This window comes from Oncorhynchus masou, chromosome 2, assembly GCF_036934945.1.
Source record: "Oncorhynchus masou masou isolate Uvic2021 chromosome 2, UVic_Omas_1.1, whole genome shotgun sequence".
Taxonomy (NCBI): domain Eukaryota; kingdom Metazoa; phylum Chordata; class Actinopteri; order Salmoniformes; family Salmonidae; genus Oncorhynchus; species Oncorhynchus masou.
In genome coordinates this window covers 15,025,265-15,148,215 of record NC_088213.1, presented here as the reverse complement: position 1 = coordinate 15,148,215, position 122,951 = coordinate 15,025,265, and the positions used below count along the sequence as shown (strand labels likewise).

Sequence of the window (122,951 nt, the reverse complement as noted above, 5' to 3'; positions counted from 1 at the left end):
ATGTCGAAGTCCAGACACATTTTCTTTCATGTGTAGTGTATACATCTAGCCCTTCTTTGGACACTGTTAACAAACCTCCAAACGAGCTTCAATGCCATACGACACTCCGTCCGTGGCCTCCAACTGCTCTTAAATGCTAGTAAAACTAAATGCATGCTTTTCAAGCGTTTGCCGCCCTCACCCATCCGCCCGACTAGCATCACTACTCTGGACAGTTCTGACTTATAATATGTGGACAACTACAAATACCTAGGTGTCTGGCTAGACTGTAAACTCTCCTTCCAGACTCATATTAAACATCTCCAATCCAAAATTAAATCTAGAATCGGCTTCCTATTTCGCAACCTCCTTCACTCACGCTGCCAAAACACCCTTGTAAAACTGACTATCCTACTGATCCTTGACTTCGGCGAAGTCATTTACAAAATAGCCTCCAACACTCTACTCAGCAAACTGGATGCAGTCTATCACAGTGCCATCCGTTTTGACAACCAAAGCCCCATATACCACCCACCACTGAGACCTGTATGCTCTCGTCGGCTGGCCCTCGCTGCATATTCGTCGCCAGACCCACTGGCTCCAGGTCATCTATAAGTCTTTGTTAGGTAAAGCTCTGCCTTATCTCAGCTCTCTGGACACTATAACAACACCCACCCGTAGTATGCGCTCCAGCAGGTATATCTCACCTTTCCTTCCAGTTCTCTGCTAGTGACTGGAACGAATTGCAAAAATTACTGTTGGAGTTGGAGACTTATATTTCCCTCACCAACTTTCAACATCAACAATCTGAGCAGTTAACCGATCACTGCAGCTGTAAATAGCCCATCCAATCTTCCTACCTCATCCCCATATTGTTTTTATTTACTTTTCTGCTCTTTTGCACACCAGTATTTCTACTTGCACATCATCATCTGCACATCTATCACTCGTGTTAATTTACTAAATTGTAATTACCTCGCTACTATGGCCTATTTATTGCCTTACCTCCTCACGCCATTTGCACACACGGTATATAGACTTATATAGACTTTGTTTTCTATTGTGTTATTGACTGTGCGCTTGTTTATTCCATGTGTTGTTTGTGTCGCACTGCTCTGCTTTATCAGTTGTAAATGAGAACTTGTTCTCAACTAGTCTACCTGGTTAAATAAAGGTGAAATAAAAAAAATAAAGTTCTTTATATTAGATACATTCAATTAGTTGAAAGATTAATTGATAAAAATGAATGTCACGTTAGTGACTTCTAACCATACTAGTGTTAAAAAACCATCAGGAATAATGCAAAGTGCACACTAAAATTGAAAAAGGGAAACTGAATTTAGAGATGGTCTGAACAGTCACGTTAACAATCCTGTTCTCTACGTCTTTCCAGCACTTCTTACCAGGACTTTCCACTACATAGGGTTTGAGATTGTGAAACCAGGCCATCCTCTGATACCACCCCGAGCAGACCTTGTGTTTTTGGGCTACTCCATGAGTCCAACATGCCCGGAGTCAGAGGAAGATTGATGTTTGGGTTGATCAGGAGGGGATCACTCATCTTTGCTCTGACCCAATAGTCTCTTTTCCATGCCTAACTGACCTTTTGTTTTTTTCCTGTGGTGGTGATAGGAAACAATAAAAGGAATCTATTTAAGCATGTAGGGACAAGACCTGCCTCTCTCTTCCTCTCTGCACTTCTCATATGTAGTGCTGTAGTCATGACGGAGAGCAAGCCATTAATTCTGTAGACCTCTTCAGTGATAGAACCTTCAAGGAGATTGATCCTATTAGGCGGCTGCGTTCTTGACGTCTTGCATGTTGTCGCCTGTGTGGCTCAGTTGGTAGAGCAGGGTTGTGGGTTCGATTCCCCTGGGGAACAGTATGAAAATAATATGCGCTCACTACTTTAAGTCTTTTTGGATAAAAGCATCTGCTAAATGACTAAACTGTAAATGTTGCCACAGATTCTAGTACAAGTGGGACACTCAGTGCTAAAAATATTAACTTAAACTCCACAGTGCAGCTGAAGGTGAGGGACTGTGATAATATAAAACAGTGTACTGGAAGAGGGGGCTAAGGGCAATATGGCACATATTGGAATCTAGACTTCTGGATAATTAAATTACAGGTACGCTTTCAGGACTATTTCTGACTGAACCGCTGCAACAAATGTATTTTAAAGTGCAAATGTCTCTGTCTTGAATTGAGTGATTGATCCATGTAAACTCCCATTATTGACAGATTTAGCAGAGGTCAGGGGAGCACTTAATACATACTGTGTACTGGACTCACTTTCCATTCTGCTTGTGCATTCAGTTGAGAAGATTAGGCTGCACGTGTGAAAGCAAGAACCTACATTCCCCTGTTGCTGAGACAACTTACATACTATGCACACACTCTCTTCCTACTTTTTATACTATTGTGTCCTAGAATTTCTATGTACATTTTAGATTTCCATGTTCATGTAATGACACTAAAGATGGAATAAAATTCCTGTTATACCTCTGTTCTTGTCGGTATTGTGTTTTGGAACTTTACACATGGGCTGTTAACTAGTGTTATGATGTGAATCCAAGTATATTGCATATAAGTATATTGATTGGTCTAAGTGAAACAAGCTGAACTTAATAACAAGTTCTTTAAAATGTTTTGCTACTGTGTGCCCTACTGAACATGACCCAGTTCACAAGTGAAATTCTCTAAACAATCAGGACATACCCTGTGGCATTAATCTTTCCCTTGCCTTGGCTTTGGGAGGGGGTTACTGCAGTCTTCAAAGTATTTCTGAGAAGTCTGCCTGGATACACAATAGTTATCACACCATGATAAAACTAGAGATTCTATCAGCACATTTGGTTTCAATATTTTAATAAAGAAAAAGACAAACGAGCACGTAACACATTACGGGATTTTTTAGGAAAGTATGAATTCTAAATACGTGTTTATTTGTCCTTCTCCTTCTGTTCTTTGTCTTTCTTGTCCTTCTCGGCCTTGGCCTCTTCAGCCTCGTGTCGTTTGATCAGCTCCTCTACCTCTTTCTGTTTCAGCACCTTGATCTTGGTCTTTCCGTCTTCTCGCGTCAGGGTGGCTATTTCCACTGGGGAGGTCAAGATATCCATGAGTCATACAGTCTATGTTCATATCTCAGGCTGCATTACAGACGTATTGCTTAATATGCATATCTCTAGACACAACATATTTATTATACACAGTATGTGTGCATGATGTACAACAGCTGATGATGTCTAATGTTTTAGACATCACCATCACTAGCCTGTTTTAGACATCACCATCACTAGCCTGTTTTAGACATCACCATCACTAGCCTACTCTCCATAGAACAGCTGTGAATTAGGATAACACTGTCCCACTCTACACAACATCTCCAGTCTGGGTTTACTCAGTGTGCTCCAAGGCAGGACGGGCTCAGGAGTTGTTTAGAAGGGTGATGTCAGGTATAGATCTTACCTTTCTCCGCCGAGAGCTTGCTGACGTCCATGGTCTTGTTCAGGACTTTGACGGCCAACGCCAGGGCAGAGGACAGCGACATCTCACCCTCTTTGAAATCCTGCTTCAACATGGACACTGCAGCCTGGGGGGCGGAAAAGACAACATGATTTATACAAACGGGTGGGTCTAATCCTGAATGCTGATTGGTTAAAATTGTTTTCCAGGTGGTGTCTATTCCACAAGTTACCATAGGCTAAAACCTCAGTATCACTCGATGAGATAATTGTGTCTAGTTTCATTGAGAGGGAGCATGCCACTTAGGCAGCCATAAGTCTGACATCCAGCAAAGGAGCTGAATTATTGAAATATGCCATAAATGTATCAGCTATATGTTAATTCCCAGTCAACACTGTAGCACCATCTACTGTGACGTTTCACGTCTTTACTTTGTGGCAATGCTGCTGCCAAAACGTGTGCATTGTGCCAATGTTGATGACAGCAAACAGGCTTACCGCACTGTTGTTGCCGATGCAAGTAGCCTTCCAGCCTCCATAGTTCCCACTGGGGTCACTCTGGTACAGCTGGAAGCCGTAGTGTTTGTCCCAGCCCATGTACAGCAGAGACACTCCAAACGGCCTCTTCCCTGAAGACACACAACACATCAAATACAATCAAACCTGTGCTTACCCTGACTGTACTCTAATGACTCTGGTATGTTATTTTCCCACACAGCCCTTTGGTCCAATATGGTTTCAGCAAAGTGTTTACTAGAGAACCCAACTGAGGTGTTAATGTCATTTGTCTTATAGCTAACCTCCAAACTGTGTGTAGGCCTGTTTGATGTCACACAACGCTGTCACCAACTGCTCACAGGGGATTGGCTCCTGGTATTGCAGTAGATATCTGTGTGAATTAAATAACACATACACATCATCTGTCAGATAGACACGGTGCTAGATTACTAGAGATGCCTTGTTGGTCTTGCACTAACACTGTACATTACTTTGTATACAAATTAGTGAACAAATGGGTCACAGGTAGAGACCGTGGACTTTACTAACCAACGTACCTCTGTGCTATTAGCCTCAGCTCATTGGTTAGAACGTTAGCATCGGAGGTGATTCCGGCAACACTGCAAGCCATGTCTCTGAAAGGATAAAGGTTACGACACCAAATCACAGAGCAGCCCATTGGTATAATGTAGCAGCATGTCTGACATCACCCCAGCTTCAGAGTAGGAGTGCTGATCTAGGATCAGTTTGTCTGATCATAATGATCATAATAATAATGCAGACCTGATCCTAGATCAACACTCCTAGTCTTGAGACGCTTTATGAGAAGATCCTGATCTGTCTTGTTGGCATGCTAATAGCGGTGCTACATATAAGCCTGGCAAGAGAGACTATGGTCATACTCACTCATTGAGCTTGTAGATCTTCTCTGAGAAGAAAACCTCATCAAGCAGCTTGTGGATGTTCCGTCTCTCTGCAGCCAACAGCACTCCGTCATTGGCTAAAATCCCAAGACATGAGCCGGCGTGGCCAATAGCCTCCATAGCATACTCCACCTGATACAAACGTCCTGTAAAACAGCAACAATTAATTGTTATGGTTGGTCAGAGGAGAACACATTTAATACTATATTGTCAAGTTATGGTAACATTGATTATGGACAGTAAATCGTTATTAGAAAGATAACACTTGCCTTCAGGTGAGAAAATGGTAGTCCGGGAATCATATCTACGAGACTACAAAAACAAATAAGTGTTAACAATTTCCCAAGAAAGCACCCAAGTAAAAGTTGCATGGTAGTCAATTGCATCATATTAAAAATGTACAGGTAAGTGCCAAAGTAAAGGAAACACGAGTAAATGAGAGATACAGGGTATATTGAAAGCAGGTGCTTTAACAGATGTGGTTCCCGAGTTAATTAAGCAAATAAAATACCCCGTTTTTTTGGCTACCATGGCTAGAAGAAGAGATCTCAGTGTCTGAAAGAGAGGTCTCAAAGGAGCATAGGGGGTTTAAAGGGTGTGTGTGTGTGTGTGTCTCAGTCACCAGATCTCAACCCAATTGAAGACTTATGGGAGATTCTTACAGGAGATTCTGGAGAAGTGCCTGAGACCACCATTAAACAAAAATAAATGATGAAAGTTCTCATAGAAGTATGGTGTCACATCCCTCCAATAGAGCTCCAGAAACTTGTCTAGAATCTATGCCATGGGGCATTGCTGCTGTTCTGGCAGCTTGTGGTGGTCCAGCGCCCTATCAAAGTTGCACTATGAAGAAATCGCTCCGCCATTTCCTGGTTGCTAAAACTTCTAATCGTTTGCCTAATTTTAGTTTGACAAAATAAGCTATAGTGTAGAGCCCTCAAACTCAACTCTGGACCTGGACGCCAGTTCCACTACTATTTTTTTTTCTCTTCCATTGTTGCGCTCTGGTCAGACTGATTTAGACCTGGAACACCAGGTGGGTGCAGTTAATTATCAGGTAGAACAAAAAACCAGCAGGCTCCAGACCTTGTAGGGTCAGAGTTGAATATCCCTGGTGTAGAGAATCATTGTACCATCTAAACCACTGTGAAATATATTTTCCATAACCAAAAATATTGTATTTTCAGCTGTTTGAAACTGGTACAAAACAGAAAGTAAAAGATGCAAAAACAAAACTTAACGAAAAAAAAGCATTGAAATGGCGCACATAGAACAGATCTAATGCTTCTTAGACTTGCTTTGAAGTGGAATGATAAATCTATAACTCACATTTCTGTGAATTTGGTCGGGTCGCCCAAAAAGTTACATATTGCCACTTTAACGTGTTGGTGTTTCCTTTATTTTTGAAGTTACTTGAACATTACAGATAGCGACGTTAACGTAGCTAACTACTTACCATGATTCAGCCTGCCTGTAAAATAAAACCTGCGAAACAAATAATTCCAATAATATTAATGAAGTTCCATAATGCAAAGATCAAAACAATAAGCGCTGCTGTCAAAAGGAGCATGGCAAATCATGACTACTGTTTATTAGACAGGGGCTGGTAAGTTAGCGAACTATATTATTTGATTAAAGTATAGCTAGCTAGCCAATTACAAAGTTAACATATTGCTACAGTAGTAGCTCAATTAGCTAGAGTAACGTTAGTCAGCAAACGTTAGCGAAGTAAACGTCAGTTCATTCATACAAGGCAAATGTTAACCAGAAATATGCTTGCTAGCTAGCATGCTAACCCTTAGCTAGCCATCTTCACAATGACTGGATAGGCTAGCTGACTTTTGGCGCCGTTTTAACAAGAAGTCACGTTTTGGCAATTTATTATATTTTTAAAGTAAACATGTGGCTAAACAGACAGGAATATAAAACAGCTATTTACCTTAGCTAGCCTGATGTTGTAGTTTGTTGCTGACACACCGCTGGGAAGCAAGCAAGAATAACTAAGAACTTCCGGGTCCGGTATTTTTTGGAGGCCTTCAGAATAAAAGTTCCGTCCTATATACTTTGTAAATTAATAATTACGGTGTAAATGTGCACAATTAACAATATATTTTATACTAGTTATCATACAAAGACAAATGTAAAGTATTTCTATAAGATATGTCATTTATTTATTCCATTCTAGTCAGGAACACTTCAAGTTTCCTGTAAACCAGTGGAGGCTATTCAGAGGAAGAAGGGAAGGACCATCCTCCTCAATGAATTTCAACAAAATAAAAATTGTGAAACATTGCATTTATCTTTTTTTTTTATTAAGAACTATACTAAATATATTCACGTCACCAAATAATCTATGAAAACACACTGTTTTGCAATGAAGGTCTACAGTAGCCTCAGCAGCACTCTGCAGGGTAGCACCATGGTGTAGCCAGCTAGCTTCTGTCCTCCTCTGACTTCAATACAAAACCTTGGAGGCTCATGGTTCTCACCCCCGTTTTTAAAAAACTTGTTTTTTATTAACAACAAATCAGTACAGAAAGTACATGAGGGAACACAAGTATATATAGATGATATACAATGGACAATCGAGCTATGGGGTACAATATCACATTACAATTACACAAGGACCTTAAGGGACATACATACACTTACAATTCTAACAGTTTTTTTTGCTGTCTTAAAATACAGTTCAATTTCTTTTTGTAGGGTAAGAAAATGTGTTGTTTTTTTTGTAAATGTACATTTGTGTATATGAAATTTGTCCAAAAGAATAATACAATTAATTACATAAAAATGTTTCAGCTTATTTCTATCGTATGTAAAGAATCCAAGCAGTACATCTCTCCACAATAGTGTAAAATCTTCATGTACGTGTTCAATAATAAATCTACAGATGTCTTGCCACAGTTTTCTTACATTAATAAAATGCCAAAAAAAGATGCAACACTGTTTCTGGGTGGTCATTACAAAAGAAGCAATTTAAACTTCTTAAACTTCTTAATATAGTGGTTGGCAGGATAATATTTATGAATAATTTTAAAGGAAGCTTCCTTAATTTTGTTAACAAGTAGGTATGCGTGTGGCAACATCCAAACTTTTTTCCAACCGATATTATCAATACATCCATTCCAATAAGGCATGACATAAGGTATATAGATACAACATCCTGTTGAAACTAGGTTCGTATCGCTCTGTTGTTGAATGGACCAAAAGAGAAACAAATCTTTCCTACTGATGAATCAACAGGGTCAATAGAAGGTAGGCTCTGAGGGCCAGGTCTTGACATGTTCCTGAATAACAGAGCAACACCTGAGGGAATGGCATCTAAAACTATTGCAAAATCTTTAGGTGTAACAGGGACCTTGTAAAGTGACAAGAATTCCTTATAACTGAGTAAAAGACCCTCTGGTTCTCACCCTCTTCCATAGACTTACACAGTAATTATGACAACCCTGTGAACGATGTACTCCAACCTATCAGATCTCTTGCAGCATGAACTGACATGTTGTCCACCCAATCAAAGGATCAGAGAATGCATCTAGTACTGAAAGCATAGCTAGCACTGAAGTGGATAAAATATTGTGAGTAGTTAGCAATCGTACATTAGCAATTTATGTTATTAGTAACTACTTTTGTTGGTTTGGCGTCAAATAAGCCACTCTTTATGTGTTTTTTGCCGAATCTCAGTTTTCCATGTGGGTTTTATGATGTAATGTCAACTTTATACATTTATATTCCGGGAACATTCAATTTCCAACTCACCCACAGCAATTCTCCATAACTCTGCTGTGGATGACCCAGAATCCCATAACTTGTATCACTCAGTGTATTATACAATGTAAACACACTACTCTACCAGGAGGTGGCATAACACCCATTTTATGCAAGAATTTAACAATTTAACTGGACCGTTACGGAGGCAAGAGTGTGCAAGGCATTATTGAATGTGGCACTGTTTGTCACCTTGATTACTCTAATTTCTCTCGACCAGTGCACCGACACTTTAATTTGTAGGCTAGGTTGAAGCAACCTCACGATGGGTATAGGGAATATTTGAGTATCATGTAGTAACCTAAACCTATTGATGTTACATTGAGCTGGGTGAATGGAATATGAATGGCAGTCATCCAATATGCTGTAATAGAAATAAGGCCATGCTCATAAAAAAATACGCTTTCCCTCATCTTAAAGGTAAACTGTGTTGATTTGGAAATGAAAGGTGAGTAGAATGGACCTCCTTTTTACTACTGCGACACAACGTACAGATAATTGTGAACGGTGCAATATGTATTGTCAGTATGAAAAAACGATTGGATTCAAACTGATTGGCCACTTTAAAGGCTGATTTGCAGCGACGCTCATCTCCTGTAATGCCGCGTTCAAAACAATGGGGAACTCTGAAAAATACGAGGTCAAATCAAGTCACATTTATTTTGAATCCACGGAAGTCGGAGATTTCACTTTTGTATATTATCTACTTCACTTGCTTTGGAAATGTTAACATATGCTAAAGAAGCCCCTTGAATTGAATTGATTTCCGAGTTGTTTTGAACGCGCCACAATCTGTGGATTTGGAAACTAAAAGTCTTCCTGAGTAGAATGGACCCTCTTTTACTGCGACACAAAGCACATGAAATTGTGTACTACTGTGCAGTATGTTCAATATGAAAAACTTACTGAATATTATGCAATACAAATGGACTATTTAACAATGGGATTTAAACGTGTTTTCTAAAGTTGATTATTGTAATTATACGAAATATATTATTGTTGCTATTATTATTAATAGTAGAATAAATAATGTTTTGTTATTTGTATTACGTTAAGACCTGACCCATGATAACTATCTAATAATCATACTTTTTTTTTGTAAATGCTGTTAACAATAATGTCAATTATAAACATTTATTTGTCCTATGAAGGCGATTCACCTTATTACATTTTTCATATTGTTAAACTGAAATTCTAAGTCTGCTAACATTTCCTCATAAAATGTTACGAATTTCGACCATTTGTATTATTTTTCATTGCGGGACTTTGATTTTGAAGGAAAAGCGCCGAGGTTACGGCCTTATACTTGCTAGGTTTTACTTATTCCTGTTGGCTGAACGAAGGTCTGACACACAGGGCATGGAGTTTAGAAAACACTATATCAATTATCAATTACAATTATATCTCATTGGCAAAGTACCGGTCGAATAAAATAGGTTACAGCGCCATCTATCGTCAAGGTGGTGTCTCTGTGGTAGCGCAGTACAGTAGAGGAGAAAAGTTCGATTATTACAAAACCCACTCGCTTGCTGAGCAAAACGGAAAAAAACGAAAAAACGCCACCTGCTGGAAACCACAAATGTTGTACCAGTTAACCCTCTCGCGTTGCCTCTTCCTCTCTGGTTTAGTTCTCCAACATAACATCAAATCATAACCCGGACAGATAGCTCTAAATTCGGTATCGCTTTCCTCACCTACTGATATGAAATTGCTATTCCGACTATGTACATAATATTTTGATATACATTTGTCCAACGAGGTAAGTTAACGTTAGCCTGCTTGCTAGCAAGGAAATCAACCAACGCATAGCTGGCTAGCTAACGATAGCTAGTGACTGGATGCATTATTATTAGCCAGCTAGCTAGCCAATTTGTGGTTACATACAGTCTGACCTACTGTTTACACATGCACAATTATTCAACCTATGCATTGTTAGTTAGCTACTATTTCAGTGTTATTTCCGGATTGCGCGATTGACAATAGGCTCTTTGGTTTAGGGAACATTGTGTCCTGTGACCTGCAACTAGCAGTAGCTTGTAAAGTTAGCGCATAACTACTTCAGCTAGAGAGCACATTGAAGCTCCCCATTAATGTGCGATCTGTTTTTACCTTGTCAGGCTTTTAATAACATAGTCATGACTGCTACGAAGTGGTACAGTGTGTGTATGACCTTTGATCCTTCCTAACACAAACCCAGTCAGTTTAGACATCGCTCATTTCCCAAGGAGACTTGGGAGATAATGAGTGACACACCACACAACACAGGCCTTGTTTTCTGATGTAGTAGTTTGTGAATCATTGTCATGATACTGGTACAACCTTCAGACCTACTGCCATCTTTTAATTCATTCAAAGTTGATGCATTCAAGACTTCAAATGTTGTGCTACCTCGTGGAGGAAACCGTTGACAGTGTTGTGTGGTCTGTATTTCCCCAGGTAGAGGCTAGTCTGATGAGGGGGCTCTCCAGAAAGGCAGGATGCAACAGAACAGGAACATCCAGATCATTGAATGGGAGGACCTGGACAAGAGGAAGTTCTACTCCTTCGGGGTATTCATGACCATGACCATCCGGGCCACCGTCTACCCGGCCACCCTCATCCGCACCAGGCTGCAAGTGCAGAAGGGTAAGTCGCTCTACAACGGGACCTTCGATGCCTTCTTCAAGATCCTGCGGGCCGAGGGCGTGCGGGGCCTCTACCGCGGCTTCATGGTCAACACCTTCACTCTCATATCGGGCCAGGCTTACATCACCACCTACGAGCTGGTGAGGAAATACGTCTCCAACTATTCCAAGGACAATACCGTCAAGTCTCTGGTGGCAGGTGGCGTGGCGTCCCTGGTCGCACAAACCATCACTGTCCCCATAGACGTGATTTCCCAGCAGCTGATGATGCAGGGCCAAGGGAAGCACCTGACTCGCTTCCGGGTCAAGGTCAAAACGGAGGCTGACGGGAAGACAAAAATGGCATTTGGCCAAACCAGGAACATGATTGCTCAGATCTTTGCGGCCGACGGTTTCGAGGCTTCTACAGGGGATATGTGGCCTCCCTTCTAACATACATCCCAAACAGCGCGGTCTGGTGGCCTTTTTATCACTTTTACGCAGGTAAAAAGGAGTGTTTGTTTACAAGGATATTTATCTAAGGATCGAGTTCCCAGACACAGGTTAAGCCTGGTCCTGGACAAAGTGCTTCATTGAGCTTTGAGTCCTGGCGTAGGCTTAATCTGGGAAACCATCCTTTAATGTTATTATTAGTATTTTCTTCAAGAAGGGTCGGAGATGAATAATGTCTTAAATCTTTCTAGTCCCTGTCGTCAACATACATTGTCTATAAGTAGCATTTCAAAGCACAAATCTTCCACAACGTTTCACAGAACAGCTATCCAAAATGGCGCCCAGTGACTGCCCTCATCTACTACTCCAAGCCATGGCCGGACCACTAGCTGCTGCGACTGCTTCCACTGTCACCAACCCCATGGATGTGGTCAGAGCTAGAGTGCAGGTAGAGTGCAACTTCAGCTAAAAGCACTAGTGGAATGTAAAGGGTCTGTTTGGTTAGCTACATGTGGCCATCATTGGGGCCACTGTTTTCTCTAACAGATGTAAGTGGCACAGAGTCTAATCAGGGATAGGCAACCCTGGTCCTGGATGCCACAGGCACATTATTTATTTTTTGATTCAACAAAATCCTGCAGTGGCTGTTCCACTCCACGACCAGAGTTTCCTACCCCGGGTCTAAATCCTGGCATAGCAAATCAAATTTTACACAAAAATATACATGAATAAACACCTTTGTAACAACAGCCTTGTGTGTGTGGCAGGTTGAAGGCAGGACCTCCGTCATCGAGACTTTCAGGAACCTGCTGGCAGAGGAGGGATTCTGGGGGATGACCAAAGGGCTGTCTGCACGCATCATATCCTCCATTCCCACCGCCATCGTTATGGTCGTGGGCTACGAAACCCTCAAGAGAGTGAGCCTGAGACCGGAGCTGGTCGACTCCAGACACTGGTAGAGGACATTAGCACCCAATTCCAAATCGACCCCTATCCCAAACCCTCTATGCCCAGGTTAGGATAGGTTTTACCAATATGGAAATGGCTACAAATTTCTCACTTGAATTTTCACCACATTGTCTATACAATCATAGGGGTTAGGGACACAGATGAATTTGGGATTAGAAATGGTTGGTGTGGCCCTGATTCCAATTTGGCCCCTAGAGCTCCCCTGACCTCACCGCTACATAGGTGATAGCAATAGAGCACAATATTGGCCCAGGGACTGAAATGGAACTGGGCCAACAAGCTCTGCCTGCTTCTATTCCTTAATGGCTTCCTTGTCCTTATCATTTTGTTTGCCTTTTAAATTACTGCTGCCTTTTAGTGGGGATTTTTATCTTAAATTGTAAGTGAATGAATGAGCAGTAGTTTGAGATTTGATGACATTACAATGTGTAATTTGTGACCGGTGCTGAGCGATTAACCGAAATGTTGGTTATTTTTCTAAGCAACTAATTGACCAATGTCTGTTGAATTCCATTTAGTTGTTTTTTTGTCTGAGCACTATGCACAGATTTTCTAGCGATAAATCAGATTAAGCCCAAACTGTGAAATGGAGTTGTAGTTTCCATAAAAACATGCCTTGTTTACTTTGAAGAACTACTCAAATAGTGATTTTGTCAGACAGCAGGGCAGCAGCTCTGTAAAGATGACATGACTTGGAATGAAATAAAGACATCAAATAGGCTTAAAACAAATGAAATATTGAATTAAAGTCGTGAATAAATGATGCTTAATAAGTGATAAGCTGTAATGGGCTGTCACTACTGTCATGGGACTTTTAATTGTTTTATTCTGTGTTATAGTATTCAAACCACATAATGCGCAGTGCATTTAATGTAAAAAATGAAAGAAAACGTCATTTAAAAAAAAAAAATCAAACCAAACCGACCTCAAAAAGTAATCGCTCAGCACTAGTTGGTTCCTTCGGTATAAACACTGGACTGATCCATCACTTCTAATGTATTTCTACTGTCTTAGCAATAGGATAGATGCTCTTACATCTGTTTATAGCTGCCCTCTGTAGCCTTTATCAGGTTTAGTTCTAGGAGGTAGCAACAGCAAATTGCATACACAAGTTCAGCTCAAAAACACAGGACAAAACAACCAATTAGAGCACATGTTCCTTTTCTTCTTTGACTTTTCACTTGCAAAGACCCTCCCGTTTAGTCCTCCCAACCTAATCTCGTCCACCCAGCCAGCTCTCTAGCAATTGAGCCTGGGGTCGGACAAGGTTACTCCCAGCACAAAATAAAGTAGCTGGTAAATGATAGAATGATTATATTAGAAGTAGTACATATAACTTTGGGGTGTTTAGGGCAGCCATCTTATTGTGAATTAAAGAAATATGTGATGTGATCCTGTAAATGATACTGTTAAAGCACCTTGTTTCCAATTGTCTTCAGCTCAACTCCAATATTCAATATTTTGACCCTGGTATTTACCGTTGCTGCTGTGCCAATATTAGCAATATTCAACTAATGTTGTACTGAACAATTGTTGGCCAATTGTGAAATGCTAACTGTTGTAGTTTAAAATGTTCAGTAAATGACTTTTCTGATGATTTCAGGGTTGGTACTTTGGGAGGGATTTGTTGTTAGTGTGCTGGACCACCAGTGAAGTGCTCTTTAAAGGAAGCCATGTGAGATGAGGACTCCAGGCAGAGAACAAGATGAGGCATGTCCCTTTGTGTATTGTGGCAGTAAACCTCTGAGTGCAATCTATGTATTAACTTAATCACTTCCAGCTCAAACGTGTGGTTGCACAATGTACATTTCTTTGAATTTGTCAATATATTATTGTCTTAAAAGAAAATGTTCTGAAGTTATTTATTGGAGAAAAAAATGTATTTGAATATTTCTCTGGACAATAGCAAAGGTTCAAACGATACTGAAAAAAAATATAAACGCAACAATTTCAAAGATTTTACTGAGTGACGTGACTGGAAATACAGATATGCATCTGTTGGTCACATATACCTTAAAATAAATGGGTCTCGCAATGTGCCTCAGGATCTCGTCATGGTATTTCTGTGTATTCAAATTGCCATCGATCAAATGCAATTGTGTTCGTTGTCCGTACCTTATGCCTGCCCATACCATAACCTCACCACCACCATGGGGCACTCTGTTCATAACGTTGACATCAGCAAACTGCTCACCGACATGACGCCATACACGTGGTCTGCGGTTGTGAGGCCAATTGGACGTACTGCCAAATTCTCTAAAACGATGAAGGTTTTTGGTAGAGAAATTAACATTAAAGTCTCTGGCAACAGCTCTGGTGGACATTGCTGTCAGCAGGCCAAGTACACACTCCCTCAACTTGAGACATCTGTGGCATTGTGTTGTGTGACAAAATGGCACATTTTATAGTGGCCTTTTATTTTCACCAGCACAAGGTGCACCTGTGTAATGATCATGCTGTTTAATCAGCTTCATGATATGGCACACCTGTCAGGTGGATGGATTATCTTGGCAAAGCAGAAATGCTCACTAACTGGGATGTAAAGAAATGTGTGCAAAACATTTTAAAGAAATAAGCTTTTTGGGCATATGAAATGGGAGCAACACTTTACATGTTGCGTTTATATTTTTCTTCAGTGTGGCTTACATCTTACTTGCCTTCTAGGTTCATTTATGTACATTAGTATTTCTGTCTCAAATACTCTGCCATGTATTGGAAAGGGCACTTGTTATGGGCAACAAGGCTACCCTCTTTAGAGGCTTGTTTTGTAAATCCATGCTCCCCTAGGGTGAGTAGGGACTGTAATTTGACTTCAAAGAAGACAATAAGTAAGCACATTCAAAATATATAGACTACTGCCTGGAATTTTAATATCAAACTTGACCCGAAAAACAATTTTACAAATGTAAAAAGGAATCCAGGCAGCACACAGGCTTGCTGTTTAACATAGTGTGTTCTGTTGTCTACACAGTAATAACTGAGTGGCTCGTTTCAAATGTCTGCTATGGTCACATCACATGGCTCCAACATAATGGAGAGTCACTAGAAACCAAACGGAAGAAAAGTAGAGAAATGGGGAGAGACTAGACTTGCACTAATGAATAGCAAGGACCCAGGTTTCTTTGATGGTTTTGTGTGGCAGTTTTGTTTCACTAACTTGGGTCATTAAAACATCACGATTGGATGGCAGACTCACCTTGGTTATTCTGCCATAACTAAGGTTAAGCATGACAAATGACCATGAAGAGAATCATAGAGGGGGTCTTATGCTAGTCCTTTAGGAGTCCATAGAAAAGCCCCAGGGCTTTGAATGGGTCTGCGTTGGGTTAGCAGACGTTTTGGGAGAGCACAATGCGATTCGCTGCTCTGAATGGCTAATGTCTCCTAGATGTTCTTGTGACTGGGGGGCCTTAGTATGTCTATTTGGAAGTGACGTTCTGACACACAAGGTCATGTATCTGTGTTGCTAGATATTAGGTGAGATGGATAGGATCCATTAGAAAAGAGTCTGTGTAATTTAAATCCAATATACAATCTTAGGGGAAAAAAGGTTCTATATAGAGCATGTTCTATCGCTTATTTCATATATTTCGCACCTAAAGGTGAAGCAAGAGAGAACCCTTTTTGGTTCTTAAAAAAAAAAGTTTTTAAGAGTGTATGGTTAACTAGTGGCGCAGCGTTCTAAGGCACTGCATCTCAGTGCTAGAGGCATTACTGCAGACCCTGGTTCGATCCCGGGACTGTATCACAACCGGCCGTGATCGAGAGTCCCATAGGGCGGCACACAATTGGCCCAGTGTTGTCCGGGTTAGGGGAGGCCGGGGTAGGCCGTCATTCTAAATAAGAATTTGTTCTTAACTGACTTGCCTAGTTAAACAAAAACGACGTCATAGTCCAAAGTGTGCATACAGATTTCAGGGAGGGTGAACATCTTGACTAAGCTGTCATCCATTCATTTATTTGAAATATTTTGTCATTCAAATGTCTATGGATTGTCTCATCACAACCAGCAGAATACTTTCAAAGTTAGAAAATGTTTATCAAACCAGTGAATTATCCCGTTAATGTGTATTTCTCCCCTCACAGCATGATACTAATAATTAAATAAGTCCACTCACTAAAAAAACTAAAACAAAGCTGCACGAACCTCGTGAAAGGGTAATTCATTCAACGCTTAACACAGAAAATCAAACCATTTCTCTGTTTTTCTTTCCCCTACTGCTCTCTGTGTGTTCAAAGAAAAACAGCACCCAAAGGCTGAAGACAAATCTATTGATTGATGAGACAAACTGTGGTGGACCAGCATGCATAGGGAAATAGATGGGAGCCTTTTTAACGTGACACTTCCTGGAGGGATGACAGAGTGCTCCCTGCTCTGCTCTATACATGAATTATCAACTGCTGTCTGGAAGCCACTTTGTCAAAGAGATTGATGAAGAGCCATCAGAAAGAGAACAAATCAGACTTGATGGGAGGGGGAGTGAGTGAAGCTATCGGGGCCTCTCATTCTGTGTTGGGGGGCTGTTGGAGTGAGTTGGTGAGTTGGGGGGGGGGGGGGGGGCTTGAGTTGAATTGGACTTAATGGGAAATGTATTGAATGCATGTTTAGTCTGATCCTTAGCTGTAGCCAGGGAGAGAGAGGGCTTGTCAATGGGATGAACGTTAGATGGACATTGACTACCATCGTTTATCAAAGAAAGATCTTATCACAACTACAATATTGGTTTATATTGGAAACCATAATCGCACTCAACGCTTTATTATATTGCTGTGATGGTGACATCCATGGTTCTTTTCTATGGAATTCATTCCATTTAAATGTCCTATTTATATTGCAGGCTTGAAACGAGACCACCTGAACCCCTGTCCATCTGTCATTTAAAATGGTCATTAAGAGGAGGACATTTCACTCACTACAGGACTAGAGAGAGAGGAGCATGCTGGGAGGGTTTATTACACAGAGAGAGAGAGAGAGGCATGCTGTGAGGGGTTATTACAGAGAGAGAGAAAGGAGGGAGGGTGAAAGGGAGAGCGTAGGGGAGGGATAGTGGGACAGTGAGCTGAGGAGATACAGAGCATATCAAGAGGCAGAGAGAGACCGGTACACGTCGAGCCTTCTCAAGAAAATGACCAATTTCGCAGGCACTTGGAAAATGAGAAGCAGTGAGAATTTTGATGAACTACTCAAAGCACTTGGTAAGATGTCTAGTTCTTACCTTCTATCATTAAGAGCTATTTGAAAGAATAAATACTTAACAAAATACTATCAAAATCCTAACTGTTCTTTCTCTATTGTGTCCGACTACCAAACGCATCATTATTTTCATCTGTGTTCTATTGGGGAAATATCTGAGAAAACAACATTTGGAAGAGGCCACAGGGTGTGTGACATCTTGATCATCTTTCAGTTTCGCATATATCATCAGTTTTAGGATCATCCCAGCATGCATTAATCCATGTACCTTGTTCATTTGAGATGCATTTTATGTTGTCATTTTGTTGATATTCCCGAAAGTCAACTGAGTTGGGCATGTGTATAAAAAAAAGGTGCACATGTAATACATATTATAATACACTTACATATTACAAATCACTTAAGCTTGATCTTGCGTGTTGTTTCCTGCCATAGAATAGTCATCTTTTCAGTGAAAGCAGTGAGGGTGGATCAACGCTGCACTGTTGAGCCCAGCTGGTGTGGAATAGATGAGACAATTCACTGTGTATGTTTTCTCAACTATGTCTCCTGTGACTGCACTGAGATCTCACTTCATCTGAGCTCCAGGTATTGGCTTGGACAAAACTTTGGCTTATGGTGCCATAGTTAGTTTTTTTCATCGTGGAACAAAGAGATGAGGAGAAAAAAGGTGAAGAGATTGAACTCCTCTCCTCTGGGGAACTCAAGTACACCGATTGTTTAAATGAGAGCAATAAGACTAGTACTGAAGGATTACAGTATTTGAGAAAGAGCAGCTCTGAAAACATATGCAGAGGGGAATGAATGGAAACAGCAAGACATTTTCTCATCCAATTGGTTAAATTGTAACTGTGTGACAGAGCCAACTAGCTCCACAATAACTTCTTGGAGGAATCCATCAGTCTGCAGGAGAGCTAAACAAAGCTAATGACTCCAGCATTCCTTGTTTTCATCACCTTGTCATAGCATCCACCCATATTTGCAACATCTGCTGATAACCATCTCATTTGAAATTGCTTGCCTTGAGAACTCTGTTTATAACAACCTGAATACCTACAGTGCACCATTGATTTCTTCTCACACTCCCAAGAACCTTCTGTCTACCAGGACTTTGTCACAGATAGGTAACACTGCCACTATGCCTTCCTCTTGTAAATTAGCACAACCTACACCTTTGAAAGTGGAATTCAGGATTGTTTTCCTTCTATCAATGGCGCCAGGAGGAGACAGAAATGTAACTGTACTGTAATTAGGTGAGGATAGGCACAAACATGTCATACCAGATGTCAGTACAAGTCAAACGATAGCCCCGTGACGCCATATTGTCACCATGGGTTCAACCCAGTGGCATGTCAAGGTTGTGTACAGTCAGTTGTCATAACCTGACAAAGTCAAAACTGATCAATGACACATGCAATTGGTTATGCAGCACTTATGACCGTTAAAGTAAGCGTAATGACAGGAGTTATTTGCCCACAGGGGTCAATGCTATGTTGAGGAAGGTGGCTGGTGCCGCGGCATCCAAACCTCACGTGGAGATCAGGCAGAATGGGGAGCAGTTCTACATCAAGACCTCCACCACCGTGCGCACCACCGAGATCAACTTCCTCATAGGCCAGGAGTTCAATGAGGAGACGGTAGATGGCAGGAAGTGCAAGGTAAAGTCTCTGAGTCTGCCCCCATATAATGTAAAGGTAGTCTCTTCCCCCATACAATGTAAAGGTAGTCTCTGCCCCTATACAATGTAAAGGTAGTCTCTGCCCCTATACAATGTAAAGGTAGTCTCTGCCCCCATATAATATATTGTAGTCTCTGCCCCATATAATGTAAAGGTAGTCTCTGCCCCTATACAATGTAAAGGTAGTCTCTGCCCCTATACAATGTAAAGGTAGTCTCTGCCCCTATACAATGTAAAGGTAGTCTCTGCCCCTATACAATGTAAAGGTAGTCTCTGCCCCTATACAATGTAAAGGTAGTCTCTGCCCCCATATAATGTATTGTAGTCTCTGCCCCATATAATGTAAAGGTAGTCTCTGCCCCTATACAATGTAAAGGTAGTCTCTGCCCCTATACAATGTAAAGGTAGTCTCTGCCCCTATACAATGTAAAGGTAGTCTCTGCCCCTATACAATGTAAAGGTAGTCTGCCCCCATACAATGTAAAGGTAGTCTGCCCCCATACAATGTAAAAGTAGTCTGCCCCCATACAATGTAAAGGTAGTCTCTGCCCCTATACAATGTAAAGGTAGTCTCTGCCCCATACAATGTAAAGGTAGTCTGCCCCCATACAATGTATTGTAGTCTCTGCCCCATACAATGTAAAGGTAGTCTCTGCCCCTATACAATGTAAAGGTAGTCTCTGCCCCTATACAATGTAAAGGTAGTCTCTGCCCCATACAATGTAAAGGTAGTCTCTGCCCCATACAATGTAAAGGTAGTCTGCTCCCATACAATGTAAAAGGTAGTCTCTGCCCTTATACAATGTAAAGGTAGTCTCTGCCCCTATACAATGTAAAGGTAGTCTGCCCCCATACAATGTAAAGGTTGTCTCTGCCCCTATACAATGTAAAGGTAGTCTGCCCCCATACAATGTAAAGGTAGTCTCTGCCCCATACAATGTAAAGGTAGTCTCTGTTCAGATAGTCCCATACAATTAAAGGTAGGATACAAGGAAAGGAGCCCCTATACAATGTAAAGGTAGTCTCTGCCCCTATACAATGTGAGTCTGCTCCCATACATGTTCTGCTCACATACAATTCAGATCAGATGCCCCCATACTTTAGATAATGTGATGGCCCCTATACAATGGAAAGTCTCTGCCCCCATACATGGATGTATACAATTTAAACAGTCTCTGACCCTATACAATTTCATTGCCCCTATACAATGTAAACAGTCTCTCCCATACAATGTAAAAGTAGTCTGCCCCCATACAATGTAAAGGTAGTCTCTGCCCCATACAATGTAAAGGTAGTATCTGCCCCCATACAATGTAAAGGTAGTCTGCCCCTATACAATGTAAAGGTAGACTCTCCAATGATGGCCCCCATATAATGTATTGTAGTCTCTGCCCCATATAATGTAAAGGACCTATCTGGACCAGCCCCTATACAATGTAAAGGTAGATGAACAATCAGTCTCTGCCCCTATACAATGTAAAGGACGCCCCTATTGTGTAGTCTGCCCCCATACAAGAAAGGCAGTCCCCATACAATGTAAAAGTAGTCTGCAAGGCTGTCATGTCTCTCCCCATACCGTTTTATCTATTTCTACACTGAAACTATACAATGTAAAGTGTTATTTTCTGCTCCCATACAATGTAAAGGTAGTCTCTGCCCCTATACAATGTAAAGATGCAAATGTGTCTATCGAAGTCTGCCCCTATACAATGTAAAGGTAGTCTCTGCCCCCCATACAATGTAATGTATTGTAGTCTCTGCCCCATACAATGTAAAGGTAGTCTCTGCCCCTATACAATGTAAAGGAAGTCTGCTCCCATACAATATAAAGGTAGTCTGCTCCCATACAATGTAAAGGTAGTCTCTGCCCCCATACAATTTAAAGGTAGTCTCTGCCCCTATACAATGTAAAGGAAGTCTGCCCCTATACAATGTAAAGGTAGTCTCTGCCCCCATACAATTTAAAGGTGTCTCTATACAATGTAAAGGTAGTCTGCTCCCATACAATGTAATGGTAGTCTCTGCCCCTATACAATGTAAAGGTAGTCTCTGCCCCTATACAATGTAAAGGTAATGTCCCAATCCTATTCAGATAGCATTTGTACGGATGAAGGAAAGGAGACAAGGAGAGGAAGCTACATTGAGACGCAGCCCATGTTCACTCACTCATTCAGATCAGATCCCCTTTAGATAAGTGAGGACAGGAAAGTACATGGATGTATTGACATGGACCCTCTTCATTGCATTACACTCATATCAACAGAGCCTGGCCACATGGGAGACCGAGAGCAAAATGTACTGCAGGCAGACTCTCCTGGATGGCAACGGCCCAAGGACCTTCTGGACCAGAGAGCTGAGGGGAGATGAACTCATACTGGTGAGGACGTTTGTGACTAAAGAAAGGCAGCAGGCAAGGCTGTCATGTCCCCTCCGTTTTATCTATTTCTACACTGAAACTATACAAGAGTGTTATTTTCACAAGTAACTCAAAGATCTCAAATGTGTCTATCGAATTGCTTTCATGATGTATACAAATCAAATCGTATTTTTCACTTGCTTCGTAAACAGGTGTAGACTAAACAGTGAAATGCTTTGCTATATACAGGAAGTAAAAAATACCATGGCTATATACAGGAAGTAGAATAATAACATGGCTTTATACAGGGAGTAGAAAATAACATGGCTTTATACAGGGAGTAGAAAATAACATGGCTTTATACAGGGAGTAGAAAATAATATGGCTTTATACAGGGAGTAGAAAATAACATGGCTTTATATATACAGGGAGTAGAAAATAACATGGCTAAAGAGTCCAGTAGAGTCCAGTGTGTGTAGAGTCCAGTGTGTGTGTAGAGTCCAGTGCATGTGTAGAGTCCAGTGTGTGCGTGGAGTCCATTGTGTGGTGGAGTCCAGTGTGTGTGTAGAGTCCAGTGTGTGGTGGAGTCCAGTGTGTGGGTGGAGTCCAGTGCGTGTAGAGTCCAGTGTGTGGTAGAGTCCAGTGTGTGTGTAGAGTCCAGTGTGTGTGGTAGAGTCCAGTGTGTGTGGTAGAGTCCAGTGTGTGTGTGTAGAGTCCAGTGTGTGTGTGTGTAGAGTCCAGTGTGTGGGTGGAGTCCAGTGTGTGGGTGGAGTCCAGTGTGTGTGTGTAGAGTCCAGTGTGTGGGTGGAGTCCAGTGTGTGTGTAGAGTCCAGTGTGTGTGTAGAGACCCGTGTGTGTGTGTGTGTAGAGTCAGTGCAAGAGAGTTGGGGCAAAAATAAAGGGTCAATGCAGGTAGTCTGGGTAGCCATCTGATTAGCTCTTTAGCAGTCTAATGGCTTGGGGGTAGAAGCACATCCTGTTGGTTCCAGATTGGTGCACTGGTACCCCAAACTGTTAGTGTTAACACTTCGTTCTGAACCCAGAAGAGAGTAGGCCTGCACTTAATATGATTCCCCAAGAGATTATACTGTAGGTTCAAACAGACGCTTGACATCAAAGCTAAGACAAGCTTTTCCACCAGAACACTCCGTATGATGGATTTGGCTCTGCACAGCCTAACTCAGAAACTATTGTCACTGTTACGAACACCTCTGAAAGGGTTCCTAAGGGATTTCAGAGCTTGTTCTTTGATGTATTGGCACTGGCTGATATTATACTGCACAAAAATATATGTTTGCTGTTAATTAAGCTCTTCACATACCAGGTCCTTACATCCATCAAAAACAGTTCTTGACTTCTTCACGGCACTGGCTTTCATATTAAAAAGATGTGCTTTTTGTAAACTTCTGGCCTGTTTTGATTTTATAGACCAGATTGACAACAGTAAATGGGGCCAATAACCTTAGATTCCAGTTTATAAGTGATGAGGATAACCTCTTTATTGACTCTTACAAAGCCCAGAGCGAAATCAAGAGGAAAACCTCTATGTAAGGGACTCCTTTCTGGATAGCATGCTTGGACTTCGCAACAGGAGATGCTATGAACAAACATGAAATGTGTGTGTTTCAACTCAAGGGTGTGTAGTTCTGTGCATATTGAGCCACATGATAGGTCTGTGAGGCTGTTGTTGGACAACTGTCTGATTGTTTAGAGATGGGATCATGAGGTTGGCTCAGAGTTTTGTCCAATATTAGAGGGAGAGGTCAGTGTAACATGTGTTTCCCGCTATGCACACAATCATGTGTTTTACTGTGGAGGAAAATACTATTTCACTAAATGCTCAACTTCGTAGGGTCTCAAAAGGTGGGAACCATGACTTTTTCTTATTGAATTACCGCAATATGGAGAAAGTCCCCAATGCATTGCATCTGCCCATCCACATGCAGCAAAACCCACTGGATGACAAAGGTGCCACGATACACTTCTTCCCAGGTCCCACACATCGAAAAACATAACCCCAGAATTTTGTTCTCACAGGCCAATGGATCTAAATTTGAACAATTTGTTCATTAATTCCAGGGCGCTAATGGGCAGCGCCTCATCCTCCACTAAAACAAGCCTGCTCTCCTTCCGGTGACAAAGGAATCTGGACCTGGCCAGGAAAACGGAAATGCAGGTGGCTCACATCAAAGCATCTATGAGCTGATGAGGAAATTAAGCTTTGAAAGAGGGAGGGATGGAGGGGGTGTTGGGGGAAAGAAAGTAATGAAGACCGTATGTTCTGGTTTTACTGTATCCAGTGATGTAAGACAGAGTCCAGGATGTGTTCATTAGCATGGAGAAATCTCAGGGGACGAGTTTAGTTTAATAGGACGGGCAGCAGGGGATGTGCCTGAAGTTACTCTGATACTGCATGTGTTCCTGACTGACACACTGTTCATGTTATCTACCATGCTGTTGTCCTGTAGTTACTCTGATACTGCATGTGTTCCTGACTGACACACTGTTCACGTTATCTACCATGCTGTTGTCCTGTAGTTACTCTGATACTGCATGTGTTCCTGACTGACACACTGTTCACGTTATCTACCATGCTGTTGTCCTGTAGTTACTCTGATACTGCATGTGTTCCTGACTGACACACTGTTCATGTTATCTACCATGCTGTTGTCCTGTAAAATATCGACGTCCCAATGTAAGAGGCGGGGGCCTTCCCTTCTCCAGTGCCTGATGCAGGCCTTTACCGCCAGAGGTGTGTGTGTGTGTGTAGGGTTAAAAGCTACTGGCTGTCTGCCCGCAATAATGTGCCCCATTGATCATGGTGTGTTAGAAAACGCCAATGGACCATGACGCATCTCACGTTAATGGCTCCCTGGACACTCGCTGCACACGGCAGATGGCTCCATCTTAGCGCCATTCTTTAAACCCGAATGATACTTACTTTCCTCCCTCCCTGGGTGCTGGGGTAATGATGATCTGTGGTGCTGACAAGTTCGGTTGCAGTCTTGCTGCACCTCTGAAAGTACCATAAATCTTTGGGGGCTCGATGCGCCTCTGCCACCCAGAGGCACATCTTGATCATTTCCCCTCTTCCCTCATTAATTCACTGATACTGTAGCAGCTACCATGTGCCAAATTGACTGTTTTTGGACAGGAAATCTCAACCAGTTGTGCACTAAAACAGTCTTCCATTCTGTCACAATGAGAGTTTGAACAATAAAAATATTTTTGAATTTAAAAAAAAAATCTCACTTGACACCAGTTGTCATATTTGAGATGAACACAAAATGGTCCTGTGTTCTTATCTGAAGGTTGAACATCTGATCTCCAACAGCAGGAAGCACTTCTGTTGAGTTCACTGGCATCTTTTCTCTTTTTCAGACCTTTGGGGCAGACGACGTGGTTTGCACACGGATTTACGTACGAGAAAATAAATAACGTAGCTTCAGGACCGACCAGGACCATCATAATGGGCTCCATCCCCCTTGGTACAGCTGCAGTAACTCTCCAACACATCCATCTTCAGAGAAATATTTCATATCATAGCGTCATATATCAGATTAAACAGACATTTACCATCCTTCATGTAACTAGACCAAACATGCAATAGTATTTAGACATTGTTTCTCATGTCAACTGCCACGTTAATAAAACAATGGTTCATCCTTTTTGGATTTACACTGTTTTGTCAGTATTGGCAATAAGAGACAATATACATATCATTTCAATATATTGTATTGTTTGGTCAGGGAGTACGAAGGCCATGCAGCCAAAACACGTCGGTTTAAAAAAACGTTGTTTCTATTGAACATGTCATACTAATAAAGGCATTTTAATTAATTATATGAATAGTGCCTTGGTCCTCCTCTCTTTCTGATGACCCATTTACCCCTTTTACCAAAGAGCACCTTCTGTCTACCAAAATGTACTATTGTGTACCTTAGCAGCGCTTCCCTTCCTCCTTTTCTTCTCATATTGTATTATTTGTCTGGTGTCAAGGAAATGTCTGAAGAAATACATCCGCTTGTATCAAGACAAACGTCAGGTAAGAAAATGATTAACTTCCTTCTAAGTTTAGGTGACCTATTGCTTTAAAATGCAGAAATGTCACTGCAACAGCAAGGAACCAAAAAGGAGCATCAAAGATTTGCCCAATCAGAACAGATGCAGACCATGTTTCTCTTGTTCAAGCAACTTGACCGCCACCTAGAGGTTTAAAATAAATTAAACTATGGACAAGGCTTCAGTCTATTCAAATAAGAGTTTAATGCCAAACACCATACTACACAACATCATAGAAGTCAAAGAAGAGGTGACAAAGGGACACAGAAAATGGGCTACAAATGTAGTCTTTGTAGTTTGTATATACAATTCAGCTGCCCGGTTTTCCTCCTGTACTCCATGTTCAACACAGTAAATAGAAAAATGAAAATCAGTCTAAAGATAGAAACAGTCCAGAGATTGTCTTTAGCTGGTTACAGCACTGACAGAGTCGCCTTGTGGGGCCAAACGTTGATGGGGAAACTGGTCCTATTTGGGTTGTTAAAATGTCCTCCTTCCAGATCAATTGGTGGCAGTTCAACTTCACACACACAACTCTCCCCAAAGTATTCCCTGGTGTAGTGGCTTGGATCTATTCCATGAGATCGTTCCATCGGTAGTGTAGGAGCAAGACTTCAGTCAAGTGGATCTGAGGATCTGGTTGATGTCCATAGCCAAAGTGTTTTTGTTTACATTTGTTCATGTAAATCGGAATGCCCAGGTTCTCATGTGAGATCAGAATTAACATCCAGAATTTACAGGCTATGCTGGACAGAAACCGAGCCAGGTGAGAAGGTTCTGGTCAGGCGTGAAGAGGTACCGAGTGGTGTGACATGTGGTTAGACAAAATGAAACTCAAATTCATTCGATGATGAAACACTGGGAAAAGTATTACCACCAACCCAAAACACTACAGGCGCAACCTTTCTGGGGACAGGACTTCTTACAAGGAAAAGAAAAGGAGATAGGAATCGCATGTCAAATGCAGTGTGCTTGTTGCTTGGTTGTTGATGATTCAATCGTAGCGGTTGAATGGTACACATTCACATATACTCATGGTTGTCAATGTGGATCTTATTATGGACATGGACCAGATCTGGCGATCAGAATACAACTTCACAAATCATTGTGTGTCTCCACCTGCACCTTCTGAAAGTGTACATCATGACACTATAAAACAGTGCTGGTTATAATGGGGGGGGGGGGGGGCATTACCACCGTTCTCTTTATATTGAGACATTATCAATACCTTGGAAAGTAGGCAGAACCACATCTCATCTGGATTGATTTTAATGGAGCATGATTGTGCTTCAGAAACAGACTCGGGAGTCTTACGTCTCTGAGTCATCTTTAAAGTGCCATTTACCAGAAAGTAGAGATGGGGATGCTGCATGTGGCTGATTGGTCCTGTGGTGGAGGTGACATGACTGATCCCTCTACTGTGGCCCCGGAGGAGGAACCTGTGATCCAAGTGGGAATCTGAACACGCAACAACCTGCCTGTTACCAACGGCAACTATCATCCCGACCACAATAAGACGACGTGGATTTATGGGAGCAGTGGTTCCATATTTGATGACTGATCCAGACATTCTGATGGATGTATTAATGGAGAATTGGTTTAGGGGGTACAAACCGTTTACATTATGTACAGGGAAAGCGTAAATAGTTTCTAGGCTACATTCATTGTTCAGAAATTCCGAATGGGAACTGGTGCCAATGACTTGAGTGAAAAACCAGATAGACAAATAAGGTCTTGAAACATTTTGTATAAAATTATCAATTTCAAGACAATGAAAACGTTATACTTTGCTAAATGAAGGCTTACATGACATAACACGAAAGAAACAGAACACAAAGGAAAAAGGCTCTAATAAAGTTCCTTTGGTAAAAACAGTTGTTAAAATTTGAGCATTTTCAATATAGGCTATTTCTCTTCAGCAACTTTTGACCCAAGGTCTAAACTAAGTCTGTTAGGGTACACATCAATGCACATCTCTGACAAAAAGGACGACTATCAACAAGCTATTTACAAATCAGCAGTATGTGGGTAGTCTGATGTTACTATACTTGACTGACTGGGGGAAAACCTGGTATTTTCGCATAAATCTGCCCAATATCTACACCACGGCTGCCAGAGATGTAGTGGACACATAGCATACATACCTGTACCACTAAAAAAAAGAAACATTCACAGGCTTTACAATTATACAAAATCCAAAAGCCATCTTGTGGTCTGGATAAAATACATGTTCATAGTCCATGCCTGTATGCTAATCTTCCTACTCACAGTGGTTGTGAGACTTCTGTGGTTCCCCTTAGCAGTTAAACTAGAGACCTGCACACCAGATGGTGTGGTGCTCCTCAACCACTTCAATGGGTGTATATTGCTTCAAAACAAGGGGGGAAAGGCCAAGCATTCTGTATGGCCTGCTCTTTCTGCGTGGCTCTCAACAGTCTCCATCAGTCTGAGGATCAGTCCAGCCGAGGATCAATAGCTGTTTCACGACAACGGCTTCCTTTCTTGCACTCATAGAGTATTCGGTCACAACATGTCTTCTGCTGTATACAAAGGTGGCATAAGACAGGCCGGTAGGGGTGGGTGGGGGTTCAGGGGGCTGATAGACAACTAGTTGGTGGCCACATAGGAAATTTGGCTTTTTTTTGTGCTGCAAAGATAGGGAGGGTCCATTTAAAAAGTCCTTATAAAAACAAATATAAAGTAATCTCCGGCAGTTTCCAGAATCCAGCAATTTGCTGCCAAACTGATGTATTAAAATGACGACAAGTAATACACTCCTGTCATCTCGTCACCCGGGCTGAGCTACGGTGCCCCCGACGAGCTGCCATGATACGTCACATGGTATCTGTTGATTTTCAGGTAATAGAGGACCTGGGGATCCCGGGTGGTGGTGCACGGCAACAGACCCTCGCGACGCTCTCCCATCAGCCACTTGCGGGTGTCGGTGGCCATGTCGCTGGTCACGTGTTCCTTGGCCCAGGTGTCCACCAAGCCTTGGAAGCGACGGTGCAGGCGAGTGTGGACTCTCTGGTGGGACTGGGGAAGGGAGGGACACCGGGGTTAGCTGTAGTGAAGATCATATCAGCACTCTGACCAACACCATGTTGGTTCAAACGTCAGTAAGCGGCCATTATGTTTCTCTAAATTATTTCAAAATATGACATAATGCAATGTCTTTACATATTCCAATATCTTCAGTGTTTTCCACATACATGACTTGTCGGCCAAATAGAAATAGTAGCCAGGTCCCCCTGGGTACATGTTTTTGCGGAAGGAGCTGTATTTCGGTGGCCTACAGTACATTCTAATGCCTTGATTATTGAAAGCTTTATCGAGTTTACCGCCCAAAATGGAAACATTTGTTGTAGAAAGACATGACTTTACAATTTAAAATACTGAACATTGATGAATTCAGTTTATTGTTAGTTGTTTTGGATTTTGTCTTTTAATTGGCTCATGTTGGTTAATATTGCATGGACTTACTTAAGTCATGTTTAAAAAAAATTCTGAGCGGTAGATCTCAGATTGCATCTTGACTCAGAAAGTGACTGGGACTCCAAAAGGTTGGTGACCACTGTTCTAGAGTATTCCCTGCATGTAGCCACGGTTGCACATTTTGTTCATACCCTTTGCTAGTTAGTGAGTTATTAGCCCAGTTATAGATCATTTGTAGTCGGCAATAGGGGAGTGATTGCTTCTTACAAGAGCACAAAATGTGTGCATTTCTAGACATCTTTTAAAAGTGAGTCAGGTAAAGAGACTGTCTTAAAGGGACAGTGTTGTATTTTGAGACAGGCTTGAATAAGCAAAGTAGCCAATAGGCAGAGGGTAGCATTAGTCTGATTCTCTGTAGTAATGGTATGGGAATACTAATGCATTTTATTTTGTAAAGTGTTTTCTTGCATCAAACAACATTTTCAGTCAAGTGTATGAACAGCTAATGACAAGCCCACATGTTGTTGTTTTAAAGTCTCATAGAATGTAGACCTACATTGAACACCACACATTGGCTGCTACTGTAGGCTGAATGATAGAACAGCTATTTCCATGTTAAAACGGTATGGGATGCATTTTAGCCATTGTTTTCGATCAAATAGCCACAGTAGCCTACTTGGCCACTGTTAAAACGTAAAGGAAGTACAGCCTCAGTGTTCACAGTAAACACGTGCTGGAAGTTGCACAGATTTTCCAGAAATGTTCTAATTTGCGTTCAGCAGACCTGAACGTTGCTCAGTGGCCCACATTCTTTTCGGGAACATTGGTTGGTGGTGTTGCCTACCTGGTGAGCCCGGGTCAACGCAGTGCGTCTGTACATGTAGTCCTCCGACTTGAAGACGTACACCATCTTGTAGGAGTTGAGTTTGAACATGCACTCCATCTTCAGGTCCTCAGCGCTGTGGGACTTCTCCGCCGTCCCCGTAGCCGCCTTGGCCTGCTGCAGCTGCTCCCACCCTCTCTGGCACTTCCGGATCCGCCGGAGGTTCCTGATTGGAAGAGGAGAAAGATTGGCATTAGACCAGAGCCAGTAACACCTTGCTTACCTGTGCCCTCTTCCCACATAGCAATTCAGTTTACAAGGACAGTTTACGCAAATTTCGGTCAAATCATGCGAGTACTTAGACTGCAATGCACTACATCCATACCAGTTGGAACATTGGCTGAGCACAGGATGTGTAAGTTATAGCTAAATGACAGGACACATGGTTCCCAAATAACAGACCAATGCTAATGCTATTTAGAGGTCAAAATACTCAGTCATTTAGGCCAATGTTTTCCATTTCCGACTCAAAGTTAACCATTTTAATAGATCAGAAAATGTGTGAAATTTGAGCGGGCCGTCCCTGTAAAGATTTGTCTTGATATACCCATGCATAGCAACTCACCCAATAATAAGAGTTTAACTGGGACACAAATGATTAGGGGAAGGGTAGGCTCTATTGCAGTAGCAGCAGTATTCCTGTACAGTGCACTTCCGTTTGACATTCATATGTTGATTCTCTTGTTAGTCTTTAATATCCTTGGCAAACAATATTTTGGTCAATCAAATTGAATCCAGATTTTTAAAATTATTTTGCAAGCATTAAAAATGCAATTATTATTCACCCCGCTTTAATGAAAGGTTTAAATGTGTACTTACCACACAGGGTAGAGGTGAGCGAGGACTGAAACCGTGAAGCATATTTTGTCAATGCCACTTAGGACATTGCTGTTAGAGTAGCCAATTTCCAATAGAAATGGGAGGAAGGACATTTCATTTGTTTTTTTACACATTGCCGCCAAAAGGGTTAACAAGCCAGGATATGGGTTGAAGGATACTTTGATGTGCACATACAGTACTTCCACTGACAATGTACAGAGCAGTTATGACCATGCAATGAGGATAACATTTAACTGAAAAGACAACCTGCTGGTTGTCACTGCTGTTTGAAGGTACTTTTAGGGGTGGAAAATAAGAGAATCATGCCTATTGACTTTTGTACCAACCTCTCATATTCTTGATATGAGAAACAGACTAAATGTGGGTGAGACCACTGATAAATCATATCCAGTCAAGACAAGTAGCAAATATATGCAATGGGTAAAATAAAACAAAAGGGGGTGGGGGGGGCTGACGCCAATTTTTTTGTTCCTGTTTTGCATGGGTCCTTCCAGCCCATTGAAATGTATATGATACATTATGGACACCCTTTTTGAAAAATGGCAACAAGCACTGAAAACCAAAGACAGACAGGCTTGATGTGCAACACTCATCTCAGGGCTTAATAGAGAACCCAACCACCCTTCCATGCAATGCTCAGAGAGACGTCTGGAAAGAAATACACCAACATTTGAGCATACAATTCAGACCATTTTATTCACAAGCCCCTTCTCTTTTGTACAAGTGTTGCAGATGCCGTGCTTGACCAGGTTTTCATGAGTTATCAGCACTAGTCTTGGTCAACTCGTATAAAAACCTCACCCACAACAAAAAGATTGCAACGGGAGTGCACTGTATCCTTAAATTGTTTTACACATTATAATAGAGTATGCTGAACACCCCAAATCTCACTCCGTACAACATTTACATGTATCTAAACAGTGATTAGAAGAAGTCACATACAGAATGTTTTTCCTATGAATACAATTACAGGAAACACAGGGCAGCTGATAAAAAAGAAAAATGATTTTATCTGAATCCTTTTCTCTAGACCGACAAAAAGGGGTCTTTTGCCTGTCACCAATGCCACAAAAAAAAAATGGCCGTCGTGACAATGCAATTAAGGACACTGTACATATAGAATTTCTGCTCAACCAAATGGTAGTCCTCCAACAGAGGAAATGATTGTACAATAGAACACTAATATGCTCCATGGTATAAAAATACTTCCTTCCCTTACATACATACGCAATGTGAAAAGTCAACTCCTGTTCATTGCCTTTTCTTCTTCTTCCTTCTTTCAGTTTATATCAAACCGCTATTGTAGCCTTATTCTCACAATAAAAAAAATCTAACGAAATATTATTTATTTTTTTACCCAATGATTTGATGACTAGTCTGTTGAGTGGGAAAGTTGAAATAAATACTATCCTACTAATATAATATAAAAATTGCAATATTCTTAAATAAAAGGGCCCCGTAAAACAAAACAAAAGTGAATAAATGGATAAATAATGAGTCTATTTAAAAAGATGGCAGGGTAAAGTGCAATCTTTCAGAGATAAAGGCAGGGGGCAGAAATGGAGGGAAACAAGTTGCTTTTCGAGTAGACAGCCAATTACATTCTCTCTAACAAAAACAGGACAGGCACCGTCAGCATTTCTACTAAACATATATATATATTTTTAGCACTTAGGCCTACTTTTCTGAGGAAAGCAAACACAAAAATGACCTAGTGCACTTGTAGTTCAACTGGTGTGTGTGTTCATCACTATTGGCAGAGTTTTTCAAAACAAGTGCTTCGTGGATAAGTCTCGGGGCCCCATTTAGTTTGAGGCTACGGGGAGAAAGCCCTGAAAGTTTGGTTTGTGCAAAAAACACTGACCTGGAACTGACCTGCACGTGGAGAGGGAGATGGGCTTGCACTCATTCTCAAAATGAGTCGTTTTTGTTTTTTTGTCAGCTGGTTTTGGCTTGTGAAACAGTACCATGGCCTGTCTTAGAGAGCCTTTAGGGGTAGATGCTGTTAGCTGTGCAGACGGGGGAGACACAGCCAGAGGCCTCACCTGGGGAGGAACACAGGCTTTTGGGCCAGGTGCTCGCGCAGCTCTGGAGACGCTGAGTCCGAGTTCAGGTAGCGTCCCACGTAGTCACACCACCGCTGTTTAAAGAACCAGAAGAGAACTACCGTCACAAGACAAGAACCTGACTCATCTGAATCTGTTCTAAATGTCATGTGGCGACTGCCTGCCATACACACTAACACACACACACACACACACCTCTGTCTCAGCGGGTTCGTCGGAGTTCTCCTCCTCCGTGTCAAGCAGCTCCAGGGTCAGAGTCACGCTGCCTTGGCTCTTCACAAACATCAGCTGGACCACAAACAAACCAGTCAAACAACAAGACAACCAACAAGACAAGACAGCAAAGGTCAGAGAGAACGTACCAGGGGGGACAGAAGAACAAAATGGGGACAGAAGAACAAAATGAAAGCAAGAGAGAAAACCAGAGAGCTGGAGAGAGAACACATGAAAGTTCAAATGCAACTCAAAGTATTTTCCTGAGACACAATAACATTCCAGGTGGGACAGCCATCCATCCACCCATACTGTACCTTGAAGCAGTTCTCGTCGGACATGAGCTGCTCCGCCTTGCGCTGGTATGCCCCCTCGGCGGTCGCTCTGGAGGCCTGGGTGGACAGGGCGCCGCCGGTGGCCTTGTTGGTGCTCTGGCTCAGGTAGAGGTCTGTCACGCGCACGCAGAGCTCATCACTCACAATGTGCTGGAGCTGGTGATGGGAACCACAACGCCAGGTGTGAGCAGTCATTAAGTCAGCCATCAAAGTTATCATTGTTTAGGCCGGGTGGGCCCCCATTTAGCTCTGTTGCTGCCCCCCCCCACCACCTGAAAGAGATTGGCCTCAACTGATTTCATTTGACAATTTTGGCGCCTAGATGTTCCTCAAGGTTGGCTTTTTGTCGCCGTCTGGGACCTAACGGAGGGAAAAGACTGTACTGACCTGTCTGACAATGCTCTGGATGAGCTTGTCCATGGTGAAGGCAGTGTAGGCGTGGATGGTGAACATCTCCCGGAGGGAGTCCTCGTACTGGGTGGGCTCCATGTTACCGTCCAGGAGGTTCCGCACCATCTCCAGGAAGGCAGAGTAGTAGTCCTCCACTTCAATGTCCACTGGAAAAGGAGAAGGTCAGGATTTAAAGTAATAGTACAGATGTTTTGTATACTTTCAGCAAGTGGTTTTTGAAAGTAGCGTTCACCAGCCAAAAGGGGTCCCGGAAAACTGTTTAAGTTACATGTGTGTATCAGTTCATTGTTCTGCTGTCCTGATCCCGCCTCCCACTTTTACCTTGCAACCTCATTAGACATCATTCCACCTGCCAATCAACATCAGAGGTGCGTTCAGCAAGATGCAACGTTTTGAAAAGTTCAGATACATATACTCTATGTGGAACAAACATGCCTTTCTGACATGTAGCCTAGATTAGAATAAGGCTGCAACGGACTATTGGTGGCATTTCGTTCGGCAACGTTTGGCTACTGAAGGTGGCCCAGGCAAGGTTGCTGTAGGCTACTTAATGTACATCCCTTGTCGCACAGTGTGATCAGATCATTATGGCAAAATATAGCCTAGTGAAATGAGAGATAGTGTGTACAACAACGTCCACTTCATAGTATGACACTAAGGGCTATAAGGATGTTATTTAGGAATTGTTATGTAACTAATGTCTCACCCTCATCTGTTATTAGTAGGAGAACGTCTGACTAACGTCTGATCTGATGCATTGATTTGACCGATGTATTTGATTTATTCTCAGTTATCACAATAACTAAGCATTTATAGTTAACCTGTGTTGCTTCACAAGTGCCCGTCCACTATGAAACAAACCAGCGCAGCTCACATGCATGAAATATTTGAAGCATTGAATGTAAGGATTGTGTGGCTTTCTCCGCTTAGGGGGAGGTTGCAGAGGGTATCTTATGCATGAATGAGCCATACATTGGCAAAACGTGTTGAAATCAGAAGGTTTAAAAATACAGACAGTTGTCATGATCCCGGCTCGCCTATTGAGATTAGGAAAACATCTGGAGGGTATATCTCCCCCTGGTTGTGGTGTAAATGATAGGAAGGGTATCTATGTGCAATTGGAACAAAGGTCTGTGTTGGGACCATTGACGTTGTCAAAAAAAAACATTCTCCTGGAGACGTTAGCATGTACTGTACATGCAAATTTTTTTCAGATATGAAAGTATAAACAATGTGACAGACTAGACTTTTTCAGAGGAAGAGCTTTGCAGATATAACATTGCATGATGAAGGTAAAGTACATTTTCTCCATAGAAAAATGTTAAACTGGGTGCAAAAGATCCTTTGATCTGATCTAAACCTTAATGGTCAGTGGGTTCATAGCGTGCTGCAGTTTGGTTTTAAAGGTTGTCTGGACTTACTGGGCTCCTTTAGTCTCAGCTGGACGGCAGGATTCTCACTCTTATCCCGTTTGACACCCAGCACCTCCCTCTCCCACTCCCGTTCCCTGCAGTCCTCCTCGATCTGCCTCTCTGCCTGCCCGTAGATGCGCAACAACCGCAAACAGAGGATCTGATGCAGGCGCTGGAAGATGTACCAGTTGTTGTTGACGTAGTAGAGGTTGTAGACGTCGTCTAGGCCACGCAGTTTCTGCGCCCCCGTGTTGCCGAATAGCAGCTTAGACTTAGCGGAGCCACCACTGCCGGCCAACCCGTTGTGCTTCTTTGACCCGTCTTCATCTGGCCCGGTTTCGTCTTCTTCCTCCTCCTCCTCCTCGTCTTCCTCTTCCTCCACATCCGACAGCTCCCCGCGCCGGGCGAACAGCATGTCTGGGATAAAGTGGTGGATGACCTGTTTGATCTTGTACTTGTCCTCCTTCTGGATGCCGACCTGCCTCTTGACGTGGTGGATGATGAGCGCGGCGGCGTCCTCCAGGATCTGGCTGTCCTGGTAGGTCAGGGTCATGTGGGGCCCACCAGGCACGGGGGCCGTGTCCTCGGAAGCCTGTTCCTGTCGCTAAATGGAGGAAAAAAAAAAACACAGGTTAGAGTAGCTTATATATATATATATATATATATATATATATATAAAAAAAAAGCTTTAATCAATAATTGGGAGACATTAACACATGGATCAGATCAAGTAAGTGGTATATCACTGCCTCTTACCTCATCGTATATGGTCTCAATCTCATTGAGCAAGGTCTTTGAGCGGAACACCTTGGTGTCATTCTGCTTGAAGTTGATGCCTTGGTGGTCGAGGGACTTGAGGTAATACTTTTCATTCTGCTCCCTCCAGATCTTGTTGAATCCTCTCTGGGCTTCCCTCCATTCTTCTTCTTTCATCTTTAACCTGGAACGAGGTCAATCAGAAAACATACCGTGGTTAACATGGGACAGCAACATGTTCTCTGGAAGCTGTTGCTTAGGCCGCTTTACATTACTCTAATTTACATGTATTGTCCATCACACAACCTCTTCATATCACACCTCTTGAGTACTATAGGGACGGACACAGCCGGGTTCCTCTTGAGCCCGTCGATGATGTCGGAGGCCTTGTCGCCGTATATCCTCTGGATGGCCTTGCGGTGGATGACCTCGGAGCAGCCGCCCATGGTGTTGTCCAGCCGGAACTTGACCTGTTCCTCGGCCGTCATGCGCGACAGCCTCCTCTGTACGGCCTCCAGAGCTCTTATGGTGGCCAGGTTGGTCTCCAGCACCACGTCCAGCTGCAGGGAGAAGAAGAGCATGGAAAATGTCAGTACATCTCTTCAGACAGGACATCAGCATACTTTGGTTTGTACTACTAGAATATAACTACCATGAGAGGGGGGGAAAGTCTCACCTCGAAGCGCTCGTCCTCACATCTGTAAATATGCTCCTCATACTGGGTCTTCTTGGAGCTGACAAAGGTGGAATCCTCTGACCACGAAGGGAACGACACCCACGTGTCATTCAGGACCTGAAATGGACCATACTGTTAAAACTCTGCTCTAATTGATTCACTTGCCAAGACGAACAACATCTCAGTACTAACCAATTAAACCCCTGTGATCGACTTCACTGGCAAGATGACGAATGCAAAAAAGTGACTAAAATTGTATTTTCATTGCTCTTAAATTTTCCAATACACAAACATGTATTTGACTAATTCCTCAGGTTTTTATAGGATTCAATTTGGTTGACTTTGAAGGTTAACATTTGACTGTCAATAACTGCTATGCTCACCTCTTTACACAGTGGGGTCCTCCCTGTACACTTGGGCTGTGTGTAGCTCTTGGGTAGCGCCCTGTAGCTGGAGCCCAACCTCTTACAGGAAGCGTAGTCAATCTCCATGGCCATGCCCTCTGTGGTCCTCTCCTTGGGAAAGCTCTCGATGTGGCTGGACTCTCTGTAGCCCAGGAAGTTTTTGAACCAGGAGAACAGCTCTGGGAATTTTCTGCAGATCACATTCCAGAATGGGTTTTAGATGGGCGTCAAAATATCAGGATGAATAACAAATCTTGTATTTTCACATGCCGTTAACGAACAAGGCCATCTATTTTTAATGTAATATTTTATTTTTAATTTAACGAGGCAAGTCGGTTAAAAACAAATTCTTATTTACAATGACAGCCTACCTGAGAACATTGGGTTAACTGCCTTGTTCAGGGGCAGAACGACATATTTTTACCTTGTCAGCTCGGGGATTCGATCCAGCAACCTTTCGGTTACTGGCCCAACGCTCTAACCACTAGGCTACCTGCCTCTAACCACTAGGCTACCTGCCTCTAACCACTAGGCTACCTGCCTCTAACCACTAGGCTACCTGCCTCTAACCACTAGGCTACCTGCCTCTAACCACTAGGCTACCTGCCTCTAACCACTAGGCTACCTGCCTCTAACCACTAGGCTACCTGCCTCTAACCACTAGGCTACCTGCCTTCCCCAAGCTGACAATGTATAGGAGGCCAATAATAGGAATAGAGAAGGATGCCTATAGCTTTTTAGATCATGAACATGGACATTCATTTTGCCTGAGAACAAACATATTAGCAACACCTTTTTGACATGCTCAGAGTGTCAGAGTTTTATACTACCGACTCAGCCTGATCTTGAGAGGCTGGTGGCCCTGTTAACTCTACTTGTCTGCTGTAGCATGACTGAATTGTCTGCACTCCTCACAGCAGAGAAGGTAGTTGCAACAGCTATGCAGCGCGTCCTGTAGTCAGGCTGATAAATGGTGAAAAGTTTTTTAAATGCTTGTTTGGCGCAGGTGATAGTTGCTTAAAGCTTACCCCAGGAATGGCAGCACTAGCTGCACAAGCTCTGCACGAGAAATCACTTCCTGGTTAAAGATGAGCAGACACCGCAGGAAGTTGTCATAGGCCTCAGAGCTCCGGAGGGCTTTCCTCACCTATGATAAGAAAGCTCTCTAAATACACACTTCAACACACACTGAATTACTTTACAATTGGGTTAGGGGGACAGCGTCTCATCACAACCAGGCAATTCATTAATTCAAATCATGTTCAGTTGGAACAGAATAAATCATTTCTATAGGTGTCATTCGTATAGATCACATTTTATGTTATTGTATAACATTCACATTAGGTTTAAAACAAAAACGCAGAAGGACCTTTTCAAAGAAGAGAGATTCTGTGCCGATGCTGTGTTTGCTGGCCTCAGCCATGGCATGGTCTTTCCCCAACATCTTGGGTTTCTTCTGCAAGGGTGGGAAAGAGAGGAATTGAGCGTAAATAAGGACGGCATTACCACTGACATGGTAGACCAATTAAGCCGTCTGAACAGAAATACAACTAGTTTCTTAATAGCCGCATGTCTGACAACTACGGTTGCAAAGCTACCGGTAATCTATCGGAATCTTCAGTCATTTTGGTAATTAACAGGTAATCTATGGTAATTTATACTTGAATAACTGTTTTTTTTAAACAATATATAGTATTAATTTGTTATATCTGTGTCCATATTGTCCATTTGCTTCTAGTGGACAGACCATATGGTTCAAGAGAAAATAGCCTAATTAATGAAAAAAGTCAATCTAATCAACAATTAAATTATTCTCAATTATTTACTCTTTCACAACTGCTACCGGTTTGGCGACAAAACGTTTACATACAAAGTCTTGAGACTGTCAACGAGATGGCGCTAGTTTACCTTGACGGGAGGCGTGGCGCCCGCTCCAGAATGCCTCCGGATTGGACAGCCGTTCTGGTTGAGCCGCTGCTTGTTGTTCATCAAGGGCCTCTTGACCGTGGTGCCGTGGTCGTTGCGCACCGACTCCGCCCGGTCGGCCGTGGTCTTGCTCAGCAGCTGGAGAAAAGGGGGACAACTCTGGATCAGAGATAAACGTGAGAGTTTAAGATAGGCAACATCTGTGTAGATCTGCACAGAACATACAACTTTTACATCAAACTGAAAGGCATTATCAGTGCATCTTGATCATGCACCCTGTCTGAGTCACATGATGTAGTAAATAAAACAGGTGGTATTAGTCATGTGAAAATAACAATATGATATGACAGTGGCCAAGTTTGTAATTCAATGTCCTCACATAGTTTAAACTCAACTTCTATCGTTCTGAAATAACATCTCAGGTGAAGGAAGCATTATCTCTTGCAATAGAGCACTATTTTAGCGTGGACGTGAAACACTCACCACTGAACTGTTGGCGTCCGGTAGGAACTGTCCGAACTCCGAGAGCAGGTCCTCCTGGTTCTTGAAGAGCCGTGCCACCTGAGCGTACACCTCCTGCTCTGTTAATGCAGGAGTGTAGTTCCCCCCCGCCTCCTTCGCGTTTCGCTGCTCCTTCTGCAAAAGCAGCAATCAGACCACTGGTTACAGACTACACCAAGAACTTCAGACCACTGGTTACAGACTACACCAAGAACTTCAGACCACTTCTGCAAAAGCAGCAATCAGACCACTGGTTACAGACTACACCAAGAACTTCAGACCACTGGTTACAGACTACACCAAGAACTTCAGACCACTGGTTACAGACTACACCAAGAACTTCAGACCACTGGTTACAGACTACACCAAGAACTTCAGACCACTGGTTACAGACTACACCAAGAACTTCAGACCACTGGTTACAGACTACACCAAGAACTTCAGACCACTGGTTACAGACTACACCAAGAACTTCAGACCACTGGTTACAGACTACACCAAGAATTAACCATGGATGACATAATAGGGTTAATGTAAATAACATTACATATATGTATTTATTTAACAAGGCAAGTTAGTTAACATTCTTATTTACAGTGATGGCCTACACCGGCCAAACCCTAACCAGGACGACACTGGGCCAGGGCGGCGCACAATCAGAATGATCTGAATTTCCTTCCTCTAAAGTTTCTTTCTGCAGTTATTATCCAGTACATCTCTGGTTCTTGTATCCCTGTTCCCAGAAAGTGACCAGGGAACCACACAAAGGGCACCACTGCCCTATCGGCAGTTTCCTTATAGCACTGGAATGGAGCCTCAAGTTCATTTTGAATGGTGACCCAGGTTACGAACAGATCTCTGTGTGTACACTGTCTTTTGTATAGCTTGTTGTTTACACTGAAAATAAATCACCCTTCAGAAAGAAGCCAGATTTATTGAATGAAATGCTTTGTGTGGGGCAGCTCTCGCGCTGTGTTTTTACCTGGTAAGTGTGCAGGATCTCCAAGAAGGCTTTGTAGATGTCGGGCTGCCCCTGGAAGCGGTTCTTGATCTTGTTGACGTAGTTGATGGCGTGGTTGAACTCCACTGGCTGGTTGTTTTGCAGGGGAGGCCCGCTGGAAGGGGTGCTGCTCACCGGGGCGTGGGACTGGACCGAGGGGGACCGTGGGGAGGCGTAGGATGGGATTGATGGGTTGGGTTGGCTAGTCGGGGTCAGGGCAGGAGACTGCATCGGCTGTGGGGGGAAAAGGAGATCGACAATGAGTTGCCTCCAAATATGAAATATACACTAGCATTCTAAAGTTTGGGGTCACAGAAATGTCCTTGTTTTTTTTACAGAAAAGCAATTTTTTGTGTGCATTAAAATAACATCAAATTAAGCCGAAATACAGCGTAGACATTGTCAATATTGTAAATGACTATTGTAGCTGGAAACAGCTGATTTTTAATGGAATGTCTATATAGGTCCATTATCAGCAACCATCACTCCTGTGTTTCAATGGCACGTTGTGTTAACTAATCCAAGTTAATCATTTCAAAAAGGCTAATTGATCAGTAGAAAACCCTTTTGCAATTATGTTAGCACAGCTGAAAACTGTTGTTCTGATTAAAGAAGCAATAAAACTGCCTTCTTTAGACTAGTTTAGTATCTGGAGCATCAGCATTTGTGGGCTCGATTACAGGCTCAAAATGGTCAGAAACAAAGACCTTTCTTCTGAAACTCGTCAGTCTATTCTTATTCTGAGAAATGAAGGCTATTTCATGTGAGAAATTGTCAAGAAACTGAAGATCTCGTACAACGCTATGTACGACTCCCTTCACAGAACAGTGCAAAATGGCTCTAAACAGAATAGAAGGAGTGGGAGGCCCCGGGGCACAACTGAGCAAGAGGACAAGTACATCAGAGTGTCTAGTTTGAGAAACAGACGCTTCAAGTCCTCAACTGGCAGCTTCATTAAATAGTACCCGCGAAACACTAGTCAACGTCAACAGCTTAGAGGCAACTTCAGGATGCTGGAATTCTAGGCAGAGAAAAAGACAGATCTCAAACTAGCCAATAAAAATAAAATATTAAGATGGGCAAAAGAACAGACACTGGACAGAGGAACTCTGCCTAGAAGGCCAGCATCCCGGAGTAGCCTCTTCTGTTGACGTTGAGAGTGGTGTTTTGCAGGTACTATTTAATGACGATGCCAGTTGAGGACTTGTGAGGCGTCTGTTTCTCAAACAAGAAACCCTAATGTACTTGTCCTCTTGCTCGGGTTGTGCACCGGGGCCTCCCATTTCTATTCTGGTTAGGGCCAGTTTGCACTGTTCTGTCAAGGGAGTAGTACACAGCGTTGTATGAGATCTTCAGTTTCTTGGCAATTTCTCACGTGGAATAGCCTTCATTTCTCAGAACAAGAATAGACTGATGAGATTCAGAAGAAAGTACTTTGTTTCTGGCCATTTTGAGCCTGTAATTGAACCCACAAATGCTAATGCTCCAGGCCAGTTTTATTGCTTCTTTAATCAGAACAGTTTTCAGCTGTGCGAACAATTTCAAAAAGGGTTTTCTAATGACCAATTAGCCTTTTAAAATGATTAACTTGGATTAGCTAACACAACGTGCCATTGGAACAGGAGTGATGGTTGTTGATAATGGATCTCTGTACGCCTATGAAGTTATTCCATTAAAAATCAGCTTTTTCCAGCTACAATAGTCATTTACAACATTAACAATGTCTATACTGTTTCTGATCAATTTTATGTTATTTTAATGGACAAAAAAGGTGCTTTTCTTTCAAAACCAAGGAAATTTCTAAGTGCACCCAAACTTTTGAATGGTAGTGTACAGCAGCACATAACAATAAAACAGTTGAATAATATATTTTACATACGCAACTATACAGTAATAAGTAAATGAACACATGTTTACATAACAAATGAAGAAATAAGCCAACAACTTGTGGTTCAAATCTTCAATAGGAAACTAAACATGGAGAAACAAAGAACTTGAGAAGAGGTTTTTGCACAGAATGACACAACAAAGGAAAGGGGTCTTAGTGAGCTGGAACCTTGCTGGTCTTGGCCGGTGTAGGCTGGGTGGGTAGAGCGGTGCTGGCTGTGGCGGTGCTGGTGGGGGGTCCACTGGGCAGCTGCAGGGCCTGGTGATGATGGGGCACCGGCTGGCTGGGTGGCCCCGTAACAGGGAGGTTCTGGACAGAGATGCCGTGCGGGGTGATGTAGTGGATCTGCCCTGGCGTGGTCACATTGACCTGCTCGTTGGTCTGGACCTCGATCTTGTAGCCCGGCGGCAGGAAGGTGTTGAATCCCATGATGAGGTCTGGGTGGCCCTTGAAGAGCTGGGAGACACGGCTGATCACACCTGGAGTGTCGATGCTGTGAAAGTAAATGTGCGTGTTTAAGATTGACTACATGGTAGAATCACTGATCTACAAATCACCTTGCTTCTCAAATAACTACTAATTATGTGATCAAGATTAGTGATTCCCCACCTCGCCTTGCTCAAACTGATCCCCTTAAACACATGGAATATCTTCCTGCAGCAAGAGTTCACGGCTTACATGGATGTTTACAGGGTTTGCTTAGAAAAACAAACTAAATTGGAACTGACCTCTGTGACTTGAACTCTTTCATGATGTCAAGGAAGTCGTTGTAGACTTGAGGCTGATTCCCAAACTGCAGTTTCACTTGGTCCAAGTAGGACAGAGCATCTTCAACCTACAAACACAGTTATGCCAGTCAAACAATGTTTTCAAGGTATAAGGGGATGAAGTGGACATTGATCAAGATAATGAAAACATCCCAATGAGCTCCATACTTTATAATTGTTGACTAGTCTCATTGCTGCATTATCTACTAGTGATGGGGGGGCTCAATACAGTTACTCGTAGGATATATCATCCAAAATAATATCCCTATCATTTTGACAATATCCCAATATTATTTTTGCACTAGTTGGCTGAACCACCTTAAAAAAAAAAGGTATTTAACCTTTATTTAACTAGGCAAGTCAGTTAAGAACAAATTCTTATTTAGAATGACGACCTACCCCATCCAAACCCTCCCCTAACCAGGAAGATGCTGGGCCAATTGTGCACCACCCTATCACGGCTGGTGGTGATACAGCCCGGAATGGAACCCGGGTCTGTAGTGACGCAGTGCCTTAGACCGCTGCTCCATTCTGGATCCCTATATTCCAGTACTTCTCCTTCATAGCTTGTTTTCAGCATGTTTATTTCCATGACTGATCAAAACTAATTTTCCCATGGCTCTTGTCCCTCTGCAGTAGTCATACAGTGAGCAATGTTTGTAACGTGGAATAGCAATTCAATGACAGAATACATATAGAATCGCAATACATATCGGTACCTAAGTATGGTGATGATATTGTATCCCTGGCAACTCCCAGCCCTATTATCTACCATGCTTTGAAATCAACAGGTCCTAATTGAGTCCATCATACCTCCACTTTATTCTGTATTTAGTACATGTGCTTATTTTGATCTCTTTTGCACATTCAATAAAATGTATACATATGAAAAATGCACCTTGAGTCGCTGGAACTGGGCACCCTGTGAGGGGGCCATAGGGGCCAAAGGATGGGCATGGCCCTGGACCACCGCAGCCCCCTGTGATTGGACAGCTGGACTGTGGGGGTGGGGCCCGACAAGTGCAGCGGGACTAGAGGCATGTCCATGGCCACTGGAGTTCTGGGGCATTGTGGGAACCTGGAGGACAAGATTCAGTCAAATATCAGCATTCTGCCTGTGGTAAAATAGTAAACAAAGCCTTGAAAAAGGCAAATACAGAAACTAGTTTGCTGGTTAATTGGCACTTATAAATTAATGCATTGTAGAATCTAGCAAAATTATTATTTTGTGTGCAACATGCTCTCATCTAGATTAAAGAGATATGGCAACAGTTCCCATACCTGGTAACCCTGGGGGATGGAGTATTGGATGCCGGGGGAAGGCTGCATGTTGTCGGTGACGGCCTCGTACACGGCTGGGGCTAGGACACGGTGCTGGAAGCCCTCCGTACCCGGGACTGGGGGGCGACGCTGCTGCTGGGACGCAAATACTGCTTCCTGATCCTCCGCACGCCGCTTCATTGTATATTCATACTCAAAAGAGCTAGGAGGCACAGGTACAACACAGTTAACATTTAGGTATATTTGATCGTAGTCACCCTGACACAACTGGGAATTTCAAGATAGATACATTCATTTAGCACATTTCAGACTCTGTGGCACACATTTATGGGATTCTCCAGTTTCTGTCTCACCCACAACTAGTGGCTATATTTCAAAAAATGTGATGATATGAATGTTATTGTGATCACTTTGGAGGGAGAGAGGTAGCCCCCCCCCAACAAGGCTGGATAATTCAGTACGTCACAAAGAAGGACGTTTGACCAGAATATGAGCTATAATTCACATTGACTGCTTCAGTGGACAATACATAGATTACTATGTAGCTAACTACAGTGTGTAGGGACGAATTGGCAAGATACCGACTGGACAACGTTATTCAACCATTTATCTAGCTAGCGTGCTTGCTAAGATAACTAGGAAGTAACGTTACTCTCATCACTCAAGATGATAAACCAACATATGGAATATGGCTAGGGAACACATCCATAAGTCTAATCCAATTAAATGTATGTTTCTCATTTAGCGGTGGCGACACGTCCCAAAGACAACCCACAAGCTAACAGTGAGATGTTAACTGGCTAGCGGTTAGCTTCTAAACCAGCCATAAGACCTGCCCATTCCCCTCCCCCTCTGCCAAGAGAGGGCCTGACGCCATCCACTGCTAGCGGAGTCGTGCGCGCCCGAACTTGTGTGGCTAAATGTACGAGCGTGTCAGGTCAAATAATGTACAGAGTACTGTTAACTATTCGCCTTTTCATTTTTAACTAACGCGTTATCCTTAGCTGTCGTAATAACGAAATTGTCAATTACAAATAGATCTCAGTTAACGTTAGCTAACAAGGGATGGTTGACTTCCCGGTGGTCTTTTTAGTAAGCTACTGCTAGCAACACATTGTGGCTTTACGCTAACCAGCCATGTTCGAACGTCATCATCATGAAACCCAGTGATTCGACTAACGTTTGGTAGCACAACAACTGTCCTTGCTAACATTATCTCAATACTGTATCAAATACTTTTTTTCGCTGGATAAATGTGTTTTTCACGATTATCTAGTTACAGTCGTTAATTTGTCCGAATCCTATCGAAATGTTTAGCTAGCCAACTACTGTTGTACGATGCTGTTCACTAGCTCATGGAACTACTGTAGCTAGCTAATCGTCAAAAACACATTAGCCAGCGAACATTAGCGACATTTTCGACATGCTAAAGCAGGCATCGTTAATTTAAAGACTCAGTCTGCCAGCAGAAAGATAACATTTTCTGAGATGTATTGATGCATCTGTCTGACAAGGTTATGTAGCAACTTGCTGTAACAGCAAGTAGCTAGCGCCATTTAGTTTTGCTTCAAATGGGCTTAGTTAGCTAGCTAACGTTAGCTTGAGAGATAAAACTCACCTCAACTGACTGAGACCAATAACAACTTGTCGAACCAAATTTGGATTTTCTCAGTCAAATGACAAAGATTCGCCAGTTAAACCGTATCAAGATTGAGGGTGCATATTCCAATTGAAATGTCAACGAAGAACTGCCCCTGCTAGCAAACCCGCTAACAACAATCCCTGTGGCTAGTACGCTCCTTGAACAGAGGCGTGGTTCCAATGAGGGCGGCTTAGTCTCCTCCCATTCTAAATGATAATTGGCGACTCTTCAACAGAGGAAACAAAAGCAACGGAACTTCGTTGGTCAGATTTCCAGTCACTCAGATCAGGGAAAAAAATGTTACTTACAGGCATTTTTAAACCTCCGCAAACTTTTTTTTTTTTTTACAATTGACTACAAAATATCATATATAGAACCATAAACTCGATGATAATGTAAGAAATATAGCTACTGTACCTGTATGAACATAATACGCTACTTTGTGCCTTGTCGTATCTTGACACAGGGATACAGCATAACCGCATAAACACACCAATTCATGCATAGGTATTATAGTGCTCAACGACTTCATAAGCACAACATATAGTATTTATGAACCAGACTATAGATGCTTCACAAATCAGTTATAACCAAAGCAATACTATAAAAGGTGCTTACTTCTGGTGCTTTTCCAAATTATAAATTATATGTTCTTACGAATGACTTCGGAGAATCTGGTAGTCAGTCAGAGGGTTTATGTTTCATGGGTATAAAATGTTTGAATTAAGTGAAATTCATGAGGATTAACACTATTTCAGCGGTAGTAGGAGACCAATACGCCTTTTTGTGACCAACTGCGTATCAGACCTGGTTTGTCCTTGCACCTGAAGACTGATAGCCAGATGAACAAAAGCCCCAGCAGGAGTCGTCTTTGTGCGTACATAAGCACGATCTATGTTTGTAGTAAACGTGGGGCGGGAGTAGTATCAATAATATTGATTAGTTAAGGCCGGATTACTGTAATGATGTGACAACTGTTGATGGCTTTATAAATACATTTGATCGAATTTGAGTTATTAGAAAGGTTGTTCAAAAAACAAGAAAAACAACTTTGAAAACCTTTCAATTTCACTTAACAGTGGAGGAAAATCTTGTAAATATGTGTCAACGGCAGTTTAAAAATAAAATCGAGTATAATTTGCTAATTGCAGGATAATTTTAGTCCCCCCCATATTCATTTGTCCACTTTTGATACATTCCCACAAAAGTGTGCATGCCAACACCCAATTAAGACATACTACACTGCTCAAAAAAATAAAGGGAACACTTAAACAACACAATGTAACTCCCAGTCAATCACACTTCTGTGAAATCAAACTGTCCACTAAGGAAGCAACACTGATTGACAATACATTTCACATGCTGTTGTGCAAATGGAATAGACAACAGGTGAAAATTATAGTTAATTAGCAAGACACCCCCAATAAAGGAGTGGTTCTGCAGGTGGGGACCACAGACCACTTCTCAGTTCCTATGCTTTCTGGCTGATGTTTTGGTCACTTTTGAATGCTGGCGGTGCTTTCACTCTAGTGGTAGCATGAGACAGAATCTACAACCCACACAAGTGGCTCAGGTAGTGCAGCTCATCCAGGATGGCACATCAATGCGAGCTGTGGCAAGAAGGTTTGCTGTGTCTGTCAGCGTAGTGTCCAGAGCATGGAGGCGTTACCAGGAGATGGGCCAGTACATCAGGAGACGTGGAGGAGGCCGTAGGAGGGCAACAACCCAGCAGCAGGACCGCTACCTCCACCTTTGTGCAAGGAGGAGCAGGAGGAGCACTGCCAGAGCCCTGCAAAATGACCTCCAGCAGGCCACAAATGTGCATGTGTCTGCTCAAACAGTCAGACACAGACTCCATGAGGGCCCGACGTCCACAGGTGGAGGTTGTGCTTACAGCCCAACACCGTGCAGGATGTTTGGCATTTGCCAGAGAACACCAAGATTGGCAAATTCGCCACTGGCGCCCTGTGCTCTTCACAGATGAAAGCAGGTTCACACTGAGCACATGTGACAGACGTGACAGTCTGGAGACGCCGTGGAGAACGTTCTGCTGCCTGCAACATCCTCCAGCATGAACGGTTTGGCGGTGGGTCAGTCATGGTGTGGGGTGGCATTTCTTTGGGGGGCTGCACAGCCCTCCATGTGCTCGCCAGAGGTAGCCTGACTGCCATTAGGTACCAAGATGAGATCCTCAGACCCATTGTGAGACCATATGCTGGTGCGGTTGGCCCTGGGTTCCTCCTAATGCAAGACAATGCTAGAACTCATGTGGCTGGAGTGAGTCAGCAGTTCCTGCAAGAGGAAGGCATTGGTGCTATGGACTGGCCCGCCAGTTCCCCAGACCTGAATCCAATTGAGCACATCTGGGACATCATGTCTCGCTCCATCCACCAATGCCATGTTGCACCACAGACTGTTCAGGAGTTGGCGGATGCTTTAGTCCAGGTCTGGGAGGAGATCCCTCAGGAGACCATCTGCCACCTCATCAGGAGCATGCCCAGGCATTGTAGAGGTCATACAGGCACGTGGAGGCCACACACACACTACTGAGCCTCATTTTAAGGACATTACATCAAAGTTGGATCAGCCTGTAGTGTGGTTTTCCACTTTCATTTTGTGTGACTCCAAATCCAGACCTCCATGGGTTGACAAATTTGATTTCCATTGATCATCTTTGCGTGATTTTGTTGTCAGCACATTCAACTATGTAAAGAAAAAAGTATTTAATAAGAATATTTCATTAATTCAGATCTAGGATGTGTTATTTTAGTGTTCCCTTTATTTTTTTGAGCAGTGTACTTCAAGTCAGTCTTTTGTGTGTTCTCAAATGTTATTTGGGCATCTTATCTAAAAAAAATATTGTGGAACTAGTTACAAACACAATCAGCGCTTTTGTATGTAAAAATGTGTAAAATATGGTCGCCCAAATAATAATTTATAGCTGAATGAACATATGAGACAAGTTGAGAAAACTTTAAATTGACTGAATTCTTGTCAAATTAGAGCTAAGTTTGAGTAATTTTTTGTTGTTCAGGTAACACTTGGACCGAAAAGTAAACAAAAAAAGGCTGTGGAACCAGTTACTTAATAATAATTAGTTGAAACTATATTTTATTTATATTTTTTACACATTTTTTAAACAATTACTTTATGTTCATATCCAGGATTACATTTTGAACAGGATTTTTGGACGAAAATAGTTATAAACAGCAGTTAAAAATAGCTCAAGCTCAGACACACCAGTAAGATTGTCAAACGTTTGCCTGGTAAAATTGTCAAACATTTGCCTCCCGACTGTATTTAGAAACTCTGAACAGCGTCGGCAGTCACATAACAAAGACCTTGGAAGTCGTCACACACTCAGACTTTTAAAATACTCCAAACCAGAAGGTGGCAGTAGCTACGTTTAGCAATGCATATCCGTGCGTCTTGTTTATGGTCTAGATTACCAGACATCTGTGTTTATGTTGCAACTAGCCAGATGGCCACAGCAAGATAACTTCCTAGCAAGGTGAAGAAGAAACAATTTTATTCACTCTCCATAATCCCAAAGTACCAGTCCATAGCCAAATGTTTAGCAAGCTAACGTTTGGTAGCTAAAGTTAGGCAGCTAACTGCACAACTCGGCAACTGACACAGGCAGCTGTTTCATGGACACTAGCGAATCCATTGTTATTTACATACAATGTCAATACTAACTACAGTGGTTGGTTAGCTAGCTTGGAGGAATAATTGAGTATGGTGTCTGTGCACTTCGTTTCCATCCCATAGCCTACATTACATATGAAGTGTGACTGACTCGTCCGAGGATGTGCGGAAAACTGCCCTCTTTCCTTTTTTCCCGTTGTTGGCTCCCCAACGTGGGGGTTGGTGCTCTCTGATTGGGTTTCCACTAGTTACCGCAGTCCAAAATTGTCTACATCAGAAAAATTAATGAAAACAAACATTTGCTTTCTGGTCTTAATTTAAAGTTATGGTTAGGCATAATGTTAGCAGTGTGGTTAAGTTTAGGTTTAAAATAACATTACTTTGTGGCTGTGGTAACTAATGACGAACCTCTGATTGGCTCAAAATCAAGTTGTTGGCCACTGACTAGAAGCCTTAGGTTCCTCGCCAGGTTGGCACGCAGCAGCTACCGCTTTTGCTCGAGCAAGAGAAGGAATGCCACCCGCTGTGATAAGTACCTTTCAGCAGTTAGATTCTCGGTGTTTCGTGCTTTACATGCACAAATTTCGAGTTTTGATGCAATGTAAGTCTACCAATGTCCTCAGAGAAAATGTAGAAACCACCATGGGGAGTTTTACTGTACAAAATAATAATCTTGAAAAACGACCCATTCAATGTAAGAAGTGTGTCATATCATTAATTCCATTGACTTCTTATGATGTAAATTCGTATGCAGTAATTCACGAGAGCTACAATTTAACAACATTGGAATTATAAGCCTTGCTCTCTTCAGTGATGAAGCAGGCCTTGAAGTAAGACATGAATGACAGCCAAGACCACGCCCACTGCCATGTTTGAGTCCTCAGTCGGAGCTAGAGTAGGAGAAAGTAGAGGAGAGAATCCAATTGAGGGTAAATATCACTGGTTAGTTCTACTTCATTGGTGAGTGCTGGTCATCTTTTCCCTATCGGTTGGAATATTGCCGGGCTACAGCCACCAAAGATAAATTGAAGCTACCGGACTGAGTTGAGCCTGTTTACAAATCCTACCATTTGAGGCTGTTGTAGTTGGTGCTGCTGTTGCACTCATTGTACCAGTGGGGGTGGTTGCTGGGACCACAGTGGTAGTTGCCAGTGCAGCGGTGGTGGGTACGAGGCTAACAGGGCCGGAGCGGACGGTGTAGCTCCTGGTCAGCACGTTGTCAACCATTACCTGGTTGCTGCTGGCCCTGTCACACTGATCAGGACACTTCTGAGAGGGCCTCGTGGTGACACAGAGATACACTGTACACTCCACGTACATCTGCAGACGACAAGAGACACGATCAACAACACATGCAACACTTGTACTACTGATTGTTACACTATATGTGATCATATAGGCTAACGTCGTTAGAGAGAGTCGGACCCAAGACCACAAAAATCTTGGAGAAATATATTGTGAGAATTTGAAATAAGCATTATACACATTTGATGGCCTTTCAGATGGACATATACTGGTATTCAAACAGAGCTGAAAGGGACAAACACAGTGGCAGACTGACACATGGATTGAAGTGGACAAATCAGTAATAACAATAATAAAACATGTCTTAAATTAAATATTATAAACTGGGAATGCTGATTGGCTGACAGCTGTGGTATATCAGACCGTATACCACAGGTATGACAAACATTTATTTTTACTGCTCTAATTACATTGGTAACCAGTTTATAATAGCAATAAGGCACCTCTGTTGTTTGTGGTATATGGCCAATATACCACGGCTAACGACTGTATCCAGGCACTCTGCGTTGCGTTCTGCATAAGAACAGCCCTTAGCCTTGGTATATTGGCCATATATATGCACAACCCTTCGTGCATTATTGCTTAAGTATGGGATATAGGCACTCGTTAGTTTATTTATTTTTAGTCCCTGGGCTTTAGCTCAACTGGATAGTCATGTTGACAGGTTCCGGATGCCCGAGAGACAAATGGGAGCACCCTTCATATCCCCGACGAGAGATACATGGCCAGAAAGACACACCGTGGTTCCTTTAGTTTTGATAGTGCTCAGGTTGATTCGGTATACCCTGACAGTGGGGGTTGAAGTCAGAATCTCCAGGGTTCCATTTCCAGCCAAACACCTGAGAAAGAAGGAAGACATTTCTTGTTTTTAATGTATGTGAGAGAAGCGGTTTCAAAACAAAGGCAATCTCAGTAAACTATCCATTTCATAGTGACTTGACAAATTGCTATAACCTCAACTGAGTTAAATGGACAGTTTTCTGAATTCCATGCATTGTTTAGTTCATATGGCTTATTGTAGAGCTTGTATTAAAAACCCAAGTACTCCATTTGGGGTAATAAAAAACAATTAAGATTGGGTAAAAATGTCAGAAAACTATCACTGACCCCTGATCAAGGATACAGTGGCTGTCAGCCATGTCTTCTGTCTCGGACTCCATGCACTTGCCCACCATCAGCTCTGCCCTGTCCAGAGAGGTGTTGGAGAACACATGCAGGTCCAGTGTGTCCAGCCTGCTCGCGGTGCGGACAGACGTCTCTCGGCGGACACGCTGCGAGAAAGGGAGGAGGTGGCGGAACTTGGGGATTTTAGTTCTGTTAGCCATGGGCCCCTCCCCAGGCCGGTAGAACTCCAACCAGAACTTGATGATGCCGAAGGTCTCCTGCTCCGATGGCATGTTGATGGCGTACCGCGGGCCCTTGGCCTCGACGCCGGGGAAACGGCAGGCGAGCGACATAATCAGGGTGGGCTGCCGACTGATGACAGTGTTGCGTACACTTCGCAGGGTGTTGGTGTACACCATCTCTGAACCAGAGTGCTGAGGAGAAAAGGAACAGGATCATGTACGGATATTCTGGTTCGTTCACACATCACAGCAGACAGTCTGTTAAAACGGATTTATGGAAGGAGCAGTGGCGTGCATTCATGTATGCAAAGGGAAGCCAGGCTTCCTCAAAAGACTGACCAAGAAAAAAACATAGAAAATGATTTATCTTTCACCTCTGAGTTTCATAATTTTCCTTCAATTTGCAAGAGGCTGAGCGTTCTGTATCTCACCGGTGAAAGCATCCGAGCGAGCGAAACAGCACTCCTCTGACTCTGTATGTGTAGCCCATCTATCTGATGCAGTCTGGTTAAAAAAAGTATGACATTGTTGCCGCCCGTAGTATTAAATGCAAGGGAAACCAGCAAGCATTTGGTCTCCCTTGATAAAAAAATATAAAATGATAGCCAATCAGCGTTGAGCTAAACTGAGTGAGCTCAAAACTGTGAATGGTCCTGGCACACCAAAAATAAAAGGTCTAGAGAGGCCAGTTTGGAATTGGCTTCACACCAATCACATCGAGAGCAAAACGTTATTGACAGAAAAAAATGGATATGTTGCATTGTTGTCCTCGAGTGGCTAGCTAGCTAGCTAAAATTGTCCTGTTTTTAAATTAGCAATAGATGAAGATAGAGATTTGGACTTGTAGTTTTACTTAATTATCCTTACTGGCCAATGATTATAACAGTGATTCTTATCCAACCAACCATACATTGTGTCCCCGGCCTGAGAGCATGGAAGTTCAATATGTAGCTAAATGTAGTAGGCTAATGTTAACTAGCTTGCTCATCATTACATGAAAGTTAGGCTAGCGAGCAAGTATTTTAGCCAGGTAGCCTAGGACAACAAAAACTAAAAGCATGTACTGTATGACAGAATCATAGACTGTTTCGTCAACATGAGAGGAGGATGACATTGACATTTCTCTGCAGGTAGGCTGGGTCAACATGTTTTTTCTACTTGCAAGAACACATACAGTTGAAGTCGGAAGTTTACATACACTTAGGTTGGAGTCATTAAAACTAGTTTTTCAACCACTCCACAAATTTCTTGTTAACAAACTATAGTTTTGGCAAGTCAGTTAGGACAACTACTTTGTGCATGACAAGTAATTTTTCCAACAATTGTTTACAGACAGATTATTTCACTTATAATTCACTGTATCACAATTCCAGTGGGTCAGAAGTTTACATACACTAAGTTGACTGTGCCTTTAAACAGCTTGGGAAATTCCAGAAAATTATGTCATGGCTTTAGAAGCTTCTGATAGGCTAATTGACATCATTTGAGTCAATTGGAGGTGTACCTGTGGATGTTTTTCAAGGCTTACCTTCAAACTCAATGCCTCTTTGCTTGACATCATGGGAAAATCAAAAGCAATCAGCCAAGACCTCAGAAAAAATATTGTAGACCTCCACAAGTCTGGTTCATCCTTGGGAGCAATTTCCAAACGCCTGAAGGTACCACGTTCAACTATACAAACAATAGTATGCAAGTATAAACACCATGGGACCATGCAGCCGTCATACCGATCAGGAAGGAGACACCTTCTGTCTCTGAGAGATGAACGTACTTTGGTGCGAAAAGTGCAAATCAATCCCAGAACAACAGCAAAGGACCTTGTGAAGATTCTGGAGGAAACAGGTACAATATTATCTATATCCACAGTAAAACAAATCTTATATCGACATAACCTGAATGGCTGCTCAGCAAGGAAGAAGCCACTGCTCCAAAACCGCCATTAAAAAAGCCAGACTACGGTTTGCAACTGCACATGGGGACAAAGATCGTACTTTTTGGAGAAATGTCCTCTGGTCTGATGAAACAAAAATAGAACTGTTTGGCCATAATGAGCATCATTATGTTTGGAGGAAAAAGGGGGAGGCTTGCAAGCCAAAGAACACCATCCCAACCGTGAAGCACGGGGGTGGCAGCATCCTGTTGTGGGTGTGCTTTGCTACAGGAGAGACTGGTGCACTTCACAAAATAGGTGGCATCATGAGAAGGAAAATTATGTGGCTATATTGAAGCAACATCTCAAGACCTCAGTCAGGAAGTTAAAGATTGGGCGTAAATGGGTCTTCCAAATGGACAATGACAACAAGTGTACTTCCAAAGTTGTGGCAAAATGGCTTTAGGACAACAATGTCAAGGTATTGGAGTGGCCATCACAAAGCCCTGACCTCAATCCTATAGAACATTTGTGGGCAGAACTGAAAAAGCGTGTGCAAGCAAGGAGGCCTACAAACCTGACCAAGTTACACCAGCTCTGTCAGGATGAATGGGCCAAAATTCACCCAACTTATTGTGGGAATCTTGTGGAAGACTACCCGAAATGTTTGACCCAAGTTAAACAATTTAAAGGCAATGCTACCAAATACTAACTGAGTGTATGTAAACTTCTTACTGGGAATGTGATGAAAGAAATAAAAGCTGAAATAAATAATTCTCTCTACTATTATTCTGACATTTCACATTCTTAAAATAAAGTGGTGATCCTAACTGACCTAAGACAGGGAATTTTTTACTAGGATTAAATGTCAGGAATTGTGAAAAGCTGAGTTTAAATGTCTGTAAACTTCCGACTTCAACTGTACACACAAAAAAATCAGAACTATGGACAGCCACATCATATTTAGCTTACGTTGATTGGACTAAATTGTTTTTGGTATCTTTAAGTTTTCACTGTATTAGACTAAGCAGGGCTGATTCGATGATGTGGAAAGGTTGAAGTTGAAATGGTGCTGGAATAGTGGAGGCAGCTCCTACTTTGTTTGCGACTTGCGGTTCTCTGTGGTTCTAAATCAATAGTTGTAACTGCCTTGTTCATCGGCAGAACTACAGATTTTTACCTTATCAGCTCAGGGATTCGATCTTGCAACCTTTCAGTTACTAGTCCAATGCTGTAACCACTAGGCTACCTGCCACCCCAACATTACCTTGCTTGACCGTGCTGTAGGTCATGTAACTGTTTGTTATATGCACTATGCTTTGTGGACTTCGGACAGAGGTTTCTTTCCGGTTTTGTGATGAAACTAAGGTGTGGTTGAATTTATTCTGCCACTGTGTCTTCTTATTGTCTTGGTCTTAGGCCTATATATCACGGTGGCAAAGCATATGAACTAACAGGTTATAGAGCAAACAAGGTAATTATCACAACATGTAGGTTGTTATATGGCATTTTCTCTCACTTGGCTTTTCCAGTTATTTTACTCATGCACCACTACTGGGACGGAGCCAATGTAAGTTTTGCATTTGATACAGTGGGCGGAGTCTCGTACCACTCTCTTAGTGCCGCAGCCAGTCAGAGAGATGCGGGCCATCACATGGGTGGAGTTGGACGTGACACTACAGGAAGGATGGTTGAGCTGGAGCTCTGACACAATCAGGTTCTTCAGGGTGGAAATGGGGAGAACCAGATGCATCTCAGTCTTCCCACATGTCAGCTCTGGAAGGAGACAGAAATAATAACCATACACGGGACATGGAGCTTTTTAAGGACCCACATTGTATAAATGAAAAGCAAAACAAAAATAAAGGACAAAACAAAATATCAGACTAAACAAAACATGAATAAAGAAGAAAAAGAGTGTGATGTATCAGTGTATGGGGAGGGATCTGGATAGGAACCTGGGTTAGGGTAAGGGTTAGGGTAGGTCAGCCAGCCAGCCAGCCAGTCGTGGATATCAACTAAACAGTGTGTTCTATACCTGTTCCAGTGGGAAAGGTCTCCATCTGTCCTGGAACAGAAAAAAAGGTGTATATTATGAACATATTTTGAACCAAATATTGCACCTTTACCTCACCCCGCTTTCACCACTGTAAACAACTAAGAAATGACCCTTTCACCACTGTAAACAACTAAGAAACGATCCTTTCACCACTGTAAACAACTAAGAAACAATCCTTTTACCACTGTAAACAACTAAGAAACGATCCTTTCACCATGCTTACGCTCGGACACGGACACGGACACACACACACACACACACACACACACACACACACACACACACACACACACACACACACACACACACACACACACACACACACACACACACACACACACACACACACACACACAGAGAGAGAGTGGAAGAACTGTGATTGTTCTTGTCCTTACTTTGGTAAAGCCACACACATCTGGGTTCAGACTGCAAACTGTGAAGAAAAAAGGTTGTGTAAAGTACATCAGACAGGTTGGTTATAACATATGCCAAAACATTATTGGTTGTTGACAAGAGTTACCTGTTGGTGTTGGCCAGGAAACAAAGGGGCAAAAGAGGGGGGGGCATGTTACTGGGGCTCCGGACCCATGTGAGATTCATGGTGGCCAGGGAACCCTTGGTTTCCAGCGCTGTCCTGAAGAGGCCAGGGGGACCAACCACCACTATTTCTGACACGCTGAAGAAGAGACATACCGCAAACACAGTCAACACAGTAGAAATATGCACAGCAACTGACTAACTTCTCCATTAGAAATCCCCAATGAAAGTTTTGAAAACAACCCGTTTGTAACTTTTACACACAACTGAGAGAGAGAGACGAGAGAAACATAACACACAAGGAGGGAAACTCATGGAAAAGTTCAGTAGTATAACACACCTCTAGGTTCAGTAGTATAACACACCTCTAGGTTCAGTAGTATAACACACCTCTAGGTTCAGTAGTATAACACACCTCTAGGTTCAGTAGTATAACACTCCTCTAGGTTGAGTAGTATAACACACCTCTAGGTTGAGTAGTATAACACACCTCTAGGTTCAGTAGTATAACACGCCTCTCTAGGTTCAGTAGTATAACACGCCTCTAGGTTGAGTCGTATAACACACCTCTAGGTTCAGTAGTATAACACACCTCTAGGTTCAGTAGTATAACACACCTCTCTAGGTTGAGTAGTATAACACACCTCTAGGTTGAGTAGTATAACACACCTCTAGGTTCAGTAGTATAACACACCTCTAGGTTCAGTAGTATAACACACCTCTCTAGGTTCAGTAGTATAACACACCTCTCTAGGTTCAGTAGTATAACACACCTCTAGGTTCAGTAGTATAACACTCCTCTAGGTTGAGTAGTATAACACACCTCTAGGTTCAGTAGTATAACACACCTCTCTAGGTTCAGTAGTATAACACACCTCTCTAGGTTGAGTAGTATAACACACCCTCTAGGTTGAGTAGTATAACACACCTCTAGGTTGAGTAGTATAACACACCTCTCTAGGTTGAGTAGTATAACACACCTCTAGGTTGAGTAGTATAACACACCTCTGGGTTCAGTAGTATAACACACCTCTCTAGGTTGAGTAGTATAACACACCTCTCTAGGTTGAGTAGTATAACACACCTCTCTAGGTTGAGTAGTATAACACACCTCTCTAGGTGCGGCAGGGTAGCCTAGTGGTTAGAGCATTGGACTAGTAACCGAAAGGTTGCAAGTTCAAATCCCCGAGCTGACAAGGTACAAAATCTGTCATTCTGCAGTTAACCCACTGTTCCTAGGCCGTCATTGAAAATAAGAATTTGTTCTTAACTGACTTGCCTAGTAAAATAAAAAAATAGGTTGAGTAGTATAACACACCTCTAGGTTCAGTAGTATAACACACCTCTAGGTTCAGTAGTATAACACACCTCTCTAGGTTGAGTAGTATAACACACCTCTAGGTTCAGTAGTATAACACACCTCTAGGTTCAGTAGTATAACACACCTCTCTAGGTTGAGTAGTATAACACACCTCTCTAGGTTGAGTAGTATAACACACCTCTCTAGGTTGAGTAGTATAACACACCTCTAGGTTCAGTAGTATAACACACCTCTCTAGGTTGAGTACTATAACACACCTCTCTAGGTTGAGTAGTACAACACACCTCTCTAGGTTCAGTAGTATAACACACCTCTCTAGGTTGAGTATTATAACACACCTCTCTAGGTTGAGTAGTATAACACACCTCTCTAGGTTGAGTATTATAACACACCTCTCTAGGTCAGAATGAAAGGTGACAGACACGTTGATCTGCTCATAGGGCAGAACGTAAATGGTGGCTCCCCCTGTTGGTGTCAGTCCTGTAGTGACCGGCTCAGCAGTGCAGCTTGAGGACGCCTCCTCCACTGAAACCAAGAACAAAAGTTAAGGTTATTTAGTTTTAAACAACTTTCTTTTTAACCTCCTTCAGGTATCATACTGTATATGATTGCTCCTTTTTAAGAACTTTGGGTGTATCTCAATATACAATGTTGCTACCGGTACATAAATATGGGTAATTCATCCATTACTAACTACTGTGTTCAAATTGTATTTTTCAAGAGCGCTTGATAAATCAATCCAAGGGTGCCTCAGATCAAGACTGAACAACACAGCTACATCATAGAGTCCAGTATGTATAGTTATTGAGAACATACCAGCAGAATATACCTGATTCATTTCCCCCTAAAACAGGCCCATCAATAAAGAGAAGACCGCGTGAAATCGTTTGTGTGTGTCAGTCTCACCTGTAAGGGACAGGTGCAGTGGGATGGAACTGAGTGCTTTGGGTTTGTTGGTTTGGGTTTGGCGTGAAAAGTCCTCCACCATCAGCTGCACAGAGTATTGGCCAGCGGATGATTTACCATTGTACAACAGCGTACACGTCTCCTATGAAGTAGCAATTTAAACAAATTCATCAACATTTATTTGAAAACAATTTTTCTTTGTTTTCCACAGAGCACATGCCTGAAGCCGAAAGTCTAGCCCTAAAAAAAAACAAGTCCAACAAATAACTCTAAACTGGTTTAACCTCCCCGCACATTTAGATGGTACATGATGCATCCACAATAACCGATTCATGTTTGATATTTCTCTGTATAGGAATGAAATCCTACACGGTTCTCTTTCTTGCACCTTTTCTTGGCGGTTTGGGGCTTCGTAACAGTCACTTCTGTGTGGACTAACACAAAGACACAGATAAGTTAAGACTCACCTCCTCCATCTTCAGAAAGTTGTACTGGGGGCAGTCAAGGCATTCTCCAAGGTCAGCCTGGGCAAAGCGACAGAGCACTGTGTCCCCATCCAGGTCTTTCACCATCAGTGGGAAGTGATGTGGGCAGTTCACATGAGCCCTGACACAAGAATACACACTCAGTTAATATCATACGTAACTTAAGAGTTTTTCTCCCCACTTTATTATATATATACATATACATATATATATATATATATATAGGCCAGCATCCCGGAGTCGCCTCTTCACTGTTGACGTTGAGACTGGTGTTTTGCGGGTACTATTTAATGAAGCTGCCAGTTGAGGACTTTTGAGGCATCTGTTTCTCAAACTAGACACTCTAATGTACTTGTCCTCTTGCTCAGTTGTGACCCGGGGGCCTCCCACTCGTCTTTCTATTCTGGTTAGAGCCAGTTTGCGCTGTTCTGTGCAGGGAGTAATACACAGTGTTGTACGAGATCTTCAGTTTTTTGGCAATTTCTCGCATGGAATAGCCTTCATTTCTCAGAACAAGAATAGACTGACGAGTTTCAGAATAAAGTTATTTGTTTCTGGCCATTTTGAGCCTGTAATCGAACCCACAAATGCTGATGCTCCAGATACTCAACTAGTCTAAAGAATGCCAGTTTTATTGCTTCTTTTATCAGGACAACAGTTTTCAGCTGTGCTAACATAATTGCAAAAGGGTTTTCTAATGATCAATTAGCCTTTTAAAATTATAAACTTGGATTAGCTAACACAACATGCTATTGGAACACAGGAGTGATGGTTGCTGATAATGGGCCTCTGTACGCCTGTGTAGATATTCCATTAAAAATCTGCCGTTTCCAGCTACAATAGTCATTTACAACATTAACAATGTCTACACTGCATTTCTGATCAATTTGATATTATTTTAATGGTAAAAAATGTGCTTTTCTTTCAAAAACAAGGACATTTGGGGCGGCAGGGTAGCCTAGTGGTTGGAGCGTTGGACTAGTGACCGGAAGGTTGCAAGTTCAAACCCCTGAGGTGACAAGGTACAAATCTGTCGTTCTGCCCCTGAACAGGCAGTTAACCCACTGTTCCTTGGCCGTCATTGAAAATAAGAATTTGTTCTTAACTGACTTGCCTGGTTAAATAAAGGTAAAAAATTCTAAGTGACCCCAAACTTTTGGACGGTAGTGTATCTTACAAACAATAAGTCAGACACACAGGCAGTTTGAGGACTGGGACCCTGTTTTGAGAGACTTGAAGAGGCTGTAGTGGAACCGAAGAGCTTGACAATCGGGATGAGATACAGAGGAGAAAGAAAAAAGTATGGAAAGGGATAACGGTGCTGAGGAAGGAAGGAAGGAAGGAAGGAAGGAAGGAAGGAAGGAAGGAAGGAAGGAAGGAAGGACAAAGAAGAGAGAAAAGGGTCAAAATGTCTCAGTCATCATGACCAAATAAATCACACTACATATCAACAGTCAAAACTGTGAGAATGTGTAGACTATAGGAAACAGAGTAATGTTTTTATGTGCAGTACAAGACTCAGGTCCAGGTTACAGTGAGTTACCTGAGAGGAGGAGGCAGGCTGCAGTAAGGGGGCTGGTTTAGTCTCAATGGGTTAGACTGGTTGGAGGGTCCAGCCCACAAGAACAGAAACACATTCACGTTGGACCTAATTCACAGTTACAGGGGAGTCAAATTAATATGTTTGTTTTTCACTTTTCCTGAAATGGTGTGACATAACCTGCAAAATGGTTGCTTTATGACACATAGACAACATAATGCATATGATATAAAGTATGAATGATCAGTCATGAAATTGCATTATACATTAATGTTCTGAATTGTGAGGACTGAGGAGGTCTAATGTCCAACTGCATTGAAGTAAGTTTGTGTAACATTTTCACCATTATGAAACCTTACCGTCTTCAATGTTGCGGAAGCTAGCACTGAACATGACCAGTCAAATGGTCACGGTGTAATAATAATAACAGGTCTCTCAGCGAATCACATACCCCACATTCACGTTGGCCTTGTAGTTGCTGGGAATGGTCCTCTGCCATTGGCGGACACACCAGCCTGAGGCGGGCTTCTGTCCTGTGTAGGGTAACGAGGTGGTATGCACGACACAGTCTTCCCCTGTCTGACACACTCCGGAGAACGTAGGACAAGGAAGGGCAGAGATCACGGTGTAGTGGGCCCTCACCTGCCAAAGGTGACATGAGGTCAGGAGGTCATATAATTAATTACATGGTAACAATGAGGAACTTGCTTTTCGGAATTCAGCACAATCATTGTCTACCTTTTATTGGTGCCTAAACCACACTGTAATTATTGGCTATTTACCATTTTATCAAGTAAATTGAAACAAACAAAATCAATGAAAACAACAGGTAAATCCCAGAGACTGTAAAATACCAGTGTAGTAAGTAACCTGGAGGGGCTGTGTGTTTACAGCTGGGAGGTACAGCAAGAACCTGTCAAGCTTCGAAGAGTGATGGGTGTGGAGTCAGGCTCAGAGAGCAGAGGATTCGGAAAAAACACTTTATTCCGTACAATCACAGCGCACAAACTCCAAAATGTACTACACTGGTACATACGCTGTACAGCGGAAAGTCCAAAAGACAGGAACACTCCTGGACCAAAAACAGCAAACAAGCCCGAACACAGGTGGGCTAACTGAACTTAAATAACCCCAACCCAAAACAAGGAACAGGTGAAACCAATTAGACCAAACAAAACGAAAAGGGGAAAAGGGATCGGTAGCAGCCAGTAGACCGGGTGACGACGACCGACGAGCGCCACCCAAACGGGAAGGTGAGCCACATTCGGTGATATTCGTGACAGAGCCAATCAACATGGATTTGTAATTCATTTGAATACTGCGCACATGTGCATCATAACATAGAAAGCCTATCATTACCGCAGTGTACATTTTAGGTCAATCCTGAAATTCCTAATACACAGTGTTAAAAGCTGACAGCATTGGTAATTAACAATGTGTAACCTCACCATATTTCCTCCACTCTTCTCTAGAGGGACAACATTGACCACTGCACCCAGAGAGGTGGCCTCACAGACAGGGTAGGGCAGGAGCAGACCTAGGGCCACAACCAGGTGCCCCAGAAAAACTTGGATCAACATCAGAACTTTTCACACAGGGATGTGTGTCGAAGGAAGCTTGGGCCTCTGGAGACAGAAATGGAGGTCAGTTAGAGGGCAATCACAAACATGAAACACAGACAAACACACTCTTATTTTACAAAAAAAGGATCAATATTGAGACAATGACCAAACATTTGTAAATGTGCTAGTAGTAACACAACTTAAATTATTGTAGTCTTTGTAAAAGTCAACAGGACATCAACACATCAAGGTTAGAATGTTATGAATGTGGACATCCCTGTTGTTTTTGTATAATGTCTCATTCTTTTCCAGTTCCAACACACATTGTTATGGAGACTTCTCTGTCAATAACAGCTAGTTTTCAGATTTCCCCTCCCCACTCAGACCACTCCCATACAGTCCTTGTTTGAGAAATATTTTTCTGATAAAAAGCCAATTTTTGCCCATTTTAATGGGATAATCTATTACAGTAAGGTACCAAATGTTACCCAGAAATGTGGTATTGATATAAAAACGACTGCATTGGGCCTTTAAGGAGTAATTCCAAGCCTGAGGAATTTCAAGACTAACCTAATTTACCCTCATTGGGTTTCAGTGTTACAGGGTGAAAACTATGACCTGTTCATTTATATGTGGGGATGGTATGCAAAGAAAATCTATTCTAAGAATTCAGTTTTAAAAGTTACAAACACTGTCCTGTATAACTTCTAAATACGCTGATCTTATTGGCTGTCAGTCATTTCATCCATAGCTCATTCAAAAATGAGATCTTACATTTCTCCAGCCCTATCCCTCTGCTTTATAGAAAACCAAGTGGTGGGGCTGCAATTGACTGACAGACTAATTAGGCCTTGCTCAAGGACACTTCAGATTCCTGAAAGTCTATGGGAGATTCCATACACCTTGTGTCCTCTCTCCTCGTTTCCTTATCAGAAGCTATTGGATGAGAAAACTAGATGTCCTGCTCCTTTGACATTCTCCTCCAATGTGTTTTGAGAACGAAAAAAGGAGAGAGGACACAAGGCGTATAAAATTGAGCTCTTCCTCAAGGCTGCGTTTTCACAGACAGCCAAACTCTGACCTTTTGCCCAATTATTGGTATTTTGGACAATTATTGGTCATTTGACCAATTAGATCAGATCTTTTGCCAAAAATTGTAGAATTGAGCTGCCTGTGTTAAGCTACATGACTGTTTCACCAGCATAGACTGGAATATGTTCCGGGATTCATCCGATGGCATCGAGGAGTTTATCACATCCGTCACCGGCTTCATTAATAAGTGCATTGACGACGTTGTCGTCCCCACAGTGACCATACGTACATATCCCAACCAAAAGCCATAGATTACAGGCAACATCCTCATTGAGCTAAAGGCTAGAGCTGCCTCTTTCAAAGAGCAGGACACCAATCCAGACACATAAGAAATCCCTCTACGTTTTCCGACAGTCAAAACATCAATAGAGGACTAAGATCAAATCCTACTACACTGGCTCTGACAAAGGGAAACCCAGGGACGCTTCCCAGGGACGTGAGCCTACCAGACAAGCTTAATGCCTTTTATGCTCACTTCGAGGCAAGCAACATTGAACCATGCATGAGAGCACCAGCTGTTCCAGACGACTGGGTGATCTCGCTCTCTGTAGCCAATGTTAGTAAGACCTTTAAACAGGTTAACATTCAGACTGATTACCAGGATGCGTACTCTGAGCATGTGCTGACCAGCTGGAAAGTGTCTTCAATTACATTTTCAACCTTTCCCTGACCCAGTCTGTAATACCTACGTGTTTCAAGCAGAAAACTAAAGTCCCTGTGCGCAAGAACGCCAAAGTAACCTGTCTAAATGATTATCCGTAGCACTCACATCTGTAGCCAAGAAATGCTTTGAAAAGCTGGTCATGGCTCACATCAACACCATCATCCCAGACACCCTGGACTCACACCAATTTGCATACCGCCCCAACAGATCCACAGATGACACAATTTCTATTGCACTCAACAGTGCCCTCTCCACTTGGACAAGAGGACACTATTGCTCAGTGTTCAACACCATAATGCCCCCAAGCTCATCACTAAGCTCAGGACCCTGGGACTGAACACCTCCCCATACTACTGGATCCTGAACTTCCTAATTGTCCGCCCCCAGGCAGTGAGTGCAGGCAACAACCCATCTGCCACACTGACCTTGAACACGAGGGCCCCTCAGGGGTGCGTGCTCAGTTCCCTCCTGTACTCCCTGTTCCCCCATGACTCCACGACTGTGTGGTTGCGCACGACTCCAACATCATCATTAAGTTTGTTGACGACACAACGGTGGTTGGCCTGATCACCAAAGAACGATGAGACAGCCTATAGGGAGATCAGTAACATAGCAGTGTGATGCCAGGACAACAACCAAGTTAGTTAAATAGACCCCCTGCATTGACCCATTTTGCATGAACTCTTGACTTATCACATACACTGCTGCTGTTTATTATCTATCCTGTTGCCTAGTTACATCATTCCTACCAATATGTACATATTTGTATTTATTAGTGATCCCCATTAGTTCCTGCCAAGGCAGCAGCTACTCTTCCTGGGGTTTATTAGTGATCCCCATTAGTTCCTGTCAAGGCAGCAGCTACTCTTCCTGGGTTTATTATGGATCCCCATTAGTTCCTGCCAAGGCAGCAGCTACTCTTCTTGGGGTCCAAACACATTAAGGCACTTACATTACATATATCAAAGTCAGCTGCTTATCTCATTGATTCTGTTTTGTAGTATACCTCTCAGGTCTCCTACTTCAGGAGGCTTTGTGAATACGGGCCCAGGTTGAAGGTCAAAGTGTGTGCAGGCTTTTGTTCCAGCACAACTAACATACCTGACAACCACCAGGCCCTGAATTATGTCAGCTGACCAGAAAAAAATTCAGCACTGCAACAATGACAGGAGAGAACTTTATGCTACTGAAACAAACTACTTCCCTTAGAGGCAATTGCTACATCAATTTTTGTACTTTTAAATTCATTAGACCGAATTCATTGTTGAATATTACATAAATGCATCATGTTAGTTCAGTCTTACCACTTTATTTCTAAAAAGTGAATTTAAACACTGTAGCTTCATAACATAATTTTATATCATAGCTGGTCAGTCTTCGCATTCTCAGCCATCTATGAATTTGAGTGGTGACAGTCCCATCCCTCAGCCATCTATGAATTTTAGTGGTTCCATTCAGTCCCATCCCTCAGCCATGTACCAAATCAGTGGTGGGGTGGCAACTTTCATGTTTGAAATGCATATTATCCTTTAAAAAGAGCCCATACCATTGACCCTCCACCCCTTTCCTACACACCAGGACGTGTTAGTATTAGTGGAATCCAGATTGACCATTGGTCTATGCCAAGTATGAAGAAACTTCACAGGCTGCGTTTACACCGGCAGCCCAATTCAGATCTTTCGCCAATTTTATTTCTACCACCCCATAGATGTCATATAGGTTACAACTTAGTGGACAGTCAGCAAAACAAATTACAAGTGAGTTCAGGTTCAGTGTAAACACAGCCATAGCAGCTCAAATCCCATCACAACCAAAAAGTATAATCATGTTTGTCAGAAGCCCAGCCTCACGACCAAAAATACATTCTGATTTCAAAGTTTAGGAATCTCTTCCCTCCAATACCAACCTTAATCACTCAACCAAGGGTCTCTGTGTTCAGACGGACAGCTGTCTGCGAGTTGAGTGGTCCGATAGGAAGTTCAGGCTGCATCTCAGCTTTCACATTACCTAGTACGTTGCTGGGAATGCACTTGAATGAAAGATGCTAAACTGGCTGGACCAGCAGCCCTGACTAAGAGGAAACGGTATGACTAAATTACAATGAGTGAAGTATTTTTTAGCACAAACTGAAACTAAGCCAAGTAAATGGCATTTTGTAGTCTAATTATGGCTTAAGCAATTGGAACATACCTCACTAGGATATCCAGCAGGACAGAACAAATGGTTTGAGGAGTAACATTATGGACGGATTTCTTGACAGGAGTAAAGAATACTTCAAGAATTGTTTCCTTACCTTTAAAAAAAAAAAGTGGCCAGTGACTGCAATCCACACTTGGTTGTAATAAACTAGCCACTACCAACAAATACTAGCATATTTGGACCAAATCCCATGTTACTCAACCACCCACATTAAGCATGTTTTTAATTTCATGCCCAAAGCATCTCAAAACATTGTGGAGTTTTATGCAACGTCAACAAGTGATCCAGAGAAAGACTTAAAACAAAGAAGCTTCATGAACTGTTATACCCACTCCTGGTTAATGAAACATTCAGGACAGAACACAGGTTCACTGAGGAAAGAGTTTAATTTGTGAAACTGTTAAATCATTTTCCTGAGGAATGTTGATAATTGTTACAGTTTGGAGTTGTTTTTCCTAGATCACTAAAGGGCTGATGAGTAAAGAGACTGGACCGAGCCTGACTGTTGTGTGTTCGTTCCTCTGACCAAATCTACAGTGCCGCAAGTAACAAAAATAGCATTGCATCAGTGCTGGATTCACAATTGAAATCAATCTCTGCATTGAGTAAAGACAAAAATACAGTAAATCAGAGTCAATCCAGGCCTATAGTGGCGAGTCATTCATGTTGAGGGGGTCCCACTTCGGGGTCAGGGGAAGTGGGAGAGTTGGTCCCTTGGGGCCCCAGTGGTGGTTGTTGCACAACAGTCATTGCTTCCTGCTGGGAGGGTTGAACATCTGGTCCCTCTTTACTGGCCGTTCTTCACATTCAGCATCTTCTCCTGTGGAGGGAAACAACCATATGAAAGACGACAAAGGCAAGGTAACTTAGTTGAAGTGTCACCCACAGGACACCATAACAGAATGTCCAGCATTGCTTTGTTCCAAACAAGTCTTAAAAATGTTAAGATCAGTCAATAGTTCTTGCTGTTTCCACATGTGCACCAGACTCCACCTCCTGCTACTTTACAGGTCATTCAGAAATATTTACTACCTCAGCGCTCCCGTCACGGTCTCACCTTGATCATGGTCTCCAGCTTGATGGCGTCGGCAGCGAACTTGCGGATGCCGTCAGAGAGCTTCTCCACAGCCATGCGGTCCTCGTTGTGTTGCCAGCGGAATTCTTTCTCATCCAGGTGAACCTTCTCCAAATCACAGGCCTTGCTAAAAAAGGGGACAAAAGTGAGATGTAATGACTTGCCATAAGTTTGATTCATCCTTGGTCCAATGGGATATAGTCCCCGTCCCCAGGTCTTTGAAGGACTGGTAGTATGGCTGCAATCTACCAGAATGCTTATAGCATATGGTTTTAGAGGACCTCATTATCCCCTCAATGGTTTCAGGTGTATTGTATCTTTATTTAACTAAGCAAGTCAGTTAAGAACAAATTCTTATTTTCAATGACGGCCTAGGAACAGTGGGTTAACTGCCTGTTCAAGGGCAGAATGACAGATTTGTACCTTGTCAGCTCGGGGGTTTGAACTTGCAACCTTCCGGTTACTAGTCCAACGCTCTAACCACTAGGCTACCCCAATGTATGCAGGATAATATACCCTTTTTTCAATGCAGACCTGGCCCAGGGGAAGAGACATGAGCATCCATTTATGAAGCCTCAAAAGAAAATTGAAATACACAGGAGTTCCTAAATACATAGCAAATTAATTTGTTTTGCTCTGTACGTTTGTGAAATACAGCCATTGTTGCCCAAGGTTCAAATTGAGACTAACAAACAAAATGGTTATGAGACACATTCCTACTCATAAGAGACTGCATAACCAATGTTGAAGGGCCTCAGCAAGTTCTCCTTAGGAGGGGTTTAACAAAAACTTGGTCTTTGACCTGCTAGTGTGTAACAGTAACTTACGGGGCTCAGAGTCAACCTCAAGGGGTCACCCAGGTATACCTACTTCACCAGCTTTCTTTGAACTGCATGACAGTTCGCACTAATTCAAATTGTTCTTAAAAATAAAGTTTAATTGAACAGAACTCAAGTTTTAATAGCCAAAATATTTGGCTTGAATTAGTGCTTATTCATACAGTACATGGTTACCCTCTGCTTTTGAGGAAACATTGTGTCTGGTGCCCGACACCCACATCCCTCCCATCAGCCCCTTGTTCCCGTCTGACGCTTTGAGCAGGTTAACATTCAAACCCAAGCCGGAGTGTGAGAATGCAGATTACAGTCACAGCATTGTGTAGGAGTCCTGAAGATACAATCTAGAGTTAAAGTATAAGGGATGAGCTTCTTCCATGTGCTTAGATAAAATGTAACCCTCTGTCACAACCATGATACATCATTGATAGTATATTTACTGCGTCACTGAACCCATATGATGCAGTGAGAGTTCCATTAGAATATGAACCAATGTTATAACGGCACTTGCATGGACCAGACCTGAGATGGAACACCACTTGAAACCCTTCAAATACTTTTAGAGTTCACACTAGACTGCCTGGGGTGCAATATGGCCAGGGTTTGCAGTTAATGAACTAATAGAATAGTGTTAAGCCAGACAAACACAGGTAACATATTTGAAACCAGGCCTGACGTCTATACAAAAATCTGTGCCAAAGAAAGCAAAGATGCCTAAATGACTACCGCCCAGTAGCACTCACATCAGTAGCCCTGAAGTACTTTGAAAAGGCCAGTCATCCCAGGAACCCTAGACCAGGGATGGGCAAACATAGGCCCAAGGGCCACATCAGGATTTTGAATTTGAGGGCTGCCTTCTGGGGGACCAATGGTCTGTTAAAAATCTATTTATGGGGGCCTCCCAAGTGGCGCAGCAGTCTAAGGCACTGCGTTGCAGGGCTCGAGGAGCCACTACAGCCCTGGGTTCAATCCCAAGCCCTGTCACAGGTGGCCTTGACTGGAGACCCATGAGGCAGCGCACAATTGGCAGGTCAAGATTCCCTTGACCCATCATGCTCTAGCGACTCATGTGGCAGGCTGACGCTGACAGTCACCAGGTGTACGGTGTTTCTGACACATTGCTGCGGCTGGCTTCTGGTTTAAAAACAGGCATTGTGTCAAGAAGCAGTGTGGCTTGGCTGGGTCGAGTTTGAGGACACACGGCTCTCAACTGTCGCCTCTTGAGTCCATACAGGAGTTGCAGTGATGGGACAAGAACAACTACCAATTGGGGAAATGGGGTCATATTTATAAAAAAATATTTTTTAAATCTCACGGGCCAGATTGAGATGCCCGGGGCCTGCACTTTGCCCCAGACCCACTCCAATTCACATACCACCAACAGATGCAAGCTATTGCACTCCACACCGTCCTTGCAAAACCTGGTCAAAAGGAACACCTACAAAGCTAAGGACCCTGGGACAAAACACCTCCCTCTGCAACTGGATCCTGGACCTCCAGGTGGCAATGGTAGGCAACACATCTGCCACACTGTTCCCCAGTGGTGCGTGCTCAGTCCCCTCCTGTACTCCCATGACTGCTTGGCCAAGCACAACTCCAACACCATCATTAAGTTTGCCGAGGTCAGAGACTGGCCATGTGGTGCCAGGACAACAACCTCTCCCTCAATGTGCTCAAGACAAAGAATATGATTGTGGATGACAGGAAAGAGGCCTGAGCAAAGAGTGTCAAGTTCTTTGGTGTCCACAGCACCAAATTATCATGGTCCAGACACCAAGACAGTTGAAGAGGGCACGACACCTTCCCTCTCTGGAGACTGAAAACTTGGCATGTGTCCCCAGATCCTCAAAGTTCTAGAGCGGCACCATCGAGAGCATCCTGACCGGTTGTGTCACCGCCTGGTATCGCAACTGCTCGGCAGCCGATCATAAAGGCGCTACAGAGGGTAGTGCGTACGGCCCAGTATGTCACTGGGGCCAAGCTTCCTGCCATCCAGGATTCTCTACACTAGGCGGTGTCAGATCCCCCCCCCCCCCAAAAGAATTGTCAGACTCCAGTCACCCTAGTCAGACTGTTCTCTGCTACTGTACCGAGGCACCAAGTCCAGGTCCTCCTTAATAGCTTCTACCCCGAGCCTCAAGACTGCTGAACAATCAAATGGCCACCAGGACTGTTTACATGGACTAATCTGTATCCCCGCACATTGGCTCGGGACAGATACCCCCTGTATATAGCCTCATTGTTATTTTATTTAGTAAATATCATCTTAACTGCATTGTTGGTTAGATGCTTATAAGAATTTCACAGTATTCAGCACATGTGACAACCACAATGTGATAGCAAAACACATTTTCATTCCCAACTGTTCCAGGGAGGTCATACTAGTATCCTGTAGGGGATAGCAATGAGTCCTGTTACCTTTCTGAACTGTGAGCATTGGCGTGACTGTGCTGTGGTCTTTGCTCAGCTCTCCCAGTAGGCCGGGGGAAATGGTAAGCAGGTCACAGCCGGCCAGGGCCTTGACCTCCCCGGTGTTCCTGAAGGAAGCTCCCATCACCACCGTGGTATAGTCATACTTCTTGTAGTGGTTGTAGATCTTGGTCACACTAATCACACCTGAGGGAAGAGAACAAAATAAAGAGGTTTATGCCTAATAAAGCCACTCTAGTGCAGTAATGAAGTCAATATACCCATGTCGCCAGACATCTTATTTATACTAAGGTCTGGGACTGTTAAGGACAACCTAAAGTTTAGAAGCTAACACTCCTGCTATGAAATGGTGGATCAGTCAGCCCATACCTGGGTCCTCATGGGCCTCGTAGCTCTTCTGGGCAGTGTTCTCCTTGTACCAGTCCATGATACGGCCCACAAAGGGTGAGATGAGGGTGACTTTGGCCTCGGCGCAGGCCACCGCCTGGGCGAAGGAGAACAGCAGGGTCATGTTGCAGTGGACCCCGTGCTTCTCCTCCAGCTCCCTGCAGGTACACACATTGACAGGCACATTAAAGGACAGTTAACAGCAGAGCTTCCATGGCTGTCAAAACAAACATTTTAGTTTGACACTAAAATTAATTCTAGGTTTGAGGTAAACTGACAGAACATAGCAGGTAAATTGTTTAACCATTTGAAGCAAATTACAGTTTTGGCAAAACAAAAACGGCATGTTTTGGAAATATTCTACTTTACTGTGACAAAATGCCCCCAAGGTAGATGACTCATGTCCTTCCCTCCCCCGCCATCTCACACACCTGCCAGCCTGGATGCCTTCCCATGTTGAGGAGAGCTTGATGAGAACACGGTCCTTCTTGATACCAGCCTCTTCGTACAAGGCAATGAGCCCCAGAGCCCGAGACACCATCTCATCCTTATCGTACGAAAGCCTAATGTCAAGTGGAAGAGGTTGAGTTAGTCGATCTAAATATTAACGCTTACCATTTGGTAGAGCCATTTTATGTGGACTCCATACCAGTCATTCGAGTCTGAGGCTCTGCTGTGAATGTGAGACTTTGTTCAGTGAGCTAGTCAACTTAAAGGATCAATTTGCTACCCTGATCTGTAAAGGCTCCAGGTTGCATTTGAGGCAACAAGTCCATTCAGCTACTTTGTGGAATTGTGTATTTTTACCTGCAATTTCACATGAAACATTCCCCTCCCCATAGCCATGATCAATTTCTATGTTCAGACGTTCATATTGAAAATGTATGAGTGGGTGTTATTCTGATAGCTGGTGTCGACAGAGACAAAGCACGTCATGAGCGACTTGTGTAAGCCCGAGCGGCGCAGGAGACTTCCTGTACCTGGCGTCTACCTCCGTGGAGACCCTGCCTGGGATCTTCTTCAGGATCTCCAGGCCGAAGCTCACAAACAGCTTGTCCATGGTGTTGGTGACCTGCTCCTCCTCAGGTCTGATGGACAGAGGAACAGGATACTGGTGAGGTGCAATACCTCAAGCATAGCAAACATGTGATCATAGCTTTCAGCAGTAGACTAAGGATTTATTAACCAAGTAATCACTTGGAGTACACCAGACATAGTTTAACCAGTCTGCTCCCCATCTACACTGATTTTATTTAACCAGGTAGGCAAGCTGAGAACAAGTTCTCATTTACAACTGCGACCTGGCCAAGATAAAGCAGAGCAGTTTGACACATGGAGTAAAACATACAGTAGAAAAATAAGTCTATATACAACGTGAGCAAATGAGGTGAGATAAGGGAGGTAAAGGCAATAAATAGGCCATGGTGGCGAAGTAAATACAATATAGCAAGTAAAACACTGGAATGGTAGATTTGACAGATGTGCAAAGTAGAAATACTGGGTGCAAAATAAATACAGTAGGGGAAGTGGTAGTTGTTTAGGCTATTTACAGATGGGCTATGTACAGGTGCAGTGATCTGTGAGCTGCTCTGAGTTGGTGCTTAAAGTTAGTGAGGGAGATACAAGTCTCCAGTTTCAGAGATTTCCCAGTTCATTCCAGTCATTGGCAGCAGAGAACTGGAAGGAGAGGCGGCCAAAGGAGGAATTGGCTTTGGGGGTGACAAATGAGATCTACCTGCTGGACCGCGTGCTACGGGTGGGTGTAGCCATGGTGACCAGTGAGCAGAGATAAGGCGGGACTTAACCTAGCAGGGTCTTGTAGATGACCTGGAGCCAGTGCATTTGGCGACGACTATGGAGTGAGGGCCAGCCAATGAGAGCGCACAGGTCGCAGTGGTGGTTAGTATATGGGGCTTTGGTGACAAACAGATGGCACTGTGATAGAGGCTATTTTTTAAATGACAACGCCAAAGTCGAGGATCGGTAAGATGGACAGTTTTATGATGGTATGTTTGGCAGCATGAGTGAAGGATGCTTTGTTGCGAAATAAGCCAATTCTAGATTTAACTTTGGATTGGAGATGCTTAATGTGAGTCTGGAAGAAGAGTTTACAGTCTAGCCAGACACCTAGGTATTTGTAGTTCTCCACATATTCTAAGTCAGAACCATCCAGAGTAGTGATGCTGGACGGGCAGGCAGCATACGGTTGAAGAGCATGCATTTAGTTTTACTTGTATTTAAGAGCAGTTGGAGGCCACAGAAGGAGAGTTGTATGGCATTTAAACTCATTTGGAGGGTTAAGTGTCAGAAGGGCCAGAAGTATACAGAATGGTGTCGTCTGCATAGAGGTGGATCAGTGACTCACCAGCAGCAAGAGCGATATATACAGAGAAGAGTCAGCCCAAGAATTGAACCCTGTGGCACCCCATAGAGACTGCCAGAGGCCCAGACAACAGGCTCTAAGATTTCACACTGAACTCTGTCGGATTGAAGTGGATTTAACAAGTGACAACATGGGCTCACAGCTTTCACCTGGTCAGTCACATGGAAAGACCAGGTGTTGTTAATGTGCATAATTAAGCAGTAAGACCCAGGGGGTGTGGTATATGGCCAACATACACCACAGCTAAGGGCTGTTCTAACGCACGACACAAGTGTCTGTATACAAACCTTAGCATATTGGCCACATAACAAATCAAGGTGCCTTATTGCGATTAAACTTAAAGTAATCAGAGCAGTAAAAAAAGAGTTTATACCGGTGGTACAGTCAGGTCAACAGCCGTGGTATATCTATCAGCATTCAGGGCTCAAACTACCCAGTTTATTAAGTGCTGTAATAAACTTTAAATGTTCATTCACTTTCCAGTATTCATGTTCTCACCTCAATCCTACTCAATGCATTCGATTTGGCACTGATTATTCTTTAAAGTACACTAGAGGCTTGGAAATACGACATTCTAAACAAGGCAAATAATGAATAGGAAAGCCCAAAACTGATGTCTTCAGATTTACTTTAGTGGCTTGGAAATGTTTGTTCTTTAGACTAAATGATAGGCGCCAGTTGCAAATGGACACCTCAAAGTTGTCAGTCACCAAGACAATGTTCATAACGGGGCGAAGCGACCGTGAAACACATGTAGTTTGCAGGCATGTGAGGCAAGGCAGACTGATCAGCACCTGAATTGTTAACACTTATCTTGAGCAAAGGGAAAACGCCTGGTTCTTTGTTCACTTGAAATCCCATTGTTTAAAAGGGGAGGTCAGTGGAGTCACTGAACTACTATACAAATGTAGAAGCAGTGCAGAGATGCAATATGACTACATGAGCTTATTTCACCAATCATTGAAACGGTAGGGTTGTAAACATTTCAGAGTGCCCATCTTACCCGCCCTTGGCGATGCCGTATTTGATGGCCTGGTCGACCAGATGCTGGTAGGCGGCCATCTTGGCAGCAGCTAGGATGAGGGAGGGGTTGGTGGTGGCATCCTGGGGCTTGTACTCTTCAATGGCTGTTCAGAGAAGTGGGAGAGACAAGTTAAGAACAGCTCACAACACTAGGTGTTCATAGCCTCACTAGACCTACGCATGAAAAATGAGAAAGTAGCCATAGTACGGTTTGTCCAGTGAGACACCGTAGCCAGTACACTTCCTCAAAATAATCTGAAAAACATTAAATGACAGATTTCTTAGTGACGTATTTGCCAAGGAGATCTCACGCAATTTTACATGAACTGTTTGGTGCAGTATTTCAATGAAAAAAGAGTCACTTGTTGAATAACAAATACTTTGAAGAAACCCCACTGTTGACCAATCACCTACAAGTGGGCGTAGACTTTGGCTCCAAACTTTAGCTTGCCGCCAGAAAAGACCAAAAATTAACAAAAACATAATGCAGGAACTCAACCAAACTGTTTCGTCTGGGAAGCATGCGGACGCCTTCAGTCCCAAGGTACATACAAGCCTTCATAGGACACAACTTTATTCACCAATCTTATCCTGAAATGTGTAGCTGTGAAATAACTCAGTAAAAGGTCTATTCAGATATTGCTTATGCCTATTTTGAATAGTCACTTATACAGGAGAACTAGAGAAAGCTCTGGATGGGTCAAGAAGCACTCTTCTCAAACAGTGACCTCTACTGTAGATACAAGCCAACAGCAGTTTCCTCAACTAAAGCAGAACATTGGGAGGAAAAACAGCCCATTGTGTACCTGCAACACTGCAGTAGAAGAATGACACCTGATGTTCAAACATTCAAGGTTAAATCCCTATAGCCTGTGAAGTAGCCTCGTAGTGAAGCATCCTAGGTGAGGGTCTAATACAGAGTGCGACATTGGGGTAAATTTGAATGAAAAAAAGAAACAATTAAAAGTAATTCACCGTTATTTAACTAGGCAAGTTAGTTAAGAAGAAATTCTTATTTTCCAATGACGGCCTAGGAACAGTGGGTTAACTACCTTGTCAGCTCGGGGATTCGATCTTGCAACCTTTCGGTTACTAGTCCAACGTGCTAACCACTAGGCTACCTGACACCCACTGCAATACAAAAAGGTTTTATTTTCAAGTTAAACCACAATGGTCTTGCTTTTCCTACTTTACACTGGAGGGCCTTTACTATAGCCTTGTTAGCCTAAGGTCAGGGTACTCGCCAGTTCCAGTTGTGATTAGTATAGTCCCATCGTTGTGATATGCCATGTCAGCTACAGTGAGGGAGGCCTGTGGCGATGGGCTTTAGACCAGATGGCCAAGCTTCTGCCACTGACAGGGAGTAGGCAACACAATGAAGCACAAAGGCCCCCTGTGTTTCTCTGAAAACAACTAACACATGCTAGGCTCTCACCATCTCATTCTGGTCAAATACCCTACTCTTTTAGCCAGTCCTTATGGCTGGATCTGTCACAGGCAGCGATTTGCAATCCATTCCCACCCATGTTATCACCATTATGTATTATTGGCAGTGATTAAACAAGCCAAAATAGCATATACAAATATGCCGTTTGTGAAGGAACAGTACAAACTTCTGGTAGCTGAATTATGTTGGAGGTCTTTGGAGAAAGAGTAGATAACCAGGCAGTCAGAAAATAGTGTTTGTGGGAGAAAAAAATGCAGCCAATTCTCCACATGAAGAGCTTTGGATTCACTTTATCAAGACAGATTGTGTAACTGTTCAATGAGAGCTTGAGGCATACCCCAGGGGGTCAGATATTTGGATTAAGCCTACACTTCAAATACCTGGTAGTTATATAGAATGTATGTATTAAGACACCCAATTAGAAACCAAAGTTCGTGTCCTTTTCACTACAGTTCAATGATTATGTGCCACAGTGCAGGAAACACACTAACTACTAAAGTAGTTAGAGTAACATGGCATGTTAAAAGGGCAACTTCAGGCTAAAGTGCTCCTGCAATTTGCAAACAGCTTCCCATTTGTTATGCACACCAGATGACTACCATGCATAAACACTAGTGACCATGTTTCCCCACATGGTTCAGGAAGAGTACAGGGTTGCACTTTTAACCATGCACTGACAAATTTTCATATATATATAAAAAAAAAAGTTGCTCAAATTGAACAAGCTTGTGCTTGCAACCAGTCAATCTGACAGATGACACATGTGGGTTTTACAACATGTAAGGATAGGTAGATGCCATAAGTGTTCCTTTGAGAAAAGTAATGAGGCACTTTTCATTTGTTGTTTCTTTAAGTAATTCTCATAGCAGAAGCCCTCATGTCTGTTGGTCTTTTCTTGAAGGAATAAGGCTTAGCTAAATCAGTCCAGCCATGTAAGCCTACACAGAGACCAACCCTAAGATAAGATACACTGAACAAAGACAGCAACTGGCAAGATAAAGCATGTTCTGTGCCAATGTAATCTGATGCATTTATTCCATTGAAAGAGATTAAATGTACACCCTCCCCATCATTGGGATAACTGAGGAATTGTACAACTTACTGAGCTGTTCACCATTCTGCATGCCAGCAAAATATTGTCAATGAGGCCACACTTAAGCCATCGAGTTATAAAGTTATTTAAGCTAAGGTAGACCATTTACTAGGCTTTGCAATATGGAAAAACATCCATATGCCAGACAAGAGTTTCTAATTGAACTTGATAGAGTTTGAAAGTGATTGTTCCTGTTTTAATCCTACTGGACATGACCCACTGGTAAAATGACTGTAGCACCATACAATACTAACTGATGTGGTTCAACTGTCCTTCAGTATTGCAGTCAGGGTTTCAACAGTCTACAAACCAGTTGACCAATGAAGGCACTGCGTCGCACAAGAGTTGGCCAGTGAGGTCCTTTCACAATGGGATTTGGCCAAGCGCACCCTTTCACAACATGGAATTGGGCCTATGGGTACATCAAGGTTCCTCTCACCAGTCTAAAAACTGAACTACTGAGGCATGAAGCAAGGTCAGATTCCTTGGTCAATCTTCAGAATCATAAGCCATTTGAGTGACTGGTCCTATAGACACATTTCAGGTTTTCTATAGAAAACAAAAACGTTTGAAAATAACCCTGTCCTAAAGACTACTGCATTCAGGGAACAAAACCAGTGAAGCTCCAAAACCTTCACTTATCCTGAGAAGAAACATTGTGTAGACTGAAGCAGCATGTCATCAAAGCCTATCCACTTAGAGTGCCCCATTTCAGCCTGGTTAATATTACCCTGTGGCAGGTAAACCGTTTCTGTCTTGTCATCCTGACTTGCAGTGCAAGCATGAGGAAATGTTTGGTTTACACCACAATGGAATTAACTAATGGATTACATCATTCCTACTTCCTTATTCAAACGGAGGAGGAACCCGTTCTCTGAATATGGAAGAGAGTAATGTCAGTCGAGGGCAGTTAACATGGCATTTGTATAAATCATATAGCTAACCAACTACGCTGAACGGTATTTTAGGTAGTCTTCTGCATTTAGTGTTATTTAACTAAGCCCCATTAGTGTCGTGGGAGAACCAATGTTGAGTAGTTGGGCGTGACAGCGTTAACGTGCGTCCCCTGACAGGAGTAAGTAATTGTTTTAAAATTGCAATTCGTTTGATAGTTCACGTCTTCTAAATTAGACAAAACCTGAAAATAGAAACCAATAACTATATAGTTCTTCCCATAGTTAATTAACATTAGCGACCAAGTTGCAATGCATGGAACGTGCAAGAGCCGTGGTCATAACAAGCTAACGTTAGCCACAAGTGCAGTAAGTTAATTATTAGCCAAACATGATACGACAGCTAGCTAGCTAGCAACATTTAAAAGCTAAAAACAAAAAAGTTTATCGGAATTAATATTCGAGCAGACTACGATAAGTAGATAACGTTAACGCAGCTATAAACCTTGCAACATGTTACATCAATGTGTTCTAGCGAATGCCTGCCTGGCCTTGGCTCGTAACGTTAGTGCATTGCGGTCAATCCAATCTGTTACCGTTGAAGTCTCCGGTGTCCGCCACGACCACCGTGTGTTTCTTCAGCTGCTCCAACGCCGACTCCATCTTTCGCCGTTTGTCTGGTGACACACTACACATGATGAAGGGCAACAAGAGAGCTTTTATATTCACAAAGCACGTGAGACAGACGGAATTTTGGATCGACGAAAGCACGGTGTGGACGGCGGCGCACGGAAGCTGGAGAGACTGGGGCGCGCACGTTGGCTGTTTGAAATCGGTTTGAAGCAACAAGTTGTTCTCGTCCAATGGAGAACGATACTTGCTCTCACGTCTCGCACTGCTACTTGAATTTGACCAATAGAATGACTTGTCGGGGAAGTAGTTCATAGACCTCTTGTGCATATTTAAGGTGCATGCATCAGGTGTTGTACACAGTATGTCTTTTTTCATTGCTCTGATTATGAAAACATACTAAAAGCAAAGACACTCAAAGGAAAATACCAAGATTGTTGGTTGTGTCAAGAGGTTGTAGGCTCATGCACTTCATATTTGAATAGATGAATATAATGTAGTACAAAGTCCATCTGTAATAGATAATGCAGGATATAATCTGTAATGAATTAACACAATCTTATCTACATAACTTGATAAACTACATTTTAGTTTACAATATTTAGCTGAGCTGAAGAACTCACGACACTGTTGAACAAGTCAGCCACGCACAGAAGTAATGGGGAACATTCAGTTCGACTATAAAATTCAAGTATGGAATGCAATTATCTACTTTATCTACATAAATCATACATGATAAAGTGGGTTACATAAACAAATGAAAAAGCTAACATTTATAATAAAGATAACAATAATAAAAAACAACATAAATATTTTGCCTTGATAGATGTCTTTGTGTATGTATATTCAGAGTAGATACAGGGTATGACAAACAGTGTGTTGGACAGTATGTCCATTTAGTTCATTGCTCTGATTAACAACCTAACATTAGGCCTGGCAAAACATCGCAGACGAAAATACCAGGGTCCGGTTTCCCGAATACAGGTTAAACATAGTCCTGGATTCAAAATCATTCTTGTTGAAGAGATTGTTGAAAGTATGTTATGGTCCAGGACTAGGCATAATCTGGATCTGTAAAAACAACCCCAAGAGTTTGGTCACATGGCAATGAGTTAGTTGCAGGCTTCTGCACTTGCTTTAGCGAGGGATTTGTGACTGTTCCAGAATTGGGCAGCAGGTAGCCTCGGGGTTAGAGTGTTGGGCCAGCAACTGAAAGGTTACTGGGTTGAATCCCGGAGCCGACAAGGTGAAAGAAATCTGTTGCTGGGCCCTTGAGCAAGGTGCTTAACCCAATTGCCCCAGGGGAGCTGGACAATGGTGACCCTGGCCGTGACCCCACTCACTGAGGGTGTCTTAGGGGCAGTTGGGATATGCAACAAACACGTTTCCATTACACACTTGTGTGCAACAGGACAAATAAGACCCCCCCCAAAAAGTATTATTATTTAATTCTATCAATGTTGGCACAGAGTTTGAAAGCCCCCAGTATATCCACTTTAATGTCAAGTAACAACAATACATGATGATTGCCATCTGGTAGATCTTGGTGTTAGAGCAGTGTCCTGAAAGAAAGCAATTGTTCTGTAGAAGAGATTTACAACACACAAAATTGCATGAATGAATGACAGCGATAGTCAGAGAAATTGTCCAAGGCACACGCAGATGGTACCAAGGTTAACATAATATATGTCCTGTGCTGTTTGTCATTATCACATAAATGAACAGGAGTCCCTGATGCTAGCAGGGATCTGGGCTTTCCTCACTGCTCTGCAATTGAACCTTCTTATGAACAGTCCTCATATGTTTCTTCAAGGTTGTCATCTGACTGAAGCATTTTCCGCAACTGTCACACCTAAAAGGCTTTTCTCCCGTGTGAATGCGCTGGTGGCGTTTTAGGTCACTTACTGAAATAAAGCCCTTCTCACAGTCGGCACACCGATAGGGTCTTTCCCCTGTGTGTACCCTCATATGCTCATTCAGTCGGTTTCGCCTGAAGCTTTTGCCACAAACGCTGCACTGGTACGGTTTCTCTCCTGTGTGAGTCCTCATGTGTGTGCCCAGATCCCCCTTGCGGCTGAAGCACTTACCACATTCTTTGCACCAATGTGGCCTCTCCCCTGTGTGAATTCTCTGATGTGTTTTTAAATGGTTGTTATTAGTAAACCTTTTCCTGCACACAGGGCACTTGTATGGTCTATCACCTGTGTGAGCCACCATTGGTGCTCTCAGCTCACTGGTTATCCCAGTGTCAAGAGGACTTTGTCCTTTCTTTGCCTGTGTATGTTTTGGCTTTGACATGGTCTGAGAGTTACTGGTTGATTCTGATGCCCCGTATCCCTCTCCATCATGATTGGTTTTGATCGTTTCTGTTGAGTTGGTGGGAAGAGAGTCCCTCTTACTGTTCTTCCCAATTTGATAAAGGTATGAGCTCTGGGGTGAGTCCTGATCACTGGCACTTTCCACACAGGGGGGAATGAATATGGTCTCTGTGTCCTCTTGGTCACTCCACTCCTGCTTAGAGGGAACCTCCTCTCCAGAGACAGAGAGCTGCTGGGGGTCTGAAAGGAAAGATGGGGAAGTTACTTACCATTGAGATATATCAACACACTTCAGTTTTACTTCTTCCCCTTAGCTCGCAACACATTTACAGACTAGACTCACACTAACATTACAGAGTGCAGTAAGAAGTGACCGCTATCTAATTCCGATGACTGATTAGCTAGCTAATAACAATCGAGGTTCAGCACAGTTCAGCAGTCATTAACTAGTCCAATGGTTGTCACAGTTGTCTAACTAGCTAGATAATAATCGTAATAATGTTTACAGAACCATAGGTTGCTGATTCGTCTTACACACCTGGTATTTGTGATTCTCTATCAGGTTTGAAACCGAAATCTAGCAACAGCCTCCGTAGATGGTCGTTCTCCACTTTTGATCTGGAGACTTCTTCCTGGTACGCTGTTATAGTCTTCTCCACTGCCCCGAATATATCCACAGCCGCCGCAGTTAATCGGGCAGTAAGAAACGCATTCAACGAATGTAGTTTAGACATTTTAGGTTTAATAAAGTAATAACATTGAGCCACGGCAAAGATTAGGGGTATATGTGTTGAACAGGACTAGGACGTAAACAGAGAAAAGTAAGAACATTTTGTCGTAAAAAAGTCGTAAACACTGCCTCTGTTTTTTCATGGTTCATTTATTGGCTGAAACGTCGTAACCGACATTGCATTGCCACCTGCTGTACTGGAGTAATAGCCGTTGTTCTTATAGCTCAATGCACATAGAAAGGACAGCGCAGAATGGGTATGGATGGATTGATTACATTTAGCACAGTGATGCTCCATATACGCATCAGCAACTGCTAATGAAGTCACTGAAACCCTTAACAAAGAGTTGCAGTCTGTTTTGGAACGGGTGGCCAGTAATAAACTGGTTCTGAACATCTCTAAAACCAAGAGCATTGTATTCGGTACAAATCATTCCCTAAGTTCTCGACCTCAGCTGAATCTGGTAATGAATGGTGTGGCTGTTGAACAGGTTGAGGAGACTAAATGACTTGGTGTTGGCTAAGAGTTGAGGAGAGACTAACTGCATCACTTCTTCTTTTTATAAGAAACATTAATGTGTTGTAAATTGTTTGTATAGTCAACACACACACACACACACACACACACACACACACACACACACACACACACACACACACACACACACACACACACACACACACACACACACACACACACACACACACACACACCACCACCAGGGGTCTTTTCACAGTCCCCAAATCGGGAACAAATTCAATAAAGTGTACAGTATTATATAGAGACATTATTGCATGGAACTCCCTTCCATTTCATATTGCTCAAATGAACAGCAAACCTGGTTTTAAAAAACAGATAAAGCAACACCTCACGGCACAACGCCTCTCTCCTATTTGACCTAGATAGGTTGTATGTATTGATATGTAGGCTACATGTGGCATTTTAAATTGATATAGTTCTGGCCTTGTCTATTAATGATCTGTATTATGTCATGTTTTGCGTGAACCCCGGGAAGAGTAGCTGCTGCTTTCACAACAGCTAATGTGGATCCTAATAAAATACTGTGTACCATAACTCTCCTCGGGACCCACAAACCTTTCACTATTTTGTTGTAGCTGTGAACTAGCTCACCTGATTCACCTATTCAAGGGCTTGATAATGAATCATTATTTTCTGGGGGGTGATATATTTGTCCTGACATTTTTTGTTGTTGCATATCCCAAATCCCCCTGAGACACCCGCAGGGAGGGGGGTCATGAACAGGGTAACCATTGTACAGCACCCCTGGAGCAGTTAGGGTTAAGTGCCTTGCTCAACGGCAGAGCAACGGATTTGATCACCTAATTAGTTAACAAGTTGAATCAGGGGCGCTAACTCTGGAACACATTAAATAACTGGAATGACTGGGGGTCGCCGAGGAGAAGTTTGAGATCTGCTGATTTAGCAGACACTCTTATCCAGAGCCACTTACAGGAGCGATTAGTGTTAAGTGCTTTGCTCAAGGGCATATCTACAGATGTTTCACCTAGTCTGTTCGGGGATTCAAACCAGTAACCTTTCAGTTACTGACACAACGCTCTTAACCACTAGGCTACCTGACGCCCTGGATCATGAGCGGTCATGTTTCATGAACGGTCACTTTTCTACCACATTTCCATCTACCACGTTTCCATCTATCACATTTCCATCTACCACGTTTCCATCTACCACGTTGCCATCTACCATGTTTTCCATCTACCACGTTTCCATCTACCACGTTTCCATCTACCTGAGCAGAGTTTTGATGAAGAATAGGCTGTCATAATAACGGTCTCTTGTTAATCAAGACATATTTACTGAACAATGAGCCCTGCAACAAATATCCTTGGAGTGCACATAGTTTACAAAAGTGGAGAAACTCCCTCTCTGCTCCCAAGTCGACAGACAGTCATTCATAAAACTAAAACATGTTTCAGATGTCCTGAGTAAGATGCTATCATAGGGACTCAGGGTGTTAGAAATGCAGTCTTTGCGCTATATAGAAACAGCAGCAATGTGAGTTTCCATGTTGATCATTTTTTTATTGATACCAACAGAAAGCACCAACAACGACTGACAGGTACAGACAGATAAAGGTTCACTTTGAGATGAAAGTTACAAATGGACCATGTATAAAAATAAGTGAATAAAAATTAACATTGAATGTGAACATTGAAACATCTAAACAATATTGCTGAAACATGCATTGCGCTACACAGATTTCTCCCTGTGTATGTCCCATCTTGAGTTCTCACATCTTCTCTCATGGAACAGCAGTTGCCGCAGATGTGTGTGTCATCATGTGTTTCTTCAGGGTTACATTGAGCCTAAAGCATTCGCCGCAGTCATGACATCGATAGGGTTTCTCTCCCGTGTGAGTCCTCATGTGCTCTGTCACTTTTTCCTTTCGGTTGAAGCACTTCCCACAATCTTGGCACTGATGCTGTTTGCCTCCTGTGTGAACTTCTTGCATGTGGCGACTGAGATTTAGAACAGCTAATCCACACACAGCGCACCTGCACAACAACTTATTCCCCGTGTGACTCGCCATATGCGCTCTCAGGTTTCCTTGCAGTGCGTAGCATTTGCCACATTGCATACAACTGTATGGTTTTGCTCCACTGTGGGATGTCATGTGGTCTGTCAGGTGCTCCTTCCGCGTGTAGCATTTCCCACATACATTGCATTGATGTGGTCTCTCTCCTGTGTGGAGCTTCTTGTGACGACTTAAGTGACTTGGAAATGTAAAGCATCTGGCACAGAAAGGGCACTTGTGTGGCTTCTCCCCTGTGTGTGTCCTCATGTGAAGTATCAGTCTCGTGTTTAGACCGAAGCGTTTGCCACATTCATGGCAGCAGAACGATTTCTCCCCTGTGTGAGTTAGCATATGCATCGTTAGGCTATTCTTGCGGTTGAAGCATTTACCACAGTCTTTGCACTCGTATGGTTTCTCACCTGTGTGAGTTCTCTTGTGTATTTCCAAATGACAAGGTCTGTCATAGGTTGCCGTGCACTCGGTACAACTGTAGAGCCTCTTCCTTGTGTGAAGCCTCAATGGCGCTTTCAACTCACTGGTTGTCTTGCCCTCGGTGCAGATGTAAGATCTTTGTCCTTTCTTTAACCGTGTTCTCTTCATTTTGAGAGGCTTTAATTGTGTGAGGGGAGTGTCACTGGTAGATTCTGATATTTTGTTGTCCTCTCCATCTGGATTTGTTTGGATCGGTTCTGCTACAATGGTGGGAAGGGAGTTCTTCAGAGTTTGGTAAAGTCGTGAGCACTCAGGTAGGTCCTGATCACTGTTGATTTCCACACAGGGGGAAATGAATATGGACTCGATGATCTCTTGATCGCTCCACTCCTCCTCACAGTGCTGCTGCTCAGGGGAAACCTCATCTCCAGAAACAGTGAGGGTGAGCTGCGGGGGGTCTGGAAAGAAACATATTCAATTACTTTCAAGAAAAATCTATACATTTCAATAAATAATCGCCCTCTGTGACTTGAGACTGTGATGACATCATTTATTAGATAGTGTTAGCATAATTTACATACACAGCGTTATATAGGTGCTTTTATTAAGGCTGGTGTATTTGAGCCAGGTGCCCCATTCAAGTCCCACGGTAAAGTCGGCACAAAACAAAAGTGATTAATTAGCACACGTAGAGTAGGACTCTGTGTTTTCACATGCACACGTGATTGCTTTTGATAAAAACACTTAATCTGCCTTCCAAACTAGATTGAAAAGCCTAACATATTTAATGGAACAGAGATGTTGTATGTTTCCGGACGATGCACCATGCTGGCTTGTCGACAACATGACCGAGCCGCGCAGATGACTGTTCCATTTGAAAAGGATGCTCCTCCCTCACCACTTTCGCCTTCACATCACGGGCCATAGACCGGTGCTCCGGCTCAGCATAATCGAATCCGCTCAATGAGTGACGTATTTAAAGGGCAGTGACCTTGCTGACAGCGTTCCCAAACCCATAACGTAGCAGGCATAAAATAAACGAAATCCAATACAGTACACACTGGTATTGATAATAATTTTTAAAAATGTCAGTGGATTTAAACGTGAGCTTGTCCGAGGTGTCGCTCGACGACAATTGCATTTGAGCGCTGCGATTGGTTGCCAAATAGTCGGTGGAGGGGCTTAACGAAGGGTCAATACTAGTGTGTAAATACTTGTTGATAGTTTACCTGCTTTGTGTAATTTTACATCGGGATTAAAAACCGAATCCAGCAGCCTCTGTAGGCGTTGAGTTTCCTCCTTTGAACGAGAGATCTCATCCTGGTACTCGGCAAATGCCTTTTCCACTGCCACGGATATCTCTACGGCCACTGTTGTTAATCGGTCGGAGAAAAACGCTTGCAACAACTGTAACTTGGACATTTTCTGTGGAATGACTGTCGAGGGAGATTCGTTCATGCAACACTTCCTGAGAGGAACTGCGTCTAGAACCACAGAGTAAGAGCTGACTGTGTTCATTGCCTGAATAGAGCAAAACATAAATTGTGCGACCGCCACCTGGTGCTTGTACTGGAGGAGCGCACGTGAACCAACCCAACTCTGCGCAAACAACATTTAAACAAATAGAGTTTAGTCTGTTGCCAAGTCCGAGGTTTTCCTGGTTTGGGCCACAATTATGGACATTTTCGGGAATTTGAATCAAGGCGTCAGATCAATTGAAGAGTATATGTATTGATTTTAATCTGACTCAATTGATCTCAAAACCCACACAGCTAAATGTGAAAAACCCTGTTAACTCTTAATTGATTGATTTCATTCTTACAAATAACCCCCACAAATATTTGTCTAGTAGAGTATTTGCATATGATCTCAGTGATCCTTGTCCCATAGTATGTATACTAATACTAATACTAATCCTTGTTTAATTAAGAAGATAAATTGCAAAAAGTTTTCTAATCAAGTTCTTTTTAATGACATGTTCTACCCTGATTTAGCCGCTGTCCCCTGTATTCCTGACCTTGACTTGGCTGTAGAATGTGTCCTCCATATTTACTCCTCTGGCAGATAAACACGTCTCTTTAAACCATTCAGAGTCAAAGATAGATCGAACTAAAGCAGGAGGAACTGACTCTGGTGGACTGGCAATCTTTCAGACAATTGAGAAAGTGATGTACTGTCTTGATGAAGACAGAGCTTGAAAAGCTGTCGGTTGATTTCGCTATCTCAACATTTTAGAAAGCAGTAAATCCACTGAAGCGTACAAATTCCTCTTCTTTCCTGCCTGTGAATGCAGGTAAAACAAAGTATATGTTGTTCTCTAGAGCGCATAAAAATAAGTCTGATTTAAGCACATGTACTTTGGATGGTGTCCACATTGTGTCCGTGCTTACAATATATGGGCATCTGGATAGATGAAAAGCTGTCTTTTTAAAAAGCATATTAATGAGTTAGTTAATAAACTGAGTATAAAAATGTGCTTCTTCTATAGAAATATAGGTCTTGCCTCTCGCTAAATAGTAGAAAGCAGATTATTCAGTTAACGTTCCTATCCGCCTAGATTATGGCGACATCATCTATATGAATGCGGCTGCCAATTCATTAAAGCCGGTAGATTTGATTTATTATTTTAACGTTATTTTACCAGGTAAATAGACTGAGAACACGTTCTCATTTACATCAACGACCTGGGGAATAGTTACAGGGGAGCGGAGGGGGATAAATGAGCCAATTGAAAGCTGGGGATAATTAGGTGACCGTGATGGTATGAGGGACAGCTTGGGAATTTAGCCAGGACACCAGGGTTAACACCCCTACTCTTACGACAAGTGCCATGGGATCTTTCATGACCTCAGAGAGTCAGGACACCTGTTTAACATCCTATCCAAAAGTCAGCACCCTACACAGGGCAATGTCCCCAATCACTGCCCTGGGGCATTGGATATTTTTTAGACCAGATGAAAGAGTGCTTCCTGCTGGCCCTCCAACAGCATGTGGTCTCCCATCCAGGGACTGACCAGGACCAACCCCGCTCAGCTTCAGAAGCAAGCCAGCAGTGGGATGCAGGGTGGGATGCTGTTAGATGCAGTTTATCATAGCACAATGCACTTTATTATGTGTGACGATTTTAGTACTCCTCACTACATTCTCTACCAGAAAGTTGGTTGGCCCTATGTCACGTAGGTTGATACATTGCTATGTTTTCATTTATAAAGCCCTTTTATTTAAAAAAAGTCCCACTGTAGCTAACATCTTTACCATTCAGCCATCAGATTTGCCACCAATGCTCCATATAGGACACATCACTGTACTCTATACTCCTCTGTAAACTGGTCATCTCTGTATACCCGTTGCAAGACCCACTGGTTGATGGTTATTTATAAAATCCTCTTAGGCCTCACTCCCCCCTATCTGAGATACCTACTGCAGCCCTCATCCTCCACATACAACACCCGTTCTACCAGTCACATTCTGTTGAAGGTCTCCAAAGCACACACATCCCTGGGTCGCTCCTCTTTTCAGTTCGCTGCAGCTAGTGACTGGAATGAGCTGCAGAAAAACACTCAAAAGACGCAATAATGGACACTCTTACTGACAGTTTAGGCTGCTTCGCCTGATGTATTGTAGTCTCTAACTTCTTGCCCTTTGTGCTGTTGTCTTTGCCCAATAATGTTTGTTCCATGTGCTGCTACCATGTTGTTTTGCTACCGTGTTGTTGTCATGTTGTGTTGCTACTATTCGGTGTTGTCATGTGTTGCTGCCATGCTTTGTTGTTGTCTTAGGTCTCTCTTTATGTAGTGTTTTAGTGTCTCTGTTGTCGTGATGTGTGTTTTGTCCTATATTTTTATAGTATTTTTAATCTCAGCCCCTGTCCCCGCTGTCATTGAAAATAATAATTTGTTCTTAACTGACTTGCCAAGTTAAATATAGGTTAAATAAAATAAAAACACTTGTGTAGCCTAACTGGGCCTGGCAAACAGGTTTCTTAAGTTTATTGTTGTAGCCTTGTGTTATTATGCAATTGTTAATGGCCATGTTTAGTTAAGTAAATTGGATTTATCAAAGCTCTATCGCATTTACCGATCAGTTGTTAGAACCCATTAGATTAATGGTAACAGTCAGTCAGATTAGGCTACAGGTAGAAACAACTACAAAAACACTGGCAGTTGTTGACAGGAATATTCAGTTCACATACATATTATTAATATTTCATTCAGTGAGTGAAATTACGACCCTTTCCTCAGTAGCCTTTTCCAGCAGCCTATTGGGAAACAAGCACTTCTTACCTCAAAATCGTCTTGATATTCACGTTGAATAAATTAGTTGGTCAATTTGAACTAAACAAACTGCTACATCATTCAGTTTACATCTTGCCGACATCTTGCTTTGGCTACTGTAGGCTATCTGAAATTAGATGCAGTCCTATCAGGGGCTGTAGGCTACCTGCAAGTAGCTAAGCAAACCATGGCAAAACTGAATTACAATCATAAACCCAGATTTTAGTCTGTAGCCTATACCTATTGAAATGACAAGTCGATCTCACAAATGGGACATTTATAACTGTGTGTAGTCTTAACATCTCAAATAAAATAACATTTGGTCACATACACTTGTTTAGAAGATGTTCTTGCGGGTGTAGTGAAATGCTTGTGCTTCTAGTTCCGACAGTGCAGCAATATCTAACAAGTAATATCTAACAATTTCACAACAAATACATAATACACACAAATCTAAGTAAAGGAATGGAAGTAAGTATATATGAATATATGGACGAGCAATGTCAGAGCGGCACAGACAAATATACAGTAGATAGTATAGAATACAGTATATACATATGAGAAGTAATGCAAGATATGTAAACATTACTAAAGTGACATTATTAAACTGACTAGTGTCCCATTTATTATTTTATTTATTCTATTTATTTCACCTTTATTTAACCAGGTAGGCTAGTTGAGAACAAGTTCTCATTTGCAACTGCGACATGGCCAAGATAAAGCAAAGCAGTTGTATGACTTCCGCCGAAGTGGGCTCCTCTCCTTGTTCAGGCAGCGTTCGGCGGTCGACGTCACCGGCTCTCTAGCCTTCGCCACTCCATTTTTCATGTATCCATTTGTTTTGTCTTGTTCCCTGCACACCTGGTTTTCATTCCCCAATTAATCTACATGTATTTATTCCTCTGTTCCCCATCATGTCTTTGTGAAAGATTGTTTGTGTTACGTGTATTTTGTTATGTGGTTTTGTTATGTGCCAGACATCTGTCTATGTTCCGTGTTTTGCGCATGATGTAGTGGTTTCTGGGTATATTTTACCGGAATAAAGTGCGCCTGTTCACTTCACTCTGCTCTCCTGCACCTGACTTCGCCACCAATACACATCCATTGACAGAATCTTCCACCGCCCATGGAGTCAGCAGGAGCAGATACCCTGGTCAGAGGAGTTGAGGAACGTGTCCAGGAACAGGTGTTTAGGGGTTTCCATTGGTGCTACTACGGTGGAAAGTCCAGACCAGGTCTCCACCGTGCGCATTCCTCCAGAATATGACGATTTGGCTCTCGCCTTCTGTAAAAAGAAGGCGACTCAATTACCACCCCATCGACGGGGGGATTGTGCGATAGATCTCCTGGTATACACTGCACTTCCCAGGAGTCACGTGTATCCCCTGTCGCAAGCGGAGACGGTGGCTATGGAGACACATGTCTCTGAATCCCTGCGTCAGGGGTACATTCCTTCCTCCACTTCACCCGCCTCCTCAAGTTTCTTTTTTGTGAAGAAGAAGGATGGAGGTCTGTGCCCGTGTATTGACCATGGATGTCACATCGTGCTCTGTTGAAACAGCAACACTTGGCAAAAGGTTGAGTCTGACCTAGGCCTACCTCTGGTATATTAAGGCAGAGACAAACTCTAAGACCGTTGCAACACTGTACACCGGTGAAAAGGCAATGTCTTGCCAAAAGAATGAGCCGACCGACATCTGTACAAAGGATGAGCCTGATTTTAACCCCAAATCTCTGCCACAGATAAAGGATGAGGCACCCTGGAATAGAACTGAAGAAACACTGTACATGGACGAAACTGCAACGCCAGGCCAGACAAATGGACTCAATGTTGTCTCCATTAACAATGAGTCATACAGCACCCTGCATTTAATGGTGAAGATCAGAGGTGTGGAACAATCCCATTTGGTGTCTACAATGGATAGAACCGTGAATAATGTGTACCCCTACTGCAGAAAAGTAGGTCTAGACCTTAATGTGAAATCAAAACTGGGAGTAAAAAATAAACTTGATTTGCATTCACTGACAACGGGTGTAATGCTTGAAATTCATGATTTTCTCAATGAAGTATGTGCATCATCTAAGGAGATTGTTGTTCGTGTAATTAAATACCATTTCCATCTTGACCTGGAAAATGAACAATTGCTACGCTCCGAAAATATTGGGAACAGACTAAAGTGCTTCCCAAAACGGAAAGATATGAAAGAGAAACTCCTGAAGGAACCCTTCACGTTCACCTGTCCGGTCCAAAAGCCCTGCCGGAGAACAGCTGCTAAGGAACCTCATACATCACTTGTGTCAAAGTATCAAAGATTGAAATACATCTCAGAAAGGATGTAAAGATGTAAAGAAAAGGAAAGAGGAAAAAACTGCCATGATGGCAAATGAGAAACAGAAACCAGCCAAACGGTTTCCAAAGTCTCAGGCGACTTGTTAGGTCAAAGAACCCTGGTCAATGAACTCAGTCCCAGAAATACCCACAAGGACAGGCCTGTTTCCTCAGCATGCCATCTCTACAAAGACACACAGAGCACTGATGAAAAAGCAAAGTTTTTCAGAAAAAGGCATATACCCACAGGAGGAATCTGGTCTTCACTCTGAGCTCACAGCGCAAGCCTCCGACCCAGAACACAGCCAAGTAGACATGTTTAGGAAAATGATCCTGGATGCAGTCATGAGTGTTGAAGTGGACCAGAGGAAGTTCTTTACCAAACTGATTATGTGTGTTGGTGACCCGGCTGCCCCAGAGAGGAAATTCAAGCAAATCTTAACTGAATAAAGATCAGAGTTTTTGCCAAACATGGTTGAGCAATATCATGCCTATACTGATGCTGAAAAGGTAATGCTGTCCCTTGTGGTGAATAAGCTGTTCTGTGGCTTACATTTGATTGACGGCTTAGCTCACCAGGCAAAAACACCTCTTCTACTGTGGGAAAAGCAGATTTTTGGAGATAAGGAAGCTGGTGGTTCCCCTAGCGTTGGGATAACAGAAATGGAGTCTGGAACAGTGCGCTTGGTGAGATCTGTGTGTCTGTCCAAGCCAAAGGGCGTGCAAAGGATGACAGGTTTGTGAAATTCTAAACCTTTTTGACCGGCAAAGGAGAATTTGACGAGGTTCCTTTATTCAGAGGAAATAGACTTGACACACTCTGTCATAATGCTGCAGGGGTGTACAGCATCCATGATGATTTGGTGGAGTTTACCAGTGATTATATGGTGGACAGTAGTTTTGTCAAAGGAGTTGCTGCTGATTTGAAGGTTCCACAGTTCAAGGCTGGATTCAGAGCTCTGGGTCTGATTTCTAAGATAATCATTGATCCTCTCTGGAGAGCCTTGACCTTGAAGGGCAACATATTGAAAATGGAAGCACGATATCAAACCCTTGTTACCAAACTCAAGGAGTGGCAGGAGGATGGGAGACGGGAAATGCGTGCTTGTTTGATGACATTGAGGTGCCCAAGGACCTTGTGTTTGACAGGCTTACTATGTGGACAGACACAGACTTTTATGAGTTGACAGTTCAGATCGTTGAATTGCTACTTGCTAGTTGTCTGAGGGTATGTGGCAAGATGCTGTCTAGTAATCCTGGTCATTGCAGGTATGTTCTGCCAACAGATGAGCTGAGAGCCAAGCTGAGGACAATGACAAAAAAAGATGCCAGCCTGCAGAGAGATGTTGGCCTCTTGAAGCATCTACAAAGGGCTAAATCGGGAGCCATTGGCATCGCACTAGAGGCCATGGTCATGTTCAAGGGGAGTCGCCCTTGGGATTGGCTTCAGTCTTTGGACAGAGAAAAAAGAACATCAGTGCTGAAAGTATTCAGCAGGCAGTTAAGCAAGAAAAAGTGTTGGCAACGGCGCGCTCAAGGCTCCAGAATGTGAAAGGAAACCGCACGAAAGCAGTTGTGATGCCTGGACATGCTGCCACTGAGGAACAACAGAACATTGCTGAACAGAACATTGAGGGAATGACAGTGAAGTCAGAGGAGAGGTGAAACCACAATGACAGTGAAGACTGAGGAGATGGAGAGGGAAGTAGCAAGACCTCAACAATCAACCCTACTGGGCGAAGTGAGAGTCCTGCTGAAAAGACGTGTTGATTAACAGAAAGTTATGGAGCAACACCATCCAGGTGGACACTATACCATGATGAAACATGATTTGATCAGAGAGTTAGAGATGTGTGGTGGTTTGTGGAAGAAAGAGGATGATATGGATGAACAGTTGGCTTTATTAGATAAACATGATAGGTATTCTGCACTTATCTGCCAACTTCAGTTCCGGAAATATGTCCTTTGTATGAAAAATGAGAACGGGCTTCTCAACGATTCAGTTGCCGGCATAAAACTTAGCTTTGAAGAACTTGTGACAAATTTGAGGTAATTTATCTCAAAAAACAACACCTCTGAAGAAGTCAAAGCCCCCAGTCTGAATCGAAAAGCAGACACAACTGAGACATTGCCTGACAAACCATCCAGAAAGATGGTGAAAGTGGCTGTGGGCAGGGTTTCAACGTGTGCCACAGGTGTGGTTCGGGATACAGAGCCAATGAAGAGCTACACACTCAGAAAACAAAAACGTTGCCTACCTGCTGAAGGTACTGTACAGGTGGATTAACATGAAAAAGGGCAGGAGATCCTCTAGAAAAGTAGCCCTCACAAAGCCAGTACACATCCAGCAATGAGGAGAACAGAGAAAACATGAGATTTTAGTGAAATTAAAACCACAGATCTAATTGTATTATGACTAGGTCTACTAAATGGGGGAAAAAGGTTGTTTAGTCTGACAAAAATACCATTTCAGTTTGACATACTAGGCTTAAGTTTTCATCAGTGTTGAAAACAGATGTATCTTTAGAATCTTCTAGACAGATGTATCAGCAGTGCCTGAAGTGTATAAATTGTTTTAATGTGTAGATGGGGATGTGAAACAACTCATGTTTTTACTTTATTTAAACTTTATACCAGCAAGAATTTGGACTCTGAGCTGCCTCCAGTGTTGACTTAGGCCATATTCAGCACAATTCACAATGGTCAAACCTCTCTGTGATGCTAACCTTTTTTTGTTGCATTTTGGAAGGTTATTGGGTAAGGTGAACTGGGCAAGACTTCAAAGTCTCTATTATTGTTTTTTTTTTAATTTTACCAGGCAAGTCAGTTAAGAACAAATTCTTATTTTCAATGACAGCCTAGGAGCTGTACCTTGTCAGCTCGGGGATTTGAACTTGCAACCTTTTGGTTTCTAGTCCAACACTCTAACCACTAGGCTACCCTGCCGCCCCACTTCTCTGGATATCAAGTTGTCTGTGAAGAAGCCGTACCTTGTAAAGTCATTACATGAATTGGACAGAAAAACCTATGAGACATTTTCAAGACATTTTTTACATTTTTGTTCATTTTTCTTTGGAAGGACTTGAATTGTGAATATTCCCCATGGCAGTCGATCCTTGGGAGAGAGCAAAAACTCACATCTACAAAATCAGTGAGAAATGACAATCATCATAAGTAAAAAAAAAAATATATATATAATAAAACATTTAAAAAGACAAGCAGTCTGCCTTGTTTATTATTTTTTGGTTTGGTTTTACCTGAAGAAGATACTGCCGTTTTGTAAATAATCTGTTAAAGGAGAACTGTCCTTGGTGAAGGGGCACTCCCACTGTGGTACAAGAGTAACTCTCTGTTTACCTTGGATGCTGTAATCGCTCACCTGCTGTAGAACAGAAAAGGTAAGTGAGTCCTGATCCCTTTTTAATGAGCCCTTTTATTTCACACAGAGCAGTGCGTTTAGAACACAGAGGTATGCGGTAGCTGCTGCTTTATAATGTGTTGTCTCCCTCTTTAGAGCTGGACAAAAACACATCATGCGATAAATTGCCTGAATTGATGCGAGAACAGTACGTTTATAACAATAATGTGCACCACAGTTTTAAAAAATGATCCTTTAAATGACTTCTAACAGTTTGGTAGTTGTAGCCATCAATTGTCCTGTAAACAGTCAGTCATATTAGCAAACTGTTACGAGAATTTTCAATCCCAACGATGAGGGTTAATAGGGTTAATAAGAATTAGGCAAAGACTCAGATTCTGCAAAAGGTTCGTTGTAGTTTATTCGGGAGAGGTCTCTAAAGTAAAAAATGCAAAGCCATGTCATCTCAGTCTTGTTCTGCTCACAATAGAATATCTCAATACCTAAAAAAGGTTGGTTGGTAAGTTTTTTCTCTGTCTGTCTGTCTGTCTGTCTGTCTGTCTGTCTGTCTGTCTGTCTGTCTGTCTGTCTGTCTGTCTGTCTGTCTGTCTGTCTGTCTGTCTGTCTGTCTGTCTGTCTGTCTGTCTGTCTGTCTGTCTGTCTCCCTCTGTCTCTCTCTCTGTCTGTCTCTCGTCATCGTATCCTGTATAACTGTCTCCTCTCAATGTAGCCATCTCTGACTGTGCTTATCTGTCCATAACACTTTTTACTGACCACGTTTCAGATGGAGTTTGGGGAATGCTGCATCTCTAGAACTGTGGTCCCAGGACAGAAGCAGTGGATGGGCCCACTTGACCATTCAAACTCAGGCGCTGACATATCTGTTATTGTTGCAGTTTGTTGTATGTACAGTGGGGCAAAAAAGTATTTCGTCAGCCACCAATTGTGCAAGTTCTCCCACTTAAAAAGATGAGAGAGGCCTGTAATTTTCATCATAGGTACACTTCAACTATGACAGACAAAATGAGAAAAAAAATCCAGAAAATCACATTGATTTTTAATGAATGTATTTGCAAATTATGGTGGAAAATAAGTATTTGGTCAATAACAAAAGTTTATCTCAATACTTTGTTATATACCCTTTGTTGGCAATGAAGGAGGTCAAACGTTTTCTGTAAGTCTTCACAAGGTTTTCACACACTGTTGCTGGAAATTGCAGTTTGTGGAAAATATCACACAATTTACTGCTGACAAATTTGACATTTCATTTTTTCTTTTATGCTGGAACATGTTCTTTTTTTGGATAATAAAGTATACTTTCAATATCATATTTATGGATTATCATTGCTTATAGAAAAAAACGATATTCAATATTTGTTTTCCCACTGTAGTCCCTTAAACGGCCACATGGGGTCATCATTGTGCTAACTTGAGTTCAAAGAAGTGTGTGTGTGTGTGTGTGTGTGTGTGTGTGTGTGTGTGTGTGTGTGTGTGTGTGTGTGTGTGTGTGTGTGTGTGTGTGTGTGTGTGTGTGAAAACAGCAGGTTAGAATAAGAGCTAGACAGAGAGTGAAGGAACACACATTACCACCAACATCAACACAACTAGAAAATCAACTGCTTCTCGTTATTCACTCCTTATAATTCACCTATGAGTGAATCTGTGTACATATTGTTTAGTTTCAGCCCTTGTGTATCTTATTGTCTCTTCTGTACAGAATTTTGCTACACCCACAGTAATGTGTATGTGACCAATACAATGTGATGTGATCCCTTGGCCAGTCCAACTGACACACAGTAATGTGTATGTGACCAATACAATGTGATTTCATCCCTTGGCCAGTCCAACTGACACACAGTCATGTGTATGTGACCAATACAATGTGATGTGATCCCTTGGCCAGTCCAACTGACCCACAGTAATGTGTATGTGGCCAATACAATGTGTTGTGATCCCTTGGCCAGTCCAACTGACCCACAGTGACTAAGGAAAGAGTTATTCAATAAAAACACGAAGAGGGATGTGTGTTACCGCCATAAAACATGAAGAGGGATGTGTGTTACCTCCATAAAACATGAAGAGTGTTACCTCCATAAAACATGAAGAGGGATGTGTTACCTCCATAAAACTTGAAGAGGGATGTGTGTGTTACCGCCATAAAACATGAAGAGGGATGTGTGTTACCGCCATAAAACATGAAGAGGGATGTGTGTTACCACCATAAAACATGAAGAGGGATGTGTGTTACCGCCATAAAACATGAAGAGGGATGTGTGTGTTACCACCATAAAACATGAAGAGGGATGTGTGTGTTACCACCATAAAACATGAAGAGGGATGTGTGTGTTACCACCATAAAACATGAAGAGGGATGTGTGTGTTACCACCATAAAACATGAAGAGGGATGAGTGTTACCGCCATAAAACATGAAGAGGGATGTGTGTTACCTCCATAAAACATGAAGAGGGATGTGTGTGTTACCTCCATAAAACATGAAGAGGGATGTGTGTTACCGCCATAAAACATGAAGAGGGATGTGTGTTACCGCCATAAAACATGAAGAGGGATGTGTGTTACCGCCATAAAACATGAAGAGGGATGTGTGTTACCGCCATAAAACATGAAGAGGGATGTGTTACCGTTAAAACATGAAGAGGGATGTGTGTTACCGCCATAAAACATGAAGAGGGATGTGTGTTACCGCCATAAAACATGAAGAGGGATGTGTGTTACCGCCATAAAACATGAAGAGGGATGTGTGTTACCGCCATAAAACATGAAGAGGGATGTGTGTTACCGCCATAAAACATGAAGAGGGATGTGTGCTACCGCCATAAAACATGAAGAGGGATGTGTGTTACCGCCATAAAACATGAAGAGGGTTACCTCCATAAAACATGAAGAGGGATGTGTGTTACCGCCATAAAACTACAGTGGTGGACAAACTACTGAATCGTCATACTTGAGTAAAAGTAAAGATACCTTCATAGAAAATGACTGAAGTAACCAGTACAATACTACTTGAGTAAGAGTAAAGGTTATACATAAAATTCCTGATATTAAGCAAACCAGACGCCATGACGACAAGTGACAGGAATTTTATATAAAAATGTTCACAAGTTTTCATAAGCCTAGGAACATAAAATAGTGGACTGCTGTTCCTTCCCACACATTACATGTTTGCCTGCGTGCACCCGTATGAACATACAGTGTCTTCAGGAAGTATTCACACCCCTTGACCTGTTCCACATTTTGTTGGTTTAGAAAGTGGGTTTAAAATGGATTAAATTGTCATTTTTTTGTCACCGATCAACACAAAATATATAATATATACGATGTACACAACATATATAATATATAAGATCTACACAAATCTAACATTTGTAAAAAAAAATATATACAAATAAAACACTAATATCTCGATTACATAAGTATTCAACCACCTGAATCAATACCAATTTGTAAGTCGCTCTGGATAAGAGTGTCTGCTAAATGACTTAAATGTAAATGTAAATGTAAATACATGTCAGAATCCCCTTTGGCAGCGATTACAGCTCTGAGTCTTTCTGGATAAGTCTCTAAGAGCTTTTCACACCTGGATTGTACAATATTTGCTAATTATTTTATAAATAATTTTTCAAACTCTGTCAAGTTGGTTGTTGATCATTGCTGGACAGCCATTTTCAAGTCTTGCCATAGATGTTCACGCAGATTGAAGTCAAAACTGTAACTCGGCCACTCAGGAGCATTGATGTCGTCTTGGTTATCAACACCAGTAAGAAACTCCAGTAAGAAACTCCAGTAAGAATCTCCAGTAGGAAACTCCAGTAAGAAACTCCAGTAAGAAACTCCAGTAAGAAACTCCAGTAAGAATCTCCAGTAAGAAACTCCAGTAAGAAACTCCAGTAGGAAACTCCAGTAAGAAACTCCAGTAAGAATCTCCAGTAAGAAACTCCAGTAGGAAACTCCAGTAAGAAACTCCAGTAAGAAACTCCAGTAAGAAACTCCAGTAAGAAACTCCAGTAAGAATCTCCAGTAAGAAACTCCAGTAAGATACTACAGTAGGAAACTCCAGTAAGAAACTCCAGTAAGAAACTCCAGTAGGAAACTCCAGTAAGAAACTACAGTAAGAAACTCCAGTAAGAACCTCCAGTAAGAACCTCCAGTAAGAAATTCCAGTAAGAAACTCCAGTGCCTCAGATAGTATTCACACCCCTTGACATTTTACACATTTAGTTGTGTTACAGCCTGAATTTAACATGATTTTTTTTGTCACTGGTCTACACAAAATACTCAATAATGTCAAAGTGAAATTATGTTTTTATTTTTACAAATTAATACAAAGTGTAAAGCTGAAATTTCTTCAGTCAAAAAGTATTCATGGCGAGCCTAAATAAATTAATGAGTATTACTATGATTTTTTTGTAATAACTACCTCATCTAACAACCCAACAATTATCTGTAAGGTCCCTCAGTCAAGCAGTGCATTTCAAACACAGATTCAACCACATGGTGCATGGTGAAGTTATTAATTACACTTTGTAGTGACTGGGTGTATTGATACACCATCCAAAGATATAGGCGTCCTTCCTAACTCAGTTGCCGGAGAGGAAGGAAACTGCTCAGGGATTTCACCATGATGCAAATGGGGATTTTAAAACAGTTACAGAGTTAAATGGCTGTGATAGGAAAAAACTGAGGATGGATCAACAATATTGTAGTTACTCCACAATACTAACCTAATTGACAGAGTGAAAAGAAGGAAGTCTGTACAGAATAAAATATATTTCAAAACATGCATCCTGTTTGCAACAAGGCACTAACGTAATACTGCAAAAAATGTGTCAAAGAAATGAACTTCATGTCTTGAATACAAACTTATGTTTGGGGCAAATCCTATACAACAGATTACTGAGTACCACTCTCCATATTTCCAAGCATAATGGTAGCTGCATCATGTTATGGGTAGCCTGTGCCCGACCCACGATGCAGAAATGTGATTGTTTTGAACACCTGTGCCATCTCCTCTGGTAACTTATTTTCTTTCCCCAGAAATGCCCAGTATTGGCTATGGGGAAATAACTCACTGTCACTTCAGCAGAAATGTCATTGGGACCCCATACCAGGACATATTACAGTTTAGGGGGACGAATGGACTGGCGTTAATCTAAGCAGCACAATGCTTTAACAGTGCAGCTCCCACAGACTCTCTGGAGACGCTGGGAGATATGAAAGTGAGAAGGTCTCGACTGATGGAAGTTAATTATGCTAATGAAACGTTTCCGTGGCGTTTGGTTCCCAGTGATGCGTGGGACTGACTGGATATTGTGGCTCTATCTAGGTGCTGTTAGGATGCTATGCTGGATGTGATACAGAACAGAGGACCCTATGCTTATATTGATGTCTACTCTCTGTGTGTCTGTAAGAGATTGGGGACCCATATATTCTCATTACCAATAGAGTTAGATTAACTGAGCAGATATACACAGTCTATTAATCCTCCATACAAAAAAAAATCAATTTGTTTTAAATGGTAATTAAACACTGAAGGATCCCATGATATCTGGACCCCAACCTCACTCTAGCCCACCACTCTGATATCTGGACCCCCACCTCACTCTAGCCCACCACTCTGATATCTGGACCCCCACCTCACTCTAGCCCACCACTCTGATATCTGGACCCCCACCTCACTCTAGCCCACCACTCTGATATCTGGACCCCCACCTCACTTTAGCCCACCAATCTGATATCTGGACCCCCACCTCACTCTGGTCCACCACTCTGATATCTGGACCCCAACCTCACTATGGTCCACCACTCTGATATCTGGACCCCCACCTCACTCTGGTCCACCACTCTGATATCTGAACCCCCACCTCACTCTGGTCCACCACTCTGATATCTGGACCCCCACCTCACTCAAGCCCACCACTCTGATATCTGTACCCCACCTCACTCTAGCCCAACACTCTGATATCTGGACCCCCACCTCACTCTAGCGCAACACTCTGATATCTGGACCCCCACGTCACTCTGGTCCACCACTCTGATATCTGGACCCCCACCTCACTCTAGCCCACCACTCTGATATCTGTACCCCACCTCACTCTAGCCCAACACTCTGATATCTGGACCCCCGCCTCACTCTAGCCCACCAGTCTGATATCTGTACCCCACCTCACTCTAGCCCTACACTCTATAATATCTGGACCCCCACCTCACTCTAGCCCACCACTCTGATATCTGGACCCCCACCTCACTCTGGTCTACCACTCTGATATCTGGACCCCCACCTCACTCTGGTCCACCACTCTGATATCTGGACCCCCACCTCACTCTGATCCACCACTCTGGTCCACCACTCTGATATCTGGACCCCCACCTCACTCTGGTCCACCACTCTGGTCCACCACTCTGATATCTGGACCCCCACCTCACTCTGGTCCACCACTCTGATATCTGAACCCCCACCTCACTCTGGCCCACCACTCTGATATCTGGACCCCCACCTCACTCTGGTCCACCACTCTGATATCTAGACCCCCACCTCACTCTGGTCCACCACTCTGATATCTGAACCCCTACCTCACTCTGGTCCACCACTCTGATATCTGGACCCCCACCACACTCTCGTCCACCACTCTGATATCTGGACCCCCACCTCACTCTGGTCCACCAGTCTGATATCTGGACCCCCACCTCACTCTGGTCCACCACTCTGATATCTGGAACCCCACCTCACTCTGGTCCACCACTCTGATATCTGGACCCCCACCTCACTCTGGTCCACCACTCTGATATCTGGACCCCCACCTCACTCTGGTCCACCAGTCTGATATCTGGACCCCCACCTCACTCTGGCCCAACACTTCTTGTGGAAATGAGAGCGGGAGCACAACAAAAGACGATGGTGGAATTCCCTTCCCCTCCCCTCTCAGAATTCAATGACAGGGTCACGGTCTGCATTTGAACTCAAGGACCAAAGACATCCAGGGTCAAAGGTCAGGCCTGAACACTACAGACTGGGGAGATGAGGTCAGGGGTTGCAGACAAACACCCTGCTTGACCTCTTCAGCGCCCTGAACGGCAGAGTCGGAGTATGTTTTCTCTGTATTGATTAAAAACAAGATCATGATTTGGTTGCCCTCTATAATAGTCTGTCAGTTAGAAGGTTAGTCTGTTCTGGTCAGTTACTGTAGTCTATCAGTTATCCTGCAGTTATACCTGTCCAGAAATGTAATCTATAACGTAGCTTTAGGATTACCCAAACTCAGTAATGTAATCTGACTACATTCCATTACTTTTAGATGAGCCTACATTTCCCTGAAGAGGCATTAGAAGAAGACAAAAATGTATGTTACCAACTGAAAGACATCTATTGCAGGATAAATCAACATTAAAGTTTACATAGCAGGCCATATATGGATGTTAAATTTTACTTTATGAGTTGGTTATTTAGGCTTCTTCTAACCCATTGCTTTCTACTACATATAATAATACGATTAAATTATGTCTTTATTAAAAACCAAAGTCCATCAGAATTCCAGTCATTCCAATAAATGTTATACTTGATCATCAAGAAAAGGACTTGGAAATATGGAGGTATAGTTTAGCCAAATAGTTTAACCTGAGCGTGACCCCAAAACTAAGGACTTATTAGCCAGTCGTCCTCTGTTGATTATGATTTTGTTGTCATGGAGGACTGATTGGGCTCATTGATTCCTGTTGAAAAATAAATGCTGCGCTCATGGAATGGCATGCTTTGTTAAGAGAGTGCAAAGCTTTCATCAAGGCAAAAGGTGGCTACTTTGAAGAATCTAAAATCTAAAATATATTTTTATTTGTTTAAGAGTTTTTTTGGTTTCTACATGATCCCTTATGTGTTATTTCATAGTTTTGATGTCTTCACTATTATTTTTTATTTTTATTTCATCAGCATGAATTAGATTGAGCTCAAAAAGTCCCACTTTTATTCCACTCTCTTGGATTCACACTACGAAGCTGTTGCAAATGGCCATTTTTCACTGGCTGTCCACTGGTTTCAAAAACAATGATTGATAGGCAGCTTAAACCTCTTGAATTCAATCATTATTGGGTTCAAATACACATTTAGGTTTGTGAACAGCCATCCACAACAACCCCAATCCATAAGGCACAAGTAGCTGAATGAGAGAGCAGCAATGCTGTTTTGAATGTAATTTAGAAAACAGAGAAGTGTCAAAGATTTTTTTTCTCTCGCAAACATCCTTTCTGAATTTAAAAGTAATCCTTGAAGTAATCATCTAGTTTTTCAAAAGTATCGGTAATCTGATTACAATATGTTTGCTGGTAACGTAATGGATTACAGTGACCATTTCTTTTGTAATCCCTTACATGTAATGGATTACCTGTCTGTCAGTTAGAAGGTTAGTCTGTTCTGGTCAGTTACTATATTCATGTTACACAAAGCCTTATTCAGACCATATAGATGATCCAACAGGGATAGAACACTCCTAATCATCTGCCCTCTGACCCCTGAAAAGGATTCTAGTTTTACAACCGGCACCCTGACTTTATTCTCAATTAGTTTAAGTGCCATACCAAGGGGTTCAATCTGTTGCTCTGATTCACAGGCCCTCTGTGTGTGTACGTTGTGTGCGTGTATGGTGCGTTGTGTGCGTGTATGGTGTGATGTGTGTGTGTATGGTGCGTTGTGTGCGTGTATGGTGCGTTGTGTGCGTGTATGGTGCGGTGTGTGCGTGTATGGTGCGTTGTGTGCGTGTATGGTGCGTTGTGTGCGTGTATGGTGCGTTGTGTGCGTGTATGGTGTGTGTATGGTGCGATGTGTGCGTGTATGGTGCGTTGTGTGCATGTATGGTGCGTTGTGTGTGTGTATGGTGCGTTGTGTGCGTGTATGGTGCTTGTGTGCGTGTATGGTGCGTTGTGTGCGTGTATGGTGCGTTGTGCGTGTGTGTGCGTTGTGTGCGTGTATGCGTGCATGGTGTGTGCGTGTATGGTGTGTTGTGTGCGTGTATGGTGCGTTGTGTGCGTGTATGGTGCATTGTGTGCGTGTATGGTGCGTTGTGTGCGTGTATGGTGCGTTGTGTGCGTGTATGGTGTGTTGTGTGCGTGTATGGTGCGTTGTGTGCGTGTATGGTGCGTTGTGTGCGTGTATGGTGTGTGCGTGTATGGTGCGTTGTGTGCGTGTATGGTGCGTTGTGTGTGTGTATGGTGCGTTGTGTGCTGTATGGGAGTGTGAGAGTGAGAAGCGTTGTGTCAAGGATGGTGCGTTGTGTGCGTGATGGTGTATGGGCAGGGTGTTCATGGTGCTCACTGGTGCCCTTGGTGCTTGCTGTATGGTGGTTGTGGCTGTATGGCTGGCGTTGTGTGTGTGTATGGTGCGTTGTGTGCGTGAGAAGCTCAAGGATGGTGGGGAGGGAAGGGCAGGGTGTTCTCCCCCTTGGTTTTATTGGCTGCTCTACTTTCTCTCTCTTTCTATTCCTGGACAGGAAAAGGCACAACGCTCACTCACCATAAAACATGTGTTGTTTTGTTGGACACAGTCCTCAAGTTTAAAAGACTGACGCTGCAGCCATCAATGGCCTTCTTCAGATTCCGAAGACCATCGAAGGCCGGAACGTCAATCTTTTAAACTTGCTTTATAAAACAATGCATTTTTTTATGGTGAGCGAGTGTTGCGCCTTTTCCTGTCTAATGCCGTCCATACATTTTTAGGTTGCACCTCTACTCAAGTTGGCTGAGCAGCCTCTCCTTCTTTTCACTCTTTCTCTTCCTGCCAGCAGCACACTTCTCTGACACACACATTGTCTTACCCTGTCTCTCTCTTCATCTGGCAAAGTTCCAGTCAGCAATATGTGTGTTGTGTGTGTGTGTTTGGGTGTGTGTATGTCTATGTGTATGTGTATGTGTGTGTGTGTGTGTGTGTGTGTGTGTGTGTGTTTGCACAGTATGGATGATAGGCTATGTGTATTTGGGCTAAGGGGATTTGCTGGGCTCTGCCCGCCAATGGCCAGGACTGTGTGACAGTTCCAGGACCCTAAGAGGAGAGGAGGGAGGATGGCGAGACAGACTTCTAAACAAAAAGGGCAGTAGGGGGGATAATCTTACCTAATGCCCCCAATCTGCCCTTACACTCGTGAGGGGGAGGCTGAGTGCACTCACGAGGAGTGGGCGACCAAGGACACTTTCTAGTGGGCTAGCTAGCTAGCTGTCCACTTCCCCTTTGTGGCTCTCTGTTGAGCGGGTGTGCTAGCTGTCTGAATGAACTCATGCGAGAGGGCACTTCTCAGCAGGCCATAGCTAGCAGGTCTCTCTCTATTCACCCACTCAGGGCCCTAGACGATGATGGACGTCCGTGTGTAACGAGGGCCAGACAGGGACCCTTCCGATGCTGATTGATCAGAGCTGGTCCTGCTGTGGCATCCCTGTCCATGAATTATGTAATCCTTCTGGTCTGTCTCTGTCTCCACTGAACATGGGGATTTAGACTGAGGACTGTTCTCAACTAAGATTAAAGAGAAATCTCCTTTGCATTAGCGTAGCCTCTTCTGTAGCCTGCCAACTATGTGTCTATCTATCTCTCCTCTCTGCACAGACCATACAAACGCTTGGTGCGTGGTGCGTGTAATCTGGTGGTCCCAGCGTGTATGGTGCACGTGGAGTTCCAGGTCTCCGGTAGCCTATGGAACTGCGTGATCTGCGGCCAACAAGGCAGAGTTCATCTCAGCCTATGCCTCCCTCCAGTCCCTCGACTTCTGTGGCACTGTTGAAACATGGATCACCACAGATAACACTGTACTGGTGCGTTGTGTCTCGTCTTCGTGCCCACGTTGTTCGTGTACACCCCGAGAGCTTCTGGTCAGCGTGGGGTGGTGGCACCGTGATATCATCTTGTGTGCGTGTCATGGTCTCTCTTTCTCCCCTTACCCATCTGTCTATCGCCTCCTTTGAATTCCATGCTGTCACAGTTACCAGCCCTTTCAAGCGTGTAACATCGTTATCATTTATCGCCCTCCAGGTTCCCTGCGTTGTTCATCAATGAGCTTGATGCCTTGATAAGTCCTTTCCTGTAGCGTTGACGGCTGTCTCACAGTCCTGGTGTGTTTAACCTGCGTGTATGGTGACTTTGTGTCTGCCTCCTTGTTTCCGTCCTCTGGTGCGTTTTGACGTCATGGTCCCGTTACTCACAAGGCAGGTACGCGTTGTCATCTGTATAGATGCTGTTCGTGTATGGTGCATCCCCTCCAAGTCTGGACCATTTGTATCGTGTATGGTGCCCTGTGCGTGTATCCAACACTTGTATGCATGTATGGTGCGTTGTGTATCGCGTGTCCCATCGTTCGTTGTCTCCCCCGCTATGGTGTCCTCTTCCATCCTATCATTCTTCCCTCTGGTGCAAATTCTCCGTGTATCTGCTGATTCTGCCTGGTCAACCCTCCTGTCTTCCCTTTGTGCATCCTTTGACTCGTTGTGTCCCCTATCCTCCAGGCCGGCTCGGTCCTATCCCGCTCCGTGGCTCGACGACTCAAGGAGGGGAGGATCACAGAACAGGGTGTTCACTCACTCATCCCGGAAATGCTGGTTGGCTGGCTGGCTGGCTGGCTGGCTGGCATCCTTTTCCCCCTCTCTACATTTCCTCTCTGTCTCTCTCTTTCTACTTTCTTACCACTCTAAATTCCAAGCATCTGCCTCAACATAAAACATGTGTTGTTTTTTGGACACCTTCTCCTCAAGTTTAAAAGACTCCTCCCCATCAATGGCCTTCTGCAGATGATTCGTCAACCATGAAAAGAAGGCCGGAACGTCAATCTTTTATCCTTGCTTTATAAAACAATGCATTTTTATGGTACCCTGTGTTGACCCTTTCTCCCCTCTCTCTCCAGATGAAATCTATACATTTTTGGTTGACACCGGCCGCCCACAACCTGAGCACCCTATCCCCCTCCTTCTTTCCAGACCATTTCCTGGAGACCTTCTGACACACCTTACCTCACCTCGCTCATCCCTGACCGCTGGCAACGTTCCAGTCTTCAAGTGTGCGTGAGTTGTGTGTTTGGGTGTGTGTACTCGATCCCTCCGATGTCAACATGTACAGACCAGTATCCCTTCTTTGTTTTGTTTCCAAAATGGATGATAGGCTATGTGTATTTGGGCCAGATTTGCTGGGCTCTGCTCAGAATTACCAGGACTTGATCCAAATCAGTTCAGGTTTCTAAGAGGAGTCATTCAGGACTGAGACTGGACTTTCTGTATCACGGAGGCAGTCCGCACTGCTAAAGCTAATGCCCCCAATCTGCCCTTCATCCTTCTAGAGGCTAGCTGCACTTCGATACTGTGAACCATCAGATCCTTCTAGTGGGCACCCTCTCCGAGTTGTCCACTTCCCCATTGTGGCTCTCTGTTGAGCAGGTGTCCTAGCTGACAGAATGAACTCCTACCAGGTGGCTTATCGAGAATCTGTCTCCTCGCCAGGCTCTCACTATGGTGTCCCCAGGGCTCTGTTCGATGAGGCCGTCCCTATTCTCGCTAGGGCCACCAGGGTCACTTGGCTGCTGATTGATCACATGGTCTCTCCTATCATTGCTATGCCATGACATTATGTAATCCTTCTCCTTTCCCCCTGTCTGATGACCAGGTGGGGATTTAGACTCTGCATGTCTGGCAGACTCAGATTGTGGAAATGGATCACCAGCCAAGCAGAATGTTTTTGTGGAGCTTTGCTCTTCCTCTTCTCTTGTGGATGTGGAATAACTGCAGGTATTTATGATATCGCCATGGAGTCTGAAATCCATTGTCCTCCTGATAAAGATGAGCAATTTTAAGTGTTGGTTCCTAGGACATATATTTTTCTAAAACATTCAGTTGGGTATGATCTCTGTAAGGTTTTGTATATCACCAACCAGTATACTTTTCTGATTCACACAGGAAGCGGCGCAGGTCCTAATAAAGGCACTTTTCATCTCCCGTCTGGATTACTGCAACTCGCTGTTGGCTGGATTTTGTTTAACTCCCTGCCTGTGCCATTAAACCCCTACAACTCATCCAGAACGCCGCAGCCCGTCTATGTTATTTTGTCATAGTTAATTGCTCAGTCAAAGAGATTTTGTTTCCAGTTTTTGGCTTCAGTTGAAGTAGGGCTCAAAATGATTGACACCTAAAGATTCTTATAAATAAAGTAGTCCAGGCTTTGATTTGGCCCTACACCCAAACAAGGACTACATCATCCACTCTACAAACTTGTTGGATGCATTCCCTACCATTGAGGATGTACAGTTTCAGATTAGCCCAATAGAAATGAATGGTCGCTGCTCTAGCCTAGTGGTTGGAACAAAGGTAGCCTAGTGGTTAGAGCCAGGACAGTGGTCAATCACCACCTAGTGGACACCTGAGGCCCCAGTGGTTAGAGGAATACTTAGTGGTTAGAATCCTTCTAGCCTAAATGATTTAGATGCACTATGGTAAAGTGGCTGTTCCACTGGATGTCAGAAGGTGAATTCACCAATTTGTAAGTCGCTCTGGATAAGAGCAGGTAGCCTAGTGGTTGACTTAAGTCTAAATGTAAATGGACAGGTAGCCATTCCAGAATGTTTTTGTGTTCCTTTGCCCTCCCTCTTCTCTTGTGGATGTGTGAATAACTGCAGGTATTTATGATATACAGTACAGTGTAGTCTGGAATGATTAACCCCTTGATAAAGATGAGCAATTTTAGTGGTTGGTTCCAGTAGTTTATATATTGGTTAAAAGATTCAGTTGGATATGATCTCTGTAAGGTTTTGTATATCTTACCAACCAGGTAGTATAGTGGTTAGATTCAAATAGGATTGGTCAACAGGTCGCTAGATGGTTGTATAAAATAAATAATTTAAATACTCAGCTATATTTTATGCAGGAGGAAAGTGGTTATTTTGTCAGGTAAGTATAATTGCTCAGAGGAAGGTAGATTTTGTTTAGAAAGTTTTTTTTTCTTCAAAAAGGTAGGGGTCAAATGATTGACACTAGCCTAAAGATTCTTATAAATAAAGTAGCCTAGTGGTTGGCAGGTAGCCTAGTGGTTAGAGGCAGGTACTACTCAGTGGTTAGACTCTAGCAAAGTGGTTGGATGCATTAGCCAGTGGTTACGGATGTGTTTCAGGTAGCCTAGTGGTTAAATGAATGGTAGCCCTAGTGGTTAAGGCAGGTAGCCCTAGTGGTTAGAGGCAGGTAGCCTAGTGGTTAGAGGCAGGTAGCCTAGTGGTTAGAGGCAGGTAGCCTAGTGGTTAGAGGCAGGTAGCCTAGTGGTTAGAGGCAGGTAGCCTAGTGGTTAGAGGCAGGTAGCCTAGTGGTTAGAGACAGGTAGCCTAGTGGTTAGAGACAGGTAGCCTAGTGGTTAGAGGCAGGTAGCCTAGTGGTTAGAGGCAGGTAGCCTAGTGGTTAGAGGCAGGTAGCCTAGTGGTTAGAGGCAGGTAGTCTAGTGGTTAGAGACAGGTAGCCTAGTGGTTAGAGACAGGTAGCCTAGTGGTTAGAGGCAGGTAGCCTAGTGGTTAGAGGCAGGTAGCCTAGTGGCTGGAGCGTTGGACTAGTAACTAGAAAGTTTGTTTGATCGAATCCCTGAGCTGACAAGGTAAAATCTTTTGTTCTGCCCCTGTACAAGACAGTTAACCCACTGTCCCCCAGTAGGCCGTCATTGAAAATAAAAATGTGTTCTTAAATGACTTGCCTAGTTAAATACATTTTTAAAATGTACTGCGCAGGTGTCAACCTCATTCCATGGAGGGCTGAGTGTCTGCAAGTTTTAGCTCCTCTCTTGTACTTGATTGATGAATTAAAGTCACTAATTAGTAACGCCCCTCGCCCGGTTGTCTAGGTCTTGATTGAATGGGAAAACCAAAAACCTGCAGACATGCGGCCCCCCATGAAATGAGTTTGGTACCACTGATGTACTGCGTCATTTTGGAGTCACTTATATTATAAATAAGAATAGACTATATTTCTAAACACTTCTCCAGTCATATGGATGCTACCATGATTGAGGATCATCCTGAATGAATTGTAAATAATTATGAGTGAGAGAGTTTAAGGAGGGTCAAAGATCATACCGCCAAGATACTGTACGCTAACCTATCACCATTACCACATAACGGGAGGGTAGCAGGTCTTGGGGTATGATCTTTGACACTCTCTCACGATTCCTTCAGAATTATTCAGAATCAAGGTAGCATCCATATGTATGTAGAAGTGTTTAGAAATATAGTCTATTCTTATTTACAATACACAGGAAGTATTTTCTACTAAACTGCAGTATGCTGACCATCCCCGGTCAGACATTTTGCTGTTGCCCTCTGCATGGGATAGTATGGCTTGGGAGATGCAGTTTGTTGCACTGTTTGGCTGAAGGGACACACACACACACAAACGCACGCACACACAAACACACACACACGGATTTTGGGGATGAATTAGCCAACAGCTGTGCAGATCACCAGTCAGCCTCCAGAGGAACAGGGAGAATCAAGAGAGTGTTGTGTTCCTCCTCTCTCCAAAAACAGGAGAACACTGTGTTTCCTATAGAGTGTTGTGATAGGTGGCAGGTGATTGGTGATAGGTGATAGGTGGCAGGTGATTGGTAATAGGTGGTAGGTGGTAGGTGGCAGGTGGTAGGTGATTGGTGATAGGTGGTATGTGATAGGTGGCAGGTGATTGGTGATAGGTGGCATGTGATTGGTGATAGGTGGCAGGTGGCAGGCAGCATGTGATTGGTGATAGGTGATAGGTGGCAGGTGGCAGGCAGCATGTGATTGGTGATAGGTGATAGGTGGCAGGTGATAGGTGGCAGGTGATAGGCGGCAGGTGATTGGTGATTGGTGATAGGTGGTAGGTGATAGGTGGCAGGTGATTGGTGATAGGTGGTAGGTGGCAGGTGGTAGGTGGCAGGTGGTAGGCGGCAGGTGATTGGTGATTGGTGATAGGTGGTAGGTGGCAGGTGATTGGTGATAGGTGGTGGCAGGTGGTAGGTGATAGGTGGCAGGTGATTGGTGATAGGTGATTGGTGATAGGTGATAGGCAGCAGGTGATTGGTGGCAGGTGATTGGTGATAGGTGGTAGGTGATTGGTGATAGGTGATAGGTGATAGGCAGCAGGTGATTGGTGATAGGTGGCAGGTGATTGGTGATAGGTGGTAGGTGATAGGCAGCAGGTGATTGGTGATAGGTGGCAGGTGATTGGTGATAGGTGGTAGGTGATAGGCAGCAGGTGATTGGTGATAGGTGGCAGGTGATTGGTGATAGGCAGCAGGTGATAGGCAGCAGGTGATTGGTGATAGGTGGCAGGTGATTGGTGATAGGTGATAGGCAGCAGGTGATTGGTGATAGGCAGCAGGTGATAGGTGGTAGGTGATAGGTGGTAGGTGATTGGTGATAGGTGGTAGGTGATTGGTGATAGGTGGTAGGTGATAGGCAGCAGGTGATTGGTGATAGGTGGCAGGTGATTGGTGGTAGGTGATAGACAGCAGATGATTGGTGATAGGCAGCAGGTGATTGGTGATAGGTGATAGGTGGTAGGTGATAGGTGGCAGGCAGCAGGTGATTGGTGATAGGGGGCAGGTGGTAGGCGGCAGGTGGTAAGTGGTAGGTGATAGGTGGTAGGTGATAGGTGGCAGGTGGCAGGTGATTGGTGGTAGGTGATAGGTGGCAGGTGATAGGTGGCAGGTGATTGGTGATAGGTGGTAGGTGGCAGGTGATTGGTAATTGTTGATAGTTGATAGGTGGCAGGTGGCAGGTGATTGGTAATTGTTGATAGTTGGTAGGTGGCAGGTGGCAGGTGGCAGGTCATAAGTGGCTGTTGATAGGTGGTTGTGTCTATGTGTGTGGACGACTCTGAGGCTTTGGGTCGTAATACCTTTAAAAAGCTGAGCTGAGGAACATTGCTGCTGTGTCCTTGACAGAAGCTCGTCTTTGCCCAGCACACCGGGCGGGCGGCCATGACAGTTTATGGTGGATCGAAGAGGCACAAGTTATGTGTTGGAGGCTGTCGCATCTCTGATAAAGGAGGCAATACATACCACAGGAGTAATAGAACAGGACAAGCCAATCAATATCCAGAGAGGCCGTTTGACCCAGGCTTTAAAATGACTTGTCACACTCACTGCCCTATGCCTCTGTCGTTTCAGCCCCGGCTGAGATGGGTCTAGGGGGAGGGTGGGATATAATGACGTGGACCTGCTCAGATTGTCTTACAGAGGAATAGTTACTTCAATTGGAATAGCGTGTTTTTTCCGTATCATTCTTGTTGTTGTTGAAAACGTTGTGTTTGTTTGTGTGTGTGTGTACCTGCCTAACCCTGAAGCATTAACTGACATCGGGAGCCAGTTGAGTGGAAACAGGTGTTTCACCTGAGTAAACAGTGCTGCTGTATAAACAACCTCCTGTTTCCTTCTAGATAAAAGACAGCTGCTCAGCCAAGACATAATATGGTACAAATACACAGATAATGTAGTATGTCCCTGTCTACCTCTCTACCTGTCTACGTCTCTACTGTTTACCTGTCTACGTCTCCACCTGTCTACCTCTCTACCTGTCTACGTCTCTACTGTTTACCTGTCTACGTCTCCACCTGTCTACCTCTCTACCTGTCTACGTCGCTACCTGTCTACCTCTCTACCTGTCTACGTCTCTACTGTTTACCTGTCTACGTCTTCACCTGTCTACGTCTCTACCTGTCTACGTCTCTACCTGTCTACCTCTCTACCTGTCTACGTCTCTACCTGTCTACCTCTCTACCTGTCTACCTTTCTACCTGTCTACATCTATACCTGTCTATGTCTCTACCTGTCTACCTGTCTACGTCTCTACCTGTCTACCTCTCTATTTGTGTCCTTTCCTGTCCTTTCCTGTCCCATCCTGTCATGTCCCAATACAACCTGTCCTGGAATTACCCGGCTCCCTGGGATTAAACTACGATCCCCATAGGGACGTTTCTGGGTGGGGTGTGTGTATTTGGAAGGAGGGGTATGTGTGTGCACATGCAAGGCTTGGGCTTGTAGAAGGGAGGGTGTGTGTGGAAGGGGGTCTGTAGGGTGTCCAACTGTGCGTGTGTCAAGGGTGGGAGGGAGTGTTGGGAGAGAGGGTCGATAAGAGGTTGCATGGGGACAGACAGACAGATGGAGTGCAGTGTGTGTGTGTGTGTGTGTGTGTGTGTGTGTGTGTGTGTGTGTGTGTGTGTGTGTGTGTTTGTGTGTGTGTGTGTCTGTGTGTGTCTGTGTGTGTGTCTGTGTCTGTGTGTGTGTGTGTGTGTGTGTGTTTGGGGGGGGTCGTTAGTGGTACTAAGAGGTTGCTTGAGGACAGACATAAATCTGGAAGCTATCTGCTGTACCTCATTGAGCTAAAACCAGACTGTGGTATAAAGTCGTTAAGTCTGCTATGCATTACTTACTGAAGGGAGGTTGAGGGGATTACATGGCCAACTGTAGTGGTTCTGTGGATGGTGCTGCCTGCTTCCCTGTCTCTCTGGTTGGTGACATTGACATGAACATGTATTTGGGTTGACATTCTTGCAAGCATTATTCACCACCCAACATACACGTGGCGTTTCCATTGTTTGGTTGAACACTGATCTATTGATTGAATCCACAGTAGATGACCTGCAGATGACCTCAGAACACATACTGTATTCTACCCTCCACTGCTAAATAAACACAAAATCATAGCAACCTTTTCACAACACTTCATCCTGTCCTTTACACAACCTCCAGTGCATATCCACATACAATGTAAAGTGCTTTGAAATCTAGAGCAAAACACGACAATATACATTGTATACTACTACTATCACCACTACTACTACTACCACTACTACCACTACCACTACTACCACTACTACCACTACCACTACTACCACCACTACTACTACTACCACTACTACTACTACTACTACTACTACTACTACCACTCCTAACACTAGCACTACTACCACCACTACTACTACCACTACTACTACTACCACACTACTACCACTACCACCACTACCACCACTACCAATACTACTACTACTACCACCACTACCACTACTACTACCACTACTACTACTACTACCACTACTACCTACTACCACTACTACTACTACTACTACTACTACCACTACTACTACCACCACTACCACTACCACTACTAACACTACCACACTACTACCACCTACTATTACTACTACTACTACCACTACTACCTACCTACTACTACTACTACTACTACTACACTACCACTACTACACTAGCACTACTACCACTACTACTACTACTACCACTACACTACTACTACCACTACTACCACTACTAACACTAGCACACTACTACTACTACTACCACCACTACTATGACCACCACTACTACCACTACCACTACTACTACTACCACCACTACCACTACTACTACCACCACTACTACCACTACCACTACTACTACTACTACTACTACTACTACTACTACCACTATTACTACTACCACTACTACTACTACCACTACTACTACCTACTACAACTACCACTACTACTACCACTACTAGTACTACTACCACTACTACCACTACTACTACTACTACCACTACCACTACCACTACTACCACCACCACCACCACTACTACTACTACTACCACTACCACTACCTACTACACTACTACCACCACTACTACCACTACTACCACTCCTAACACTAGCACTACACCACTACTACTACTTACTACCACCACTACCACTACTACTACCACCACTACCACTACTACTACCAATACTACTACTACTACTACTACCACTATTACTACTACCACTACTACTACCACCACTACCACTACTACTACCAATAGTACTACTTCTACAACTACCACTACTACCACTACTACTACTACTACTACCACCACTACTAGTACTACTACCACTACTACTACTACCACTACTACTACTACTACTACTACTACTACTACTACCAGGGTTGGATAGGTTACTTTCGAAATGTAATTTCTACAGTTACAAAATTGTAATCAGTAACGTAATCAGATTACATTCAGTTACTTTTAGATTACTTTACCCTTAAGAGGCATTAGAAGAAGACAAAAATGTACGTTACCAATTGAATGCCATCTATTGCAGGATAAATCAATGTTAAAGTTTACAAAGCTGGCCTTACATGGATGTAAAATTTTACTTTATGGGTTGGTTATTTAGGCTTCTTCTAACCCATCACTTTCTACTGTGTATAATAATACGATTAAATTATGTCTTTATTGAAAACTAAAGTCGAGCAGAATTCCAGTCATTCCAATAAATCTTATACCCCTTGATCTTTAAGAAAAGGCACATTGTTTTACCTGAGCATGACCCCAAAACTAAGGACTTATTAGCCAGCGCTACTCTGTTGTTTGGAGGACTGATTGGGCTCATTGTTTCCAGTTGAAAAAGAAATGCTGCGCTCATGGAATGGCATGCTTTGAGCACTACTGAAAAGTGCTATTTACATGTGGAAAATGAATGCCATATGCTGCGTTTGCTTTAGGCCTATTGTTTACCTTTTTGTTGGTGACACTTTGATATCTTGGTAATAGGCAGCTGTTTCAATGGTAAATCCACAGATGAATCAATAACAAAAGAACTTTGAAGGTTTCTTCAAGTGCAGTCGCAAAACCACCTGCCTGTGTTTTGGTAAAAAGCTGAGGGATGGGCCTGGAGAAATATAACCACTCTTAGATTAATAGGCAGAGCTATGGAGGCAAGGACTGACCATCCATGAAATCAAACATATTGTTTCAACCATGTTATGAGGCTATACAGTGTTTGTTTACATTTATCATGTTTACAAACATTGGAGAAAAACACATTTATATTTTGGGTTCTCGTGGATTGTGACAGTTGAACTAAGCTGATGAGGCCTTTGTAAGTTATATTCTTCAAGAATCAATTGATATACAATACCAGTCAAAAGTTTTAGAACACCTACTCATTCAAGGTTTTTTCTTTATTTTTACTATTTTCTACATAGTAGAATAATAGTGAAGACATAAAAAGGATGAAATAACACATGGAATCAAAAAATATTTTTGATATTTAAGGTTCTTCATAGTAGCCACCCTTCAACCTTGATGACAGCTTTGCACACTCTTTGCATTCTCTTAACCAGCTTTATGAGGTAGTCACCTGGAATGCATTTCAATTAACAGGTGTGCCTTCTTAAAAATTAAATAGTGGAATTTCTTTCCTTCTTAATGCCTTTGAGCCAATCAGTTGTGTTGTGGCAAGGGAGGGGCTATACAGAAGAGAGCCCTATTTGGTAAAATTCGAAGTCCATATTATGGCAAGAACAGCTCAAATATGCAAAGAGAAATGACAATTCATTGTTACTTTATGACATGAAGGGCAGTCTATCTGGAAAATGTAAAAAACTTTTAAAGTTTCTTCAAGTGCAGTCTCAAAAACCATCAAGCGCTGATGAACCTGGCTCTCATGAGGACCGCCACAGGAAAGGAAGACCCAGAGTTACCTCTGCTGCAGAGTATAAGTTAATTCGAGTTACCAGTCAGAAATTGCAGCCCAAATAAATGCTTTTCAGAGTTCAAGTAACAGACACATCTCAACATCAACTGTTCAGAGGAGACTGTGTGAGTCAGGCCTTCATGGTGGAATTTCTGCAAAGAAATCACTACTAAAGGGCACCAATAATAATAATAAGAGATTTGATTGGGCCAAGAAACACAAGCAATGGACATTTTACCTGTGGAAATCTATGCTTTAGTCTGAGGACTCCAAATTTGAAATTTTGGTTCCAACCGCTGTGTCATTTGTGTCATTTGTCTTTCAACAGGACAATGACCAAAAACAAACCTCCAGGCTGTGGAAGGGCTATTACTACCATTACTACTACTACTACTACTATTACTACTATCACTACTACTAATATTTTTTATTTTATTTATTTTACCTTTATTTAACTAGGCAAGTCAGTTAAGAACAAATTCTTATTTTCAATGACGGCCTAGGAACAGTGGGTTAACTGCCTGTTCAGGGGCAGAACGACAGATTTGTACCTTGTCAGCACGAGACCTTGAACTTGCAACCTTCCGATTACTAGTCCAGCACTCTAACCACTAGGCTACCCTGTTGCCTATCACTACCGCTACTATTACTATCACTACTACTACCTCTACTACTACTACTATTATCACCTCCACACTACCTGACACCCTAGACCCACTCCAATTTGCTTACCGCCCAAATAGGTCCACAGACGATGCAATCTCAACCACACTGCACACTGCCCTAACCCATCTGGACAAGAGGAATACCTATGTGAGAATGCTGTTCATCGACTACAGCTCGGAATTTAACACCATAGTACCCTCCAAGCTCGTCATCAAGCTCGAGACCCTGGTTCTCGACCCCGCCCTGTGCAACTGGGTACTGGACTTCCTGACGGGCCGCCCCCAGGTGGTGAGGGTAGGCAACAACATCTCCACCCCGCTGATCCTCAACACTGGGGCCCCACAAGGGTGCGTTCTGAGCCCTCTCCTGTACTCCCTGTTCACCCACGACTGCGTGGCCACGCACGCCTCCAACTCAATCATCAAGTTTGCGGACGACACAACAGTGGTAGGCTTGATTACCAACAATGACGAGACGGCCTACAGGGAGGAGGTGAGGGCCCTCGGAGTGTGGTGTCAGGAAAATAACCTCACACTCAACGTCAACAAAACTAAGGAGATGATTGTGGACTTCAGGAAACAGCAGAGGGAACACCCCCTATCCACATCGATGGAACAGTAGTGGAGAGGGTAGTAAGTTTTAAGTTCCTCGGCATACACATCACAGACAAACTGAATTGGTCCACTCACACAGACAGCATCGTGAAGAAGGCGCAGCAGCGCCTCTTCAACCTCAGGAGGCTGAAGAAATTTGGCTTGTCACCAAAAGCACTCACAAACTTCTACAGATGCACAATCGAGAGCATCCTGGCGGGCTGTATCACCGCCTGGTACGGCAACTGCTCCGCCCACAACCGTAAGGCTCTCCAGAGGGTAGTGAGGTCTGCACAACGCATCACCGGGGGCAAATTACCTGCCCTCCAGGACACCTACACCACCCGATGTTACAGGAATCCATAAAGATCATCAAGGACAACAACCACCCGAGCCACTGCCTGTTCACCCCGCTATCATCCAGAAGGCGAGGTCAGTACAGGTGCATCAAAGCTGGGACCGAGAGACTGAAAAACAGCTTCTATCTCAAGGCCATCAGACTGTTAAACAGCAACCACTAACATTGAGTGGCTGCTGCCAACACACTGACTCAACTCCAGCCACTTTAATAATGGGAATTGATGGGAAATTATGTAAGATATATCACTAGCCACTTTAAACAATTCTACCTAATATAATGTTTACATACCCTACATTATTCATCTCATATGTATACGTATATACTGTACTCTATATCATCTACTGCATCTTTATGTAATACATGTATCACTAGCCACTTTAACTATGCCACTTTGTTTACATACTCATCTCATATGTATATACTGTACTCGATACCATCTACTGTATCTTGCCTATGCTGCTCTGTACCATCACTCATTCATATATCTTTATGTACATATTCTTTATCCCCTTACACTTGTGTATAAGACAGTAGTTTTGGAATTGTTAGTTAGATTACTTGTTGGTTATTACTGCATTGTCGGAACTAGAAGCACAAGCATTTCGCTACACTCGCATTAACATCTGCTAACCATGTGTATGTGACAAATAAATTTGATTTGATTTGATATTACTACTACTATCACTACTACTACTACTGCTGCTACTACTATCACTACTACTACTACAAATATTACTACTACTACTGCTACTACTACTCCACTAGTGTTATCACAACTACTACTACTACTACTACTACTGCTACTACTGCTACTACTAATCCACTAGTATTATCACAACTACTACTACTACTACTACTACTGCTACTACTACTACTACTACTCCACTAGTATTATCACAACTACTACTACTACTACTACTACTGCTACTACTAATCCACTAGTATTATCACAACTACTACTACTACTACTACTACTGCTACTACTACTACTACTACTACTACTACTACTACTACTACTACCATCCACTAGTATTATCACAACTACTACTAGTACTACTACTACTGCTACTACTACTACTACTACTCCACTAGTATTATCACAACTACTACTACTACTACTACTACTACTACTACTACTACTACTCCACTAGTATTATCACAACTACTACTACTACTACTACTACTACTACTACTACTACTACTGCATCTGCAATAAAGTGAGGATATGGCAAGTCTTATCATTCCTTTGATATGGAATGTGATGGAGGGGGAGGATGGGTGAGTGGGTGGAGGGAGGGAGGGAGGAAAGGGGGATGGAGAAGCTCATTCATCAAGTCATTACAGGAGGTGGCTCTGGTGGTATTTCAGCCTGTCCGTCACAGGAGGAGGAGAGGACAGGCAGCAACTCCCAGAGGACAGGAGCCTCCCTCTCTCCCTTCCTCCCTGCATCTCTCTCGCTCTGTCTACCTCTCTCTCTCTCTCTCTCTCTCTCGCTCTGTCTACCTCTCTCTCTCTCTCTCTCTCTCTCTCTCTCTCTCTGTCTACCTCTCTCTCTCTCTCTCTCTCTCTCTCTCTCTCTCTCTCTCTCTCTCTCTACCTCATCTGTCCTCTTGACTGATTTCACTCTCTCCCTCCCTTTTATTTATTTATTTATTTCTCCATCATACTGTCTTTCCCTTTACCTGCCCTCCCCTTTTCTCCCTTTCTCCATATCTCTCTTTCTCTCCCTCCCCCTTCTCTGTCTCTGTGCTTCCATCTTTCTTTCTCTGTACTTTCCTCCCGGGAGGCAGCTCTTGACTCTCTGATGTCCTTCGCATGCCAAATATGACTATTGACATTTCAATTCAGCTGGGTTTTTCTCCACTCTGCTCTAGGCTGATGCCTTATAGCCGGAGGACATTTACATGTCAATGGGACAGACAAAGAGATCCAGAGCGTGCATGGCCCTGCCTTGACAGTGACTGTATGTGACTGTATGGGTGGACTCTCTAGTAATGAGAAGGGCTTTGTTCACTGGTTGTATGTATTGGGCATACACAACATACACAACATATATCCAGACTATTTTTGGTTGACACTATGGTGTGTATATGTTACTGTATTGGTGACACAGTGTATGCTGTGTTGGTCGTATACATACTCTGTCCTTCTGTCTGTCTCTTTCAGACAGACCAACACCCTGCATAGTGTCTTTGCCGGGGGGAAGGGGGTGAGAGATGGTTAGAGGGGTGAAGAAGTGGATGAAGTGGAGTTGTCCTCCTGTCCTCTCACACACATGCATCTTCATTTGACGTTCCTGCAATCCTCAGTAATGTGTACTACCTCTCCGATCGGTCCCTCGGTACCAACATGTCCTGCCTTCTTATGATTATCTACACAGAGATACGTTGCATATGTAAATGGTCTATTTGGAGAGACTTGGCTGCGGCTCAAGAGAGGAAAACCCCTCAGCATTGATCTGGAGCTCTGCGTTTGGCCAGGGTTAAGTGTTCACATTCCATTAGGACCATATTTATGCAGGGGTTTGTAGAATTAGGCCAGAGTCAATCCCCATTACTGCTTAGCACTATTGAGCAGCTGCTTACTTCAATAAAAATGCATGTCGAATTTAGAGAGGGGAGATGGAGAGATTGTGTGTGTGTGTGTGTGTGTGTGTGTGTGTGTGTGTGTGTGTGTGTGTGTGTGTGTGTGTGTGTGTGTGTGTGTGTGTGTGTGTGTGTGTGTGTGTGTGTGTGTGTGTGTGTACTAGCTAAGTCATGTGAATCAATACACACGATACGTTAAAACCACCCGCCAGTGCTTGGCAATAGGGGCGGAGGACCTTGTGTACGAAAATGCCCCGTCAATCCCAGAATGCACTCTGAAAGCCTAGAAAGCGGTCCTTTCAACGCTTGTCTCTCTCTCCCTGAGGATGTGATCTCTCCTCTCTCCTCTCTTACTGAGTGCCATCAAGCTATGGCTTTCCCCTGTTCTCCTTTTCTTTTATCATTCTATTTCTGTTTGTTGTTTTTTCAGTCAGGGCTTTCAAGCCTGGCCCCGGTAACCTTGGAAAGGGCTGCCCTTGGTAACACAGGCGGACAGCCAATCAGGTTGCCGTCGCTGTGGCGACCCAGCAAGGACAATTCGAAACCTGGTCATAATGATGTACGTAAGATGCAAAAAACATTGAAATATTTTTATGGTTTTATGTCAGTGGAGGGTACCTTCAACTCACATGCACTTACACACACACACGCACACGCACACACACACGCACACACACACACACACACACACCCTCATGTACTTTGTGCCCCCTCAGATTTTTAGGGGGCATGATGCCCCTGCACACACACACACACACACACACACACACACACACACACACACACACACACACACACACACACACACACACACACACACACACACACACACACACACACACACACACACACACACACACACACACAAAAGCACAGGATGCACGAAGGTGGCACTTAAGGCGTGTGTATCTCCTGTCCAGTACTTTATACAATCCTTTTCAAACAACCCTTGTGGGTTCAGGTTCATTGTCCAACGGAACATGTCCTAATGGTACAACTGCAATGCCTCCTGGGAAATGTACAGGGATATCTTCTGAGACATCATTACTGTGGTCACTTCTAGGAGCAGATTCTGTATTTAGATACAATGGGATCAAGGATAGTAGCAACACTGTCTGGTTAGCAAAGAAATGACAACATCTGGCCTTCAGAAATTATTCATACCCCTTGACTTTTTCCACATTTTGTTGTGTTACAGCCTGAATTTAGAATGGATTCAATTGAGATTTTGTGTCACTTGCCTACACACAATACCCCATAATGTCAAAGTGGAATTATGTTTTTCACAATGTTTACAAATTAACTAAAAGCTGAAATGTCTGGAGCCAATAAGTATTCAACCCCTTTGTTATGGCAAGCCTAAATAAGTTCAGGAGTAAACATTTGCTTAACAACGTACATAGTAAATTGCATGGACTCACTCTGTGTGTAATAATAGTGTTTAATGTGATTTTTGAATGACTAACTCATCTCTGTACCCCACACATCTGTAAGGTCCCTCAGTCGAGCAGTGAATTTCAAAAACAGATTAAACCGCAGACCAGAGAGGTTTTCCAATGCCTTGCAAATAAGGGCCCCTATTGGTAGATGGGTAAAAAAGCAGACATTGAATATCCCTTTTGGCATGGTTAAGTTATTAATCACACTTTATTAATCACCACAAATATACAGGCATCCTTCCTAACTCAGTTGCCGGAGAGAAAGGAAACCACTCAAGGATTTCATCAAGAGGCCAATGGTGACTTTAAAACAGTTACAGAGTTTAATAGCTGTGATAGGAGAACACTGATGATGGATCAACAACATTGTAGTTACTCCACAATACTAACCTAGATGACAAGTGAAAAGAAGGAAGCATGTACAGAATAAATATATTCCAAAACATGCATCCTGTTTGCAACAAGGCACTAAAGTAATACTGCAAAAATGTGGTAGTGAAAATTACATTTGGGGCAAATCCGATACAACACATTACTGAGTACCACTCTTCATATTTTCAAGCATAGTGGTAGCTGCATCATGTTATAGGTATGCTTGTAATTGTTAAGGATTGGGGAGTTTTTCAGGATAAAAAAATTACGGAATGGCGCTAAGCACAGGCAAAATCCTAGAGGAAAACCTGGTTCCATCTGCTTTCCAC

The 122,951-nt window shown here is 43.0% G+C and overlaps 8 protein-coding genes and 1 non-coding gene across 14 annotated transcripts; 2 read left to right on the top strand and 7 right to left on the bottom strand.

Moving 5' to 3' along the window:
- Nucleotides 1-2,833: 2,833 nt before the first annotated feature.
- On the bottom strand, nt 2,834-6,893 carry LOC135555789 (proteasome subunit alpha type-4). The gene is made up of 9 exons (XM_064988525.1): nt 6,807-6,893; nt 6,324-6,352; nt 5,137-5,179; nt 4,851-5,013; nt 4,502-4,579; nt 4,247-4,335; nt 3,945-4,075; nt 3,451-3,574; nt 2,834-3,079 (listed from the first exon to the last, which is right to left on the bottom strand). Exons 2-9 carry the CDS (start codon nt 6,324-6,326, stop codon nt 2,925-2,927), a joined length of 786 nt encoding a protein of 261 aa, XP_064844597.1. The 5' UTR covers nt 6,327-6,352; nt 6,807-6,893; the 3' UTR covers nt 2,834-2,924.
- A 3,278-nt stretch (nt 6,894-10,171) lies between these two features.
- On the top strand, nt 10,172-15,847 carry LOC135555781 (solute carrier family 25 member 44-like). The gene is given in 5 exon segments (XM_064988515.1): nt 10,172-10,397; nt 11,075-11,653; nt 11,656-11,745; nt 12,015-12,142; nt 12,462-15,847. Coding segments are annotated over 4 exon segments (948 nt in total). The 5' UTR covers nt 10,172-10,397; nt 11,075-11,115; the 3' UTR covers nt 12,654-15,847.
- Nucleotides 15,848-17,681: 1,834 nt separating this feature from the next.
- On the top strand, nt 17,682-25,736 carry LOC135555764 (cellular retinoic acid-binding protein 1-like). 3 transcript variants are annotated; one of them, XM_064988486.1, is made up of 4 exons: nt 17,682-17,859; nt 19,337-19,515; nt 21,799-21,912; nt 25,273-25,736. In XM_064988486.1, the coding sequence occupies exons 1-4, from the start codon at nt 17,790-17,792 to the stop codon at nt 25,327-25,329; spliced, it is 420 nt and encodes a 139-aa protein (XP_064844558.1). In that variant the 5' UTR covers nt 17,682-17,789; the 3' UTR covers nt 25,330-25,736. The 3 variants fall into 3 exon arrangements, with proteins under 3 accessions (XP_064844558.1, XP_064844567.1, XP_064844573.1); XM_064988495.1 differs by lacking the exon at nt 17,682-17,859 and adding an exon at nt 17,943-18,044; XM_064988501.1 differs by lacking the exon at nt 17,682-17,859 and adding an exon at nt 18,324-18,445.
- Nucleotides 25,737-26,133: 397 nt separating this feature from the next.
- Nucleotides 26,134-46,554, bottom strand: LOC135555752 (paired amphipathic helix protein Sin3a-like). 3 transcript variants are annotated; one of them, XM_064988454.1, is made up of 21 exons: nt 46,366-46,554; nt 44,748-44,949; nt 44,365-44,544; nt 43,428-43,534; nt 42,868-43,192; nt 40,794-41,045; nt 39,794-39,946; nt 39,293-39,469; nt 38,754-38,840; nt 38,413-38,531; nt 37,364-37,574; nt 36,981-37,097; nt 36,626-36,864; nt 36,305-36,488; nt 35,558-36,152; nt 34,113-34,282; nt 33,708-33,881; nt 33,373-33,465; nt 33,157-33,251; nt 30,233-30,437; nt 26,134-28,989 (listed from the first exon to the last, which is right to left on the bottom strand). In XM_064988454.1, the coding sequence occupies exons 2-21, from the start codon at nt 44,925-44,927 to the stop codon at nt 28,756-28,758; spliced, it is 3,897 nt and encodes a 1,298-aa protein (XP_064844526.1). In that variant the 5' UTR covers nt 44,928-44,949; nt 46,366-46,554; the 3' UTR covers nt 26,134-28,755. The 3 variants fall into 3 exon arrangements, with proteins under 3 accessions (XP_064844526.1, XP_064844536.1, XP_064844545.1); XM_064988464.1 differs by having other exon boundaries at nt 39,293-39,448; XM_064988473.1 differs by lacking the exons at nt 26,134-28,989; nt 30,233-30,437 and having other exon boundaries at nt 31,781-33,251.
- Nucleotides 38,193-38,330, bottom strand: LOC135506532 (small nucleolar RNA U109). Its single transcript, XR_010450534.1, has one exon. It is a non-coding gene; the product is annotated as a small nucleolar RNA U109 (small nucleolar RNA).
- Nucleotides 46,555-49,483: 2,929 nt separating the features above from the next.
- Nucleotides 49,484-67,184, bottom strand: LOC135555719 (uncharacterized). Of its 2 annotated transcripts, none has more exons than XM_064988409.1 (15): nt 66,631-67,184; nt 62,855-63,031; nt 61,858-62,048; nt 61,410-61,514; nt 59,849-59,987; nt 59,382-59,523; nt 58,868-59,000; nt 57,138-57,293; nt 57,013-57,050; nt 56,597-56,626; nt 56,168-56,334; nt 52,450-52,880; nt 52,082-52,181; nt 51,105-51,357; nt 49,484-50,927 (listed from the first exon to the last, which is right to left on the bottom strand). In XM_064988409.1, exons 2-15 carry the CDS (start codon nt 62,984-62,986, stop codon nt 50,845-50,847), a joined length of 2,100 nt encoding a protein of 699 aa, XP_064844481.1. In that variant the 5' UTR covers nt 62,987-63,031; nt 66,631-67,184; the 3' UTR covers nt 49,484-50,844. The 2 variants fall into 2 exon arrangements, with proteins under 2 accessions (XP_064844481.1, XP_064844489.1); XM_064988417.1 differs by having other exon boundaries at nt 52,127-52,181.
- A 106-nt stretch (nt 67,185-67,290) lies between these two features.
- Nucleotides 67,291-79,481, bottom strand: taldo1 (transaldolase 1). Its single transcript, XM_064988441.1, has 9 exons — nt 79,087-79,481; nt 75,038-75,161; nt 72,632-72,739; nt 72,083-72,214; nt 71,634-71,809; nt 71,253-71,450; nt 70,635-70,639; nt 67,981-68,121; nt 67,291-67,743 (listed from the first exon to the last, which is right to left on the bottom strand). The coding sequence occupies exons 1-9, from the start codon at nt 79,448-79,450 to the stop codon at nt 67,711-67,713; spliced, it is 1,281 nt and encodes a 426-aa protein (XP_064844513.1). The 5' UTR covers nt 79,451-79,481; the 3' UTR covers nt 67,291-67,710.
- Nucleotides 79,482-79,806: 325 nt separating this feature from the next.
- Nucleotides 79,807-82,266, bottom strand: LOC135555733 (zinc finger protein 436-like). The gene is made up of 2 exons (XM_064988430.1): nt 81,977-82,266; nt 79,807-81,678 (listed from the first exon to the last, which is right to left on the bottom strand). Exons 1-2 carry the CDS (start codon nt 82,170-82,172, stop codon nt 80,858-80,860), a joined length of 1,017 nt encoding a protein of 338 aa, XP_064844502.1. The 5' UTR covers nt 82,173-82,266; the 3' UTR covers nt 79,807-80,857.
- A 1,942-nt stretch (nt 82,267-84,208) lies between these two features.
- LOC135555713 (zinc finger protein 260-like) lies at nt 84,209-86,665 on the bottom strand. The gene is made up of 2 exons (XM_064988398.1): nt 86,385-86,665; nt 84,209-85,613 (listed from the first exon to the last, which is right to left on the bottom strand). Exons 1-2 carry the CDS (start codon nt 86,611-86,613, stop codon nt 84,451-84,453), a joined length of 1,392 nt encoding a protein of 463 aa, XP_064844470.1. The 5' UTR covers nt 86,614-86,665; the 3' UTR covers nt 84,209-84,450.
- Nucleotides 86,666-122,951: the final 36,286 nt, after the last annotated feature.

What these genes read in the sequence shown, in the direction of transcription:
- LOC135555733 (XM_064988430.1), bottom strand. Translation starts at nt 82,172, where the DNA reads ATGTCTAAACTACATTCGTTGAATGCGTTTCTTACTGCCCGATTAACT. An exon ending in TAGAGAATCACAAATACCAG is followed by an intron (nt 81,679 to 81,976) that starts GTGTGTAAGACG and finishes CTTTCCTTTCAG; the next exon opens with ACCCCCAGCAGCTCTCTGTC.
- taldo1 (XM_064988441.1), bottom strand. Translation starts at nt 79,450, where the DNA reads ATGCACAAGAGGTCTATGAACTACTTCCCCGACAAGTCATTCTATTGG. An exon ending in TACGGCATCGCCAAGGGCGG is followed by an intron (nt 72,740 to 75,037) that starts GTAAGATGGGCA and finishes TCTGTCCATCAG; the next exon opens with ACCTGAGGAGGAGCAGGTCA. An exon ending in GAAGGCATCCAGGCTGGCAG is followed by an intron (nt 71,810 to 72,082) that starts GTGTGTGAGATG and finishes GTGTACCTGCAG; the next exon opens with GGAGCTGGAGGAGAAGCACG.
- LOC135555789 (XM_064988525.1), bottom strand. An exon ending in GCATCGGCAACAACAGTGCG is followed by an intron (nt 3,575 to 3,944) that starts GTAAGCCTGTTT and finishes TCCGCCCCCCAG; the next exon opens with GCTGCAGTGTCCATGTTGAA. An exon ending in CAAGCTCTCGGCGGAGAAAG is followed by an intron (nt 3,080 to 3,450) that starts GTAAGATCTATA and finishes TGACCTCCCCAG; the next exon opens with TGGAAATAGCCACCCTGACG.
- LOC135555719 (XM_064988409.1), bottom strand. Translation starts at nt 62,986, where the DNA reads ATGTTGATCCAAGTTTTTCTGGGGCACCTGGTTGTGGCCCTAGGTCTG. An exon ending in AGAAGAGTGGAGGAAATATG is followed by an intron (nt 62,049 to 62,854) that starts GTGAGGTTACAC and finishes CACCTTTGGCAG; the next exon opens with GTGAGGGCCCACTACACCGT. An exon ending in CACTGTATCCTTGATCAGGG is followed by an intron (nt 52,182 to 52,449) that starts GTCAGTGATAGT and finishes CTTCTTTCTCAG; the next exon opens with GTGTTTGGCTGGAAATGGAA.
- LOC135555764 (XM_064988486.1), top strand. Translation starts at nt 17,790, where the DNA reads ATGACCAATTTCGCAGGCACTTGGAAAATGAGAAGCAGTGAGAATTTT. An exon ending in TGAACTACTCAAAGCACTTG is followed by an intron (nt 17,860 to 19,336) that starts GTAAGATGTCTA and finishes ATTTGCCCACAG; the next exon opens with GGGTCAATGCTATGTTGAGG. An exon ending in TAGATGGCAGGAAGTGCAAG is followed by an intron (nt 19,516 to 21,798) that starts GTAAAGTCTCTG and finishes TCATATCAACAG; the next exon opens with AGCCTGGCCACATGGGAGAC.
- LOC135555752 (XM_064988454.1), bottom strand. Translation starts at nt 44,927, where the DNA reads ATGAAGCGGCGTGCGGAGGATCAGGAAGCAGTATTTGCGTCCCAGCAG. An exon ending in TCCAGAGCATTGTCAGACAG is followed by an intron (nt 33,882 to 34,112) that starts GTCAGTACAGTC and finishes TCCCATCACCAG; the next exon opens with CTCCAGCACATTGTGAGTGA. An exon ending in AAGCCTGTGTTCCTCCCCAG is followed by an intron (nt 30,438 to 33,156) that starts GTGAGGCCTCTG and finishes TCTTCCAATCAG; the next exon opens with GAACCTCCGGCGGATCCGGA.
- LOC135555713 (XM_064988398.1), bottom strand. Translation starts at nt 86,613, where the DNA reads ATGAACGAATCTCCCTCGACAGTCATTCCACAGAAAATGTCCAAGTTA. An exon ending in TGTAAAATTACACAAAGCAG is followed by an intron (nt 85,614 to 86,384) that starts GTAAACTATCAA and finishes GTTTCTTTCCAG; the next exon opens with ACCCCCCGCAGCTCACCCTC.